Source organism: Silurus meridionalis, chromosome 10 (assembly GCF_014805685.1).
Source record: "Silurus meridionalis isolate SWU-2019-XX chromosome 10, ASM1480568v1, whole genome shotgun sequence".
NCBI classification, from domain to species: Eukaryota; Metazoa; Chordata; class Actinopteri; order Siluriformes; family Siluridae; genus Silurus; species Silurus meridionalis.
The window spans coordinates 14,084,856-14,227,305 of NC_060893.1; the positions used below are offsets into that span (position 1 = coordinate 14,084,856).

The window sequence follows — 142,450 nt, forward strand, 5'->3', positions numbered from 1 at the left end:
CCATACTTTGTCCAGAAGAAATCAAGAAAAAAATTAACACATTGCATCACTACATACTACCAAAACACATACAAATGATTGTCAAATTGTTCAGCTCTGGAAATCATTATTTCTTTTTACGCCACTATTACTGTAATGCCACAAATTAAAAAAAAAGTCTGCTATAACTATGTCTGCTGTAGTTGAGGTTGCACTCAGTTTTTGTTTATTTTTGTGTTCTTTCATCTAATGTAATGCTCACATGGAGTCAATGGCTTATTGTGTAAAAAACTTTAATTTAATTAACGATGCAAACCAAAAAACAGGGTCATACTATGTGCTAATGAAAAACCATTAGTCAGTGCTATCTAATCTTTCTGACTGCAAAACATTGTAGAGGTCCATTCATTTTCCATGCCTCATTAATAATAATTCCTGTAATTCCCATAGTCTGTTTTCTGCTACCCTAAATTAACTTGCATTAAATCGCTTTGATGCAAGAGTTCTCCATGGGAACTGAAATCCGGACCTCATTAGTATACTAAAGGAAATGACTGCACTAGTACTCAATTCATTGAACAGAGGATGCTGATAGTTTTTTAGTTTATCGCCAAAGTTCTGCCTATTATCCACCTCATTACACTCACCGAAGCACTTGCTCTGGACAGATCGAGATTTTCTTCATGAAACTGGAGAAGACTGCATCTCCATGTTTGGCTTTGGTTTTTTCATATGCCTCGTCCCCTCCTTCACCTTTACAGCTAAACAAAAATATATATATATATATATTAGAGACATAAAGTCATTTCTAAGATAAATACAGTTTTTGGAATGGAAAAAACTAACAAAAAAAAGTATAACTGGTTCAACATGACATTATTTAATTATTTCTAAAACTATTTCTAAGACTGATGATCTTAATAAAAGTTCAGGTGATGATGTCATTGTACACAATCGTGGCTCAAACATATTCAAGGATAAAATAGCTGTCAGCTTCATTCAATTGAGTTCAAATGCAAAAGTTCTGTTTGAACTCGGAGGAAAGCCAGACCCTCTGATTAATATAAACTCCACCGAGATGTGAGTGGGGTCCAAAGTCTCTGTGACATCAAAAGGAGAATTAAGTTCATCACAGTGATTGGTCTTCTCCAGAGAAGAGCACTAATTTTGGCTTGTGGTTCTTCTTTTGTATAAAATGAATCAGCCTGAAGGAAAATCAGGAGCAAGTCCAAAGTTAGCTGTTTTATTTTTTCAATCATCAACTCTTTCCTTATTTGCTCGACCTTAAGGCAAGCAGTAGTAATCACATCAAGACCACTAAGGCAACATGGTTCTAAAAATTAGCAGTCAATGCTTAAGTTAACATTAACCTTTTAATATGCAGTGAAGAAACACTGAAAATTAATGCTTATATTCTTCACCCTATTAATAATAAAAATAAATGTACAGAAAAAACTCTGTTTTCTATCCCAGGAAATAGAGAGTGCAAGGATGGATTACACCCTGAATAAAATAATCAGTCCATCACAGGGGACTGTGAAGGCTTATACAAACAAACAAACAAACAAACAAACAAATAAGCAAGCAAGCAACAACAAACCTATTCTTACCATGCAATCTCCCTGACAGCCACACCCTCCCTCTCCTCATACGCCTTCAGTAGTTCATTAGCATGATCCAGATCATTCTGGCCCCAAAGATCTGTCTCATCCACCACAGAGACGTAGAAGGTCTGAAAGGTGGGAGTATCTGTAGGTGGTCTGGCAGCTTCAACACCCGTTGACACGTTTATACAGAGGTCTTGAAGCCTACTGCTGACTTCCAGGCTTGCTGCAAGAGTGTTTGTCTCAAGCAGAGTTGTAAGAGTCTGCTCATTGCCCACATTCTCCTCGGAGTCTATTCCCCAGTCATCTGCATCGTCACACCAGTCTGTGGTGGAAACTGGTGTTCTATCGGAAATCGGACACTGTGAAGGCTCTTTTATCTCAGACTCCAAACACTGTGAACGGAGCGCTTTCCAGCTAAGCACAGGAACAATCCATAAGAATAAAATCTTTACCTTGAAAAACGCACCAAACAACTAACTTTCCAATAAACAGGAACTGTTAGCTCACCTTTCTGGTTTGCACTGACACTGTGGAGAGGTGCAGGCAAATACATTAATGGTGCGGTGAAATGGGGACACCGCAAGGGGGCAGTATATTTGAACAACATGACTAAGGAACCCACCACAAAGCGTGCACTGATGATGTACGTTAGATACACCAGGCATCAGATCCTGTAGGGATAAAAATAATACACGTTAGTATAGCAAGACAGTCAATATAATATTAATATAATTCTAATATGACCTAAAATACTAAAGACAATATTTATCTGTAACCTCTGTGACTGATTACTTGCTGTTTATGAGTGAACACATGAGAGTGGAGCTGAAATGTATTAATCCAGTTCACTGAACTTATTAAAAAAGTGTGGAGTTGTTTCATTTGTTTTCATTACTGGATGTGAATCATCGTATTATTGTGTATGCAATGTAAAGTTCGAGCTTCAGTGTAATCCGAGGAAAAGATTATGAAAGTTTAAATAAAGCAGGACTCGAACCAGGTTTCTTCAAACCCCACAGAACATGAATATAACCACACGACTACTGGCCGAACCGGAAACCAGCGTGTCTAAACCATTATAAGACGTCAGATTAGGTTATTTTAACTTTATATGATTTTTTCTTTAAAATCTGATCACACCACAGATGTACATAATCCACATATAAGCCTAGCACTAACGTGTTTACTCCTGTGGGTGTGTAGAAACCTGAAAATTCACTGTTTATTTATAACTTCATCCTCAGACACCTTGAATCCTGTAGGTATTAGATTGCGATTTATAGCTTCTGTGTGGAAAATGATGGCAGATTTCCTACAACTGGACGAAACCGCGTGTTAAATCTACTCCATGTTACACCACTGAGTTAATAGCAATGCTAAGACACAGCTAGCTAGCAACGTTACCCATGTTGTAGCTGTAGCTAAGCACTCTTTTCTACGGCTAAAAGGAGACATTTAAAATCTCGCTCTTACCGGACATCCTCCAATTTTATTTGTGTAATAATAAGTGTCTTTCTTTTTATCGAGTGTACCGTCACATATTCCTATAAGTGGCGATTCCTCCATTATCGCGTGTGTGTGAGCTGTGATACTGAACCCACATGTTCCTCCCCGTGAACACACTTGAGCTCACCATAGCTTCAAGCAGCAAACGGGTCAAACCCCCGACTCACTCACGCACACACTCACACACACGCTTTCTACTGTATATAATGATGTCTAACGTGATTTTAGACAAACAAACAGTTTAGACAAGACAAGGATAAATCTACACATTAAGCCTGAACAGTCCAAACTTTCCTTCACAGTCTTTTTTTATTTTTATTTGTAAGACATTTGCACACATTCCCAAACTCCTAACCAGGTTTATTTCTACCTTTTAACCTTTCGCATTATTATGTGTTTCAATCATGTGTTATAAATCAGCATTTTTACAGCAAGTGATTAATGTGAAGCATCAGTAAACACAATGCACCTGCTCTGAACGTCTAAGGAGGTGATTTGTCATGAGTAATAAACGTGTCAGAAGAAAAGATGTTCAGGTTTTGAGGTGGTTCCCATGCTAGAACAGGCCATAAACAGGTCACTTAATCGCACCAATTGATCGCATGATACTTTTTTGGATGAGTGATGGATGCTTTTGCCACTGTTATTTTATTAAATTGAAAAGAAGCTAGGTGTTCAGAGATATTGTTGGAGAAGAGGTAATAGTTGGAAGATGGTATATAATGATTGTACTTTCACTGTGTTTTGGGGGTTTTCTGCTGAATAGAGTCCTTGTTTGTTGACACCTCAACCCTGGCTCTGGAACATAGTTTATTTCTTTTGCTTGGCATTTTATGTTTGTTTTGCTTGGTCCCAGGGACCAAATCACCTGTACAATAATTTCACAAAACCTAACAGTACAGATTACATTTCATGAACATAATGCAGATATTCAAATATTGGTCAAGCTCTAACAATTTGTACAGTAAATATATACTGGTCTAACAGAGCATCTTATTCCCAACCTTCCCACCATCAGAACACACTAGACCAATTCAAGTCACTAGTGAAAAAGGCTGATAATGCAATCCAAAACCAGAACAGCTTTAATGAGGTTTGTATTATTCAACAATCTGTTTGTGACCCACTGAAATATAGAGCATGCTGTGAAACTGTAACAGCAACTTTTTTAAAAATTATTTGATTTAATCAGATATGTAAATGAAACTACCGGCCTTTCACAAAGCTGGAGAAGGATGTTGAGGATGTAGAGGACACTGATATCAACAGTGAAAACCATTATAGTAGAATGTCCAAAAGAATTCCATGAAATGCAATATATCAAAAAATTATTTTAGATATTGAGATTTATTTGCAACCTTTCCAATTTCCTATTCAGTTGTTTTGTTATAATTAGGGCTGTCAAAATTAACACATTAATAACATGTTAACGCAATTTTATTTTAACGGCATTAATTATATTAACGCGTGATTCATTTTTTTATTTACTTTTTTATTTAACCTTTATTTTTACAGGCAAGTCATTAAGAACAGGTTCTTATTTACAATGGCGGCCTGACAAGTGGAATAACCACTTAGGGAAAGGGAAGTAGGGCTAAAATAAATACAAAACATTAAAAATACATACAGGTTAACAATTACATAAATACATTTTAAAACAAAATTATGTAGAAAAGCAACTGCATATATCCAGTGTATATTAATGCAGTGTGTATTTCTGTTTGACCATTTTTATAAAAAATATAAATAAATTAAAGGTGAAATTAAAAACTTCAACGCAACAAACATTTATTCACGAAGTCTTTTCTTTACTCAGATATAAAAAAAAAAACACCAAAAAATCACTATACATTTGTTTTACTGATGCAGCAAGGCTCAAATCAAGCACCAAAATCTGTTATGATGCACACATCCGGCAATAAAAACCGTCTGTTTGGAAACATAGCAAAATTTCTGTTTGGTGTCCTGATGATTTACGTACCTTAAAACAGCATTATTTAAAAAATCGACAAGAATATTTTGTCTTCATGCTCTATGTTGAGTTTTGTTTCACTAATGATAAGCATACATTTGCATAAAGCATCCATATTTGTCCATGCCCATGTTGATTAGAGTATTAGAAATTACTTGAAAAAATTAATTTAAGTACATTTAGAAAAGATCAAAATGTGACATTGCGATTAAATATTTTAATCTATTAACAGCCCTAGTTATAAGACCACTGTAATCAGTGTGTTTTTCAAATATTTCTAATACAACTCTATGAAGAATGAGCAACAAATTCAGTTTATAAAAATCATCAGACTGAAGCTTAGACAGTATTACTTAACGTGTCAATACACAATATTTACAGAGAACTGGTTTCTGTTCATATTTCCACCTCAAATGTAAATATATGGGAGGGAATCATAACTGTGTTTGTACTTCTACAGTGACAACTCTGATGAGGTGTTTGCTTCATTTATTCACTTGTATCTTCATTTCCATTTCCTCTTAGATCTGCTGTGTATTATTTTCTTATTCATCACCTTATCTGTATTTTTGTGAAAGGTTCCACCTCACATAGCTCAGCCTCTGAGTGCACAGTGTGTGAAGATGAGGTGTGGCAAGTGACTCAGAAGTAAAAGCCTCCATGGCTTGGTTACTTTTCACCATTTTGTTTAGAATGTTGTTAATGCCAATGTGCATAACTGTAAATCTACAGCCTTCTCTGGGTGGAATAAAATGGAGGAAATTATAATATCTGAAAGTGTGTAAGGTAAGCTTTATATTTTTATTTTCTGGATGTGACTCTGGGTTACATTACTGTTGTACTTTCGACAAGTGCTTACATTGAAAATCAATTTGTAAAAACAATTAAAAAACTCTTTTTATGATTATTTTAACTAAGCAAATGCTCCTACAAGGGTCTAACGACAGCTGAAATCTTCTTGAGAAAAAAAAGTTTTACATTTCAACAATAAAATATTAAAAGTAAATGCCACCAGCCTTTACAAGCTAACAAGCCATGTTGTGTCTGTTGGGCTGATTGGGCTTTGCCACGGAAAGCAACTTCCTTCCTCACTCCATTAGCTGTTTTGAAGTGTAGATTCAGCCATACTGGGATCAAAACCTTTGCTAGAATTCTGCAAACGTGAGTTTTATTGATAATATTTGAAGTTATTTTAATATATATATATATATATATATATATATATATATATATATATATATATATATATATATATATATATATATGTGTGTGTGTGTGTGTGTGTGTGTGTGTGTGTGTGTGTGTGTGTGTGTGTGTGAAAATGTAGATCTTTTTTTAATTCTAGTAATGATCTGAAGCTTCATAAATTTTAGCATGGTAGCTTAGTGATATTTTAACTAGGTTTGCATTAGTTAGAGGCATTGTTATCATTGTTTCCAAAGTCTTTTGGTTTACCGAGAAAACTTACTTATAATAATTCAAGTTTACACAAGAAAATAATTGCTATTGTCTTATGCAGTGTACCGGGTTAAAAGTTCACAGCATGCAAATGTAAATGTAACACATAATAATAGAGGTTTTTTTTTTTTTCAACAGTGACAAATACAATATTATTATGCTCAATCCTTGTATCCACAATTCTCTATTTTATAAGGAAATATTTAATTGTGAAAGAATGTTATCTCTGCAGCACACCCTGTTTAATAGAGCTTTGCATCAGTTGTCAACATTCCATACAGTTGTTTAACTATGGTGGTGGCTTAATGTCTAATCTGCCATGACAGCTAAAGTTTTTCTTTACACTTGCTTTATTTTTGGAACACATAACACTTTTTGTGTAAATCCATAATTTCTTGCTATTTATTTGAATAATAGTTATTCAAAGAAATAAAACAAAATAACTGTGGAAAGAAGCTCTGTTTAGTGTAGTTAGCATTTTATCCATTAGAGAGCAGTATTGCATAACAGTTCTATCAGTCAGATGACTTATGCATAGCTTATGTTTCATCTTTATATTTACTGTGAGCTTTAGATCTTCGTTTTGACACACCAGCTATGGCCTTAAATTCTACATTAAACAACTCAAGCACCAATGCTTCAATGGCTGTGACTCCAACCTCAGTCAACATAACTTCATCTTCAATCAACATAACTTCATCTTCAATCAACATAACTTTAAAATCAGTCTCTGTTGTTGCGATGGCAGTCACTACACCTCCAACCTCAGTCACTATATTTCCAACATCAGTCACTTCAGTCAATCTCACTACATTGCCTACCAACTCGACCACTGCCTACCCCGGGTTACTGCCCTCTCTGTTGGACAAGATCCCATGTGAGTATTGCAAACCGTTTGCCTCTTCAGCTCTGCTAACTGCCCCCACAATCAACCTTCGTCACTTTCTTACTGAGGATGGAGGCACCTGTTCCATGCAGCATATCTAATTTCACTCCCAAGGCACATTTCTTACCTCTCACTTTTCACATGCTGCAAGTTTATCTCACTATAATCCTCCTGTCTGTGCTCTTGCCTAATTCTTCGCATGCATGTCATAGTGCTGCTTACAGCAACACCAGTCTGTTTGCCCTGCCTGTTCAATATTAAGGATAAACCTTAACAGAAATCTTTCATAACCCTTCTAGTGCCAAGATGGGCCATTTATGCCATAATTGCCCTGATTCTCCTGGTGCTTTTAATTTGTGTGCTGTGCTGCTGCATAAAGTGCTGCTGCAAAGGGAAGAAGAAGAAAAAGAAGCAGAATCAGAAGATCAGTCTGAAGGGACTGAATGGTAACAGTACAGCAGCGCTGGTGAGTGAATGGACATTTTATGCTTTCAGATAGACTTACCCAGGGGAGTTTATGGGTGTTGACTTTTCTGATTGGACAATTTATTTGATCGGCAGGTGCAGCCTGAAACGGGGGATGGAGACTATGGATCACTTAACCAGCCACGAGGAAAACTGTTATATTCCCTGGAGTACAATACAGCACGCTCAGAGGTCCATCTGATCCATTTAATTATGTGTGAATATATCGGCTTAATTTAGAGACTCGCACTGCAGATGCGAGTTGCAAGTCTGAATAAGTATTATCAGTAATCATATTATCACTTATATTCGTCCATATTCAGGGATATGTTTCGGGTGTAACGTAGACACCACATCTTTTAAAAATCATACACATAGTATAATAATACTGTGATTGTTATTTCAGATAAATGTTGGAGTGAAAGAAGCTGCGGCGTTAATGGCTATGGATTCCTCAGGAACATCTGATCCTTATGTAAAAGTTTTTATCCGTCCCAAGTCCAAAACCTTTGAGACCAAAGTGTTTAGAAAAACTCTAAACCCAGTGTTCAATGAACACTTTAAATATCAGGTATTTATCAGTAATCATGATTTTCTTTCACATGTAGTCCAAAGATATACACACTAGGGCCCATAGTGACCTGTGATTTGGCATGTTATGCCATATATAAGAAGATGAAAAATGGGTGGTGTCATTGGCATAGATCTTTATTTCTAATTTAAAATGAACACGACATGACATTTTTTGTTTTATGTAATTAGGCTGCAGAATCTTTGGCAGTACCTCCCTCTGTGTGCATTCTTTTAGTTTTAATAACTTTAACAAGTATAAACTCAGAAGCAAACTAACTGACCATCACCAGCTTCAATAGCGGTATTAACTGTATTATGATATAGATGTATTAGCTGGATGGATTTTTTCTATATTTTATTGTATAAGTATTATAGTTATAGTTTCTAAGTTATAAACTTATAGTTTCATTGAACTGAAAAACCTTGAAAATTAAACATATTAGTAAGTAGATTATAATATAATGTTTTCTGTGTATTTTATACATTTTTAAATATTATGAAATCGTAAATCAGGGAAACCATGGCAAATCTATTTTGTATAATGCAACATTTAATTTTGGCATATGGCCCTCAGTGAAGTTTAGCAACTGCCTTAAATTAAATTAACATGAATTGGTAAACACACACACATGCTTGGTAAATGAAATGGCTACATTTGATTGTATCCTGTTTTTTTCTAGTTTTTTTCTCTCATGTGTGGCAATTATGTGTTTAGATATCTCAGAAGGATCTTAGTGAGTCTACACTTGTGATGCAAGTGTACGACTTCAACAGATTCTCCAAGCATGATGTGATTGGTGAGCTGAGGCTGGAACTCTCAACTGTAGACTGGAACCATGTGATTGAGGAATGGAGAGACCTAAATGCACCCTCAAAACATGAGGTACATTGGGCTTAGAAAGTTTGAGGAATTTTACCTCCATCCTTTGTTGTTGTTTCTTTTTTTGGGGGGCATATTGTAATGTTGCAGACAAACATTATTTTCTTTGATAACTTTATGGAGACTAAATATATTATATTGCTTCAGCCAGGCATTTCAGTAAATGTATTTTAAAACACGTTTCATTTGGAACCTAACAAGCCTTAAAGTGTTAATGATTATTGATATAACTGGAATATAAATTATATATTACAATTTGTCACAATATATCATAATGTGCAAAACAAAATATTAAACACCATTATACAATAAGCTTTATGGAGCAAGATACAGGCAATAAATTAAAAATGTTTTTTTTGTGAAGCACTCAGTGGTGAGTAAACTAATAGTTAAATGGCTATAGGAAATTGGGAAATAGGCAGATCTTTGACATTGTTAATTAAATAAAATGTACCAGCTTTAAGACCAATGTTAAAGTTCTGTCTTGGGAGAAAATACTAATAATATTTCTATCTTATCATTTGGCATGCACAAAGCCTGATATCAAGGTAATCGGTGTATTTAAAATGTAAATCTTTTACAGAATGAACATCTGGGTGAGATTTGCTTCTCCCTGCGTTATGTCCCCACTGCAAGTAAACTTACTGTGGTGATTCTGGAAGCCAAGAATTTGAAGTCAATGGACATTGGAGGTGCTTCTGGTTAGTTAATGATCATGTTCCTAAATGCAAATTGATCAAGATACACTAATAATCACTAATTGTTATTATTTAATAACAATAATGTATCTGTACATGAATGTTTTGTAGATCCATATGTCAAAATCCAGTTGGTTCTGGACAGGAAGAAGTGGAAGAAAAAGAAAACATCAGTGAAGAAGCAAACACTGAATCCTTACTTCAATGAATCTTTCACATTTGATGTGCCATTTGAGCAGATTCAGGTGTGTCACTATTTTGGTTTTGTTAATCACACGTAGGCTTTTTCTTTTTATATACAGCCTTGTATAAATTTGACACAATGTTTTCAGTCATCAATATACATACACATATGTACAATAACATTCAACAATGAAAAACATGCAATATGGGATGCTTCCAGCTTATTATTTTTTATTTAAATTTTTGAGCATTTTGGAACAAGTAAATGATTTTAAGATAAGATAGCCTACCATAACTTATTGTACAACCCCAGTTCCAAAAGAAGTTGGGACACAGTGCAAAATGTAAATGAAAACAAAATGCAATGATTTTCAAATCTCATAAATCCATATTCTATTTACATTAAAACAATCAAATGTTTAAACTCAGAAAAATATGGTCATTTTGAATTTAATGGCTGCAACAGGTCTCAAAAATGTTGGGACAGCGGCATGTTTACCAATGTGTAGCATCACGTCTTCTGTCCGTATTCTGGGAACTGAGGAGACCAGTTTCAAATTTTTTTGGGAGAGGAATGTTGTCCCATACATGTACATGTATATTATTTTTAGATATTTGCATTTATTTTTATTTCTTTGTTATTATTATTATTATTATTGTTATTATTATTTATTTTTATTTCTGTTTTTTATTTTTTTGTATATTCTTCTTTTTTTATATATATTTGCATCTATTTTTATTTCTTTGTCTTGCTGCTGTAACATAGAAATTTCCCCACTGTGGGACGAATAAAGGTTTATCTTATCTTATCTTATCTTATCTTACGTGTCTAATACAGGATTCTAGCAGCTTAACAGTTCTATGTGTTGTTTGTTGTATTTTTTGTTTCATGATGTGCCAAATGTATGCAAATGGTAAAAGATCTAGAATGCAGGCAGGCCAGTTCAGCACCTGGACTCTTTGATTGCTAAATCATGCTATTGTAATAGATGCAGTATGCGGTTAGAATTGTCTTGCTCAAATATGCAAGGCCCTTCCTGACGTTTTCTTGATGGAAGCATTTGCTGCTAAAAACCTTAATATACTGTTCAGCATCAATGGAGCCATTCCAAATGTGCAAGCTACCTGTTCCACAGGCACTAATGCATTCCCATACCATCAGAGATCCCTCTCCTCTTTAGTCTGGAGGTCCATGGTTTTCAAAAAGTAATACAAAATTAGATTTGTCTGAACACAGATGTTTTTCACTTTGCCTCAGTACATTTTAAATAAGCTTTGGCCAGAGAGGATGTCAGCATTTCTGGATCATGTTCCCACATGACTTCTTTGCAGGATAGAGATTTAACCAGCATTTGTGTTTGACATGGCAAACTGTGTTCACAGGCAACGATTTTTGGAGGTGTTAATGCACTCATGCCCTGATTTCCATTTCAGAAGTGTTAAATGTAGTGCCGCCTGAGGGTCTAAAAATCACGGGCATCCATTGATTTTCACCTTTGTCTCTTGTGCACAGAGATTTCTCCAGATTCTTTAAAACTTTTAAGTAATGTTATGCTGTAAATTATGAGATATTCAACTGTTTTGCAATTTTATGTTGAGGAACATTATTCTGAAATTTGTAGACACAGTCTTTCACATATGTTTCACAGCTCTACCCATCTTTACTTCTGAGAATCTCTAATACAAAATATTCATACCTAATCATATCACTGACCTGTTGTTAATTAACTTAATTAATTGCAAAATGTTGCTCCAAATATTAAATTTTATTAACACCAACATTTTCCAGACTTTTGTTGCCCTGTCCCAACTTTTTGAGGCTTTTTGTTTGAGGCTTTTTGTACCAAAATGACCTTATTTCTCCCTTAAAATGGTACATTTCTTCCATTTAAACATTTCATATGTTTTCTATGTTCTATTGTGCATAAAATATGGGTTTATGAAATTTGTAAATCATTGCATTCTGGTTTTATTTAAATTTAACACAACTTATTTATAACTTTATTGGTGAAATTGGTGTTGTACTTTGTGTATCTATCTGTTTGCATGACTTGAGTAGAACATCCATGCTCTGTGAAATCTCCTGATGTTAAGTGCAATGTAAATGTTAAGGAAATTGTTTAGGAAAAGCAGTTATCCATCATTAATCATTGTGTTTATTTCATGTGTATATAATGATATAATATTTTTTGTATCTACAGAGAGTGCAGTTGGTGATCTCTGTGTGGGATCATGATAAAATGAGCAGGAATGATGCCATTGGAAAAATCTTCCTTGGATGTGATGCCACAGGAAACCAGCTGCGGCACTGGGCAGACATGCTCTCAAACCCACGCAGACCTGTAGCCCAGTGGCATACACTGCTCTCAGCTGAGCAGGTGGACACAACTCTGGATCTAAAACATACATTAAGGATCCCATTCACCAATAAAACCTTTTAAAATAGTCTGAGCAAATAATTTTGTTATATTTGTGTAAATAACAAATAGTAGAGGTTGTTTATGTTGCTTTATTTCATTTTTTTAAATACACAAGGATTATAGAATTTTTAAATTATGTTAATATTTTGATTTATAAATGATAAACTGTCCAAAAAGGTGTGTGTGTGTGTGTGTGTGAGTGTGTGTGTGTGTATGTGTGTGTGTGTGTGCGTGAGAGAGAGAGAAATGAGTGTCCTTAAATAAATCATGATTTTCTCCGCAATACAAACGCTGTTTCCATTCACAAACTTTTCTTTGACCATGCAGTCCATTTCACATGCATCACCTTGGTACACGCTCACTATCATGCACATGCATGTTGATTTCTCTTGTGGCAACAGACGCACACATGCTGATTTCTTTGGTGGCAATAAAGGATAAGGGATAAGGGTTTGTATGCACAGTGTCAGCACACATACGGTTTAATTGGGCTGCCTAAATGAAATTTAAGGTCCTCTGTAATAATACCCAGTGCAACAAAATTGCTGGGAATTCTCAGTAATGTTTATAGTCCAGAGTTTAATCAAGCCATTTTACCCTGTTTATAAATAAAAATACACATACTATATTAACTCTTATCTGCAAAAAGAAAAAAAAGAAAAAAGATGTGCAGTTTCTCAACTCAAACTAGCCAATCTAGCAACAGCAGCAATGACATGGTTAAAGTAACCATATTATAAGATATTTCCAAAATTCGATTAAATTAAGCTCTTGCATATCTGCAATGCATTGTTGCAATTGCAAGTTACAATCAATATGCATTGTTGCTAATTGAACATGTGTACAGGTATAATAAAGTGGACAGATAATATGTACAGTGTACTTTATTCTATCCAAAACTATAAACTAATTTCTTGGTGTTCAAAACATTTGAGTGTATCTAATATGCAGCATCTGTTAGTGTACTCACATTGTGCATATTTTAATATTTTTGTGAAAACAAATCTGACATGGTCATATGTATATACATATGTTTTGTATTTTCACCCCAAATTTCTTGCTCCATTTTGGCATAATTTCTGATGTAAAATCAATGTAAACATAGAGAAGTAAAACCCAAAATACAACTAAATAAAAGTCAGTTTATTGGTAGTAAAAGGCAGTCTGCAGCATCAAAGCCTACACTCAGCAGGTGTGACCTAAAGGCTTCTTCCTGTTCATGCTGAGAACACTACAGAGCTGTGATCCTCACACATCACTATGAAGGATACTACAACAGTCTGACAAAAAAACAAGCTGAGCTGCATATAAGGTGCAAGGACCTATAATCTGACATGCATTATACAAGTGTTAGTGCCAGTCCACTGATTTGATCGTACAAGTAGAGTTTTAACAGTACTGATATACAGTAAAGCAGCATTGGTAAATTTCACAGTTTGTATCCTTGCCATCTAAATGGTGAAATATATTTTGATTATGTACAGTCAGTCATGGAAACAAGAATATACAAATAATTTTTTTTAAGAGGCTGCTATGCTTGTAATTTCGTGTCTAACTCATATTAAAAACATAGATATTTTGTATTAGGAACCATTATCACAAATTTTGAGGTCATTCATGTTTTTGCATTACTTAGCTATTCTGCTGAATTATACCTGCTCTGTGAATAATTAGGTGTAATCAGTATATTCTTTCTTTTTTTCCCCCTACAGATTAAAATAATTTAAATCAGGGACACACCAATGTTATCAATAGGCCTCTTTTGTTTTTTAATTACATTTTAGTACCTAAATTACTTGTAAGAATGTACTCAGCACATAATCCATCAATTAAGTATATTTGCAAGGAATATGCAAGCAAATTAGTTTTAAAAAGTAGTAAATAAGAATTTTTTTCTCTGTAATAAAAAGAAGCATAAAACATATACTAATAGGTGAAACTAACCACTTGCTAGTAGAAAAAGTACAGTATGTTGAGCAACACATCCATTCAGGGGTTATTTCCTGATTAAATAAGTTGGACAAAGGACTCATAGGTGCTCTGGTTATTGTAGGTTATTGTTGTCTCAGACCGTGACATCACTGGTGAGCTGAGGTCTCCTGGAAACCCAGAGCAGCAGGTCAATTAAACAGAGCTGCTCAGAAGAGGCTGATGATTCCCAATGCTGATAACAAGCTGTGCTGAGCTCTCTACCATCACGTTACATCAAGACCAACGGTAAGAGAAACATTATTAGATATATAGTAGATTAGTTAAAATTTCGCTTAAGTTTGCAATATTTTGCAGGCTAATAGATAAACAGAGCTAGAATTTATATTTGTTTTGTGTTTTACTAGGCGTTGCTGTACTGCTTGATTTTTTTTTTTTAAGTTAAATAGATGATACAGCAAATAAATAGATGCCATGATGAATTGTGTTGTCTATAAATCCAGGCGTACAGAAGTAACAATATGAAAAAAGGTCAAAATGTCATATTTTCGGTCCACATTAATATCATAGGCAGCATTCACTGACACAGAACTTAATATAAATACACATCTTGGCACACGTTTTTGTGCTTGCTGCTTGATCTTGCTGGATTGGTGTAGCTATGAAATTAAACATTAATTAGTTTATTTAAAAAGGGAAAAGTTTACAATACATTAGGATGCAAAGATGGAACAATAATGAATAGACATTTGGTGCCACCTAGATGGTGATTAGTTTATTTTTTTTTTTTTTTAATCTGGTTCCCCTTAACTTTTCTTAATCATAACATTTCATTTTCCTTGCCACAGTCACCACTCCAGCTTCATAACCTCTGTATCTCTGTAAAACTGCATTGCGTCAATGTCCTTTTTAAAAGCACTATACAAATAAATAACAGCTGAATTTTTGTAAAACTTACACAAAAGTCTCATCTGATTAGCAGGGGACATTTGTAATGGACACTTCTTCAGTAATAGACCTTGAGATTTGGATGCCTGCATGTATTTACTGATTCAAATCAAGTATTTCGGGGGCCAAGCCAGAACTTTTTCATAGATAAACCATCTGTCTGATAAGAGACAGAGTCGAGAGTTAGTCGAGAGTGTGGTGAAATACAAACCCCAAAATTACATACAGTATCTGTGCATTTGTGTGCTGTCCAAATTGTGTTAGTATCTGAAACTGACCTATGACAGTGGGTTGCCATATTGATCAATTTTGCATTATATTTTGTTACAGACAAACACTGCAGATAGATGGAAATCTCTGGCCAATGAGAATATTTACGGATAATACCCTGCAGGACAATTGTAGACACAAAATCTTGGAACAGATGCCTCTGACATTAGAACGTTCAATATAATATACATACTCATGTGTGAAATACAGGCCTAACAACTATATAACGATTTATTCTGTAACACTGGGAAGAAAATTAAATTAAATCTACGCAGCTTTTAGTTTACGCAAACAATGCATATGAAATAATTAAGAATTTAGTTAATCTTGGGCATCCATCATATTTGTGTTTCAAACAGCGGAAACCGGAAAAACCGACGCAGAGACTTCTGCCTCCATTCAGCACTACATTTCCCATCATCCCCCAGCGTGTCGCCAGTATGAGGTCAGTTGTCGGCGTGAGCCTCGTTCAGCTGAACGCTGCAGAGGCTGTGTGAATGGCTCGGGGTTTGTGCTTTACACATTCTTACCATACATGTGCTTTTATTGAGCGTGTGTGCGCGTGCTGCCTGTGTGTGTGTACTGTAAATATGCGCTCGCGCTGTTGATGGGGGAAATGAATGCGACGGGGCTGAGCGTGAAAAGCCGCCCGCTGATGGAGGTGCTGTATATCCGACACAGTTTCTCTCGGATCCGCAGTGAGATCACTGATTTTAGACAAACGCTCATGTGCTGTCAGTGTTTTACAGCCGATCGCAATTAGTACCTGAGGCTGTTTCTGAATCTTGCGCTCTGAGACCGTGCGAAGACCTCGGTTCACGCTAATTGCGTTTATTTCTGGATGCATTGGTCGTGTTTCCAGCCGCCAAGTGGTGGAATGCATCGGAATTGCGGGGGTGTTTTTGTTTTGCTTGCCATTAAGTTCTTGTGAATGCAGATAGAAAGAGGGAAAAAAAGAATGGAAAAAACTCATCTCTGGTTCTACATTCATGCATTCATTCATGAATTTAATCATATGCATTGCAGTGTTATTATAATAATAATACGAATAATTGCTTTTTGTGTGCTACATACAGGAGGCAGAAGATGGAAACTGTGAAAAAATGGAACAAGGATTTTATTGCACTTAATCAGCTGGATCCGAAAATCCACTCCAAACAACATGGTAAGACAGTTGTGACTGATTAAAACCAAATCAGGCCTGAGTTTCCCCTCAAGCATTGCAGCAAAAAATTCAAGATTAAATGGGAGAGTTTGCATCTCATAAACCCACTCTTTATCAGATCAGGTATTCTGCGATTTTTTTACTTTTGTGTTGAATGATGATTGAATGATTTTGCATGTTCGCTGTATGTATGTCTTTATGTCTCCTTGGGTGGTGGCCACACTAGACACGCTAGGTGCAGTTGTGCATTTCTGTCTGTGTGCAATGAACTGGTGTCCCTTTAGGGTGTTTTCCAGCTTCACACTGTGTGTTACCCTCTGGATCCAATATTGTCCCTGCCTAGGATAAGAATGGAATATTGTTGGGATGCCCGGGTTCAGGTCTTTATTTGGCTGAATTTCAATATGATAGAGATCGGACGCTCCAATCAGTAATCTTGAATTGATTCATGTTTGAGAATTTTTGTTTTTCCTTTGGGGCAAATTATATATATATATATATATATATATATATATATCACTACTATGCGCAATACAAAATGATACAAAAATTACAAAATGCTGGAGGCTAATCAGATAAGACGTACTTTTCCTTTGTTAAAGAAAAATACAACATATTCAAGAGAAAATAAGACAATTCTCTTAAAATGAACAAGTAATTTGTTTCCTTTTTAGAAAATTTTACATTTTTATTGATGTGAAAACTAAATCCATTTAGTGCATTTAATTGCCATATTGCATCAAATAGCAAACACAAATATCTAAATCAAAATATAAAAATAAATTCCAGTATATAAAAAAAAAAAAACCATACAGTGCGCTTTTTTATTTATTTATTTATTTTTAGTTTGAAATGTACCCAAACCTCGGTAACGTTGTTTTCTTTGGCATGAATCTTCTCCTCACCCCTTGCTGTTTTCTCCTCATTCCTTCATTTTTCATTCCTCAATGTCTTTTGTGTTTACCTGTCCAGAGCGCTGAGCGGGTGGTGCGTCAGTAATAATGGTCCTTGGGGAAACACAGTGCTCTCTGTGTATGTAAATGGACTAAACGAAGCATTGAGGCAAATAATTTGTTCTCGAGTTACTTGAGGAATCATTTCAGCTCTACTTTGGTCTTTCTTAACTGAATTGATTGCATAAAGCATTTGCATTAAAAGGCCTTTTGGAAGGGAATAACTAAAGGACACTTTCTTTTTTTACTTCTTTATTTGATTTTGTTATTTAATTTGTTTGGTTGGTTTTTCTATTTTAAGCTGAATCAAATAATGGCCATGGGTAAAAACCAGGTGTTTACTGAAGGACAAGTCCATTAAGAAACTTATACTTTAAAGCTTTTTAATAGCTTGTGGATTTGCATTAATTTACTCCTTATTATCAGTAAACATCTGGCCGAGTATTCGATTTATTTGCATGAATTTATTCCAGAGATATTTTTTGTGTCATACATCCCAAGGAAGTCAGTGGCAATTCCTGTCTGGCAGTAATAGTTGCAGAGAGTAGTGCTGTATCTGTGTGCAAGTTGGTACTGTTCATTAAAATAATTAATTAACATAGATTTACTTGAAAAGATAAATATCTTAATACAATAGTTGACACCTTTCTAATAACATTTAGTATAACTATCAAAAGTTCATGCACCTCGTCCTAACTGCTTAGTGATGCTTTTGTTATTTTTATTATAAGTAAAATTTATTATAAGTAAAACCTGCTAATATCTTTTCATTAGATAAGATAAAATAAGCCTTTATTCGTTCCACAGTGGAGACATTTCCATGTTACAGCAGAAAAAACATGGAAACATTTGAGAAAATATGAAGCAGAAACACAATACAAAAAAATTCATACCATCTTACAGAGTTTTTCGTTGCCACAGTCGCCCTAGGCTTGCTTATTGGGGATAAAAACACATAATTCACTTATTCTTAAATTTTGTTTAAATTCTTATGCTTTTTTATTTTTCTGTTTGTCCAACACATGCGTGTCCTTTTACAGCAAGGAGAAATATAATTTGAAATGAGAAAATAATAATTGATTATGACAATAAAAACCTTACTTTCGGCTTCTCCCGTTAGGAATAATAAAACTATTTTTTTTCTCTTTAAATTGTTACCTGAATATTTCTTTATTTCTGGTATTCTAAGATTCAAATTAGACAGAAGGTACACACACACACACACACACACACACAAAACTCGCATAACTGTGATCACACACTTTGATTTCTGTTGTCATTCTTTGAGTCTGTCCATTAGTTGAGCCAGTTCTTGGTTTTTGGTATATGCATTGGAAAAACAGAATAATGACATTTCTTGAATGCAAACTAAAGTTTAGTGTAAAATTAATAATAATAATAATACAGCTCAATGTTAAGGCATTTCAGTGTTTTATTCTCCTTCTTTCTTTTAAGGCATGATCTCCACAAATCTTCTGAATACTCTCAAGAACTGCAACCATTTACAGCCCATTTATCGTTCAGCATGTGCTATCGGTAAGGATCTTTACGCTGCACTGATTATTTGCCACTCTGAATGAAATTGCTTAATCTTAAGTTTATGTTTTGTGTTGCTGAGAATCTGTACGTTTATTTTATTTGGTGGCTCGTGTTCTCTCTTATTCCTGCTGTAGTGAAAGGTATGGTCTCAAGCCTACCTTTCTAGCTTTATCTGTAATTCGGTTTGCCCTTACAATGTTACACTGCTGTCTGATAAAACTATTTCCAGGATTCTCCTATGGTATACAGAGAGCAATTTACAACTCTACTGGAATGTTAGATTTTTTTTGTGTGATTTTTTTTTACAAGCTGATCTTCAATACAACTGTACAGAAAGATTCATTGTGCTGCCGTTGCTATTGAAATGACACACTTATCAAATGTGCTTGTTGTCAATCAGCTGAACAATAAAGCGTTTGAGCAGCAGTCTGAAGTGAGCTACGTGGGAGTATTAATGCCTGTGTCATGTTGCTGTGAATCAAACAGATACTTCAGCTCCTTTAATGAGTTTCCTTTTAGATTCAGGCCCATGGACATGGTTTTCCATGGTCACTGAGATGAGAGAGAGAGAACATCTTTATTAATTTCCTGTCATGTGAAGAAAAGGCAATACCTAAACATCTAATGAACCTTAATTTTTAACATTTAACTTAGTATATTGTTTTGACACTTTCTACTTTTTTACGGTAGTTCTATAGTTTTAAACTTCTGTAACAATCCTGTGTGTTTTATGCTTTAATAATCCTGTCAGGTTCCTGTCCGGATCTGATGATGAGTAGGAATGAGCAGCGTGAGTTACGGCCAGCTCCCGTGGCTCTGACCCCACAGCTGCCCCCCAAAACCCACCGGCCACTCTGCCTCTCAGTGTCCTCAGACAGCAATGGCCGCTTCAAAGCACTGGAGACACAGGAATGGAAGAACAACCTCAAAGCTCAGGTGTGGACCGTGTCTTATTTATAAATGCATATAATAGCAGTGGCTAAAATTATTTGCTAGATGAAAAGGCTCTTATGTGTTTCTACAAACACTACATTGGCAAAAGTATTAAGACCCCTGGCCATATGGTTCATATGTGCCTTCTGAACATCCCATTAAACATTTAGTCCCCATATGCCCTTTTTATAACTTTATAATCACTCTTCTTAGAAGCTGTTCTTTTAGATGTTGAAGCGTGGTTGTGAAGATTTGTGCTTATCCACAAGGGTGTTTTAAAGTAAGGTACAGATGTAGGGTGAGGAGGTCTGGGGTGCAGGCAACGTTCTGGTTTTACCATTCTGTAAATCACTCCGATTTTTGTTCTGAGCTCTATACCAAGCAACTTAAGGTCTTTCACTCATCTTCATAGAGCTCGCTTTGTGCACAGAGGTTAGGGCTGAAATAGGTTTGGGTCTCCTTGTTCCATTGAAGTGAAAATTTAACGCTACCACATCCAAAGACATCTTATGCAATTGTGTGCCTCTGACTTTGTGTTAACAGATATGTGAAGAACTGCATATGGCTGAAAATGTCAGGTGTCCCAAAACTTCTGTCATATAGTCTACCTATACACTGAACAGATCATCTGTGCTTTACTTTAATATACTTATTTAAATCCCATGGCTTCTCATCTAGTGCAGCAATCTCTGGTCTTCAGTATGCGCAGTGTGAGCATTGTAAAGAGCATTTTGCACACATGCACCAAATGTGCAATTTTGTTGAATTTCCTGAATTAATTTAATTCTCAGGTCTGGTCTGTTCCCAGGTAATCCTTTGATTATGTTATAGTTTTGTTTATTTTTTGCCTCTTAGTGGAATAAATCAACAATTCGTATTCGTTCTTTGTTTTTTCCATCCATAAATCATTGATCATATATTGTGATATCATCACGCACTCATGATTACTCATATATTCTAGGGCTGCAACTAACGATTTTTTTGGTAATCGATTATTCAGACGAAAATAAAATGCGTATGCAAGGTGAAGCAAATTGTGTAAATCGGCTTTTGCATTGTTTTTAATGATTTTTATTTTTAATTTTAGATGACAAGTTGACAACCGTGCTTAAAGAAAATATATATAAAATATGTAATACACCATTGTTTTAAACATTTTTGTTTAAAAAAGTTGTGAAGATATAAGCATATATAAACTTTCTTCCAGCTTCTCCCGTTAGGGGTCGCCACAGCGGATCCTCCGCACGTTTGATTTTGCACGTTTTTACGCTGGATGCCCGTCCTAACACAACCCTCCCCATTCATACGGGCTTGGGACCGGCACTGAAAGTGGCTGGGGTCGGTTACCTGACCGGGGATCGAACCCAGGCCGCAGCGGTGAGAGTGCTGCATCCTAACCACTAGACCACCAGGGAACCTAAGATATAAGCATATATAATTCATTTAATTCTGTATAATAATTAAATGGCATATGCATAATATAAATATACAAACATTGAAAACGAGCTTTTGAACGGAGAAAAGCCGCAGTAAGTCATGCTTGAAAACAGATCAGTTACTGTTGTAGACAAATACTATAAAAAGTGAATGAAATGGAGAAATGCAGCAGGCAAACAGGCGCGATTAAAAAAGGAAAAAAGAAGCATTAGTGTAGAAATGCATAAGCATTCGCTGAAAACCAAAACAGTGACTAAAAACTCGTTTACTGCTGCTGTTATTTGCTGCTTTTAGATTTAGTGTTCGTTCACGCTGGTTTAATTGGATGCATCACTATGTCGCGAGCGAGCTGATTGCGCAACGTGATGCTGAGAACAGATCTAGTGCGACTGTCTCAAAGTTACAAACAAACAGTTTACACAAAAGCACTTCATTAAACTATACCATTTTCACATGATGAGGATTATACAGTTTTTGCTTACAGTGCCCATGTTTTGTCTTCATCAGTGACTTGGGACGCACACTTTTTCCTCCTCCTGCGTGACCCGGTGATTTCGCAAGCTGCTGTGTTGTTTTGCAGTCACGTTGTCATTCGTTCACAATGAATTCCATAATCGATTATTAGCGATTTTATCAATTAGTTGTTGCAGCCCTAATATATTCAAGTTGTAATGAAGATGATTATTAGTGGCTTTGGCTTATGCTTTTTTTGGGTCTCTGTATTTAAGTGACTCGGATCAGTGTAATTAAATTTATTGCGTTCTTTGTGTGATGTTGTGCAGATGGAGCAGGCCCACAGTGCTGGTGCAGCCAGCAGCACGGGTTCTCTCGAGCGAGCCTCCCTTTTCTGTGCCTCTGGCTCCACCACTGCATCCAGCTCAGGCCTCTCGAGTCCTGTGGAGCTTCTCGGCAAAAGCAAGTCCTCTAGCCGCTTCTCGCTCTTTTCACCACCATGGAACAGCAGCTCTGAGTCAGACTCAAACCCTCCCTCACGCTCGGGCTCCAAAAAACTGCGCCGCAGAGCAGGTCCAGGGAGTGTCAAGACTAGCCCAGAGACACCCGAACCCAAACTGGGTGGCCCGGAACACTTCCACTACTCTGAACCTGTAATCTCCAAAGTGACAGACTACATTTATATTGGGAACGTTAATGCAGCATATAGTGGACGCATGCTGTGCCGGAATAACATCGACAGCATAATCGACATGAGTAGCCTGCCAGGCGAAACATGCCTCAACTTGATCCCTTGCACATGCTCGAGAGGAACCAAGCACAGCTGGTCACGCCTGAAAGTGTACATAGAGGAGCCGGGCGAGCTGGGTGAGGATGGAGCAGAGCTGCACCAGCGATGCTTTGAAGCCATCAATGAGTGCATTGATGCCTCTGCAGGAAAGAGGAAGCGAGTGCTGGTTCACTGCCGCGATGGCTTCTCACTCGCCCCAACATGCATTATCCAGTACCTCATGATCAAGCACAACATGAGGCTGATCGCTGCATATGAACTGCTCAGGGCCAAGCACCCGGTTAACATCCGTGAGTGCCACCAGAATGCTTTAGTGAGTCTGGAGAGGACACTTCGACCTGGAGGAAACACTGATCCTGAGTGCTTCAAGCAGGCCATCTCACGCAAACTAGCTTGGACCTAAATGTACCACCATGTATTTCATTTCAGACTCATACTGATTTATCTGGTCCATTTCAAGGACTGGCAGCTTGGGGCTAGTTACTAATCCTTGGTGATTAGCCACTGGTTATTTAAATTGCTTTATTCAAAAAACTTCTTCCAGACTAAATCTGAGACAGAAAAACTCAAACCCAAGTACTGTATAGCTGCTAAACAAGAGAGCTGGAGTAAAAATATTTCTGTTAAGACTCTGGTGCTGAAGTTTTATGAAAATGAGGGTTGCAGCCATAGTGTTGTTCCATGTTTCTTTCAGGGCTGAATGATGGGAAATCTCAGGAGACCCAGTGATGTCAAATCATGTCTACTGGATATGGAGTATAAAGCTTCTACAAATGGACTACCTTTGAATAGTGGTTAAGGATCAATCTAGTTCTGTGTTTCCCAACTTGGTCATTAGGAGCAATCAGACTGTCCAAATTTAGGCTTTTTGTTAGCAAACATAAACCAAGCAAAACACACAATACCTGTCAGAGCTGTGTTGAGACCGAAAAAATGTGGACAGTCAGGGTGGATTGGAAGACACTGATCTAGTGTTAAGTCTTTAACTGCTGCCATTGTAAAATATACCTGCATTGAATCTGAACAATTTTGGTAATCATGTCAGTGGACATTCCTAATGTTTCGTTGGTACGATTTTTCCTCCGTGAGGAAAATTTTTCAGTCATGTGTTTATCATCAGCTTTTCAAGGTTGAGGGCAAAAGTTTGCATACCCTTAGCACAAAACAAAAATAAATATATGCCAAAGCATTTCCACAGTTTTTCCTGCACTATCACAAAAAAAAGTAAATGCTAAGATATTTATAATGAAGAAAATCATATTAGATCTAAATAATAATTTGCTCACTATTTAACAAATCAGATCAGACCAGATTTAGGATAATATCATTTGAATTATTTATGCTACTGCCTACCTGCCATTTTAATTGGGCAATCTTTAAGGGGGAAAAACTGCTCAAATGCTATTAAAAAAATACACCTCACACCACAAATTGTATATGGAGGCTGAGATTATTCTTATCTAATCCATGTAGGTACATCAGTAAATAGCAGTACATTCACCTTTTTTTCTGCAGAATGCAAACTGTTGCACTCAACAGTGCTTGGGAAGTGAGATATATTATGTCTGTAGTACCAACAAGTGCATATTTTGGGGTTGTCGGCATTAGTAGTATAGATTTGACTGAATTGTGAAGCAGTGAACTACTGCAAAGACTTTTTTTATTGCACTAACTAGACATTTTAAAGAAATTGCACAGGTGAAGTGTTCTTTAACTGACATGCCACTTCTTTTGGTTCTTCATTTGCTCAGTACAGATAGACCTTTACTATTTTTAAATGAATATGATGCACATGCTTCCTGTGTACTGATTATTAATTGATGCTAGATTACTGTTGTGTTTTAATTCACCATATCGGAAGTTCTCATCAAACTCTTGTCTGGTATTGCTTATGCTTGTGTACAGTAATTATTATATTTTAATATTTTAGTGAGCAGTGTGCTGAGGTGGTACGTTCCTGAGTTTTTGGTGCCTTTGAACTCGTCTTGTGTGATTGTATTGTGAGATTCACACTATGTATGCAGTTTGTCAGGCACTGACAAAGTTTTTATACTCTGGATTATTCTGTATAATGGCTAACCCTTGTCTTGCTGCAAGTCCTGCGTTGTGGTGTGCTGCAGGACACAGCTCGGTTCAGTAATGTGAAGTTTTTGTTGCAGTGGTCATTCTGTTAGCAGTGGCAGTATTTTTCTACCCGTGTGGTGGTAACTAGTGCATCTCTGTCTGACTGATCGTAAATTCTCCCCACTGCTATGCTCCTCTCTTAGAAACATTATCCACAGTCTAATCGATATATGGCCTAACTACAGTGCTTTTGAATTTTTTTTTGTTTTTTGTTTTTTGGTGTATATTTCTACCAGTTTGACTTGATCTCAGGTGAACTTTATTGACCTAAATTATAATGTTCTCTGTTTGAACTACAAAACAGAACAATGTGGCAATGTATTTTCTGTATCATGGTTTTTAAAGTCTTATGCATTTGTATATGTAGATATTAAAGAAAACAATCAAAGAAGTTTTGACTCAAGACGATGATTTGAAGTACATAACCATAACAAGCTTGATTGACACATTGATTTAAACGGAGTAAATTATCTTATATAATATATAACTATATATATAATATATAACTATCTAATATACCTCATTGTTATTAATTAAAAACAATTATAAACAGAGCAAACCTAAGTTTCTTCTAAAATCTAGAATATTTTTTTACTGGAAATAAATGAGCAAGCAAATATATAAATAAGTTCAATTAATGCACACTGAATCATCTGATAATAGTTTAGAAAAGTTTTAGATTGGGAGGTTATTGTTGGTTATTAGCATTTTTTATAGTTGATTGACCCTTATTGTATGCCTCTGCTGCTATTTATTGAAGATATTTTTGGGGGTCTTCCATGTGTTCATCTGATCATTCATTCGAGATTCTCAATAGTAAATTGACTTTTTGGAGGATTTCTTCTTTTTCTTTCGGCTTCTCCCATTAGGGGTCGCCACAGCGGATCATCCTTCTCCATACCTCCCTCTACCTGTGCCTCTTTCACCCCAACCACCTGCATTTTTTCCTTCACCACATCCATAAACTTCCTCTTTTCCTCCTTCTTGGTGGCTCCATTCTCAGCATTCTCCTACCGATATACCCCATGTCCCTCCACTGCACATGTCCAAACCATCTCAATCGAGCCTCCGTCACTTTGTCTCCAAAACATCCTACATGCGCTGTCTCTCTAATAAACTTGTTTCTAATCCTGTCCATCCTCGTCACTCCCAACGAAAACCTCAAAACCTTCAGCTCTGCTACCTCCAGCTCCACCTCCTGTCTTTTACTCAATGCCACTGTCTCTAAACCATACAACATTGCAGGTCTCACCACAGTCCTACAAACTTTCCCTTTCACTCTTGCAGATACTCTTCTATCACAAATCACTCCTGCCACCCTTCTTCACCCACTTCACCCTGCCTGCACTCTTTTCTTCACTTCTCTAACACACTCTCCATTACTTTGCACTGTTGACCCCAGGTACCTGAACTCCTCCACCTTCACTACCTCTTCTCCCTGCAACTGCACCACTCCACTGCCCTCCCTCTCATTCACACACATGTACTCTGTCTTACTCCTACCGACTTTTATTCCCCTTCTCTCCAGCATGTACCTCCGCCTCTCCAGGCTCTTCTCAACCTGCTCCCTACTCACACCACAAATCGCAATATAATCCGCAAACATCATGGTCCACGGAGACTCCTGTCCGACCTCGTCCGTCAACCTGTCCATCACCACTGCAAACAGGAAAGTGCTCAGAGCGGAACCTTGATGCAGTCCAACCTCCACCTTAAACCAGTCTGTTGTTCCAACTGCACACTTGACTGCTGTCACACTGTCCTCATACATGTCCTGCACCACCTTCAGATACTTCTCTGACACACCTGACTTCCTCATACAATGTCACAACTCCTCTCTCAGCACTCTGTCGCACGCTTTCTCTAAATCCACAAACACACAATGCTTCTTTTAACCTTCTCTATACTTCTCTATCAACATTCTCAAAGCAAATAATGCGTCTGTGGTGCTCTTCCTTGAGACATACTGTTGCTCACAGATGCTCAACTCTTTTCTCAGCCTGGCTTCCACTACTCTTTCCCATAACTTCATAGTGTGACTGATCAACTTTATTCCCCCTGTAGTTACAGCAGGTTTGCACATCTCTCAAATTTTTAAAGATCAGTACCAGCACACTCCTTCTCCATTCCTCAGGTATCCTCACCTTCCAAAATCCTTTTAAACAATCTTGTTAAAAACTCCACTGCCATCTCTCTTAAACTTCTCTATGCTTCTACTGCTATGTCATCTGGTCCTACCAACTTTCCACTCTTCACGCTCTTATTCGCTGTTTTTACTTCCTCCTTACTAATCCTATCCACTTCCTGCATCACAATCTACACACCATCCAACCTTCTCTCTCTCTCTCTCTCTCTCTCTCTCTCTCTCATGCGTGCTCTCATTTTCCTCATTCATCAGCTGCTCAAAATACTCCTTCCATCTTATCAACACACTCTCCTCACTAGTCAACACATTTCCATCTCCATCCTTTCTTGCTCTTACTTGCAGCACATATTTCCCAGCTCGGCCCCTCTGCCTGGCCAATCGGTACAATTCCTTTTCTCTTTCCTAAGTGTCCAACTTCTCATACAGCGCCTCATATGCCTTTTCCTTGGTTTTTGCCACATCCCTCTTTACCTGCTGCTGCATCTCCTTGTACTCCTGCCTAATTTTCTCATCACTCTGTCTATCCCAATTCTGTTTTTTGCCAACGTCTTTCTCCTTAAGCTCTCGTTCACTTCCTAATTCCACCACCACATCTCTTTGTCTTCCTTTCTATTTCCAGATGTCACACCAAGTATCTTTCTAGCTGTCTCCCTTATCACTTATGCAGTAGTTGCCCAATCATCCAGCAGCCTGTCTGACCTCTTCCCAGAATCTCACACTACAGTCTTCCTCCTTCAGTTTCCACCATTTTATTCTTCTTTCAGTCCTCACTCTCCTTCTCTTCTTCTTCACTTTCAAAACCATCCTACAGACCACTATCTGATACTGTCTAGCTACACTATCCCCCACCAACACCTTACAGTCTCCAATCGTTCTCAGGTGGCATCTCCTTCATAGTAGTCCACCTGTGTGCACCTTCCTCCACTCTTATACGTCGCCCTATGCTCCTTCTTCTTTTTAAAATAAGTGTTCACCACTGCCATTTCCATTTTTTTTAGCAAAATCTACCACCATCTGCCCCTCCACATTCCTCTCCTTAAGGCCATACCTACCCTTCACCTCCTCATCACCTCTGTTCCCTTCACTTACATGTCCATTAAAGTCTGCCCCAATCACCTATCGTTCATTCCTAGGTACACCTTCTACCATTCCATCTAACTCCAGAATTTTCCCTTCTCCTCCATCTCACAACCCACTTGTGGAGCATAGGCACTGATGACATTTATCACCAATTTCCACTGGTACCCTGTTGGCTAACAATACCTGTGGCGGTCGTTGGTAACCCGGGTCTCGACCGATCCAGTATGAAATTCTGATTCCTGATCCGCATATTTGATGTGGCACATGTTTTTATGCTGGATGCCCTGGTCCAAAGAGAACTGGTCCAAAGTTCACTTCAGTGATGAAAGCAAGTTTAATTTATTTGGGTCCGATGGGAAACATTATGTTCGGTGACAAACTGGAGAAAGACTGAACCCAAAGTGTGTAAAGAAGTCAGTGAAAAGTGGAGGAGGAAGTGTCATGGTTTGGGTCATGTTTTCTGCAGCAGGAGTTGGGCCTCTTATACAGCTACATGGCAGAGGGAATGCAAATATTTATCAGAACCATCTTCAACAACATATGGTTCCTTCCCTGCGTTCATCACCCAATCAGCCCGGTAGCATGGTATAGACAGGACAAAAACTCCTTCAACTGTTGAGCAGTGAAGATGACATTATTTCAGAATTGTTCAATTGTTTATAAATTGTTCTCTAATTTTGATTGCCTGTGTGTGTGTGTGTGTGTGTGTGTGTGTGTGTGTGTGTGTGTGTGTGTGTGTGTGTGTGTATGTATGTATGTATGTATGTGTATATATATATATATATATATATATATATATATATATATATATATATATATATATATATATATATATATATATATAAAACATGGTCCTAGATTTAGACCTTCATGTATTGACTTCCACAGAAGCTCTCTTTCGCATTAGCATTCTTTGAAGAGAGCCTCTCCTTAGCTTACCTCTGATTGTATGTGACTGTTAATGAATGCCATTTGTTTTTTTATAAAATTTCCTTAATTGACAAAAACACTTTTTAATCATCGATTTGTTGCTTGGTTTAGTAACTCTCTTTTACATTAAGACTTGCAGTTTTTCCATTATATTTCTGAGCTACATGCCTCACATTAAAAACAATCTGTTCATAATTGTCCTTCAACAGTTTAAACCCCCAATCATTCTACCCAGAGACTTCCTCTCACTCTCACATTTGTGTTCATGTGTGTGTGCCCTTATGTTTCTCCTGGTGTTGTGTGCGTTTGTGCATGTGTGTGCGTGTGTGCGTGTGTTTGTGTCCTGATAGTAATTCACTGATTCCATTCCCATAATTTTTTGCAGAAGTCTTGCTGAGTATGCCTCTCTGACTCTGTTCTTCCAATTAGTGAGATAACGGTAGAATCTCTTTCCACAGTCAGTTAATACAGATGGGGTGATACGTCTAAATAAGAACGAAGAGCTCGGGGGTATCGAAGGAGCACTAAATTGTGACATGTTTGGTAAATTTGTGGTTTTTTTTTTTTTTCCTTTAATTTATGCTGCTGGGATTTTACATTCCATTCCATCACATTTTCCAATGTCACCTATTGCTGAATGAACCATGCCCATGCCCATGCTTACTCCTGTGGTGCCCCAAATGTAGCACACCTCTTCCATTATGACCATCTGTTCTGAAAGTCTTTCATGAAGAAACTTCTACCAGCTCCAGCTGGCAAAGCCTGTTGCCCCCCACCCTCTCCACAATGTGGGTGTAGTTTGAAGGAATAATTAAAAATACGGATCACTATCTTGAAAGAAGGGTTATTTATATTGATGGTGGTGAAGGGAGGAGTTGGAGGTTTCCATCTAAAGTTTCAGGTGCTTGCTAGCCTATTGGCCTCTGTGTGAAATTACTTCCATAAAGAGAAAGGTGGGATTTCCTTCACCATCAGGGAATGCAATATAAACCTTCAGATAATGCCAACTTCCTGCAGCAGTCACAGTCGTCCCCACAACTCTCTCGGCTGTGAGCTCCTCTTCACCTTCTTCCGCTCATAGGTGAGCGCCTACGTTCTCTCTTTCTCTCAGTCGCTGTGTGCTACGCTGCAGCTGTTCTTTGAGCATTTGTGCTGCATTCGAGCTTTTGGATTAGCACCTTGGCTGTTAGGATGTTTGTGTCTAATGTGGAGGGTATTTGTTGGTTTTGCAGTAAACAGGCCTTTAACAGTGTAAGCATAAGATTGTAGTGGGAGGAAAACACTATATTTATATATATTTCCAAAAATATAATAATACTATATACATTTTAAAAGCTGTATATGGGCCTCTTGGATGATAATTGTTTTTTTATTTGGGTAGAAGGTTTTAAAAAACTAAAAATTTAGTTAGGTGATTAGCTCATGTAAATCTAAACATCTGGTGGTTGATAAATGATGTGTTGAGTTTGAGGTATTGAAACAAAATTCCTCAAGGTTCTGATCTTCAGAAAGTGATATGACTGTGTTTATCTTGCTGTGTTTCCAAAATCTCCAATGTCAATATGAGACTGATGGCATTTCTTATGCGCATGGAATGTGATGGACACTGCTAGGATCCCAGTGCCATAGGTCATAGCAGAGGTATATGCAAGATGCGAGTGAAAAAGGAATTTCATGGATTTGTAACTCACATTGTTGGGTTTTTAACTCTAGCAAATACTTCAGTCGTTTGAATTGTGGTGCCTGGCTTTGTAAGAGTGACGATGCATTAGAACTAGTGACAGAAGAAAATGGTACACTTTGTCTTTTGTTGTTTTATCTATTAGTTTCTGAATTTTACCCCATGTTATTTGTTTTGCATTTGTTTTTATTCTTTAACACTAGGATGACATTCCTGATCTTGAATAGATAATTTCTTGATAAGCTGCATGAAATGCAAATGCTTATTTGTTCTCAATTTGTGCTATGCTGAATAAGCTTACAGAGCCTTATCATATGAATCCTCAGACACTTTATTAATCGCAGGCGCTAATGTCTAACTCATCTTGGCCATCTCAGTACATTTCTAGAGGTCCAGGTGGACTCTGAAGTGGTATCAGGTTTTTGACAATCGTCCAAAAAAACAAGCCTCTCAAGCCAGTGAGCTAAAGAACCTCTCACTCACCCAAATATAGCATCTTACATTGATTTCCACACTGTATGCCAAAATAAGATTTCCAACAAAGTGTGATTAGATTGGGTTTAAAATTGGCTCTGAGAAAACCAAATTCAAATATGTTCTTTAGATATTTAAAAATAGGTATGTTAAGATGTGCAGTGCTTATGTCATTGGTTATTATTATTTTATTATACTATGGAATGGTTCACAGAGATGAAAATCATGTCGTTAATTACTTTATATAGTGCACTGACATTCAAGCTTTTCCCTCCACAGAATTTACCTGAAATATCATATGACTTATAAAGCAAAGGCACCATTACACACAACAGCAAACAGTATACGTTTTGTGCATGTAGTACACACTAGCATACGTCCTGGAATTTTTAAATCATAACAGATGACAAGTCACTGTTAAGGTCTCAAATGACTGCAATGGTATGAGTATAATATTGCAGTTCAGTTGGTTATCAGTGAAACATTTTATAATTTTTTTTATGGCAAAAATAATTTTTGTTTTCTCTATTACAACTGTTCCTTTATATGTTGTAAAGGATTTTATCCTGTCATCTCAGAGTTACTCAACTGTTTGCTATTTTTATTAAAAATGCTAAACTAGATGATTATTTGTTCCTGTGGCGAGACCCCAAAGGGATATGTAGTTTTTAATTCCTTTAGCATTTATCTTTAACCTTAGAAAGTGAATGCATTGTACCTTAAAAGTCATCTACATTACAAAAGTTGTAAATCAGAGATTCAAAATACACCCTGAAGTGTACAGCAACATGTAATGGTTTATAGTTCTTATTTTATTTAAATTATGTTACACACATTTTGTTGAATGATGTTAGTATTTTGAATCTAAATGGACTTCCCTTTGTGCTATAGGCTGTAAAACCAAAATCCAGCCAATATGTCGGAGTAAGTACCTTGAAATCTTTGTCATAATCTTGTTCTATGTTTAAACTTCAGGTTTAAAGATTCATATAGGAAAGCTACGTGTGAAAGTAAACATGTGGCAGTTTAATTTGAGTTTCTATTCATAGTAAGCCATAATGTGTGAAATAACATTGCAAGTTCAGTAAGCTCCGAAAATGCAAAGGACACCACAATGATTTTAAGTTATGTTTGGTGTCTCTGTATAAATAATACTTTAACTGTTTTTTATAACAATTTCACCATTTCCATCCTAACTCTTAAGGAAAAAAATGTCATCGAGTCGCAAGCATACCCTGAAGGTATGTTTTAACTGAACTGAATGTCTTTCCTGTATTTTATTAATTCCTGAATTTATTTGCTTATTTATTGCAATCAAAAGAAATTTCTTACAAAAAAGTGCTTCTGTGCTTTAGAGCTTGATGCTCTCAATTGCCAAAGGTTTACTAGAGGCTGAAGCAAAGGAAAGAGAAGAGGAGAGGAAAAGGTACATGGTAGAGACGTGCCCTCCTTTATCTCTGCCAAACAGCATTCAAGCACTACAGGTACTGACATAAAAATACACCTAGCAAGGATTTAGACAGATGCCAGAAATTAAGGATTTATGTCACATATTTAAAGAAAAGTTATATTTGCAATAGTATCTATAAACATTCACTAACTGCTGGAACCAAATTCCTTGTGTGTGTCAACACACTTTGCCAATAAACCTGATTCTGAATCTGAACTCACATTGTTTTGCTTCTGCATTATTTATAGGACCTGTGCAAAGAACTTCACCATAAGATTGATGTGATTGATGAGGAGAGATATGATATGGCGAGCAAAGTTGACAAATGTAGTAAGGAGGTACAGTTTAGACATTACACGAGACCTCAGTGCATCAACAAACAACATTCAATTTCAAGAATGTTTAGACGACTATTCTTCTGCCACCACTCTAGATTGAGGACATGAAGATTAAAGTTCAGGACCTGAAGGGCAAGTTCAAAAAGCCAGCTCTGAGGAAGGTGCGCATGTCTGCTGACCAGATGCTTCAGGCTCTGCTTGGCTCCAAACACAAGGTGTCTCTGGACCTGAGAGCCAACCTTAAACAAGTCAAGAAGGAGGTCAAGGAGGAGGTGGGTGCTTGATTTTTATATTTGTATTTTTCTTAAACTACACTTTGATTTTTGACTCAATCATTTTCATTCACAAAAAGGGCTATGAATCTTGTTACATGTAGAATTCCTATGTATACTATCTTTGCTTTCTGTGTAACAGGATAAAGAACTGCGCGATGTTGGTGACTGGCGTAAGAACGTTGAAGACAAGGCTGGCATGGATGGCAGAAAGAAGATGTTTGAGTCCGAGTCTTAAATACTCATATGTTGTTTAGTCTTCACTGCTTTTACGGATTTACTCTTGTGTGCTGCTGCTAGAGGAATGGAAATGTCAGGTTTATCATATGGACAAAATCATTGATATTGTTGAAAATTCGGAAAGCAAAACAAATGAAATGAAGTAAATGATATATTCTGTTTAAGAATATCATTTTCAGAATTTGATTGCGTTTTGTCTTATAAGAAATGTCATACAAAGCACTGTATTGTAAATCAGTTTCCAATGCATGAATAAACAGTTTAAACAACATTTGCCTTTTTGTCTTAATTTATGTAAAATGTATGCCGTACATTACAAACATTGTCGTACATTACAATGCAAGAACGATAATAGGTTAACAGAATCTGCATTATTGCTTATCATGTCAATATTTATTCAAATTAACTATTTATTAAGCTTTAAAATCCACAGTTTTAAGCATAATTTCTTATTGCCATTTCCAATCTCCCTTCAGATGTTGATGTCTTCTGATAATATTTACACTATAACCAATTAATAAAATGTGTCTTTAAAACCTAAATCATCACAATAGGTATTTAGTTATATATATATATTTTTTTGCATATTATTTAATGTGTGCAATAATTTGTGGGTAAAGATAAGCTGCATAATTTATCTGACAAAGATAATGCTCTTTGTTTTTTTTGTTTTTTGGTGTTGTCTGGTTATAACGCTGCAACTAATCTTTTTCTCATGTCTTGCAAGATTATGTGTGGCTCAAATGATGGATAACTTCAGGACATCCTTCTGTTTATGGTAAGGCAAGCTGATCTCTATCTATCTGTAGATCTCTATCTATCTGTAGATCTCTATCTATCTGTAGATCTCTATCTATCTGTAGATCTCTATCTATCTGTAAATCTCTATCTATCTGTAGATCTCTATCTATCTGTAGATCTCTATCTACAGGATGCCCGAAAAGTCAGGAACCAATGAGAGTAGAGCAGCACATATGTAATTTCACTCTATATGTTAAACCTCAAAGCATTTTCCCAACCACTGTTTCATGTTTTTTTTAAGATTAATGGATGCTTTGTAAATTGTATGTATCCTTATACCCCTTTTAATGATAGAATTTACTAATAGTATGATTTATTGTAAAACCTATAAACCCCTACCCATTTTAGGGTCTTAGTCCCTGAAAAAGTAGCTGAAAAAGATAATACCTCAATAATAATCTTGAGGGACATGTTATTTATATTGAAGAAGCAGGGGAAGAAGTCATAGTACTGTATTTCATGACCTTGTCAGCTCATTGGTTTGGTTGATAATCCATTTCCATAAAGAGAAAGGTAGGATTTACAGAGCAATCAGAGAATGCAATATATAACTTCTTTGCTCTTCAGCTGCCTCTGTCTCTGCCTGACAGTAGCTCATCAGCACTTTACGAGTCTCTGTGTTCTCTTCTGTCTGCAAGGTAAAGGATTCTCTTTGATTTATTTTGCTGTGTTTCCTATGTTCCATCTTGTGTGCATCTTTACATCTTGGTGGTAGTATACTTGTACACCTTTACTGAAAAAATACATTTGAAAGTATAATTAATGTTGAATTATACATTCATATCATTTTGGCTGTTTAAGCAGAGATTTTAAGCATAGTCTGGTTGATGATTAATCTATTTATATATATGAAATACTAGTAATATAAAAAGGTGATCTGTTGAACTAGGTGAACATATTTTGTGTGTTTTAGTGAAGAGTGGTAAGAGAGAGCCAGGATGCTTAATATACAGAGTGATGATGTGGCACTTTGAAAGTCTACACCACCTAGAGCAATAAATAATGAAAATGATACTGCAAAGTTTTACTTCTTGTCAACACCAAATTTTGCCATGTGAAATGGCTGTTCACATTAGTATCTGCTCCAAAACTTGTAGTTTTGCCTAATTAAAAAAATATATAAATGTAATCTGTCCCACCATCTATAGACCACTTCCACCAAAAGATAAATTTATCTAGTTTTCAGTTTTTTTCCTAGCTTCTAAGAATTGTCCCACTTTTACAAGAAGTGACTGTTTTTACATTCTCTAACAACTGTCTTTGCATTTTTCCTTAAGCATGTAATTAAGAGCATGATGACTATCTGAACAGACCAAAGCAGTTAACTCAGTCATCAGTTAGACAGACAGTCAACTTGGCTGCTCCATGGCAGATAAATAAAGGCTAAGAATGGAGTCAGTTGTGAAGGAATAAAGGACAAAGTTATTTCTGAGCTCTAGTCTAATGTCTTGACCATCTCAAAGATGTTCCATAAGCCCTGGTCTGTCTCTTGGGCACGTCTAACAGTTGTGGTGTCACATTGCAGAGACCTTACTAAGAAAATATCACTCAAGGAAAGATTCAAGGCCACATAGCATACTTACATCTCAGATTTAGCATCACTGTTCTATTCATGTGCATGTGACACTTTAAAGACATAACTATTGGTACACATAACTGACTTGGATAACCTTGACCATGAACCTGACCATACCCTTTGCTTTGTACAGTGTTTTTCCAAGTTCCATTTCAGTTTTTCACAGAGGTCAAGTTTTCCGAAATGTATTTTTAAAGGTCATGAACCAACATCAGATTGAAAAATAAATTGCATGTTATTGCCAAGCAAAAGCTGAAATAATTACTTGACAGTTGACATTTTTTTAATAAATTATGCAGAACATTAATTATACTGAAATGTCTAACACATCATTGTCCTGCCCAGAATACACCAAAGCATACATTGTATGTGATAATCATTTGTATTACTGTCATCAGGGAACAAAGACAAGCAGCCAACATGACTGAGTGAGTAATATTTTGAGTCACTCACTTTGCTAAGAAGTAGAGCTAAAGAACTTAGCATTAAAAGGAAGCTGATCTAATGAGAAATATGTATATGCATGTAAAATATATGATTAAATGACTGGAAAAATTAAACATAGTATTGATAGCAATATAGTAACTAACTACGGAAGCAAGTGGGGAAAAAAAAAATCTATATTTTTCCTCTGGTAGAAACAAAAGGACATCCATGAATCGGAAACACAGCCTGAAGGTACATACGATTATAATAATTCTGCTACCAGTGATTTACATATATATATATATATATATATATATATATATATATATATATATATATATATATATATATATAGGCAAATTAAGCAGATTTATATTGTTTGATATTGTCTGATTCTGTCTCCAGAGCTTAATGCTTCAGGTTGCAAGAGACTTGTTAGAAGCTGAAGCTGAATTGAAAGTGCAAGAGAGGAAGAAGTATATGGAAGAGCACTGCCCTCCTCTTTGTTTACCCCACAGCAGAGAGGAGTTACAGGTAAAACTCAGGGTAAATTTAGAAACTAAGTCTGAAATACTTACTGTAGTTGATGTAGTTATAGAGACACTTATAATAGTACTATTATAAGTACTCTTCTATGAAGGTCATGTCAAAGTTACATTTAAGTGACATTATTGAACACAGTTTTTATTTAAATAAAGTTGTTCACATTTGCTGTAGGGAGACTAAGACCACTGGCTGGATTACACTATAAATCATAAACAATCATTTTACACTTACATAACCCCTTCTTTTTTCACCTTAAGTAATGTTTGTAGTTGATAACTAACATAATTCACAACTTAAGTTGAATAAAAAGGTGCAAATATTCCCCTTTTATTTAACAGTTTATGTTTTTTGAAGAAGTGTGCTTGTTTTTTGTTTTGCATTCTATTCTATGCTCAAGCGTAAATTCCATGCAAAAAAAATGTACTAATAATGTACTTTAAATGTTATGTTACTTTAAATGGACCTGTGTATACTCCCAGGCACTATGCAAAGATTTACATGAAAAGATCATTGTTATTGATGAAGAACGATACAATCTGGAGCACAAAGCCAAAATGGTTGTGGATGAAGTAAGTTTTCATACCTTGTTTTTAAGGATTTTTACATTTTCCTTATGCGCCATTGGCACAAACTTTCACATGGTCACTGATTGATTTTTATGTGGTTGTTTTTTATCAGGTTAAAGATTTAAACATAAAAATTGTAGACCTCAAAGGCAAGTTCAAAAAACCTCCTCTGAAGAAAGTGCGTATGTCAGCTGATGCTATGCTTCAGGCTTTGCTTGGCTCCAAACACAAGGTCAACTTGGACCTGAGGGCCAACCTGAAACAAGTGAAGAAGGAAGTCAAGGAGGAGGTGTGGCTTTCATTTTCAACAGAGCATTAGTTTTTGCTGTTTCAAAGATGGAATTTGAAATCTGGGGTATAGATAGATAGATAGATCGATAGATCGATAGATCGATCGATCGATCGATCGATCGATCGATCGATCGATCGATAGATCGATCTAAGTACTAAGACTAATTATTGTTAATGCTTGGCTAGCTTAAATTTTTTCTTTGTTACCCCATTGGTTATAAAAAATATAATCAGCTATGCATATTTTTCCTTTCTTTTACAGGATAAGGAACTGCGTGATGTTGGTGACTGGCGTAAGAGTATTGAAGACAAGGCTGGCATGGGTGGAAGGAAAAAGATGTTCGAAACTGAAGCTTGAATGCATAGACCAGACATGTCTTAGTGAAAAAGTATAAAAGTACTTAGGATAAAAGTTCACAGTTTGCCAGTTGTAATGCTGACTCTATATATTTACACTATTCACAAGTCAACTATTAAATTCTTTTTTTTTTTTTTTTTTAAATCAAGAAACTGTTCTAATTCTATAACCAGCATTGTGCCTTTGTAAATGTGCACAGAGATGATGTTTACCAAATAAATGCATCACGTTGATGAAAAAAAGCCATTATTATTATTATTATTATTATTATTTTTTTTTTTTTTATGAATACATAAAACCTTTCTGTTTACTTGTCAAGGGTTTCTTTAGGAAGAAAGGTAAGAAATTTCTGGCAATGCATGCCAGTTACATATATTTTTTAATGAGTTGTTTAATAAATATTTGATAAAGTATTTTTGTCATATACAGATACAGACCAGATTGCTTTGCATTAGAGGTAAGATGTACATGAGCCAAAATGCATTTATATACTAACATACACTAGAGTGTGCTGTCCATCTTTCTAATTGAGCTCTGTTTTCCAGAAGAACATATCACTTATGCCAGACCGACACAAAGCTAATGGTTTCTTTTAAAGTTAATAACTTGCGTATATATGCAAGCAAATTGAAACTAACTCATTAATATGAGAACAACTAATGATTCTTTCAGTGGGTTCCATCATTACTATTATTTGCAAATCAAGAAAACTTTTGTATGTCTGAATCATTTGTATATTCATTGAGAACATATATATCAGCTCACCACAGACATTAACAAGATATATAAGTCATAAAATAAGAAAAACTTCTTAAACGGTGAGTTATTTATATTGTGGTTTGAAGGGAGGGGTTGAGGCTCGAGTTACAGATGCATGCTGATCTGTTGGTCTGAGCCGCACTCCAATTCCATAAAGAGAGATGCAGTGTTTTGCTGAGCCATCATACAATGTCATTAAAACCCCCATGGTGTTTGAGTAGCCCGTGGCAGTCTCTCCGGATCATTACTTGCTGCCTTCTTCTCTTAGGTGAGATCCTCTCAACTGTCTCTCCTGAGTCCAGCTTGTCTTCTCTTTAGCAGCAGATGGATTTTATGGATTTGGACAGTACTCTTTTTTTTTTTTATTCCTTGGAACCTTATGACAAACACAATCTCCCAGGACCTTTCAGAAAGCAATGGCAGATTTTAATTTGATCAATAGCAGAAGAAACAAATTGTATTTTATGGCAATTTTTTTTGCATATTGCAGCCCAGACATTTGACCAATAATTGGTGATGTGGTAACTATACAGTGGCCATTGCAATAATAAAGACTTTGATGCTTTATTATTGCTGACATTTGAATGAATTTACAAGATTTTTCTTGTAAATTACACACTGATATTTCAGCTCTTTGTGAATGAGCCGGAAAATAGTGTTTTTGGACTATTGGAAATCTTTTTCAATTTAATATATATATTTTTTTATGTATTTCTATAGATGAATTCTTATTAATATCCATATGTTCAAATTTATGTGAGCAGTTTGGTGTAAATCCAAATCAATGTGTGTATACTAATAATTATAAGTTACTAAACAATAATAATACATTTAAACTTTACCTTAACAAGTTTCAGATTTATCTGTTGTGTGAGATGATTTATGAAATTAACACTGAAACCATATACATGTGCAAAGAGGTCATTTGCAAATGTTCTTGAAAAAAGTGCACGTGCTGTGCAGTTATCAGTGTGCACCTGTCAACCTGTAAAATAATACATGTAAAATATATGTCCTATCTATGTATCATATTTATTCCATGATGAAATTCAGATTATATTTTTAGCAGGCTGATGTGTTTTTGCATCTATCTAGCACTGTTAATTTACAAAGCATTTTACACAGATGTTTTTCCTAATATTGTAAATTCAATTAATTTATTAATATAAATAATTCATGCCATATTTAAGATTAAGATTTCATCATGTTTGTCAATATTGGCAATTTAAATAAGACTGATGAATCTCAAATGTCAGTGCATATAGCAAATGCCATGGTGTAAAGTTAGAAATGCACTACGAAGAAAAGTATATCACCATAATAGCGATAAGAGGTGAACAGCTGGCCTCTAACACTTACTAGCCTAACTTAATTTAGAAAGGATTTCATTTTGTCTGTACTGGAGGACACTGATCTTATAGTATGTCATGTAATAGCTTCCACAGAAAATCAACACCATCTACTCCAGCAGCCCCAGGCATAGTCTGAGTTCTAATCATGGTTGATATTAGCATCTAGATGACTGTGTGGGCAAATGCTTTTAAAAATCTTATATAATGAATAGTGCCATGGGACTGTATAAGAGTATAAGGTATTTTATATATATATATATATATAATTTTTTTATTTTGGTAATATTTACTAATTAATTTTTTTGTTAACTCACATTGCTCAGAAAAGTTTTTTTTAGTCAATCTAAATTGATCACATTTAGACTTTAAAACAGAGAGTTAAACGGTGTGTACTTGAGTTCTAACAAATGCAAATATTTTCACAGGATCTGAAGGATACAAGAAGGCAAGATGTCTGAGTAAGTCTCAATCAACTGAAACTGATACAGATTAATTTGTTGTTTTAGTCACAACATAATGTCCTCATTGTTTTGCTATATTTTACTTCAGTGACATTTTCTTGAATGCATTTTATATTAAACACGTTTCTAATAACTTTTTCACTTTTTTTTTTTTTTTTACCTGAAAAGCAAAAAGATGTCCTCGAGTCGGAGGCATCAGCTGAAGGTTGAACAGCTTTTCTATTGCTGTTACTGACAGTATCACTATTGCATCTTTTTATTACTCTCTTTCAATGCTCATGGGTTTATCTAACTGAAATGTCATGTTTCACATGTGCTCCACAGAGCTTGATGCTTTCCATTGCTAAAGGTCTTATAGAAGCTGAGTCAGTTGCAGCAGAGGCCTCAAGAATTGCTTATATGGAAGAGACTTGTCCACCTTTGGACCTCTCAGGATCTATGGCAGACCTTCAGGTGGATTGCATAAGCATTTTTTTATATTAGTTATATTTATTTGTATACATTTACCATTTTTACCTTATGACTCAGAACACTACACCAAGCACACGTATAATTAAAAGGCACACTTTTGATTTGCATGTTACTTTCAAACAATGGATTACAGGAGCTGTGCAAGAAGCTCCATGCAAAGATTGACAAGATAGATGAGGATAGATATGACCTGGAAAGCAAAGTGAGCAAGAGTAACAAAGAGGTATGGATGTTCTGCTACCGAAAAAATATTAGTATAGTATTTATCCCTCAGCTGTGGATCAAAAACTGTATGATCTGTTTGTGTGGAACAGATTGATGACCTGAAAATTAAAGTTCAAGATCTGCAAGGCAAGTTCAAGAAACCCGCTTTGAAGAAGGTGCGCATGTCTGCAGACTCTATGCTTCAGGCTCTGCTTGGCTCCAAACACAAGGTGAACCTGGATCTGAGAGCTAACCTGAAACAAGTAAAGAAAGAGGTCAAAGAGGAGGTGGGTAATAAAACCAAGCTTCAAAGCACCACGTGATGACCAATTTTGATGATATCATTGCTTGGATATGACATAACTTTTTCTTACGACACTAAAACAGGATTAATGAGTCAATGTTTTATGTTGTATTTTTTGAATATACAGTCAGTAGAACAAGTTGGTGACTGGCGTAAGAACATTGAAGACAAGGCCGGTATGGATGGCAGGAAGAAGATGTTTGAGACCTCCTAATTACCTCATAGCACAATGCAGCTGGTTGTTTTTATCTAGAAAAGCAGGCAGAGTACTTTTCTTTGCTATTGCCACATTATAGGCCATAATTCTTTTGTATCTGACCTAAAGATAATACATTTCAAATATATTCCTGCCTGCTGAATAGTAAGTATTGTACAAACATGCTTCAAGTTATAAATAAATTTCAGAAATGTTTTAATGATTCCTGTAGTTTGTCTGAATCTGTGAAGTTGGTTTTAGTGAGTTGATATTTTGTGGGGGAAAACAACTACAACACAGTAAGCATAGTTCAAGTCTTCTGAGATTCCAAAAACTAGCCATTTTTTTGGGTTTCATCTGCTCTAACTGCTAGATAATAAGCTAATGAGTTAAATCGGATGGATCAGAATAGGGAAAACAAAAATTTATATAATAAATAGATGGCACTTCTCTAGGCAGTTGAAAAGCTCTCAACAAATATTTTGTGTATGCATGATAAACATGAAAAACAGTAAATTTAGTCATTTGGATCTTTGAAATGAAAAAACGTTCATTTATTTACACACAATTAAAGGGAGCCTCGAGCAGATATGTCAGTTAATCAAGACCTAACAAGCCTTTCAACAAGTTGTCAGGTAAGTTGGCATCAAATCCGTCCCTTACTCTTTTTTCATCTTTACCTGGTGTGCCAAATGTATCTGTTAATGTCTCTGTTGACATGTTGAGCTTTCATACACAAATCATATGCCAAGGCAAATTCATCTTCTTGTTGGCAAGCTCATTTAAACCTTCAAAATCTAACCACGGCTGCATTTCGCGGGGACACTTAACTGATGGTAATGGATACTTGTGACTTATTTTTAATAGTACTGCAGAAACGCTGATGAAGACAACAGTAACGACAGGAAGACGTCTGGACAGAGAAGCTACGCAGAGAAACACTGACATCTGCTGGTCTTAAACTGCAGGTATGACTCTCTAAATCTCTTTATTCTTGCCAATTTATAGAGCTGTGTACAATAAATGGTGTTGCCTCTGACTTATTATTCTTATGCCTATTTTGCAGTAGTGATAAGCTATTCATGGTCAATTTAGATTTTTTTTTTTTTAATAAAATGCAGACAATTAACTGTGCATTTGCTGGTACTGAACACAGCACAGACTCACAAGATCTACAGTAATTGTTCAGTAGAATTGGCCACAGTGAAAACATGACTCATTTGGCCACTTGACAAACAAAATTAAAATGGAGTAGCATGTGAATGTTCCACTGTTTATTTTCTGCTTCAATAAATGATTAGAGGATTCACCAAGTTAGTTTATCATTTAATCTTCCATGATTTAACAGTGGCTTTAAATTGATTTGGTTTCAAATAAAACCCTTGCTAAAAGTGTCTGTGGTGAAATCACCTCAAGAATGTTTACATGTTTACTTGTGTATTTATTTTTACGTTTTTGAATGTAAAACAACTGTCACCATTATAATACTGAATATATCAGGAATACAATTAACAAGAATAAAATTATTTAAAAAAGGCTAAATAAAAGGAAATTAAATCAAAAATCTGTGCACACATGACATTTTTATTTTCACAGTTAATCCATTGAAACCCATTAAATTTGAGATCCAATATAATGAAAATACATTTATATAAATCAGGGACCAGTATTTTGTATAACAGTGAAAAATAATTTCAGAAAATGCTGGTTAATACATTAACTCCAAAAATGTTCTGCACTTCTCATTTGCGCTGTATTTTATACACTATTAGCAGTGGCCCATATACCCCACAAATAAAATGTCAAATATAGATTTCTTAAGACACTATGTCCCAACATTTTCGAAGCAGAAACATAGTTTATCCCATTCTTGCTAACAACATTTCAAATAACAGAGCATCCTTCAAGAACACAATCAATAGATGAATAAAACATTTTCTTTTAAGGATAACCAACAAAACAAAGGCCATAATATAACTATTAGAAGTCCAGTAGCACAAATCTTCATGAAAAGGTGGGATCCAGAAATAAGCCTGGTGGCTCTGTGAAATCCTCAATACTACAGCCCACTTCTTTTTGACTGAATGCTCACAATGTGACACAGGCACTAGCTATTTATTCACTATGAAAGGCACCGCCTCCTGCTTTGGCATTTGTTAATAGGTAATATTCGCAAGCAAACTCCTTGTGGCTATAAACTGCTAACCAATCACTGCCCAGGACTTACCAGCATGGGTATAGTGAGACACAGCTCCTCCTACCTCTACTCAGATTTTAGCATAGTTCTGTTTTATGGCTATATAATGCACTAGTTGGAAATTACCCTCTATGGGGGCAGCATTTAACCTAAAAACTGCCTTTTTTAGGTTTAGGAAAAGACCACAATCCCATTAACACAATAATCATTAACCTGGTTATCCTAATGTTAAAGAAAATTGCTTCTTTTACCTTTGTCCAGTGGTGTAAAAAGCTGTTTGTAGATCCATTTTAATGCTGAGTCAGCTGAAGGGAAGTGAACACTAAACAATGTCTCATTAAAGGATCCTGCAGGCAGATGTTATATTAGCTTTCTAAGAGTTCTATGTGATACCCTTTCAGAGGGAAACTGTATTCTGTTTTACAGTTCTATATGCATCCAAGTGCCTCAGTGAAGCAACTGGGGGGGAAAAACTCTTAAGAAATCTATATTTGACATTTTATTTGTGGGGTATATTGGCCACTGCTAAATATTGTTTCAATATTTATATATATATATATATATATATATATATATATATATATATATATATATATATATATATATATATATATATATATATAAATACTGTTTCAATATGTATTTATATATCTTTTGATCTTTTGATATATTTCTTATATGCTCAGTTCAGACTTTAAAATAATTTTTGGAGCTATTGCAAAAGATTTCTTTCTTAGATTTTATGTCCCAACAGCATGGACTAGTATCATGACTATATGCATTAGCATTGCTTTATGAAGGCAGATTCTCGGATTCTGACTTTCTGTCACCATATGAACAAATTCCTGACTGAGGCTGTTGAGGACAGTGGTGGAATGCAGTTTCTGCACAGCAGGGTTTTAAAGAGACAAACAATCGCTTTGGGGCACTTAAATAAAATTCTTATTGAATAATTACAGTACAATTGCAGTATACTGTGAAATATTGTTAATGCAGAATTTCATAGTAGGTAAATTGAAAACCAGGGCTAACCCTTGCTGTTAGTAATGGAAATATTTAATATTTTCAAAACAATTACATTTTTTATAGAAATAATTGGTTTATATGGTCTCTCATACGATAGTCAATGGAATACAATTACGTTTACAAAGTACTTTTAATTATTGTCATTCCATATTTTATATTACTGAAACTATGATATGATCTTCTCTCACCTAGTTATTTTTAAGCCAAATGATTAGTTGAGATTGGATGCAGTGTGTATTTCTGGCCATTGGCACACTAATGGCTTTGCTCTCAATACCATAAAAAGGGTGGGAGGTTTTTGTTTTAGGGGTCCATGCCAGCCATATATACTGTTAGCAACCTGTAACTGGGGTGCCAGTGGCTCACGTCCGTGAACTATTCCTCCATCAAGCCAGTACCACTGCCACAACTTTCATATAGGTGAGAGTAAGGTGCATCCCACACACTGTCCTCTGATTGTGCTTTATAATCCTCCTTAGCTATAATCATTCTATGTTGGCTTCTGCTCTTGCTGATGGGTTGTTGAGTAATTCATGATACTGTGATATGAGACATACCGATGTTTTATTGAGGTTGAGGTTTGTTTCTATGTAAATGTACAAATAACTCAATTTGTAAGTATTTGGACCTTTGGCCACAGGATAAATCAAGCTTAACTTTTGCTTCGAGTTACCATAATTGTTTGGCAGTGTATGGTATGAAAAATTGTATGACTGATTTGCCGAGAAGTTGGTATTAATGTATTGTGCTTTTGCTTATTTTACTATTTCACAATATTGCAAAATTTCTTTCAAGTTGCCGGATCATAATTATATACAAAATTGGCTTTGCGTCATATTTGTGCAGACTTGAAATTGTGTACCTGACAGAAATGCCTTTTAACAACAAAGACCAAATTAGTTGGAATGCAGGGGCTTTTACAGAAACATATTTCAACACTGTACTTTTTACTCAGATTATAGATCACTGTGATTATAGATCACTGTGACTTCAAGAAGCACTTGAAACTGCATACCTAAGTCTTTAGCCCTGACTCAGATGGTTTAGCAGATTTATAGCTGTGGCTCTGCGTATAGCATGCAGATGCCTGCCAAAATTAAAGGTCTAGAAAAAGTTGGAATATGATAACCTCTCCCTTGATTAATATCAGTGTACTGATGTTTGTAGAGGGGGTTAGAGAGTTCAAGTGCTTCTCTTACAGTCTTCAGTAGAGAGTTTTCCAGAAGCTCCGGTTGGGCATTAGATATCAAAGGTTGAAACAGATTTGATGAGCTTCCAATGAGTCTCAGCATACTCGTGGTTGTAACTAAGACTCATCAAGACTATCTTAAATATTTAAGCACATGTATTTCAGATGATACTTGTGTTGTAAAACATCTGCTGGTTTTCTTGGACAGGCCATAATATTTATAGCAATTAAAACAAATATATGAATAGCTATAATATCCAATGGAGGAAATTCCACAATAAGATCCAGGCAAATACATTTAAATGCATTTGACACTGTAAATAAATACAAAATTATTAAAATGCTGTTGTTTTCTGTATGTTTCTAGAGGAAAATAAAAAACAGCCACCAAGATGTCTGAGTATGTATTATATCTTAAAAAGAAAATTCTGTTTGTCTCTTAATCTGTTTTTATAATTATTTATACTTATGCTGGATTTAGAACTCTTAGTATCCCTCTTTTATCTGCATATGTATTAATTGTTAATTTGAACATGCTGTTTTCAATATTTTTCTCATATAGAAAAAAGATGACATCGAGCAGGAGGCATCAGCTCAAAGTAAAAAAAAAAACACATCTAACCTTTGTGCTATTCCCTGATTTAAAAACACTAATGATTTACAAAAGATTAAGTGCAATTAACATATTATCAAACTGCAATTCTTTTTAGAGCTTGATGCTTTCAATAGCCAAGGGCTTGCTAGAGAAGGAGGCCACTCAGAGTGTGGCTGACAAGGCTGCTTACATGGCCCAGAATTGCCCTGATCTCTCCTTGCCACACTCACTGCAGGATCTGCAGGTACGTCACATTCTGTCTCTTATACTCATCCAACAGGAAATACACTTCAACTTCTGACAGGTGTCATATTGTGGTACCTAAAGGCAGTTTCCTTATTCCTGTAACACAATATTCAGCTTTGCTGTTGCTTTGCTTGCAATGAATCAACAAAAGCATAGAGCCATATTATGAAAAATGACTTATTTTTAGTTCAACCTTTGTCATAGCTAGAAAATGTACAATCAAGACAGGGGTTGATAATATAGACAGTTGATGCATTTATTTAAAAAGCAACTATTAAAATGAACTAACTAACTAATATATATATATATATATATATATATATATATATATATATATATATATATATATATATATATATATATATATATAAACTTGCAAATAGGGTGTTAAAATGAATTCTTATTTTGTGCAAAAAGGTTAACACATTGATTAGCCTAGAACTTTAATCCTTCACTGTGATTACATTCAAGAATTGATATACCAGATACTATACCAGATTCTGAACAAAGTTGTCACATACTGATTGATGGCTGCTAAAAAAAAAAATCATGATTTTGAATGATAGCAGATTTACTGGTAGTGTGCAATATCTAAAAGTTGCCTAAAGAATTTAAAGTATTTTATATTATATGGAAGCTTGAGTTTTAAGTGCCTTTGAGGTTTAAGTGAAGCTTGAAGTTTAATATAATGTTACTATTGCTAGTATCAATTTGTCATATTAGAATTTGTTTTATGCAGTCCCAGTCAAGGGTAAAAACTGTTCTGCAGCCTATTGGTTGTGGAATGAATACTCCGGTACCGCCTGGCAGTTTGTTAAACAGGCTGTGTGCTGTTATAAAGGATGGAAGCAAAACAATTCTTATTTGAGATGAATGGTTATATCTTTTGTGTGTGTGTGTGTGTGTGTGTGTGTGTGTGTGTGTGTGTGTGTGTGTGTGTGTGTGTGTGTGTGTGTGTGTGTGTGTGAAATTGTCTAATTCACTCTGTTATTAGGATCTGTGCAAGAAACTGCACCAGACCATTGACAAGGTTGATGAGGAGAGATATGACTTAGAGGCCAAAGTAAAAAAAGGAGACAAAGAGGTATAGCAATGATTAAGTGCTCTTTAGCATTTGGGAAACCTTGTTTGTACTGGGGTTTAAATCATTATTTGGTTGTGTGTATGCAGATTGAGGATCTGAAGATTAAGGTGATTGATCTGATCGGCAAGTTCAAAAAGCCAGCTCTGAGGAAGGTGCGCATGTCTGCTGATCAGATGCTTCAGGCTCTGCTTGGCTCCAAACACAAGGTGTCTCTGGATCTGAGAGCCAACCTTAAACAAGTCAAGAAGGAGGTCAAGGAGGAGGTGGGTCAAACTGATCATACTAAATAAAAATGTGAAATAAATTAAAAAAATATATGTACATGGAAATCTAGATGGCAATAATTTAATGACTTTCTTCTGTGCCCCTGAACTGGTTTTACTGTATATTTTCTTAATCAGTTTCTCACCCATACATATGTCGGTTTTACAGGCTACAGAAGTCGGTGACTGGCGTAAGAACATTGAAGACAAGGCTGGCATGGATGGCAGAAAGAAGATGTTTGAGGGTGGCGAGTCCTAAATTCCTAGACATTTGTTTCTTTACTTGCTCTGAACACTCTCTCCAGGGCAATGCAGTGTCTCACCTTTTTGCAATAGTTACATTGTTTATTCTGGTACCAATGCTTGTTACTTACATTTGTTTCATGCAGTATTTTGGATCTGAGGGGGAAATGTATGTAATTGCAGAGCAACTACCATTAAATGAATGGATATGGAAAACCCATTCCTATCATGTTTTTTGTATTCATTTTATTTTCATAGATTGTATAGCCCAATCAGATTTTTAGCTTTCTGATGACTACTGGAGGTCACAAGAATAGTAACATCTACTCTCACTTCTTTTATTTATATACATTATTTTGGGTTTTTCCAGGTTTCCAGATTTATTTATTGATTTATTTAAATCACTAATCCAATCATTTACATACTAAAATTGTTTGCGCTATTATCTTTCATATCTTTAATATCTAAATAATTGTAAAACAAATTAAGAGGAGGATTCTATTTGTATGGCAGCCACAACTTTAGACACATGCTTGGGTAAGCAATTTTAAATTCTTTTACTTTTATATTTGGAATCTGCCAATTAATTTGAAACTTAATTCCTGGGGCTTATTTCGATCCTTACACAAATTATTTTGTTTTGCACAATTAACATTATTATGATTTAGTTATCAAACTTTATTAGTTTTTGGACAAATATTTCCCCTTTTTATATAAAATATATATATGTACCGTACATGTTTATTGAGCTTTCACTCAGCATTAGTCTTAGACCTCCTCAAGGAAAGGAAATTTATGAGGTCTGCCGAGTTTGCGCTGGAAGTATTTCAGGAACTCCATGGCCTATTGGCCTGGGGTGGAATCCACTTCCATAAAGAGGGATCTTAGGATCTGCTGAGCCATCAGTGGAGCCCATATATATCCTATTTAACTTTTACTTCTCTCTGTGGGCTTGCCAGTCTTTCCTGTCCTTTTGCCAAGTGTGTTCTGCCCGTGCTCTGGTACATAGGTGAGCATCATTCTAACAAAATCTAGCTAATATGGATAAAACCACAACCATTAAATTGTTCCTGAAAATGTTGGTTAACGGAGTAAAACAGGTATGTATATGAATTATATAAATAAAAAGATATTGCACATAGGGTAAGTGTTTACTATTGCTTATAGCTTTGAATGTTGTAAAGCTTTAAATGTCAAGCCAGCTCAATTAATTTTTAGCATTAATCCTTATTGCAAATTAGTTAATTGCATTCATAAATCATGGAAATAAATACCACTTTATTATTAATAGTGTGATGTACGATACATGTAAGTTATTTGTATGAAATTGACTTTTATGGGCTTTTTTGTTGCTTAATGTTAATATAATAGGCTACATAGTACTAATACAGCAAATGTCTCTGCCCTGATCATCCACTCTGATTTTTAGTTTATTCGTGATAAACCTTTAACCCTTGCTGCTGAAATGAGCTATAGACTTAAATCAATTTATATAGTTATAGTTCATGCCAGCAACTTTTTTCATGGTAATTATTGTATGTCTATATATAATTATCTTTGAGATATATTTTATTTCTTTTGAAAGCTAATTATGCTATGTTTAGTAAAACCCTTATTTACATTAGGTTGACTTTTACATTTGAACAGGCTGCATGTCACAGATGTTATCTGACACTTCTTGACTAAATTTAGCTGCCTTATTCCTTAGGCGTTTACAAATACAAGCGCAAGCTTATGGTTGGAATTATTGAATTCTATGAACATAATTTAAAGAAGAGCAGTGGCTTGTATAATACATAATGTGTGTTGCTTTGTTTTTTCTGTTTGCAGAGTGTGAGCACAACAAACTGTCAAGATGTCAGAGTAAGTCCTGTAGCTAACTTTACAATATATTTTTTTGTCTGAGACAGTTTGACTAAATGAAGCCAAATGTTAGGACACCCTTGTATGTGTGGGTTTAAAAAAAATTCTGATGTATATCTTAATGATTTTTCTTTATAAACCTATAAGACCTCCAACCTTTTTATGTATAGCAGCATACACACACACACACACACACACACACACACACACACACACACACACACACACACACTCACTCAGACTTACATTGAGATCATGGTAATGAAAAAACTTTTTCTTTGTTTTAATTTAACTTGTTTTTCACTTGTTGAAAGTATTTTTTTCCATGTTGTTTAATTTTTCATGCTTATTTTATTCATTTGAATTAGCCTCTACCTTCTCATTCGAAATCCACTTGGGTGTACAAACTATTACACTGTTGTGCATCACACACAGAGTCATGATTATGCACATTTCTTATGTACTGTATTAGATGCCATGATGTTAAGTTTAATGGAAATAACATTACATATTCTTTCTTTAACAGGAAAAAGTTGACATCCAGCCGCAGGTATCACTTGAAGGTAAATCATAAAATGTGATGAATTAAATTCTGTTTTTAAATGTGAAAATATGCCTTTATACCCACTTAAATTGAAGGTCATAAACAAAAAATAAACAACTTCAAGCTTTATTCATCCACATTTTTCTCTCTGTTCTTCAGAGCCTGCTGCTCTCCATTGCTGCTGGTTTGCTGGAGGCTGAAGCCAAGCAGCTTGTGGAGGATAAGGAGTCTTACTTAAATGAAAACTGCCCACCACTGAACCTTCAAAGCTCTACACAGGAGCTGCAGGTAGTAACTTGTATACAAGCACAACAAAAGAAATATATAAAACCCAAAGTCCAAGTATATCAAACTCACAGTATAACTCAAAATGCTGATAACATGTTCCATGCTTGGCATATATTACTGCTCTATAGTTATGTGGCTTAATAACAAAAAAAGTAAGTACATGAGCTTATGTAGCTTGTTTTGATGAGAATAATTATTGTGGAATACAGTGAAGGGTACAGAGCATGTAAATATCACAGAGAAGTACTTTACTTGTATGTAATTACCAATATTATACATCATTACCTTGAACAATGTTGTGTTACAGTAAGATTTATTTTACATTTATTTATATATAAAATTTACATTTGTTGATTAATCCAGTCATATAAGATTTATCCAGCATGTAGCTGAGTTGTTGAAGTGATGGCCATCTCTGGTAGCCATGGGGTTGGAAGGAAACAATATTATCTTCTAAACCTGTTCTTTCTCCCTAAGGATCTTTGCAAGAAGCTCCAGCAGAACATTGACAAGATTGATGAGGAGAGATATGACTTGGAGGCCAAGGTTGCAAAGACAAACAAGGAGGTGAGCACATAATTGACTAATAGTAAAAAAAAATAATAATAATTTGAAAAGTATATATAAAAAAGAAAAACCATAAAAAAATGTAAGCCTTGCTTTTCAACACGACCTCTTCCTACAGATTGAGGACATGAGGATTAAAGTTCAGGACCTGAAGGGCAAGTTTAAGAAGCCTGCGCTCAGGAAAGTGCGCATGTCTGCTGACCAGATGCTTCAGGCTCTGCTCGGCTCCAAACACAAGGTGTCTCTGGACCTGAGAGCCAACCTTAAACAAGTCAAGAAGGAAGTCAAAGAGGAGGTGGGTATTAAATGCACGTTTAAAAAAAAACATGTGATGACCATTAGTGGTGATATCATCTAATGAAAATTCAGTTTCTGGCATTTTGGCCCTTGTTAATGCATTTAAACACTTAATGAATTGTGTTAAAAATATTCTTTTTTTGTTTGTTTGTTTGTTTTTCCAGTCTGCAGAACAAGTTGGTGACTGGCGTAAGAACATTGAGGACAAGGCTGGTATGGATGGCAGGAAGAAGATGTTTGAGTCTGAGGCTTAAGAGAAAGTGTGTGATTATTTTCTGATACACCTGTTGTTCTGTAACCCTGTAACCCCTCCACTCTTTTTTTCAATAAAGGCAGTTTACTCATCATGTTTTACACGCAATGTGTATGATTTTAAATCCAGTGTATGCTGTGTACCAAAATATATATGTTCCCCTTTGTTTTTGCTCATACATAAAGCAAATAAAATGGTTTAAAAGAACACAAAACTTTGAATCTTTATTGAATGGGTAAAGTTCCAATCTAAAAATAAATATGGATATTAATAATAATAGATGTAGATTTCCACAAGAGAATTATATGGCATTATAATATAGGGTTATCTTTTTGGAGATTGCTTAAAAGATAAAAACCTGGCAGCAAAAACTAAACATTTGGATTTCTCTCTCTCTCTGTGTGTGTGTGTGTGTGTGTGTGTGTGTGTGTGTGTGTGTGTGTGAGATAATTAAGCTGGTCTGTAAATTCAGTTTTTGACTTTTATCCTGTCTATAAGACAAAACCATTTGTAATGAAAAAGCACTTAAATCTGTGTCCAGACAAATGTGTAATAGGGTTCATGGTACACAACTCAATATGTGATTCAGGTATCATACTTTATGGTACATGATGTATGTAACTGTGGTAATTTTATAATGATTATTTAACATTTTAATTAGGAGTTCATTCAATTAGATTGTAGTTTTTAAACCTCAGACATTAAAATGTTTATAAAATGTTTAATAATGATAATAATGACACTTAATGTGACATAAGTGTGTCACATTTCACAGTGAAAAAGTTTCCAGGCTTCTGGCAAAATGAGGCCAGCTATTCACAGTCATGCCAGGGAATCAAATTACTATGAGGCTGTAAAAAAAACTGAGTTTCTTGCTTTTTCCCTCACACATAGTGCACATAACAAATCAAAATATTTTAAACCTTTTTTTATGGAAAATAAATTATTCTTGCCTAATATAGACATTTTTATTGGTGGATATTGATACACTTGCCCCTATAATATGTGCCATGTGACTGTTTATTCATAATTGCCCACACAAGATATATTTGAAAGACTTTATATAAAGCTAAAATGAACAAAATAATTTTTGTTGCATTTTTTTGTAGTAACAGAATGACATGGACAACATAATCCAAATGATTAGGAATATGGCATATACAATTCACAAATACAATCTACCACTAATATTTTTTCAGTAAATCTTTAGTCCAGTAAAATTGTTAATTTTCAGCCCTTTCATTGCAATTGTATTCCTTTCCTCTTTGCAGATGTGTCAGAAACACACAAAACAGCTTTCACTGCAGAAAGTGACACTCATTTCCAGACACACATTTTCAGTTTCAGTCAATTTCCCCTGACTGGATTCAGACACCTGGTGGCTCCATGTATGGTGAAGGCTGTCTGGCGTTAATAGCCCCTGCCATGGCCACTTGTTTAGTGTCTGCTGTTCTTAAGTTACCTCTAGGAGCTCAAATGTGTGACCAAGCTGAGACGACTTGCTAAGAATATCTCCTGAATCTGGAGCCCTGAATGCAAGAGGATACTTAGCTATGTTAGCTGCACAAGATGAACACTGAGACACTCTCAGTTGTAAAATATGGCAATGAGCGAGGTAGCATTTTTAACCCTCCAGGAAACCATGTAGAGATTTACACTTGTATTTTTGAAGTATAATAAATTGCCTTGCGTGATTTAGTCATGGTATTGTATGCCTTGAAGTGGATTGAAGTTATCATAATCCCACATGTTTTTTCTGGCAGTGACATACTGCATACTTATCCAGAAATAAAAAAAGATAATAAATCCAGCCAACAGGATTGTTAAAGCTAACATGTTATTATGCCAATGATGTCATGACCCATTGCAGATTCTTTCAAATGCAGGAAAGTGTGAGAAAACAGGCCTGAAAACAGCTGCTTCCACTCATTACAGAGAGCACACAGCGAGTGCAACACATCATAGAGAACAAAGCAGAGTTTATAAGACTTTAAATCTCCAACACATATATGAAAAAGCAGACTTAAAGCCTAGAGTTAGTAATATGTGATTTTTTGTAAATATGAAAGAATTAGTAGCAACTTGATCCAAACTGAGATGGAGCAAGCTGTAATTACTGTGCTCTCACTGGGGGTTTAATGGGTGGTCTATGTTGACCATTAAATCCCACACAGATTCAGTGTGCAGTTCAATTCTACCACCATCTGGTTAAACATATCACATGTAACAGAGCAGAGTGTGTCATATTTACACCAGCAAAATATTTTAGCAGTGCAGATGCACAGTCCAAAGATTTAAGAGAAAGTGACTATATGAGCGTACACTGTTAGTTGGCTTTACTTAAAACATATTTTTATGTGTTTACATAATACCCCAATAAAAAATAAGTAATTTTAATACGAACTGTGTCATGACTTTAGCATTATAAGGTTACCTCTCATTCAGTCATAGTTTATATATAGTCTTATATCAGTAGGTCAAGCTGTACTATTAAGTGAGTGGGGTGACATGATTTTATTAAAAAAAATGTATTGTAACTTGTGTCAAATTGTTAAAAGTTTATTCACAGTGAGTCTGCTGCTAATGCCTGTTTTAGCATGCACTCTGATGCTATCAGCAGTGACAGAGCAAGCGGTACAGGAAGAGTGGGGAAATGACCTGCATTAACCTATACTCTAACCCCCAGTGCAACCCTCGTTTCCCAGACTGCATGAGATCATAGCATTCATCAGAAGCCTCAGGCAATTTTTTTTTTTTGTGGAAATTCACCCAGTGTCTCACATTCAAAAATAAAGAAAAGCTGTATTATTATAATTAACTTGTGTATTTGTCCTGTGCTCACTGCTTAAGTAGATATTTTCCCACAGACAGAGATTACACCAACCAATAAAAACTGGAATGTGTCTCATAACTTATTTTTTGTTTTGTTTTCACATAGCTATATTTTATGCATTTGCAATCAATATTTTATTAAAACTAATCTCATATAGTATATCATATTCAACCACTAGAGGGTGCATGGTGTTTACTTCTAACGTGCCCCAGACATGCCCCGCTATTGGTTTCTCTTTCTAAAAGTTTCAAGCTGTTTTTTTACTACAGATGGCAGGCCTACCACGAAAAACAATTTAATATCTAATGAACATTAAGCAGTTAAACAATGTTTTCCAAAATAAATTCTTCCTGTGCTACGTTGTTTATTAAGTGGTTTGCTTTTTACCAGGACTGGTAGTATCTCATATCTTAAACATCATAGCTGAAACATGGCATGATATCTAGCATATTAGTGCCTATGTAAAGTTAAAAACATTGTGTACATTTCCCACAGAAACATGGCTTTAGAAGAATGTAACAATCAACTTTCACCTTGTGCTTAATATATAAGCCTTTAAATGTGTTTTAAGTAATCCAAATAGTCTGCTGTTGAAACTCTTGATTAGAAATGTTCAGTTTAGTTTGCCATTATTCAAGGATTAATTTAGAGTTTTTAGTGTTCCAAAGACCTTCTAGTTTGGTACTCTTTCTGATAAGGTAATTGTGCATAAAGTCCTAAAAGGAAAGATCCACCCTGATTGATTTGCATGTGAATATTCATAATCAATACATGATCTTCAGTGCTGTTGGTGGTGGACTTTTTTGGTTTAAATTTCTTTCACTGGCATGGCATTCTATTTTTGACTACCCACTGATGGCAGCGCCAGTAAGATTTAGCCCTTGCTTCAATACTGCCCAAAAAAAGAATCCTGTTCTGTAGTCCTGTAGCTCTGATCTCTGACCTCTATGACAACCTGATCTGTACATGCTGCTCTAACAAATCAGCTTCAAAGTTTTAACATTCATGCTAATAGTGTTGTCAATACCATTGTGCTTGTCCAATCACATATTGGAAACTAGTTTATCTGAATCTCAGCCCAACTGTTCCTTGTATCTGTATTGTGTGCTGGAACTTTGAGTCCAGCATTTCTTTCCAATATTTCATGTCTGGATTTCTCATGAATATGACATTGAGCAAAGTGCAGTGTCTCCCTGCAAAAATCTCTAAGAAATAATGAAAATACAGCATCAACCAGCAAAACAACTTAAGTGCAAATCTCACCTAATTTAAGCTGCAGTGGGTTTCAGAATAAGGGTTTCATTTAAGAGTTCCTACAGAGTCCTTTTAGAGTTCCAGATGTAGACCTTATTTTTGAAGAATGTAACAGAATGCGAGAAGTCTGTTTATACTTGTTTATCTGCTGAAGGATTGGTAACAAATAGATTAAAACTGAGAGCTGATCTTTATCTGGCAAAAAAACAGTGACTATTAACTGTCCTGAGCTTAGCAGGGAGTCACAGAGGCTTCTGTTACTTTTCAAATCCACATAGCCATTTTCCCCTAAAACAATAGGCCTGTTTCCTTTCTTTCAAATTTTTTTCCCACAGTGATTTTCTGTGTAAGTCATTTGCAATTCTAAACCAAGCGCCGAAACCAGATAAAAGATTATAATCTCTATATGTGTATAATGTTTAACTGAGTTTTGCATTCAATACATTCCTAATCATTAACAGAATATAATCCAGCTTTTAAAAGCTAAAATATTTATTTCAGGACCTGCCAAAGATCAGTATTTCATTAATAAACAATTAATAATAATTAATATGTATGTAAGGCATTGTTCTGTTTAACAGGAAGCATCAGCATTTTAAATATTAGTATATAAAGTGCATGGCAATTTATGTGGAAGAAAAAACAAATGTAAACTGGTTGCAGACTTAAAATGACATCAGCTCTGTTTGCACCCACTCACTAGACCACAGGAGACAAGTCACATGGCGAGTGATTATCGTTCAACGAATCAACATCACTTCTGTCTTATTATCTCAGCCTGTTGGTATGCATCCCCACACTGCTTTTATTCTAAATCACAGCAGGTTTACACACCTCTGGAGCTTTAAATTCACAAGGCTGACTATTGGAGCATTACTACTTTGGCTGTGTATAAAGTATGGTGTGCATGCTGTAAAGCTTTAGGTGGGGGCAGTAAAAGCCAGCAAGCCTCCGTAAAAATACCTAAACTAGCGAGGCAGGAGATCCTGAGCAACATACAGAGAAGAAGACAACATCTAGATACATGTTGGATCATGATTGATTATAGGCTTGGGACGTTATGTAGTGTAGGAGATATACAACTGTTGAGTTGCTAAACTGTGTTAAGAAATGACACCATTGCTGAGAAGTGATGAATAATGTGAATGCAGGTTTCAAAAATGCTGGTTAGATTCTCTTGTTCTCTTTGATTAGGACATAAAGTTGAATGCAAGGATTTACATACAAAAGTAGAATAAAAAATAAATCTTGTGTATTACAATTTATAGCCTTTCCTTCTCTCATAAACATTCTCTCATAATTTAGCTATAACAGCCTGCTTCCTCTTTTCCATCCTTTCAAGGGCAGCTGTAATATTCTGATGTCATACTGACAATATTCTGCCAGATGTCATAGGCTACTCATGACTAATTCTTTTTCACATAATCACATATTGCTCATGTCACAAGGTCATGTTTAAATGCACTTTCACATATTTTCACATGATCACATACAGTATGAGAAACATTTTCATGTGATTATTTAAAACAGAAGGAATTTTGAAGCTCTGAAAACATTTTTCTGCTTAATGTGATTTCTGTTACTTGCTTGCTATCTTGTTTCAGAATCTGTCCATTTTCACTCCGGAGCCATGGGGGAATACAAACATTTGCATTTACATATATAAATATATATATATATATATATATATATATATATATATATATATATATATATATATATATATATATATATATCTTGTTTTCTCTATTGTAAGTAAGTTAAAATGAAAGACAATAAATCATTCTTTCTAAGAATTATTTTCACTTATTATCTCACATTTTCCTATAAAATATATATATTAGAGGTAGAAATAGGATATGAGATTGAGAATCTTGAGAAGATTGAGAATTTCTGCTACCAGACCTACAGTACACAACATATGTGGAATGTAGCATTAGAGTGGCTTAGAAACCCTGACAAAGAAATATCCATCAGTTCAGCTCCTTAAAGCAACATGTTCATTTTTTAGTCCTGAATCACATACATGAACATTTTAAAGCAGAACTTGCTTTAATAGGCCCACAATGTGGGTGATTTTTTATTTTTCTTGTGCAATGATTCCTTGTCCAGTCCCTATGCATAATATAATTCAATTACCCAACGGTATTTAAGTAAAAGTTTTCTTTGGTACATTTTTATTTATAATCCGTCATAACTCTTATGCTGTCATAGTATAGTCAAATGAATTATTCTGCCAGTTTTTATGTGGGAATTTAGACGGCCAAGAACAATTCTTAGTCGCACAACAGGAGTCTTTCAAAAGTACCAAGTGCTAAACAGAAGATTTCTTTTGCACAGCTGTGATTCATTCCAGTTTTATGAACATGATGCTTCATTCGTTTTTTTGACACATTGTATTGCAATGATGCGGCTTTGTTTTGTTCTTTATCCGTTTCCAAACCCCACCACATGCAGCTGCAGCCTTGAACTTAAAACAAGGATAATTACTATAGTCAAAAAACTTTCACAAAGACCTGTTTGTCGTGATTTCTAGAGAATAAGCGGTGATACTGACTTACTCCAATTGTAGCATGTTGATGTGAACCGCATATGTTTTATGTATCTTTGTCACTGAATGTAAGTGATCAGTTTCAAAGAAACCATATGCATGCCAAGTTCTTATATTTCTGCTGCTGGACTCTGTAGGTGGGAAGTGATGAGAATGGCTATTTAAGATATATAGAGATTGCACATGATAGCATTTATTGTGTGGGTGCCTGTGTGTGTGTGTACATGAAGAATTGAACACAGGGTATGTGTGTGAGTGTGTGTGTGTGTGTGTGTGTGTGTGTGTGTGTGTGTGTGTGTGTGTGTGTGTGTGTGTGTGTGTGTGTGTGAGGGAGTGAGAGGGAGTGCATTCCTCACACTTAGTCATGGGTCAGCTCTGTGAGATGACTGGATTTATTTTCTATGATCAGCATAAGTTTCTCTTTCATCTCTGAGCTGAAACGAGCTCCACACAGTGTGGAGGAGGAAGAGTTACAAGGTCAGGGGTTGCATGTGTGTCCAGAGTTCCTGCACTCGTCCATCGCAACATAAATTCTTTTTAAAAAATGTCTTAATGATAAGCCATATATTTTGTCTATGGAAGGGTATTTATGGACTCTGGCTAATCTAGGTTATGAGGGGTCCTTTTTTGTTACAATGACCAAATGACCTTTTAAAATGACCTTCTGTGGTCATGTGATCCTTTTTGTTTTGCTATAAATTTGTTACCAGAATATATAGTGATATACAGTATGTTTTCATAGTAACATCTTTGAAATTAGCCTTCTTTATAGCCAAAACCTATTTATCAGAAATCATATTCGTTGCTTTAAATACAAAAGCTCTGCATTTTATCTAAGTTTAATAAACCAGACTGCGTGTCTGTGAAGAATGCTGAAATCTTCCCTAGACAGATTTTGTTCTTTTGCCACTGTGTTTAGAGGTGGAGCAGCGTAGGTGATGACATTCCCAAGAGGCCCCAAGAGATGGAGGTGGGAATGGAGTAGAGAGACAAGAGACTGTTAAGGCTGTAACAATGCCAGAAGTAAGCATGTGAAAAGAATGCAGACCAAATGTGACGCTATTTGATACAGCTGTGGTTGTCTCATCTTAATGTTATCATCAGACATGGGAGATTATACAATAAAACCATTTTTTACTTGTAGATATTTACAAAGCTTCAGGATGTTAACGCTGTGTTGACTGAGTGTACTTCTCTTTGGAACAAACAGTTTACACAAAGTAACAACAAGCTTGTGAATTCTTGATCATTCACAATGTCATACATTTTAGTGTGCAGCATATTTGCTGTGGCCCATCCACAAAGAACAAAAAGAGGTTGCAAAAATATATATTCAACATTTAGATTCCTGTATTGCCATTGGTATCTACTATAATAAAAAAATCTCAGGGACAGGACTAAAGATCGTCTTTTTTTCTGGAATGTTTGAAACATTCCACTTTTTATTTTGTGAACAATAGCACTTCATTCATTTTTGACCATTTTAGTAAAATTCAATGGTTAATAGATTATTGTATAAGATTATTTGTACTATCGTTATGTCTCTGAAACAGTCCGAACACTCCAGTCAGTCACTTTAAGTATATCTGAAAACAGTGCCAGATGTTTCCACAACAATGCTCTTTTGCCTATGGAGGCTCATACCACATCATTGCCACATCATTTTCATTAAAACAATGTGGAATGAGCCACAGTGAGCAAATTTACACTGAGCATACAATGCAAGCAATTCAAGAATATAATTGCAATATACTTGCAACATGTCAGTAATAAGGTAATAAGTGCTAATCAGGGGATATAAAGGGTATCTACTTAGTATAGTTAGCTAATAATTTATTATCCCTTCTAATTGGCATTTTACATATCAGGACATAACAAAAAACATCTTGTCCTTATCAAGTCTTAGAATTAGCTAAATCTGATACCAGGTCATCTGATGCAGCACTACCTCACTTACTGTCTTGAACAAATAGCTCCTACCTATCTTAGGGGTGCCCAAAACTCCCCTAAGATAGGTAGGAGCTATTTGTTCAAGACAGTCATTGTCTTGTTGGAAAACAAAGTATGGTCCCATTAAGTGCAAACTTGCAAAAGCTGGTTAAGTGTGCTCCTCACCTTCTCCTCCTCTATGCTTCCCAGTGGAAACCACTCATTTAGGAACTGTTTGTTTACCCTCTCTACTTCTATCAAGGACACGGCAGTTTGAACAAAAACTCTCAAATTTGGACTCATCAGACCAAAGGGCAGCGTTCCACTGATACAATAACCATTCCTTTTGTTTCTTGGACCAAGCAAGTCTCTTCTGCAAGTTGTTCTTCAGAAGTAATAGTTATGTTACTGCAATTCAACCATGAATGTCTGACTAATGTAGTCTCCTCTGAACACTGACCATTGAAATTTGCCTGCCAATCTATTTAGAGAAACGTTTATGTATATCAGTAGTTTCTGAGGCTGGTCATTCTGATAAATGTATCCTCTGCAGCAGAGGTAGCTCAGTGTCTTCCTTTCCTGGGACGGTCATCATGAGAGCTTGTTTCATAATGGAATTTCATCATAGAATTAATAATAGAACAATTGACTCTGTTCTCACCGTTTCCTCTGCACAAGACAGGTGATGGTGTAAAGCACATTAAGAATGCAAGAAATGTCACAAATGAACTGGTGACAAGACAAATCTTTTAACTGAAAACCATTCCAGGTGACTACCTCATGAATCTGATGAGAGAATGCTATGAGCTTGCAGGGCTGTCATTAAAGCTAAATGTAGCTACTTTGGATACCTTCAATATTAATGCGCAATGTGCAATAAAGAACAAACACTGAAGGATAAGGTGTGTCCAAACCTTTGGCACTTCAAAACTTTGATTAGATAGATAGATAGATAGATAGATAGATAGATAGATAGATAGATAGATAGATAGATAGATAGATAGATAGATAGATAGATAGATAGATAGATAGATAGATAGAACTTTGTCATTGCATAGTACAGGTACACAGCAACGAAATGCAGTTTAGCATCTACCAGAAATGCAAATAGTAGCAATTGTGCAAACTGACAAGGGCAGAGAAATATGTTGTATAGCATGTCATATAACCCCGCCATTAGGGTTGCACAAGCCAGTGCACTCTTAGTGCTGGTCCCAAGCCCGGATACATGGGGAGGGTTGTGTTAGGAAGAGCATGCAGCGTAAAACATGTGCCAAATCAAGTATGCGGATCACTAATCAGAAATGTATACCGTATTAGTCGGGGCCTGGGTTACCAATGACCGCCACAGGTATTTTTAGCCAACAAAGTACCAGTGGAAATTGGGCTACTGTTGGCCGAAAGAAAACATGCAGGTAGTTGGTTTGAAAGAGGCAGATGTAGAGGACAGAGTAGTTTTGAGAGGGATGATGTGCTGTGGTGACCCCTAAAGGGGAATACAGCATGTGATATATGTATATGCATGTCCACAGCATGTCATACACAGCATGTCAGATACAGCATGTGATGTTAATTTTTTTTTATTACATTTACATTTGCAGCATTTAGCAGACGCCCTTGTCCAGAGCGACGTACAAAAGTGCTTTGAGTCTCTAGCAATGAATAAATCTACACTGGTACGCTAGATTACAAACTTAATATAAATATAGCTCTTGAATTCTTTAAAGTATATATATTGGTCTGAGTGTTATATAGTCATCATGATATGTACAAAGACTAGAGAATGAATAGGAAACTGATTTCACAGATATGGAAAACAGTACTTTAATGCCTTGAGGCTAGACATTCACTGAGTCATTATGCACATTACAGATGTACTGAGCTTGCTGAGATTTGCCTTGCTGTATACAACATAAACATTACAGCATATTCTGTATACAGCATATGCATTACTTTTCTTTGTGACAGGAAGTGTTCTAATTCATTTCTCTGTTTTCCCACCAGCTGTAACACAACTGCAGGCTGCACATATTTTATGTCTCAGACTGTTGGCTGAAGACACTTTAGTGCAGCTGGGGTGTTGAGAGCTAATTCTTAAAGATTTCATAAGCAGTAACAGAGTCTTTTCTCAGTGAGAATATGCTGTTTGCTTCCTCTGTGTTTTGTGTATTTGCTATAGTTTTTAAAGCTCCAATAAATATCCGCCCACCTACTGCTAATGTCCTTGACTGTGTACACAGAGTGGTCATTTCCCTTCACATGTGCTGCCCTTTGACTTCCAGCCTGAGGTAATTCTTCCTGTTTATATTCATACAGCGTAGCTAGGATCCGTCCATATTAATAGATATTGCTACAGGAAACATTGAAATCTAGACTTGACACTTGTGTTGCTTCTTTGCATTTTCTTCCTTCATGATAAGTCCATCACTCCCACACTTCCTCTATTCTCCCACACATACAGACACACAAAGCAGAGACTGATGATCCGCCGGTGTCCTAATAATGCTCTAACTCTTACTGTGGGCACGCTGCCACAGCCTGGATGAAGTGTAAGAAGAATGGATGCTTGTTGTGTTTTGTTTATCTCTATGTCAGGAACTTTATTCAGTTCTACACTGTTTCCCTATGTAAGAAAATGTTTTGTCCTACAAGCCTCTCTTCAAGTCTACTTGAACAGTAGGATCATATCATAATGCCACTGATTTAGAAAAAGAACTGCTTACTGGCCCAGTAAAAGCCTTTTAAGCAGTATTTCCAGTGGAGTCTTTTGTTTTTCTAAATATCCACAAGAGCTTCTCTTTCAGTGTGGAAAAGAGGCATGGGTGTTGTTAACAAGACTGGACACTAAGGATGGATAAAACATGTTTCCCTTGTACAACATGTCATTATCGAGAACACAGCACCACTTCAGTCCTGAATGGTGTGTTGTTTGCCATGGTAACACTGTTAATAGTGTTGCTGGGGTCTGAGGAATTGAATTAGTTCTATGTGAGTGTGTACATGTACGCTGTAAGGCACAACAGGAGACGCTGGACATGAAGGGGTGAGAACTTGTAAGAAATATGTTTTTGTGGAGTGCTTTCCATGATTGAAACACAGGAGAAAATTCAAGTAGGTGATGTTGAGGATGGTTGTCATTAAACAATGTGTCAACACAATTTCCTAAAGAATATACAAATGGATAGAAAGTCACTCAGCATACACATTTACCACATGTATGTAATTCTACCACATTACATATGGCAGCACATCAACTAGTGTTTGTAGAGTGCTTATTTCAATTCAATTAAATTACATTTTATATGTACAACTCTTTTGGCAGTAGATCTTTTTAATAAAGCATTTGTACAGACATCTAGATATCTAGATTCAAATCCCTAATGAACAAGTCAGAGGCAAGACAAAAGAAAACTCTGTTGGAAGGGAGCTTTTTTATAAGGGAGACATATTGAGGGGAAACAGATTCAGCGTGGAATTCGTCTTATTGTTTGTAACACCAGTTAGTGGGATTATAAATAATTTATATTCTACAACTGTATAATTAAATACAACCCCATACCAACCTTAAGACCAGCACAAATGTTGGATTAGTGTAGCAACTGAATACTAAATACTGGTTTGACAGTCACTGGTTTTAGTTTTACAGACTGTAACATTATTCTAGAGCTGCTTTTCTATCATGGCTGGTATCTTGTGAAAGTCCCAGAACTACACAAATCTTCCAAAAAATCCTCATTCTGAATCTTTCACAGTGGAGTACACATTATTACACAATGGGTAACACTGTTTTTAGATTCTGGGGAAAAAAAAAAAAGATTTATTTGGAATTGCTATAGATTATTTAGATGAATATGAATTAAACACTAAATACATACATCCCTAGCAAATAAAAAAATTATACATTTCTATAAATCACATTTTAATTTCAATCACAGGTTCTTACATGACAGAATTTGCTGAATACAATGAGCTGTGTTTATATCACACACAAAAAAATAAGCACCATAATTCATTCTGAATTCTGTAGTGTTTTCAATAGGCTCTGTTCATCCCATGCTTTTGAGTCTGCTGAGGGGATCTTGGGGCTGTGGAGGTGCATTAGTGGCATGGGGTGGAGGATATCATCTTACAATTCCCCCAGGAGCAGCCACATGACCTCACCAAGCTGGAGTAGGGAGGGGAAAAAAGATGTTGAACTACAGCCTGAGGTCTCTCAATGAGAACCACATGCAGAGGCTAGGCAGAGAGAAAGAGGGAGGAGAGGTAAAAAGAGGAGGGGTGGAGGAAGGCTGTGACTAAAGCATGTCACTCTGAGAGGACTAAGCATTGTGTGGATCTCACTTGATATTTTTACCAGGCAGCATTGCGGACAGGACACAGTAAAAGTGCTCACAGGAAGAGTGCTAGGTAGAGAGCTCGGAAAGACACACAGGAGTACAGACATTCCAAAGGGCATAGAACAACTCTTTCAGCTCTACTAGTTTAGTAAAGAGCGACAAAAGGAAAGAGAGATGTCAAGTGCAATCTTGAGACGAAACTCCAGCAAGCAAGGCTTGCAGAACCTCCTCAGGTGAGTCTTTGAATGAGATGTAATTTAATACTGTCGTAGGAATTCATGTTTACAGCAAAGCTTAACAGATTGTGACAGTCATGTGATCTCTGTGTGGTAGTCGAATAATAGTTAATAATGGGTGGGTTTGAGATGAGGACCCTAAACGTTGTGCTACTACGACTTTCACAGATTTTATACCTGACCAAATTATGTTCTAAATATATGGTTATATAATAACACAACAGTTATGTATACCACTTCTTCAGGAAAATAAGTGCACCTTCAGCCTTTCATATTAATTCCAGATAAGTGCTGATGAAGACATTTGTTGATACTTGCTGTGAGAGTTCATTGTTTCTTTGGGAGATGGAGTTGCTGACATGGGAGGGTAAGGTCAGTATTTTGTACATGCAAAGGTCCATTTTTAAAAACTTGGCTAGAGTGACCACATGACCTTTGCCTGGGGTGACAAAGGAAGGAAAGACTGTGTATCTGATATGGGGCTTCCAGAGGTTCTGGGGGTGTTTGGAGTTTTAAAATTCCTCAGCTGGACTTTGAGCTTTAATTGTGATCCTACTCTATACATGGAACTTGTAATTTTTAACCAAACTTAACTGATAATAAAAACAACACTTTGAGGTTTAACAGCAATTCGATAGTGAATACTTCAATCAGAGCTTTTTTATTTGCTATAAATTATTTTGCATAGTATATTGATCTTAATGTAAATAATGTGATTTTTTTAAATGATATATATTATTAAATAACTCACTTACAGGTCTAAGTCACAACACTACAAATTGTATAAAAAATCAAGGATGTGAATAGTTATGCAATTCACTTATAAAGTATAAATAGTGTATATTGCCAATTTTCCCTCAGTAAATAACCCACATAACTCACCATATTTGAAAACTAAAGTATAACAGTCAGCATAGTCTCATTCTCAGGGAAATTCGTATCACATAACTCAGTTTGTATGAAATGTTTTAAAAACGAACACCAAGATTAGGTGCAATGTTCATACACCTAAATTAAAATACAACACCTGATTTTTTGCATGTGATTAAGATCAACACAGTATCCTGAGAAGAAGTTGAGAACAACTGAGTAACTCTATGCATCAAGCCTGTGTTTTGAGAGAGAACAGAGTGGTTTAAGCTCATCGTGGCTCTAACTGTATTCATATCTGCAGAAACATGGCTTTGGGAGGATCAGGTGTACTTTGTCAAAGGCATTTCATGAGGTATACACAGGTTGCATTGTAGAGGGTAAATTCTTTTTCCCTGGGATTTTGCATCCCTGCCAAAACAGCCTTCGCATAACTGACAAGTTGAATTTGCCCTCAAATGTCTGCTATTTGTCTTTTTTGTTACTGTATAGGTTAGAAGGCGCACAACGGACATAATACTAATGATGCGTTCATGCAATGCTTTGATGCTGTGCATACACTTCACAGAAGTTTAAGAATCATTTCCTTTCGTGCTTTTCCCTCCCTGAGTGTGTACATAAGCACATGAGAACCAGTGTGATTCATAGCAGGCCTGTGAAAAGCAGGCCATTCATCTTTACACACAGACATTCTGCAATAGAAATGCTTGTATATAGTCCAGTATTTCACTCTCTTGGGTTGAACATGGAAGGTAATATATAAAATGTGATCTCGATGATGTACTGTAGAATGCACAAGTGCATAGCCATGCTTTTTGCTTATCAACAGAAAGCACAGAATACACAGAGATGGATTATTATGACCTCTTAGACACTTGTAGGAAGGAACTACTCTTGCTTTAAGGAAAACAACTGCAGCTGTTAGGAAAAGTCTCCTCTGGTTCAGTTACTACCACCACACAAATGGAAACAAGGAAGTATGTCATAAAATAAAGCAGATAAGGAACAAATTGAGTGAAACTGTGGCTGAAAGGGAGATAAAAAAAAATTGCTCCTGAGCTCAAGGCCCATCAGTTAATGACATGGGTATTTGCCAGAGGGGGCATATGATGAATCACAGTGATCTGGAGTGAATCAGTGTAGTTAGAATCCCTTGTCAAGTCTGCACTGGATTTATGATTGTTCACAATGATTAAAACATACAGGTTGTAGCTATGTATGATATATGCATAGGTATATGTTTACCTATGTATATATAATCGTTTTTTAATAATGAAACAGCTTATCATGCTTAATGATTAACATGAACAGACTTACTTGTTGTGGGTCCAGCCATGAGCAGCCTGAGCTGATCCCTGGGGTTTACGCTGCCCTCGCTTTTGTTTACGATACTGTGATAAGAACTGTAGGAATGCAGAGGGGTGTGTGGGGGGATAGGTGTTTGTGTTGAAAGGGCAATAAACTCACTGCCATCCCCCTGGTTGAAAAAAAGTTGAAGGTAAAAAGGTTTGACCTTTATTAAACTGTTCTCACTTTTTTTTAGAATACTATTGGCATATCTACAATAGATATTAGGCAAAATATGAAACCTATTCATCTCCTGGGTTTCACCTAGATCCCCCTATACAGCTAGACAAGTGGAGCCTGGAGTTTTTCAGACTCCAAAATTTTTAAGACTCCAGGCAGAAAAAAATGGGTTGTGAACAGTTTGTTCACTGTTGGTGTCTGGACACTCAGACATAACATGCTGACTGGCGTCTCTAGATGTCAAAGGACGAAGCCCTCACTCCTTCACTATTTACATTTCTCAAAGAAGTTTTAGTCCTTTGTTGCAAGTGGAGGATGAGTAAACAAAGATAGAATTTTTTTTTGGAAAATACCCTTTTACTTCAGTGAAATGCAGTCTATCCATTACAACTGTCACTTCTCCACTGTTTGAATTACAAGCTGGTAGATGTAATAATTTGTGTGAGTTTCTGCGCTGGGATTTTCCACAAATGCTAAATTGGTGCTCTGGATTTCCACAAGCTACTTTTCATACACTGGGAATTTGTGTGGGGAGTTTGTTGAGTCTCCACTGTATGCTGTCAGCAGGGAGACATTCAGCTGGTCTGGGTCAATAACTCTCTTTTACTCTTGCAATATGACTCACTATGATGACATCATCTGGCTCAGCTGCTTACACTATAAATGCCCCAAATCCTGTGCACTCACTGATCAACTTTTTAAAAAGGGTGTTTTTTTTCTTTTTTTCTAAGAGCAAAGGCAAAAGAGAAAGAAAATCTTAAAGCAATTTCTATGGAGGGTGTGTACACTTGGTTCTCTAAAAAAAAGGCTTAACTCAGCTATTGTGTTTTCTTAATCTGTTTTTCAGGAAATTTGATCGTTGCTCCAACTCAAAGCTGCTTACACAAAGAAAAAAATGAAAAGTTATTTATCATTAGGCATAATTCTTGGTGCCATTCAGGTTTTAGATTTTAGATTGTTGCTAAACACCATGTGGGAGCTCGTGTAAGTACAAGTGTGTTAAATAGAAGCATTTTAACTTAAGACTCTTCAAAATGTTTCTGCACTTCTTGTTAAAATGAAGAAAATACAGCTTCGTTTCTTAAATTGTGCATTGTGAATGAACTATAGCACTGTGAGTTTTAAAGGGTGTTCTAAGTTTCCTGTCTGTTCTGGGTTAACCAATATCTTTTACATTGTTGATTTTTTTTTTTTAAACAAGGCATATTGCTGGATTTGGAACATATTTCACAGGACATTCCCAGAATGAATTTCAGCCACATGCATTGCTTTGATAAATGATGCATAATGTCTTATATTTAAAAGCACCATATCACATATTAAGTACATATTTACATATACACACACACACACACACACACACACACACACACACACACACACACACACACACACACACAGAATTTCAGTAGCATAAACAGTCATTATTATTTTCTAAACATATTGTAATTACACCTTTTATTAGTAAACCTAAAACTTCTACCCAACACATACAAAAGCCTGACCAATCTTGATGTGCAGCCAGTGACTCATTGTGTTGTGTTACCGGTTATGGCTTGTTCTGGTGTGAATTAACAAATACAATAATAGCCAAGTGAAAGCTAATTCCTGCACCCATTATCACCCCCCTCAACTCATCCCCTACTTTTTTCCATTCCTTTCTGTCACTGGGCTTACTTGCATTAGACTTTGGAAGCTGAATCAACATAGAGGCAAGTCAGAGTCTTGTTTTATAGTAATTATTGAAAAATACACAAATAGTAAAAACTATTCTGGTCTTTTTTTAAGGTTTTTAATGAGCAAGTGCACTGTAACCAACCACTGGGTAAGGGCTTTACTTAAATAAAAAGGTTTGTTTTTATTGTGCAGAAAAGAATGAAATAACAGCAATCTGTGAGCCTGTGGTTTCTAGACAAATCACAGCAAGGCGAATGACCTAATCTTTGTCATGACGTCATGCTTGAGGCCCATGCCAGGAAATAAATACTAAGAGAGCAAAAAAGTTTCATTTGATTGCTGCATGCAATAAAAGATTAAGTTAAACTTAATGCATTGCTGCCTGCATTATCTTTCATTAGAAATTTGCTTTTGTTCTTCGTTTCACCCCTGATTGCATTACATTTGCATTAAACTACACTTCTGTGTTTAGCACATAACTTAAAAATGTGTCTGCATGAAATATAACAGACTGAATGAAAAGGGGTTTGGCTACACCACTCCATCTGGTTTGTAACCCTTTTACCCTTTTGCCTCAAGTCTCAGGCTACTTTTTCTTTCTGTGAGAATGCCAGAAGACTTGTGTTGGCCGGTGAGGCATGTTGTAGTCCTGAGAACAACAGAGATTAAAATTAATGTCTCTTTACAGCATAAAAGCTAATTCAAGAATGTGAGGGGTGGTGGGTCTCTCTTTCCTCATGTGATCATTTATGGACCTCCCTTGTAACACATGGTCTTAGGACATGTCATAAAAACAACTGGAGCAGATTGTGAATCTAGTGGTGAGGAGGTCTGGTATGCATTAATGGCCTATTTGTGACCTATATACACTTTTAAGTGATTCAGAAGCCAGATTGGTGTTTATTGTAATACAACACCCGGACACCCAGATGGAAGCTATTTGACAAGACCCTCAACACTGTCCCAAAGGGGAATGGGATCTCTTACATCAAAAGAAGAGCAAAAATTGTTTCTCTGGCATACCGAGTAGCATTTCTTTTTAAATGTATTATTTGGTAATTTCAATAATCAACATTATGACTTGTTACACAAAGCATACTGGTTTAGTGTAAACTTTCTTCCCTCCACCACAACTGCAAACATGTATACACACGTGCATGCGCATGTCCAGGCACAATGGATATGTAATGAATGTGTGTGTATTTACAGGCTATATAAACAAAAGGATGCATGAATATCTCTATTGTGTTTGTGTGGGATATCTTTGCTTAGTCATGGCTGTTTGACCTTGACACAGATGTTCCATTGACTTATTCTCACATCCCAAGGATGTTTAGTGAATCTTCTGTGAAGCTGTGAAGAATCCAGGGTGTCAGTGGGTGCCATGTGGCTTTTGACTGTTGTTTGGGGTTGTTTCTCATACTTCATCCAGACTGATGACTGATTATTACTTGGTGAAATGCAAAAGCAACTGAATTTTTATTAATAATTTTGCTGCTTCCCACAGAGTGACAGCTCAGCGAAGCATTGAAGATGCTGAAGAAATTGAGAGGGAGCGACGACGCCGGGCCCGAGAGGCTCTCAGAAAGGATCACAGTATCACTGGATCTGCTGGTGCTCCTCAAGAAACCTCTGGACCAACTGAGGAGTGTCTGTAAGTTTAATATTTATAGGTGGTTTACTAGTTCTGTTCTTCTCTCATTCTTTATAATTTATTTTTATACTTAGACCTACAGTTACCCTTTCATTACTACCTATGTAGTGAAGAATGCATAGTATTGCAAAGATTGATAGTGGGCTCCATTGGCAATCATACTTTTATCACAGCTTCCAGCTCCTATCAGAACCAAATAATTATAGCCTGTCTGGTTCCTTACTTTTATACATGTAAAGAGTGAAGCAGATTTTTTCTTCTATTTTAACTGGAGAACACACTGTAATTATGGGATGATCATAGAAGAATCTTGGATAAATTTTGAACACTTTCTTTGAGGACTACAACAGTGTTATGATTTCAACTGAATTAATTAAGTCATATGAAATCACTTATATATGATTTATAAATGTATGATTTTTTGCAGCTTATTGCTTTATTTATGTTACAAATAAAAGTTTAATACATGTATTTTCCTCTATATTGCTCAAACTGGGTGCTGACAGCTAATATCAAGACCTGTATATTGACCCCTACAAGACAGTACGGTGCAGACAGTAGCATCGAGCAGTGATGTCTGCATCCATTCTCATGGTAAAGTCTTCTGTAGACAAAGGAACATGAGTGCAGGTTAAACTTTATTAAAAATATACAAAACAAAGGAGTAGGAAATACTAAATAAGTAAACAGTATGCTTGCAGGGTGAGGGTTTGTCTAACGGGCAAACCTGGACAAAACCCAACAGGTAACCAACTGGAGTCAAAACCAGAAAGACTGGATTGCAAAACAAACTAAATAATGTCTCAGTAACGTCACAGGCATGAATGTTGGAGCACGACTTTGGAAAATAAGGGTGAATAGTTTACATTAAATAGAGGTATGTCTCTTATTGTAAAAAGGTGTGTAATTCATATGGAGACTGCAAGCAATAATTGGTTATGTGAGAGTTTGTTGGTCAATCGTAATATAAAATCTGCACAACTGCATGGAAGTTACCACAGAAACTAGGGTGGATCGAGATCATTAATTGGAAAAAAATACTGAGGCATTGTGCTGAGAATGTCTTGGAGGTCTTAAAGATATGAGACATTTCTGCTGTATGTGGGGTTTTAATACTTTTACTTTTAACTTGAATACGTTAACAGAAAGAAAATTATCATGTAATTCTAACTTCCTAGGCCTTGATGGTGTTTGTTAGAATTATTAAGATATCACATTTCATTTTTATACTGTATGCCTTGTTTGTTGAAGTGAAGGCTCATGAGGTTGAGGCTTTGGTTTGCCTTTACTTGCAATCTTTATTCTCTCTGCAACATTAGACTCTCGGCTATGATGCTGTCTACTCTTGCTGTTATTTCAGGTGTTGTCATATCAAATGCAAAGTTATATCAGGTGTTATTCATCCTGACATATGCTGTTGGTGTATGTTTGCCTACGGCAGTAGAACTAGAGCAACAGCAAAACCACCTTAAAACCTCAATCACACCTCAAACATCTGCTTTCTCGAATTACGTTTGAAGTCAAACATCAGTGTTAATAGATGGAGTGAGTGACGTCAGGGTGTAGTTTTATGACTAGATATTTGTAGCTATACTGCTGCAGGTCCACGGGCTCCATATGTTGCTTTGCCAAATGGAGTCTGTTTATGCTCAGCTGGATGTTAACTTGTGCATGTCTCTTATAAAATGATTATGGTTATTTTCTTGTTACTATTGTTAAAATAAAACATTTTCCTCAAGCCCTAAAATGTTATGATTTTAAGTGTATTGTGCAATGTCCACTGAAAACAGCTGAGAGTCTATATGTCATTGAGATGTGAACTGATAAAGTATGTCCACGTATTGAGAATATCAGTATAATATAAAAGGAGTGAGAAAGTGAGTAAACATGAAACCAAGGAACCAAAATGTGGAGGTCAACAAGCTAGCCACACAAAGCCCAAGTTCATTATTTGATTAAACCTTTTTTTAAGGCATCCTATTAAACAACAATAAATGTTACATTATGTTGATACTACAATAAAATTAGTAGCAAATGTATGTATTAACAAGATTAAGTAATGCACGCCTGAAACCCCTACCTTATGAGGTGAAGTAGAAATGGTAACTCAGTTGTCTTTGACTTCTGATTGGGAGGTAGTGGGTTCAAATCCCAGTACCCTAAAACTGCCACGGTGGAGCCCAGTGCTGGGCCCTTACCACTCAACTGCTCAGTTTTATATACATCATTGTAAGCTCCAGATAAGAGTGTCTGCAAATACCATAAATGTAAATAAAGTTTTTGGCCTCTTTCTGCAGCTTGGAAAGTGAACTGAAACCAAGCAGCTCTGGTGCACTGGAAGAGGATGAAGGTTTCAGTGACTGGACACAGAGATTGGAAAGGGGCAGACAGGTCAGGCAGGATGAAAATGACCGTAAAGAGGAGAACTTGAAGGTGAAAAGAACCATGAATGGAGGAGGCAGAAAGGGAGAGATGAGCTCCAATGTGTTAAAACGACAGCATAATTTACAAGCTGAAGTAGAAGAAGTGTTGGACTACATGCCAGGGAGGAAGACCAGTGAGAAGTGCGTGTTGTTTGGAGACAAGACAAGTAGCCTTACAGCCAAAGAGACACCAGAATGGAAGGAAGATATAATCAGAGTTAACAAGAGACAAGTCGAGGAGACAAAACCACACATGGAGGAGAAGGTAAGAGCTGATTTTCTCAATACTGATTTATAGGTGTAAATTGACCATAGTTAATCTTTTTAAAAATGTTTGTCTTGGATACTTTTTTAGGTAAAAGAAGTGAGAAAAGAGGTGAAGGTCTCTTATACATCTAAAGTTTTCTTACAGCAAGATAGAACACCCACCACCAACAATGACGATCCTGATGAAGAGGAAGTGACATCACATCTCAAAACTAGAAAGACTACAAGGTGAGTTTTATCTTCTTAATAAAGTATTACTATGTATGTATATAATTTAATAATTATATTTTATTTTATAGAGAATCCATGTACTTCTCTATGTTTTTTTAAGAGTTCTATCATTCTAAGAAGAACCTTTTATTATTTTTTTTATATAGCAGATGTAAGAATAGATATTGTCCCAAAGCAGGGACTTTTTGAAAGCTTTAGGGTTAGACCTTCCCTCCCTGTAGAGGTCTGCACAAACTCTTTAGGGTTCCTAAAGTTCGTAAATTACTTAAAAATCAATTTGGCTGCTAATCGAACCTCTTTACTCAATAAAGCTTGTCTTGGTTTTTTTATAAATTAAATATTGTAATTTTTTATATTTTTTATGCATGGGACCACATAACAATTAATATATCCTATAATTTCACATTGTGTTTTACTCATTATTTATAAATTAAAAAATAAATAATTTAAAACATTACCGATTAATGCCTTAACGATTTAGAACCATATTACTCGCTAAAAATGTTGGGGTTTTTTTTCTAAAAAAATTTGAATTTCCTAATGAAGCTAAATAAAAAAAATAACTGATATTGCGTTGTCAGACACGGCTTTTTTCCAGGGCCTGCTGTGACTGATTTCATGACCCTTCTTTCTTACAATTTCCTTCAGCAGGGTCATAGATCATGGCTCAGAGATGAGGGAACAGGCAGGGGCCAGTCTGGAGACCGAGCAAAAGTTGGAGAAGATCCGGCGGAGCCACCAGGAAAAGGAAAGCCAGGAGCTGGAGCAGCTTCGCCAACGGCAGGCTGAGGCTGAGGTAGAGTTGGAGAACCTTAAGAAGCGGAGAGAAGAACGCAGAAGATTGCGTGAGGAAGAGGAGCGCAGGAAAGAAGAAGAGGAGCAGCAGCGTCTGGTTAAGGAGGAGGTGACAGAAAAAAGAACCAAAAATAGAATCTCTATTAATGTATTCATGACATCCGATATAGTATAATATAAGAATTTTGTCTGTTTGATAATATTAAATTGATTGAAATGAATCACAGGAGGAGAAGAGACAGATGAAGGAGGATATAGAAAGGAGAAGGATGGAGGCAGCTGAAAAGAGGATGAGGAGCTTGAATATGTCTTCCCCAGATTTAGATGAGTCTTTCAACTCTCTCTGTCCAAAAAGTCCCACTTTCAAGGTAAATTACCAATAGCACTTCAGTAAGTAGTATAGACTTTGACTATTTGTGTACTGACTATATGTACTGTAACTATAACTTGATCAAATGGAATTGATTGGAAGGTCTGTTTTGCAGATGATAGATTCCATGTAAATTTGTAAGTTGTAAGCATGTGTGTTTGAGATGGTGTGTTTGTGAGTGTTCTTACCAATTATTTTTACACTTCATTGGCTACACATAAAGTGCATGTATAGTCTTAGAAACAGTTTTCAATCTTAAAGGCATCTTTGATTTGTCCCTCTGGGGAACCCATAAAACCTCTATGTAGAATCCTATGACAGAACATTTTCTTTTTTATAAAATGTTAAAATTATTAACCATCCAAAGTACCAATCCAAAGAGGAATGCTTTTTAGCATAGTAGGTTCAGAGGTTGTGTTGTGGTAACATGCATTATGCTTTTATGTGTTGCTGTTTGCTCTGTGCTCTTTCTCTTTTTCTTTTGCCTGATATCACTAGCATACATCACAAATCACCTTATATTGTGTGGCATTCATTCAGTGGATTTATTTGGTTTACATTTATATATAAATATTTAATTAATTTTAGAGTTAAGTTGGTATGTGTGTGAATGTACATTTATTATGCTACAGTATGTGCCGCTGTGCTATAGTTGTGCCACTGCATGTGCCTATTGATTGACTATAATTTAAAGATTTACAATGTACACAAATTATTATTCATGAGGAACTATGTCTATAATTTTAAGACACATTACATTCAAACATATAACAAATGTCTGGTGGTCTGGGAAAATTTTCTGGGAAAGTCTGGGAAAAAAAATTACTAAAAAAAAAACTATACTAATTCTGTATAGAAATATATATACAGGTTTTAAGTAAAGTAATTGTCTTGTATTTAAAGAACACACTCATTTTATTCAAAGATAATACATTTGTACTTTTTCTTGAAATGAGTACTCACTTTCATCATAAAAATAGTATGTTATTTTTTAATTGTATAATATTTTTGGTTGGTTGCCAAAATGTATCATCAGTGACATCTGATTGGTTTCCCTGGCCATCACACCTACATATGCATGTTTTCCTCTCTGTTGGTTTATGTGTTGTATCTGTACTGTGGGATAGTGGTTACCTGGAGTTTCTGGTGTCTCATGTCTATGGTCCTGAGCTTCCTTCTGCTTGCATGTGCAATTTCAGAGAGAGCATGAGGAGAGATTGACAGCTGAAAGTACATGCTTGGTGAGTTGGGGATCGAAAAGCCAGAAGGCTCGCCAGCAACACAAGGGCTTCTTTTGTGGGGTTAAAATGAGAGTCACTGAGCATATACACTAATTGATTGTTTGCTTTGAAGTACAGGAGCAGGGAAAGATCCTAAATCTTTTTTCCACATGATAAATCAGTTTTATACTCAGCTTTTACTGGCTGATAGCTAATTCTTTTAACTCCAAAAAATATTATGTAAAAAAAATCATGCATGAATGTAAAAACCAGAATTAATTCATGAAGACTCCAATGCAGGGCAGCTAGACCTCCATTCTCAAGTTTCTCTTAAATGAGAACAAGTAAAAAAAAAAAATCTAATGGAATGTTCATACCACCATTCATTGCATTAGAATGTTTTCCTTTTTTATTTTTCACAGATCATTGACAGAACAGAGTCCTTGAATCGGTCCTTGAAGAAAAGGTGAGTTTATTTAGCCTTGCCAGTCACCACAAAGCATGTCCAACTCACATATTTACATGGTGACAAAAAATTCTTGGTGCCTAAACGCAGTCTTTGGTGGGTTAAATAACATGACATTTGAGCAAAATGACCGATGTCTAAAAATAAACATTGACATAGGTGCTTGGGTGCCTTAGGTCACCTTCATATGCTGTTAGTTCATCACCTTTGTTAGAAGTGATTTATGGGTCGGGTAACATGGTCCAGATGTGGAAAATGTGTGTCTTTTCTCTGGTGGCTTGTGAGATATTGTGGTAGACTCAGACCAGGCTCCGTGCAGTCTGAGACAAAAACTTATCAGTATTCACAACTTTCAGAAATGTAAAGCTGGTGAACTAAAAAAAAAAATCTTCTTTTGGGCTACAAAAGAGATGATTATCAGTTACTATAAAAACTGAAATATGACATGGTAGTACATGGCACTATGTGATTAGATAAAAAACACTGACAGAAACAGGATATGTGTTAGGTTATATCGTCTGCCAGTTGTTTTCATCTATAAAACAACTCAGAGCTGTGATTTGTGAACTGCATTCATCATAGAAAGCATAGCGTCATCTTGAAAGAAGCTTGTTAATCACCTGCGTGTATCACTAATGACTAACACATGTCCCAATGCGCTCTGATTTTATTTCTTATACCTATGCAGTGACTGCCATATGAATAACACAAAATTGAATTTTCCCAGACAGTTTTGATGTTCACCTTTTTCCCCTACAGAAGTGAATTGTTTAAACTTGTGACAGAAAGAGACCAGCATCAACATATGCATGCATGCAAAACCAAATATATTTTTGCCCAGTGTCAGCAAAAAGGCACCTCAAAGTCGACAATAACGGTGTACTATAGACAGACAGATATACTTTGAAATGATGATGAGTGAATAGTAGCTATAATATCTGATTTCATTATGGAAGCATTACACAAAATTGGAGAAAAAAGATATACTCCACCTGGGATAATAATTCCTTATATCTTCTCTGGGCTTTTTGCCAGATGATGAGATAAGGTTTAAAACTTTCATGTGCATTCTAGTTGTTTACGTGCCCTGACAACATGTCTTTGTTTTGGAAACAGCAACAGCTTTAAGAAGACTCAGCCACCGATACTCTTGACTAAGATTGATGACAAACTGGAGCAGTATACTCATGCTGTGGAGGTGAGTTGTCATTCCCTTCTTTTCACATTCAAATCCCATTTTAGAGGTTTATCCCTATTGTACATTAAAAAAATCTGTCTTAGCATAGTCCAGCATTAAGAAGTGTGTTTTTGATTTGGTATTAAAGACACAAATCCCAGCTAAACATTAAGAAGTCCAGTAAGAGTTTTGCAATAAAAAGTCTGATCTCAGTTTAACATAACAAACTCAGATTATAATTCAGCATTGGGATATTCAGTAATTGTTCTGCATAATGGAATCTAATTTTAACTGATCATTTATAAATCCAGCCCCAGATACACAGTTAATCTTCATCAATATCATCTGATCCTAGCTAAGCATTAGTGGATTAGTGTTAAATCTCATCCAAGGGTCCATTAAGAAATCTAAAAACAGATCAGAATTAAGAAGACTGATCATAATTTAATATTCTGAAGGCTTATTCCTAAATCAGCACTAAGAAGTCTGATCATAGATGCGCAATTAAGAGTCTGCTTTTGCAATTTTTTATTAAGGTGTCTGATCCTTGAAACATAAAGAATAAAGCTCTTTGATCATAGTTTGATAATAAGAAGTCTGATCTAAGTTCAGCATTAAGAAATCTGATCAGCACTTAAAGTTTTAGTTCGGTTCATATTTCAGTTTGGCATTTAAACATCTATCATCAGGTAGTTTGATGCCGCCGGTGTGAAAAGTGATTCATAAACAATATAAAAGGGATCTTAGGGAAAACATACCTGACCAAATTTCATACAAATGCAGTCATTAGCAAAGGTAAGAATATAAATCCCATTCATAACTTTAAATGTTTTGAAAGACATCCTTTCTGTCACTTTTTATTAATAGTTTTTCCATAAAATTATTGACTATTCACAAGATTTATCTACATCCTTTCATTAGAAATGCCATATGTTATGTTAAAAGTGAGCCCCTATGGTGTTGTAGTGTTTTTTGGAGGAACTTTGCTATTACCTGTTTGGCAGTCTGCCATTTAGAATAGAAAATAGGCACTGGATTGTGTGCTTTAGCATTTGAAGACAAACAGCCACAATAGTCTGAGATGAATTTTTGAACAAGATGGAAGTGTAAGTTAACAATGGGCAAGAATATGTTAAAATTTGTTGCAATTTCTCACCATAAAAAAAATGTTCATTACATAATGATGTATTTTAACAGGATTTTCTGTTCTTTGTTCTGTAGAGCTCGGCAAAAGAACCAAAGGGCCCCAAGTCAGCTGTAGCGGACATGCCCAGTGTTCCTGAACCAGTAGTTGCAAAAAAGAACCTGTTTGAGGCAGGAGAGGCCTGGAACCAGGGCACCCACAAAGGAACCCCATCAAAGGTATAAAAACAACAATATCCACTAAATAATAAATAGTAATACAGAATTCAGTTTTACTCTCAAGAGATAAAAACCTATTCAGAATTGTGTAATTATAGAGTAATCTTCTTTCAACACCTGTTCCTCTAGTGGTGTGTGAGTAACACTACTGTCAAAGGCTTTATTTCAACACATCTGTGAGCAATACCATGACAGTAATAATGTCATCATATGCACTGTCTTTGTTTTATATGCAGTCATGGATGCTGACATCATGTCATGATCTTAGTGGTGATTTTGTAAAATTGTCTTTATGATGACTCAAATTGTCATCAACTTAAAGTCATGTTGTAACAAGGATGGCAGTAAATAGTGTTGCTGTCTCACAGCTTCAGGGACACTGGTTTAAATACAAGCTTCGGTTAATGTAAAGTATGTTGTATGTTTGCATGGATTTTCTGGTTTTCCTTTATTGTCCAAAAAAAAAAACAAGGTAGGTAGATTCCATTTATTAACTTGTCTGTAAATTTCCTCTTTTGAAATTCAGATCCACTTGACCCTGACCAGGATAAAGCAGTTGATGAATGAATACTGTAAAAGTAAAATGTGAAAGTAACTTGTCATAAAGTATGAGGAGGGGAAATGTATGACTGGCAGAAAGGCTACATTAATAAACCCAAAAATAACATTCCAAATACAAAGCTGTGTATACTTATTGTGCGTTTTAGGACACTGATGGACTGAAAGTGGGTGTGGCTGATCTGATCACTCAGTGGGTAAAAGGAAGCCCAGAGGGTGGCAACAGATATGCACAGCCCAAACCATGTGTAAGTGTACGATGACTATCACATCACATCAATCCATTACAGATGTAGGCAATGCTTATAAACACAATGAAGTGTATTTTGCAGTCTTATAATACAAATACCACATAGATTTGACAATATTCAAGATATTTTCATCTGCTCAGACGTGATTTTTTGAATTGCTTGCAAGAATACATCAATACCTGTTTATCTTTTCTGCTTCCAATTTCTGTTTTCTGCTCTTTTTATCTGCCTCCTCGTCTTTGTTTTCTTGAGGAAAAAAAAGACGTAACATTTCTTCTATTTGTCTCTGATCTGCAAAGCTTGTTTGTGGTAAATGTTTAAATCCTCGCTACGATAGTTGCAAGTGTTTTTGAGGGAGAACTGTTGAACAATAAGGGAGTTCACACTGCCCTCTGGCGGTGCGCTAATTTTTCAATTGTTCGATTTTTTTTTATTTTTTATTTTTTTTACTTTTTATAATAAACATCTCTGTACTTTTTTTCAGGATGTTAAAGCAGGAGATGTGCTTCAGAAGAAGAACATGTGGGAGATCATAGGGGAAGGTTCACAAACCTGCCGGTCAGGACAAGCGGGGAAGGTATGTTTTTTCATTTGCTTTCTATATGCTTACATCTTTTCAAGCTTTCTTGCTGTTTTGATTTACAAGGGTTTTTTATTTTTTATCTTAGTGCACCTCTTCCAGCAAACGCTACAAGTTTGTTGTGACCGGCCATGGCAAATATGAGAAGATTCCCATTGATGATGACGATTACAGTGATTATCCCAGTGAAAAATCAAGTAAGGAATAAAATAATTTATACATTATATTATTGCATTGTATAATACATGCATATTTAGGTGTATAGTGAATATTATTCTATACAACAGTCTGAAATATTTACAGCTAAGAACATTTTATAACCAAGTATGTCCATGTCCAATCTTCTCCAAATTAGCAAATTTTATTAGAAAAACAATATATAAAACATTTAATCCAGCACCTTAAAGTGCTAAGTTGTATACAGATCACATTTCACTGCCCATACAGTGTACCCATTCTGATTTTTAATGACAGACAGACAGACAGACAGACAGACATTCAAACAAACATCCAGATATACACACAGACTCACATTTACAACAAAAGGGCAAATAATTAAATATATGCCATGGACAGTTAACACCTAATTTCAACATAACTGTAGCGGAACAATCAAAACCAAATAGCCATGCATAACAGCTGACCATATATACTTCTGCATCATATAACACATTTTCAAGTTAAGCTGCCTGTCACACTTTAGTTGTAAACAGCTTCATGAAGACCTGCTCTGGTCATCATTTTCATGTGAGATCCGTGGTATATTCAGGCTGTTTTCTTTCTTTTTTGCATTCACACTTTTTCATTCATTTCCAAGTGCCTGTTTTCTCTCGGTTGCCCTCATTCCACCTATTCATCCAACTACAACATTCAAACACCCTGTAAATACTGTTCCTTTTCTGAACATACAATCAGACCTTTGTCTCACAGGCTTTGCCATACAAAGCAGCAGATAAAATAAGAGTGAACAGTGAAGAGAAGAGAAGAGAAGAGAAGAGAAGAGAAGAGAAGAGAAGAGAAGGAGAAAATTAAAAAAAAGCACCATTTTGAATACACTAAATGTAAAACACAATCACCAGCCTCTTTATTAGGAACATCTGTACATTTGCTCATTCCTGCTATCATCCAATTTGCCATTTATGTGCCAGCACTTTATTGCACTGCAACTAAAATTGCACTAAAAGTCAATTGCTAAATGTACTGTTCACACCAAACATCAGAATGAGGCGGAGTGGTTTGAGTATTTCATAAAATGCTGATTGCCTTTTCTCTAGAGTTTAGACTCTCCAGTAAAAAGCAGAAATGACTTTCTGGTGAGATACATCAGAACAGAGCAGAAAGCATTTTATAAAACACTTTGAAAATTAAGGATGATGGTATACAACAGCAGACCATATCTCAGGTCCACTGATGTCAGGCAAGAACTGGAATCTGGATAACTGCATGACAGAGCAGGTATAAAGGTGTTCCTAATACAGTGGGCATTGAGTGTAGTGTATGTTTAAGCTACAGGTGAATGTTTCAGAGATAAATTGATGAATTATGATGCCCATAATTCAGATTTACACTCTTCACAAAACTTCCTTTAAATTTTGATTACTTTGTGAGTAGATTGTGCGAATATCTCATGTCATTCAGCCATTTCAGAATGACACTGGACACAACTTATAAAATGAAGAAGCTCAGAAGATTCAATATTTTTTTTTTACCACATCTTGAATCTCTCTGTTAGAATAATATGATTTGAGTAAGGAAAAGCAATATGCTTTTTTTCCATAATTCCTATTTGTAATTCATACAAACACCTTATATTTGCTTTTTACTTAATTTCAACTTTGGTATAGTTAGATTGTTATAGAACTGTACACAATTACTGAAATCACTGTTATTTATCACCTAGACAGCAGTAGTTTTTGTAGTAGAGAATCCTCTAGCTGTTCTGTTAAAGTCTTTTGGTTCTTCGTCTTTGTTTTTGCGGCCTATGAGACCCATTTCAAACACTGTTGCAATTTTTGCCACTGGTCGAGAAGCTGCCTCTTTCAGTCTCCTGGCATCAAATCGAGGACTGTAAAGGAGAACAGGAAGGCGATGTGCAAATGAAGGAATTTCTTTTGTTTCACTTGATTTAGCCTCTTCATCCTTTTGCTCCTCAGATTTGTTGGCTTCAATCTGTTGCATGATACTCTCTTTGGTTGCAAACATTTGGAATAGGACAGCATCCCACATTTTTGCTGCCCTAGGGGGATCTTTACCCTCTTTTTCATTAGTCTTATCTGTTTCTTTGCCTTGATTTTCCTGCTTAGTAGTTTCCTGAGCAGTTCCATCAAGGGCATCTTTCTTCAGTTCTAGTTCGTAAACAGGAAACTTTGGTTCCTCTACCTCCACCACCATGTGTTTCTTGAGTCGAGACCAGCCACTGAGTTTTGACTTCATACCTTTTGGTTTCTGAAAGGCTTTTAGGAGAGGCTCTGCAGTTGGGAGCATACTTTCCTCCTCTTTTTCAACTACAGGCTTAGCATCTTTTGATATCCTCTCTTTTGGTGTTGCTAAATCTTCACTAGTTTGAACTTTTTCCTTCTGGTCATCCTTTGGCTTGAACAGAGGCTTATCTTCTACTGTTTCTGTCACTGGTATTTCAGGAGCCTTAGCTGGAGGGGCAGATAAAGATTTTTGTCCTTTAATTCTCTCCAATAAAGACATACGAGGCTCTGGTTTCTTATGTGAAATTGTGCTTATTTTTGTTAGCTTTGCGCTTTTATCTGCTTTTTGGTCAGGCGTTACAGCTTTTATAGGTGGTGTTGGCTGGCTTTCAGGTTTAGTAGTCTCCTTTAAAGATACAGATGGCACTGTCTTTGGTTTAGAAGTGTCATCTTTTGGAGTCTTAATTTCTTGTGGTTCAGGAATAGTGGTTACTTTCATGAGAGCCTCTGAAGGTGGTGTGTCAACTTTAGATACAACAATAGTTGGTATTTTGACCTCAGAAAATCCAGTGGCTTTTTCCTCTGTTACCATTCTCTCTGATGTAGATATACTTTGCTCCAGTTTGAGCTCTGCCTCTACTTTCAGCATTGCGACCTTTGACACATCAGCGATCAGGGCAGCGGGACTTCCATTATCAATAGCAGCAGTTATGGATGGTGACACTTTATCCACAGGTCCCTTGAGACTCTCTGGTTTCTGTTTCGAAGCAGGTACACGTGTTACCTGTTCTGGGGATTTATGTTCTACAGTGGATGGTGATTTAGCTCTAGAGAAACTAAATGCGGGTGTATAACTCTGTATTCCCCCATAGGCAACATATTCAGCAGGGGTTAAACCATAATATTTTGATTTGGGTTTTGATGTTGGTGTTCTTGGTCTTTGACCTGCAAACGAAGGTAAAGTATGTTTTTGATGCCCCAATAAGGGTTTACTGGTTTCAGGAAAATCAGAGCTTGGTGTTTTGGGACCTCGAAATTCAACTGTAGGAGTTAGAGGTTTAGGACCTTCATCTATACTGGTCATTGAGCTTTGGGATTCAGTGGTCTCTGTAGTCTTTTTAGCAACTTTTACTGTGATCTTTGGCTTTGACAACTCTAGTTCTGTGGGCTTTTCATAAGACAGTATAGCTTCTGAACTTTCAGATGTTTTGATTTGGACCTCACCATTTTCTATGGATTCTAAAAGATTAATTTGCTGTACTAGCTCATTGTCTTGAGAAATTTCATCACTTGGCCCAACTAAACTTGAAGTTGGTGTTTTGGATCTTCTGCCCTCTATATACACAGGACAGACAACAAATAAAAGTGGGTTGGGTCTTGAAATTTCTATAACAGGTGTCCTAGCAGGTGAAACATGATATGATGGTGTCTTTGGTCGCCCTGATAGAGTTTTTGATGGTGAAAGATCGAATGTTGGTGTCCTTGTCCTTGTCAGGGTTCTGCCCCTTCTTGTCTCAGTCATAACTGTTGCATCGCTTATTTCGGAAGTTGAGGTTAAGAGAGGTGTTGTATCTTTCTTAATCTCTAAAGCTGGAGTAGTCACAGTCTTTATTTCTGAAATTGGGGCTGAATCACATATCATTTCAGTTTTCTGCGTTATACCACTTTTAACTTTAGATGTTGGTGTCACACCTTGTTTAATTTCAGATGTTGGTGTTGTACCCATTTTAATTTCAGATGTTGGTGTCGCACTTTTTCTAATTTCAGATGTTGGTGTCGCACCTCTTCTAATTTCAGATGTTGGTGTCGCACCTCTTCTAATTTCAGATGTTGGTGTTGCACCCCTTTTAATTTCAGATGTTGGTGTTGCACCCCTTTTAATTTCAGATGTTGGTGTTGCTCCCCTTTTGATTTCAGGTGTTGGTGTTCCACCTCTTTTAATTTCAAATGTAGGTGTTGTGACCCTTCTGATTTCTCTAGTTGGTGTTTTATCTCTCTTTAATTCAGAAGTAGGTGTGACAATTCTTCTAACTTCAAATGTTGGTGTTGGAGCTCGCAGCACTTCAGAAATTGGTGTTCTACTCCTTTGCATTGTTGGTGAGGATGCATATTGAGAGATTTTTAATGTTGCTGTTTTAGCGGTGTAATTTGTAATTTGCGGAACATCAAACATAGGTTTTGAGGATGGCTGAGGACTTCCAGCTTTAGAGATGATAAAAGTAGGTGTAGCCAGCACATTATTTGTTTGTTTTACCGCCACATACACTGGTATTGTAGCAGTAGGCTGGATAACCTCAGCTGTTGTAGTTACAGATGTAACAGTTAGAGACGTTGCTGCATATGAAGAAATAAATGGAGTGGTAGGAGTTGTGTATGAAAATAGTGTGGCTGAATGTTGTGGTGTAACATAAGGCTGTGGAGAGAACCTTGCTGGTGGGATGTAAGAACTGCTGCCCTGATGAGGGTAAGGGGATAGTGAATGCTGATACAGTGGCCTGATGTTGAACCGTGGGTACAGTGAAGCTCCATAGATAGGTGTTTCTGGTGTCTTGGGTGGGGTTGAGTGGTCACTGTACTCCAAGTCAGGACTGGCCTCACTTACTGGAGAGAGGCTTGACCGGAAAGGGGCTGGTGTCTGGGAAGCCTGGGCAGCAGCTTTTTTCTTAGCACTTTTCTTAAGTAACTTCTGGAGCCTGACATTTTCCTTTCCAGGTTTAGGAAGTAGGGGTGGTGGGTACTGCTGGGAAAGCAGGCCTGCTTGGGCAACATTGCGAATATTTACAGCCATATAATTGTCGACCCCCTGAAAAAGATATGAAAAAAATATTAACATTATATATTGTAAATGTATGTCCACCATGTGGCTTGAATTGAAAAAATAATTTGTATGCTACTATCTCAAATACTGATTTAAATATTTAGCATATACTTAACAAAAATAAGTATGACATGTACATAAATTGTATTTCAAAATGTGTAAAATGACTGTTAAAAGTTGAGATGAACCATGAGTAAAATGTACTTTTTGTTTTGTAGGAGATGTGTGCCACAATGACTTTTAAAAGATTGCTACCATACTACCAGTTTATGTTGACTTGGATGATTTATTCTGGTTGTCATTAAGATGTCTAGCAGCAGAATTTTAGTCTAAGGTGGGTCTTGTTGATTTTTTTTCATTTGTGTGACATATATAATCTCTATTATTATGTTGTGAAGCACATTATGTTTACATTGTTTTTGTTTTTTTCACCAGTATTTGTTTAAAATGTATTCACATATGTTTCCATACCATAAAGGTTTTTTTTATTATTATTACAATTTTGTCTGTATGGTTATGTATATGTAAATAGGATGTTAGAAAGATTTTAGCATTTTATTTTGGACTTAGACCCAACACCAAATATTCTGGATGAACTACAGTTTAAAGTACATTGTTTTATATATGGAATATAATACATACAAACGATCGAGGTAGGTCCAAGCCTTTCTTGTTGGTAAATAACATTGGTATATGGGGTCCAGTTTGATACTGAGCATAGTCTTTGATTATTCATTTAAATCTAAACACTGGAGTAATTCCACTTTACTATATTTATGATAAACATTTCAGTTCAGAGATGATCATCAAGTACCACTTCTCAGAATGGTTTTCTGTTTTTTTAAATATATATTTTTGAACATGTTACCAGTGAAACCCTGTTCTATTGTACAAGTAATTTGTTTAATAAATTTGACCTTTTTATTATTAAATTCCTTCTTGTTTGCAATTTATTATTATTCGCTAAGTGATTTGTAACATAATATCTATTCAGTGGAGTTTGTGACACCCACCTCTTCTGACACAAAACCACACCCCACCTAAATGCTGAAGAGTTCAAAGGCCTTATGTTAAGCATAAGCAAGAAAAGATTGTCTGTTCAATGTCACAGAATCTGATGCCTCACTTTTACTCCAATAAACAAAATAATGCCTCATGTAGGGGCAGTTCAAGAAAACGGCTTGGGTGTATTATACATCACAGACAGTTGACACATAATCAACCTCCATACAATGTATCAGGAGATACAGGTGACAAACAGCCATGTTTGTGCAGTTCAGATATTATGTACTGAGTTTTTTTTTTTTAGCAGGATTTATTGTAAATCTAACATCTATTTTATTGTGAAAGAAGTCTGTTAACAATTAGTGTTTAGTTTAATGAATATGCAAACAATATTTTAAATATATTTGATAACTTTTTAAATTCCGATTAAATTAATTACATATAATTAAAGTCATGTGAAACAAAATAGGCTAATTTTATCTGTCTTATTGCATTATTATTAATTGTATCTAATTTATCAGTGAAAAATGAAGTAGATCATTTAAAAAATTTGTACATTCTATTGAAATTATCTTATAGAGCAGATTGGTCATAAGGGTTCCTCAGAGCCCCACTCACACAGAAACACAATCTGTCTCCTGACACATGACACATGAGAAGGGGTCATCCTTTTAAGGCACTAGAGGCTTAGCCAGTTTGAATTCACTCCAACACATGTTCAAAAGAGGAAAGTGTAAGAATAGTCAGGCAGTAGATTCAGGCCTTTCACAAGTAATTCTTATTAACACCACTGAGCAAAAACAAACCACCAAACAGGTAAACACACACCTGCAAGAAAAAAGAAATGGACAAAAATAACTTACCAAGACAGATAACAGATAACAGATGGCTCACTTCAGAAAGAGTCCCCTCTAACAAAAATAAATAAATTCACTTTCAGAAACAAATGCAAACTGTTTTAAAATAATGGCAACCAAAGGTAAATAATATTTTTTTATATTTTGGACCTGGTTTTGTATGACCTCTGAATACTTCTAAATACCGAATGTCTCATCTTATCATCATCTGCTTTTACAATCCAGCAATGTTTTATAATTTATCATCAAAATATATTATAATCTTTCTACAGTAGGCCTGTATGTAGCATAATACAATACATCAAATGTAAGTGACAGCACACACACTTTCTCCTACACCCCAACACCACCTGATGCAGTGACAATAACACCTCGGCATGCACTTTTCCAAATAAGAAAAATATTATATTGATTCAAGTTTATTTTACCTGTGTTTCTGCTGGTTAGAGGTGACTAGCTGCTGCCTGCCTCTCCCAGCCTGTAGTATCAGAACAAGAGGCTCATGTTAAGCTCAACTATCGTGCCTTCCTCCAAAATGGAAGGCACTAACTCTATAACAGTCCAAAAATAAAACCTGAACCCTTTACTTAGAATGTGCACGGAGTGGTGATGTGGTGTAGAGGGACTGTCCACCATGGCAGGAGGTGGCAAATACACCTTACATACAGCCCCCACCACTACCACCTGCCTCAAGTCACCATGTCCACACAGGAAGTCTCAATGACTGCAAAAATGCTGCCCTCTGCTGGTCAAACGATTGATGCTGAACCCTGTGGCTGTAAACTTGACTCCAAAAGCAGGGTGTGGCAAGTTTGTGATACCAATGAACAGGCATACATATAAAATAGATATTAGGAGACGCTTCATTAACCTTACATCATTAAGACACAAAAGAAAACAAAATTGTGCGGTAAAACAAAAACATTTAATTTATTTTAGTCATGGTTTATGGTATATATACATATATATATATATATATATATATATATATATATATATATATATGTCAGAAAGAATCTGTGGTAGTTATTTAAGGTTCATATCCTTATGCAATGTCTGTTGTATACATTTTAACACTATCACATCTACACAAATGTAAATATTTCCCATTTGTGCATTTGCAAAACCTTCCTTGAGAAAACACCCTGCTCTAAACCTGTGACCTGTTGATGCCTCCCTGTTTTAAATGCCTCTCTCACTCACTTTCAGACGTAACATTTAATTTGCTAGCCTAATGTAATGGCAAATATAGCGATGCTGTCTTGCCCCATTCCAAACTTGTGCCTCGTCCACATTCCCCCAATCGTTCCATCTCCTTATTCAGTGCCTAGGCCAAGACCTGGACCTGGCCTCCTTAGCCATGCCCACCATACTCTCTTGACCAATAGGAGGCCTTCTCAGATCAAGTATCACTATAACAGAAGGACTTAATCGGCCCTGGATGTTTGCAGAACTTTACAGCCAGTCTCCACCACCAGGGAGCTCACTTCTTTTCAGCTTTTCTGAGGTAAGACAGAGAGATCAGACACTGAGATAGAAAGAAAACATTCATGGAAAGGAAAGATAATGACAGTGTGTGTGAGTGTGTGTGAGAGAAAGCACTAAGTGGAGAACATGGCATTCTACTACACCTTTATATCAATAGAATATATGTGTACAAAAAGCATTACCAATTGCCAACATCTGCACAGATGTTGATAATTGAAACCTTTGTTACTGCTCAGGTGAGAGGATGGAGAAGCAAAGGCTAGTGCACTGAGGAAGTTACAACAGCTTTGGTTAATAGTTTAGCTATTTGTTAACAAATGTACAGAGTGCTACAGTGTGCATGCTAGTTAAAGATTCAACATGGTAGTTAAATAAAACAAAGTGTGTTTAAATGTTGCTAATATAATGATATACTGTAATTCTGTTGTTTATGCAAGTTATATATTACACTAAATATATTTTCTGGTGCTATAACTTTTCTTCAGGGTAAAACTGAACATGTTAATAAGAATGTGTGTGTGTGTGTGTGTGTGTGTGTGTGTGTGTGTGTGTGTGTGTGTGTGTGTGTGTGTGAGTGAGTTCACATGTGTTCATTCTGGGTCCAGTATATTAACAGAAGCTAGTATAAGCTGTTACTGCTGCTACTGTTATTGATTGATTAGTTCGGTTCAGTCTGGCCAGTGTTGGTTGTTTCAAACGCTACAGTGCACAATTAACATTTTTATAACATATAAGAATACTTTAGAAGGTGTTAGTTCAAAATGAAAAAAAAATTTGATTTAATGCTAATTCCTAGGTGCCTTATAATCTTTAACTAGAGGATTATTTATGTGATAAAGATTTATAGAAATCAATACAAATAAATTGTAATAAAATAAAATAAAATAAACAAAATTATCAATTGTTAATTAAAAATAGTAAACAGATCAATAATACACCTATTCATATTACTTATTGTGTATTCTAAACTCTGATTTGTTTGAAAACGTGCATTTACAGTTCACCATTTTTTTAATTGATCAGAAAATTGGCTGGAAAAAAAATGGTGATGTGTTTTTTTTTCTTTAAGTTCAGGATGTCTTGGAGTCTTGACAAAATTCTACAAAAGTTCAAGAAATGTATCTGTATATGCCATGACCACATAAGGCAATGAAGTAAAGTGTGTGTTACAGATACTATTCCAAGAGAAAGAATTTGATCTTGATGATAGAAACTGGATCATGAACCATGTCGAGAAGGCACTTGCACCTGTCTAAGATAGAACACTTACACACAAGAAACCTTAAAGGATGTCTCACATTATTGCTGACTCAGCTAACTCAAATATAATATGGCTAAGTTGGTTAACTCAGCTATTTTAAATAGAGTCCATCAAAATTTAAGCACATGGTCACAAAATCCAATATCTTTAATGACAAAAATAAACTTTTTCAGTAAACGGTATTGATGGAGATCTTCGGACTTGAACCTGGTATGCTGACAGACTCATTAATCTCTTGAGAGATTATGAGAGCATTGCCATAAAACCATATATGGAGACGTCTCACTTACACTTCAGCACAGCTTGGGTTTCAAAGGATTTTTATAGCTAATAATCAAGGTGTTGCTGTCTATCTTAACAGAAATTGCAAGTCAGTGGAAAAGCAAAGAAATGAGGGTTGGTAAAGTAAAAAAACGCCAGAATCATTAAAGACCATTCCTGTTTACAGTTTTTATATATATATATATATATATATATATATATATATATATATATATATATATATATATATAGGCCAACTCCTCTGGAAGTGTTATATCTAAGCAGTGTAAGTTTGCAAGTGTAAGCATTTTCCAAGCACTGTTATTTATAGTTTGTGGATGAGCAGTATAAGGTATAAGTATAGTACAAGCCACAAGAATCTAATCTGTTTTTTTTCTTTCAGTCACAAAGTCCACTATCATCATGTCTGACACAGAGGATGTGTGAGTTTTCTTCCTAAGGCATAAACCAATGTTTACATCAAGAACAACTTAACCATGGAATACGTTTTTTAACAATAACTACTTTTCTGATTTATTTTCATTTTAGTGAGCAGCAGGGTAAGTAGTGCTACTTTTCCTTCAATAGTTAATTATTGCTCCAGAGAAAGTCATTGTTTCTATTACAGTTATTAATCATATCTCTTATTTTGTTCTAAATCATTTATAACTTCCACATTCATAAATATTCCTATATACATTTCTTCAGTTTGTGTGAATATTAAGCATTCAATTGGCTCTTTAATATCAGTGGCATATAAAACTTTTCTTTTAACTATGCATGATAGCAAAGCTACCAGCAAACCCTGACAATTAGAAGATACACTTTTAGAAAAAATGGGTTACTCAAGAGTTCTGTAAATGGTTATAGCTTTCTAAAAGGGTTCCCCTTTGGAACATTTCTAATTACATTTCTAATTAGGAAACCCTCTGGAGAACCATACATCCCTACACAGGGACAAATCCTTTTTTCTAAGAGTGTAATTCAATAATTATGACTGTGTCTCTAAATATCATGTAAATTATAGACCATTACTTTTCCAGTCAATCAATTCTAAATGTTTTTTTTTTGCAACAGTTTCTGCGCTTTATGTAAAATAATGATAAAATACACTTTGCATACTCCACAGCTAGATAATGTGGCATACCTTTACATATGGTGAAAAGTTTACTTTTATTGAGCTAAATTTTTTAGCTGTGGAGGAATGGACAGTGTATGCTTGGCATGTCTCCAACTGTACACAGATCATTAATCTATGCACAGCTGGACACTATTGATAACTCTGCTAATCTACTGCTTTCTTTTTACAAATTAAAAAAGAAGTCGGCGATGAAGGTAAAATACAAATATTTGGTGGATGTTTTATTGCCATAAGCACTAATTGTCTAGTACTGCTATTTTTCCTAATATTGATTATCTTTACCCACAATATTCCCTTCATTTTTTTACTACCAGAAATGCTGTATAAATACTCCTGCATGCTTTAACATTATAATTTCTTTTTTTTTTTTTTTTTTTACTGTTACACTGTGTTATTTATGGACCCATAAATCATTTAATTCCACTATTAATTCCAGTCCAGACCACATCACCTGCTAGTTTACTGATCACTCATATTTTTGCTTATCTATACCTGTGTTCTAAACTGTTTATATACTTGTATAACTTAACTGAATATTTCCCCGAACCTGCTCCAAAGCTTAGACAAGTTTCAAAAAAGAAAACATTGCACAAGACTTACAGTAACCATTTTTACCATTTTAGATCTTCAAATGGCATATTAACTCAATATCAAATGCACAGATTTTCCAAATGCTCCATTTGCTACAAATTAAAAGCAGCAAAAGAGTTCCAAAATGATTTCAAGGTCCCCGTTTTTGCATCACCTGTATAACCAATATTTTCTTCACTTCTGCACCAGTTGCTTCATTTTCTGTGGCAGCGCCACCTGGTGGCCTTGGTGTTTTCTTCACTTGATTACTGCCATCCAGGCTACTAATCACCATACTCTTTTCCCTCTAATATCCAATAATTACTTACCATGTACCCCATTTACTAACCTCTCTAACCATAACAATCCTTTCCCCATCCCCACCCCCTTGCACATGTATAGAATTAACTGAGGAGGTAGTAGATGTAGAGGTGGCTCCTGAGGCAGCCCCAGAACCCGAGCCTGAGCCTGAGGCTGAGCCTGAGCCTGAACCTGAGCCAGAGCCAGAGCCAGAACCAGAGCCAGTAGCCCAAGAGCCTGAGCCTGAACCTGAGCCAGAAGCTGAGGCTGTGGTAGAAGGTATGTGGCATGGAATATTCTCTCATCCTTCACCATGAAATAGCAGTGTGCTCCATCCCATCACATGCCAGTCACAGTGCACTAATCGGATCATACCCCACCCCTTACCCTACCTTCCACTCTCAGGGTTTCTTAGTAATCATGCATAACCTCCTCTTCGTACTTGGTAATTGTCAGAGTTAAACATGCATTCAAGCCATAGTTTCTCCAATGTACTATACTGAATGGACTCCAAGATGCTATATTGAGTTTTGCTGCCCCCTATCTGCTTACACTATGCAATATATGATGCAGCATTCAAGGTTTTCCTTTTGCTTTAATGGCCTATAACCATATGCTAAGCTTGTAGATACGCCCCATCATTACTCGTCATCAGTTCTGCTCAAGCAATGATCACTGCCTGCAATAGACAGTTTTTGTTATTCACTGACTAAAACCACCTCATTCTCTTTAAAATGTATGTGGACTGCAGTGCCTTCACTCAGTGTTTAGGTTAATGGATGATTTATTGGAGTAATAATCATTCAGTCCTTATCCTTACTTGGGGTAATTAGAAATTAGTCAATGTAGTTAATTACATTTAATATGTTACTAAATAATTACCCTAGTTAAGGATTTGTACTTTTCTCACAATTCAAAGCAAAATGGTATGAGAAGTTTGATGAGTTAAAGAAAATAATGTGAAAATAATTGAGTCCACCTTTCATTCTGATCTCTGTTCATCAAAGCTTAGTTCTTTATTTTTAAAAAAGTGGCCCAGCTTGTGCTTTTAGATTGTGGCTAAAAGTTTTTAAATATTTATGGGGAGTACTAAGAACTGATTATCCCCAAAAATATAGCTTCTCCTTTTTAGTGTATGTTTTTTTTGTATCACCTTAAAATTGAAAATTGTCAGAAATACTATTGCCTTTGCTAATTTTGTTTATTCTGCTTTTGCTTTCATTGCTTGCTGCATGCAGAAGGCTTTGAAGAGGAAGGTATGTTGATTACAAATGTATCCTACCTATGTATGTTGGAAGAACACTTTGGTCCATTGTCTCAGCTGTTTGTAGTCTCCGTCTGTTGGAGAATGTGTGCACTGAGGTTCCTCCCAGTAAAATGTTATTTTGGAGCAAGAAGCACTGCTTTAGAATTGGTCAATAAACTTAAAGATAAAAATGGATTTATAATCATAAATGGATAAATGCTGTGTCCATATTAAAATCTATTTGGGGAAAAAGGGTGAAAGAATATAAAATGCTAACAACCACTAGCCTCTGCGCATTCTTCTAACCCTGCTATGCTATTTAATCAGCATGTCACACACCAACCACTGACTCATATTGAGAGGGAGGACCAGGTGCTAACTAAGCCACCAAGCTTGGGCATCTTTTTCGACCAGTCCAAAAAGGACACACATGGGTTGGGCCTTGCATAACAGAAGCAAATCACATTTTTCCCTTTTTTGTTCTTTTAATTTTTTTTACAAAGTTCATTCAAATTCAACTTTGATTCAAATGAGCAAGACCTCGCTGAAAAATAATGATAATAACTCAATATAACGTGTCTATCTAATTTAAAGATTTCTTCTGTAATGTTCATGTATTAACGTCTACCTAATTTTTATGTCTAATTTGAATTTTTTATTGTGTTTTCTAATCTTTTGACTATTATGTGAAATAATTACGTTTTGTTCTGTAGTTACTACTTATTTTTTTATATATTTGATTTGGAAATACCAGTTTGCTTCTTATACTACCATGAATAGACTTTTAACAAAATGCTGTGTACTTGTCCCCTCTTCGTTTTTTAATTTACAGACGAGAAGCCCAAGTTCAAGTAAGTAGGCCAATCCACATCACTGCAAATGCAGTGAGCAAATATTCATACTGAAACTCTGTTCTGGTATTTCTATCAGACCTGCATTTATCTAATTTAAATTTTTTTTCTTTGTATTAAAGGCCATCTGCACCCAGGATTCCTGAGGGTGACAAAGTGGACTTTGATGTATGTGTCTTTCACTTACATTCTAAAAGTAGAACTGTGGGCTTTTTAGTTAGAATAGTGTCATTTTTTTATATTAAGCGCAACAAAGATTTGCATCTCTGCCAAACAGGACATCCAGAAGAAGCGTCAGAACAAGGATCTTGTGGAGCTGCAAGCTCTGATCGATGCCCACTTCGAGCATAGAAAGAAGGAGGAGGAGGAACTCATTGCTCTTAAAGAGAGAATTGTGAGTGAATTTAAATGTGATTTAAAATAGCAATATACTGTACTTCTAGATGAAGTGATTCACACTTAAGGATCAGAGTAACATGTGTCTGTTTGTGGTGTGCTTTCTAACAGGAGAAGCGCAGATCTGAAAGGTCAGAGCAGCAGAGGATCATGGCTGAGCAGGAGAAGGAGCGCCATGCAAGGCGTGAGGTATGTCTGTAACACCAGTTCACATCCATGCACTTGTCTTTTATAACCTAACACACACACACTTGAATACATACTTTGGCTTAAACAGGAAGAAAGGCTGAAAAGAGAAGAGGCTGATGCCAAGAAGAAGGCTGATGAGGACGCTAAGAAGAAGTCTGCCCTTTCCAGCATGGGCTCCCAGTTTAGCAGCTACCTGCAGAAGGTGATTTTGTCCTGTCTTCTGACTCTGTTCTGTCACATACAGCACTTTCAAATGTGTGTCTTTCAAATGTGTGTGCTTAATCTTATCTTTGTTAAATACATTTCAGGCTGACTCCAAGAGAGGTGGCAAGAAACAGACAGAGAGAGAAAAGAAGAGGAAGATACTGGCCGAGAGGCGCAAGGCACTCAACATTGACCACCTCAATGAGGACAAGCTGAAGTAAATTGCGCCACAATATGAATCAGAGCTGGTAGTGAGCCAGCAGATGGCACTGTAAGCTCTAATTTCACTGACTTGTGTCACAGAGAGAAGGCCAAGGAGCTGCATGAATGGATGAAGACCTTGGAGTCTGAGAAGTTTGAACATATGGAGAGACTGAAGAAACAGAAATATGAGGTAGAAAATTCACATGTTTAAAATAATCATTATGAGATGGGTTTTTTCTCATTTGTAATAAGAATAGATATGGTTATATCTATTTAGTTAATTTAGATATAGTTTTTTTTAAATCTTCTTGGTAAATCAAAGTTGAGAAGTGCTACCTGAGATGCATATACTTCAATCCAACTTCAATCTCCTCCAGGTTACAACACTGCGTAAGAGAGTGGAGGAACTGAGTAAATTGTAAGTTGTAACAGGTTTAGTTGGAGTAGCCTGCTGTGCATGCCCTGTGTCTGCGTGTTCAGTACATTTACAGGGCAGAAGCGACACAGAGAAACAGGTGACAGGCCATTATATCCTTTTTTCAGTAAGCAAATGGTAATCAGGGCAATAAGTCTTGAAAGATAGTACTATAAAAGGACTCCAAATGACCTGAACAATGTGTAAGTAAAATCACAGACTGTAGTTAAGACAGTACAGTATCTAGTACTGCGTCATCCTAATCGACCAGGCCATGTCGAGAGAGCTGGACAAACCAAGGTGAGAGCCGGTTTCCCCCGTGTGAATGCTTTCATGCTTGTTAATAAGTGCTGATGTGTTGTTTTCAGATCCTTTCATTCAGAAACCGCATTGATGAACTCCAAAAACAGTAAGTTTAGTAATGTGTCTGTTATGTTACACTCAATCGCCAGTGGCAGTTCTAAGCGGGTTCCAAGGAGGGCCACTGTCTCTTTAACAAGACCTTCCTTTGATACAAATAAATGAAAAATCTGAAATAACCTAATTATTTGTGCACATGATCATCCAACATGTTGTGCAGGTAGATGCATTTAGATAAGGGGCATTTTCTAAGACTGTCAAGCTATAGAAACCCAAAAGTTACAAATGTTTGTGCAATACCGAAAGAAAAAGAAAGTTCATTTAAAATGTTAAACTCAGACTTAGTTGATTTTTATTTGTATTTTATTAGCAGTCAAGTTTTGGACATAAAGTGAGCTAACAATTTCTAACAATTGAATCATTGCGATGTTAGAGAAACATTAAGTTGTAAGGTATTGCCTGTAAAATTGTATTTAAATCTGCCCTCAAACAGAGTGACTGGTCATCACCTGGACCCTAAGCTAAAATTGTATAAAACTGCCACTGACCATTCCATTCCATCCCATCCCATGCCATCCCATCTCATGCTATTCTTTTCTAACCAGCCATATCACATTACATCATCATTTTATGTTATGCATGGCAGAATATATATAATTTCACCATTTTTATAGAAAATACACATTCAACATTAATTTATACATTATATATTCATTCATTTATAATAAATAAAATGCATTTTAAAAGCACATACTATTCCATCTCAATACTCTCTTGTCTCTGTTCATATTAACCAATACCATTACCACATATCTGGACACCCTCATTTCTCAAGGCAAATTTATTTCAAGTCTATTTCTTGACTTGATATAAATTTACAAAGGTAAGTGTTGCCTGCTGTGAATGCATGCAGCATGCATTATAATTTGAGCACACAGTAGTTAACAAATATGCTACTCTAAATGACTTTATATTGTGATTTATAAAAATAATTTATAAGCAGGTAATAGTAGAGTGTTGACTTTGTTTGTTCCTGACAATTGCCACATTACAGTAGCAAGAAGGGAGCTGCCACTCGCCGCAGGAAGTAAGTGGACAGTTTCACAATCCTTAGCAAGCACATGGCTGATGGACAGATGGAGACTGTGCAGTCCACTAAAGATTGACCATCCACCAGCTACAGTGACAATGCTATCTGTAGTTTTAGTAGTCACAGGTCTACTACGTAGCTACTCTGCAGGACTCTGTAATAATAGCTGTTCAATACTCACACTTCCTTGTCTTGAACCGCTGTTTGGTTCTCAATTTTTTCATGTAAATAAAGTGTTACTCTAAAGCCACCATCAGTTGGAGTCCTGTCTCTTGTTATTCAGAAGCCATTTAAGCCATTTACGGTTAGTCATTACTTAGAGGCCTACATATAAAACAGAAAATAAAAATGCATACAGTGAAGAGCATTGTCAATTTTAAGTATTTACAAAACTTGTTTAAGCCTAGTCATTGTTTTGAATATTTTTCTTCAGTGTTGCATAAGACCAAGGCCAAGAATGAATTTCAAACAATATCTCTATGTAAACTTTTGGTATCTTGTGGGCCACTAGGTCATGACAGCGGTCCTCTTCCTGTAAAGACTGCATGTGACGAACGGATGGACACACACACACACATTCCCACTGATTCACAGCTAGGGTGAATTTAGCATAGCCAGTTACTCATGATTTTGAGGGGTGGTGGGAAAGCAGAGGACAGACATAAGTTAGCTGTCTAACCTTACTTCACACTAGCTCATGACATGTCACTCCTAACATTTGTGGTTTGTCTCTTATGAGCATTGAGTAAGCGATACTAATGTCTCTTTTGGGCATGTAACGTCCGCTTCTAGTGTTTTCAGTTTTGATCAGATAGGGGAGTGGAGAAAATGTATAACTTACAATGAAACAGTATGCACTGTTTAACTCATTCATCATCACAACAGGATAATTCAAAACATTATATGGTATGTATAGCTTTTTAAAACTATTTTTATTAAGAAAAACCCTCAACAACTATATCAAACAAACAAAAAAGCTTCCAGAAAAGATCTCAATACCAAGTTTACTACATTTAGGTAAATTGTATACTGCACTTAATATGTCCACACGTTTTCATGTTGTGTTTTAACAATCTGAAACGATTGTTTTAAAGAAATTAGTTAATTATTTCACATTTCAGATAAGAGGTATGTCTAAAGTACCAGAACCATTGCACTGATTGTTATTAAGCCAGTGAAACAAAACATTTTTCTTATAAAGCGTGACATTATGAGTAAACGAGGAGGTCGCAGTTACTTAAGTGAAAACACGGGGTTATTTTTTTTCTTCCGATTTTTTTTAATCAAGCAGTGCATATATGAATTAATTACAGGTCGGAGCTAAAGTTGTGACTGAAAACATTGTGGTCAATGTGCGCGTCACGTTGATCTGAACAATCACTCGAGTCGGTAGTTCTGATATGTCCAATAGCCATGGGCGTAAATCCCGGGGGGGGCTTGGGGGACGGAGGGGACATGTCCCCCCCACCACCCACCCAAAAAATTTTGATTTAAAAAATATCGCAATCTCTATTGTGAAAAATATGTGTATGTATACCTAAATAATTGTGTAAGTACAAAAAAACCCCCGCAAAAACTGCATTTAGAAACAGTTGAGTTCCCCCTTTCCCTTTCCTCACAGTGGTTTGACCCACTGCTTTTCGAGTTTATCTCACCTACTCAACACACACGAGTCAGGTGTGTGTCTGCGGCTCAATTAATGTTCAATTTTATTAACTAGGCTATTTTATTCACTTTAAATAAAGCGATTCTCTTTCATTTAATCGATGCAGATTTATTCATAAATTAGTTGCGGCAAAAATGCTGATTAGCGATGTAATTTTCCATGAATCTGCTATATTAGCGATTAAAATATGACTCATCTAGTTAACGTTAGCTTGTTTACAATAGCTTGTAGCATAGTGCACTGACACTAACACGCCAAAGCCGTTTCCCATGCAGTGTTTTATTTGGGACGACTTGGTATAATGTTAATTTAACATTAACGGCCACAATTAACATATTGTTTATCTGTGCATTTACTAAATGAGCACTGTGCTACATCCTGAACACACTTTTTATAATCAATTTCTATTCTGTTCTTAAGTGTCTTAATTAATCGTTAAATAAAATGTAAAAAAAAAATTTAATTCCTCGTTTTTATTGCTGTGATTATTTTTTATGATAGTTTTACTTTATTTATGTAAAGCAGTTTAAATTACTGTTGTAATTGACGCAGTCTCCATGCTACAATAATAATGATAGAAACAAAGTTTTTCACTGTGGGGACACTGTGTCTTTATACTGTAAGTACAATTTAACTATTATTTGTGTCCCCTTCAAAAATTGCTCATGAGAAATTTTATAATTATTGCCCCCCTACTTTATTTATATAGCACCTAACAACTACCAGGTAGAACCTAGTTGCTAAACAAAGTGCAAAATGCAATGTGCAGATTATAGTAATAAAATTTGAGCTAACATAAAAGTAATAAAATATACTAACTAAAACTGGGAACTAAACAGGAGAACATAAAATAAGTATTGAAACCCAACTAAATAATATGAACGTTAAGAAGCAGAATATATATAGTAAAAGATACATCATGCAGATATCACGTGGACACATCATCAGTGATGTATCCTGGGGTCACTCGATGTTTCGGGTCTTTCAACATCAGACAACCTCGTCCAGGCAATCTGATCAGACACCGGCCTGTGTCCCAGTAGCGATTGTCCACAGTTCTGCCCTCTTAATCCAAATCCATCTAGTGTCTTTCTCTGCGGCTTCAGTTGCAGTTCTAATCACGTTCCTCTTTGCCTCCCCAGTGATGCATTGTAGCGTATGTGCTTTGCAGAGTGAACGCCCTGCAAAACCTCTGCAGCCCACCTCCAAAGGCTCACAACGAGTTTTCCAGCCCTGCCTTCTACACTCTTCTACTAGCTCTTGATACTTTGGCCTCATCGATGCGCTCTGCCCAAGGCACAGTGAGCTCCAATAAAATCTATTGCTTGGTTAAATCTGAGACAATAATCATGTCTGGACGAAGCTGTGTAGATGTTATTCTGTTAGGGATCTTCAGCCGTTTATCAGGATCCACCTCCAATTCCCAGTCCGTTGTTATACCCCTAATATATATTATATATAATATTAGGGGTGTATTGAATGCAATCCTTTTAACGTGCGGAACATAGTTACAATCTGAGTTCCCTTAGGAACGTATTAAGTGGCGGACCGCGAGTTTGTTTAGTCTCTCGCACTTTGTATGAATTTATTTATCTATTATTATTATTATTATTATTGTTGTTGTTGTTGTTGTTATTGTGTGTGTATGTATATATATATATATATATATATATATATATATATATATATATATATATATATATATATATAAAATTATTATTATTTTTTGTTTTGTTTTATTAAATGTGAAAACATGCACAAGAATGCCAGGGTTATAAAAAGCAATCTAGAGTAAGCCCAGTGTTAATGTGGCACCACATTGAGATTTGTTTTGCGCATGCATGAAACGTTAGCGTTATGGATTCTTTAACGTTTTATGCCCAGCATAAAGAATTTCTCTTCAAAGGAAAAAATCCTGACAATTCCACATATCAAGGAAGTGAATGGATGAAAGATAGAAGGAATGAAGACATAATGAATGCTGAAATTATTCACAGTTATATATATGACAAATGGATGCTTGATATGTGCACACAAGGTGGCGCTGCTGATACATACTTTTGTCTTAGTGATTTAATTAGTTATATTTGCATTTGTGAAATGTCATGTTATATTTACAATGTACCTACTCAACAGGAACACGTTTCAGAACAACTTAAAACCAAAACTCAATTACAGACATGTTACAAACCAATTAAAGACGTGTTACGTAACATCCAAAAATCTCGAAATTATTAAAGGGGCACTGAAACCTTTTAGAATAGCAGACTATTAACTTCTACCCAAGTCAGACCCCACAACACACAATTTAATACATTCTTTCGGCTATCGAATATTTATGATTATATATTGAATTAATATGATTTTTATATACATATATTTTTAGAGAATTATACATTGCAGCTCACAATAATTATTAAGAATTTATATTGTGAGATCTTGGACATATCAACGACATTGAGCAGGATGAAAATAATGTTCATAAAAGCAACAATTTTGTTTTCTTCTAAAAACTCGAATAAATTAGTCCAAAGTCACGTCACAAAATAATACGCACCAAGAGCGCCTTGACTTTTGAGAATATTCTGGAAGGTATTGCGCATGTCTGAAAATGCAGTTGTTCCATGAATTCAAAAACATTATATAAATCGGATAAATCGCTGATCACGGCGCTAATTAACTGATCATCATGTATGTTAATCACGTTATTAATTAATAATTATTTTATGACCATTTGCATCAATTTTTGCGGGTGTTACTGCGGGTGATTATTATTTAATTCGAAATGACATTTTCTGGTTTGCCCGATTTTTTCCAGGTTAATACTAAACAGGGTGAACTTGTTTTTACAATCCATTAAAGATGATTTATTTTTTCAGATGGTGTAAACTTTTGTAAATTATTTGATTGTTTATATTAATATATATATATATAAAGTAAATTTTAATCGACTTAAAATAAAGACGGTCTAACTGTCGTTTAAGTCTATTTATTAAATACATTTAATTTTTTGTGGAATCCAAAATAAATCAAGAGAATGACGCATGTAAATGTCTGTGTATAAATAATTCATATCTTTATTTATTCGACATTCACTCATTGAAGATGTATAAATATAAAGTTTAACGCTGGACACAACAAACGTCTCAAACAGGCAATATTAAATTATGTTACACAATTGTGTTTGTTCGTTTCTTTTTTTCTTTTTTCTTTTTTAACAAAACAGCTCTTATATACACATGTACAAAAATGGTCCTCTAATTTTCATATCTGCAGTGGTTATTCTCCGTAAATAATTAGGAAATAATAAAATATGAAAGTGACAGAACGTAGTCTGAAATAAAGCAAGAAAGAAAGAAGGAAGGAAAGAAAGAAAGAAAGAAAGAAAGAAAGAAAGAAAGAAAGAAAGAAAGAAAGAAAGAAAGAAAGAAAGAAAGAAATGAGAAGAGGGAAAATATGGTCACATATGGCAACATTGACATTGTTATATAAATAAGCTTAGTTAAGAAACTGACTTCTGCAGAGCCACGATCATAATGGAATTTGACATTTTAAAGAAAGAAATAAAGAAAGAAAGACAAAAAAATCCGTTCTCCAAATTCTTGAACAGTTTGGTTGTAGTTTTTTTTTTCTTCTCAGTTCATGAAAAGAGTAGTAGTCCTCGTTAATGGTGGCTGGTTAACAACGTCCCTCGCGCTCTCTGAAATGTTGATGTCGGTATGGATGTGTTTCTCTTTTCTGTTCAGAGCACTTGATAGATGGGGTCGTGGGTCGGGCCGGAGGGGCTGCAGGTATTATTCGGGGAGGGCGCGCTTATCTCAGGCGGAGAGCCGGTGATCCCCTCGCACAGCTCAGCCGCAGGAAGCGAGGGTGCGGCGGGAGACTCGGTGGAGATGCGCTCCACAATACTGGATAAACAGTCTAAACTCGACACCACCGGGTTCTTGTTACTTCTCACATCTGCTGGAAAAATACGAAAATCAGAAAACAAAACTATTAGAAATGTATTGCATTATATAAAGGGTATTTTCGTTTTCTCCGTCAGCATGACATTAAGGGATATTCATATTTCTTCGTTTCGACCTACCATTTGGAGTTTCGTTGAAGTACGAGTTGTCATAGCTGTTTCTTCTCCCGGACGAGCGAGCAGGACCATTAAAATCCATCTAAACAAATATATAAAAAGATACAATTATTAAAAAATCAAATCACTATGAGTTACGTTAAATAACAGCTATTGAAGGATGAAAGGCCTTTGTAATCTAATAAACGAATTGCAAATATTCTACACAAGGAATGTCAAAACTTTAAACGATTCTCACCATGCCATCTGAGCAGTTGGACCTGGGACTGGAGGCATCTGAATCACCGCTGTATTGCTCCAGAACCGGGTAGTAGTTCTCTTCTTGGCTTCTGAGTAAGGCCTGGAGAGACTCAATGTAACTGATGGCGTTTCTCAGGATTTCCACCTTAGGAAGCCTCTGGTTAGGGTTAGTAGATGTGCACCTCTTTAGAGTTTCGAAAGCATCGTTGACCTTGCTCAGGCGTCTCCTCTCTCTCATAGTTGCGGCTTTGCGCCGGTCTGCGTTGGTTGTTTTCCGTTTGCATGCCTTACACGCCCACAGGAGACACCTGCCTGCTTGGTGGTGTCCACTCGGCGCCCGGATGTGCTCGTCCTCCATGTGGTTGTGTTCGTCCGACTTGAGCAAGCTGACGTGCACTAACCTGGGGTCCAGGTCTTCAAAGAAATGCATGTCGCTGGTGTTAAAGCAGGGGTCATCATAGAAATCATCGGCTGAGGGGATGGGAAACGGAATATCCGACAGCTCCATTTTTCGGTAGTGTGTTGTTATTATTATTATTATTAATATTTTAACTTGTAGCCCAGAGTTAGCTTGCCCCTTGAGCGTCCGTAAGTTTTAAACCCAATATTTCGTTCGTTGAAATATCAAGAAGGTAAGGCCGGGTTGGCTTGAACGCACTGCTCTGTGCGGACCCTTCCAGGCACTTGTTGCTGAGGAAGTTTTTTGACACCTTATATCCTAGTCCGGCCAAATGGGGACGTGTCCCGTCACTTTCCGCCTGACCAATAGGAATGTAGGCTGGGGAAGTGTGGGCGGAGTTTATTTTAGCCGCACGAGACCCAGTGACTAATAACAATGAAGTTTGCAATAAAAAATTTATTTAAAAAAAATTTAATCAAAAACGTGTCAATAACGTTGAGTAATAGTTAATTCAATGTAAATTAAAATAGAGATTTTAACGTTCAGATTATTTATCAGGCTTTAAAATATGTGGACTAAATGTGTAAGGAATACAAAAAACATAGTCACTAGTCAATCTATATATTTATTTTGATACAAGAAATACTAATTTTCTACTTCTTTGACTGTAAAAAATAAACCTGTGAATAACTGTAGGGATACCTTCTTATTCATTGTGTTTATTCTAAGAAACAAACATTCATTTTAAGAGTGAAGCGTTAAGACCTCGTTTATATGTCTGAATATCATTAATATTGTCTATAAAGATATAATAAATGATGTGAGTTACATTAAGTACGCTGTCGTGTTTTATGAGTGTATAGCAATACTAAACATCCTTTGCCTCTGAGATTTGTTTCAAAAAAGCAATGTTTTAATTCTTCATTACATACAATAGTGATCAGAAGTATTTAAAAAGTATATAACTGTAACTTAACTTTATAACTATACCTTTGATTTATTGGTTGTAAATCATTTTAACTATTAAAATTAATGCATTTCGATTATAATTAATATTATTCTCCGAGTGTATTAAATGATAACTTAGTTATTGAATAAGTAACGGTCCTTTGTTGTTGTTGTTGTTGTTGTTGTTGTTTTTGTTGGCACATCCTACATGATATTCCTACTTTGTGTTCTACTTTTGCGATTTGAATAAGCAAATGCATTTTCTGAGTCAAACCGAATACATGCATATTCTTACACAGGAGTTCATTTGGTTCATACAATCTATTTCCACTTTGTACTTTATTTAGTTTCATTCAAAAATAGCCAAAAATACCCGGAATTATAGCTCCACCAACAGAGGGCAGAAAAGTGCCAAATAGCCAGGTCCCAAAAGTAACCATGACCCAAATAATCTTCATCCGTCCATCCATCCATCCATCCATCCATCCGTCGGTCCGTCCGTCTATCTATCTATCTATCTATCTATCTATCTATCTATCTATCTATCTGTCTGTCTGTCTGTCTGTCTGTCTGTCTGTCTGTCTGTCCGTCAACAATGGATAGATATATATATATATATATATATATATATATATATATATATATATATATATATATATATATTAATTAGTACACACTATAGAAAGTATGTTTCCATACTGTTTCTTGCATAAATATTCTAGATACATATAAGGCCATCTCTTTTACACTACAGTTCACCCCAGATTTTTTTTAGATCTGGATAAATCTGTTTAGATCTGGACTATGGCTAGGTTATTAAAAAACATTGCTGCTTCCTTTGGCTGATCAGTTCATTTGATATTGGTGTCCCATGCAAAGAAAAATCAGTACTTGTCAGATATTTACAGCATTTTATTAATGTGATTTCATTGAGGTGCTTAGTTTTCTTTGTTTGTTGATAATAGTCTTTACGGTGTTTCACTGTACAACTAACGTTTCTTTCTTTTGTACCCTTCTACTGATCAGCACTTTTCAAACAGTAATTTTCAATTTATGGTTTGTAAGCCTTTTCTGGACCATGCCTTCTACTCATATAAATACAAAACCAAGAATATCTTAAAGAAATAATTATTTTAGTTTTCGTATTTTTTACACTGAAAGTGATGATTTTTCTTGGTATCATTTTCTTGACACATAAAAACCTGCCATTTTAAGAGGTGCGTGCAGATTTTATTTATACCCACTATATGTGTAGCTCATCATTTCAAAACAACAATACTAAATAGCACAATAAGGAAAACATTGCCACAAAATAACTAATAGGTCACCTTTTTAATATAATCATATTTAAAGATTTATACATGATACAATTGGTAGCAAAAAAAGCTTTGGTAGCAAAAAAGCAAGAGCATTCGTTTCACATAATTGTAATACATTATCAAAGATATACTTTTATAAATATCAGGTTGTGTTATACAAAATACAATGGCCAAGTTTTAACATAAAATATTTTTTTTCTTTAATGAAGTCACATTATAGTTATAAAAAGGCCACATGACAGAAGCCACATAAATTCTATGAAATGGTCAGGATTTTACTGCATCGGTAGGACGTTTTATCATTAGGGGAAAGTTCATGCACTGCACAGTTCCTTCTGGAGTTGGTTAATGAGATATTCTCCAAATCCTCCCGTGCCATCAGTGTTGCATCCCACTCTTCGGGCGCTGGTCAATAAGTCACCCAGAAGCTTGATTTTTGGGATGAGTGGATTGAGGAAGTAGCTTTTGATCACACTGATGGTGTGAGGATCCTCATGTTCACGTGCTAGCTGACACAGTTCCACCATGATGGCCATCTCCTCCTTCCAGTTGCCCAGCATGAGCTCCAGAGCAGAGAGCAGCGCAGACACTTGCTCAGTGCCTGGTCTCTGCAAGTACACACACACACACACACACACACACACACACACACACACACACACACACATTAAATATATATATAAAAAAACGTTTGTTGTTATTACAGTTAAATTACCTTTACATTGTTTTCCACCTTTTTGTTTAAATGTAATCTACAGGAAAATAAAGTGTGCATAAATAATGCTACAATTAGTATGGATAAAAAAGGATGCTATTTAAAATGATGCTATAAATAATTTAAAGACACAGTGAAGAAAATGTTAGATATTCCTGAAAGAGAACTCTAACCTATAGACTGAGCTAGTTTTCAGCAAGTCTATGGATTCTACAATTAAATGATGCATTGCCCACATTTAAACATACACATGCCTTAGTCTCCATGCATCAGCGGATAACAAGGTGTTCCAAATTGCTGCTGATGGACCCTTACCAGCCTCACTCCGGATCAATTTTACATGAGTCATAAAACTAGGGAAGAGGAGGAGGTTCAACAAAAAAAGTGGATGGGGGTTGTTTGAGAAGGCCTGGGCTAAAGTGGCAGCAGAACCAGTGCCACAGTGTACATCTGGAACTACAATTAATGCACTGTCCTTCCGCTTTCACATTAATCTCCCCAATTTTCCGGAACTCAGGGGAAACGTATACCCTGACAGGCATTAGCGAAGAGATCCCCGCGAAACCCATAGGGGTTTTAGCCTTCTCTCTCTGACCCCTTCCCCCCTAAACTACTGCCCTTGTCTGCCAAGAGCCCCTCTAAAAAAATGAGATTTTAAAGGTATATAGGGAGACATGGATGCCTCGAGTAATACGATGAGGATATCGTTTTGGCAATAACTACAGGCACTAAAATAGCACAAGATATCTATGAAAAATTGTCTTCCATACAATTTATGTCAGAGGCATATCAAAATGTACTTCTATTATTATAGAAGGGCAAATGAGCAACATTATAATGCTATGCCGGACAGGTCTTAAGTCAACTTATGAAAATGTTACTTGAATAACTTTGTTGCAGTGGTTTCCCCCACGCTCAGACATGTACTGTAGCAGAGCCTCAGCCTGGGCCTGCTCCCTCATAGACTCCTGATGGAAAAAAGCAGCCACACGGGACAAGGGCAGATCATCCTGCTCAAAGATCTTAGCCTGGGGAAAAAAACATGCAAAAGTACAGTCATTGTACAAAGACTCAGGAGTGGTGACTCAGTGTGTTCTATTCTGTTCTGTTGTTGTGATTAGGTGGTTAGGAGTTCAAATCCCCAAATTTAAACGGTTTGGTCACTGAGCAAGATCCTAACCCCCAAGCTCTTAGCTCATTTTAGATCTACATTAAATCAGAATTTAAGTGCAAGTAACTTTGGATAAATTGACTATTTTATTACTTTACTACATATTATGCAAAACTTTTCATGCTGAATTTCTGGAAGTGCATTATTTGTCTTTTCTGAAAAATAGAAAATATATAAAAACCTTTACATAAACTTAATTCCAGATTAACAGCTTTTTTTGTGTATATTGTTTTACAATAACAATCTTTTTCAAGCAGATTGATATCAATATACATGTATAATGCATTATACACCAATAATGTTTTAATGAATACTAAAATAAATAAAACAAGATGTGTATCATGTGTATTGGAATCATTCATTTATTGTTGTCCTAACTTAAAAAGAACATTAAATCATATCAAAATGTTCAGCGTTATATGTCTGTTTGTAGATATAATTCCAGGTTCTATTTGAGCTAACTTTTGATTACTTTTCAAAGTACATGATCTGAAAACAAATGCAACTTTTCTAAAGCAATTATTAAATGGTACGCTTATATAGCATTATGCAGCATACTAAATCGAGTTAATTAGACACTTTTAGGCTTGTTTACAGGATATTCACATGATATGAACCTTCCTTGTTTCTTTTTCAAATCTGCCAGATATTTTACTCTCTAAAAGGTGAGTGGGCACACCTTTCTTTTGGATATACAACATTGTTTTTAAAAGCTGGAGACTCCATGAAACATAACATGGGGGGATTTCTAAATACATTTTTTATAATATATTTATTATTGAATACTTTTTACTCTTCTGTGTACGTGATCATTTGAATTGAATTGTATTAATCCCCCCAAAAACAGAAAAGGCAATAGACCTATACATAATAGCTTCAACCTTGTCACGTTGAATATGTCCCGTTAATAGAAAACCCAGGAGTAATATCATAAATAATACATTGACAAAATGTTACTGTACACATTTGAACAGTATTCATGAAACACCACTGCAATGGGGCGGTTTCTGTTTAGCTTTTGCACAACTTTGAATTTGGTGTACTTTTACATACATGTAAAAATGCACGAATGGCTCTTTGCTCATATAACCTAACCTGGTAAAGATCCAGGATTATCTTTAGAACTGACACGTGAAACTGATAAACACAAAAAAACCAACACATTTTGATTAAACTTATTGCCATACACGAGTTTATCTAACACTGTCTGTCTCTCTGTAAAGCATCAGGCAGGTTCTAGATTTGTGTTGCGCAATATTTCGGTATTGTTTACTCTGTAGCTCCTGCATGAATTCTTACCAAAGCTTCGAATCGGTAAGCGAACTCCATCAGAGAAGTTGAAAATCCACATAAAGCTTCCTCCACGACGGCAGGGAAATTCTGCCTGGCTTTGCTGTTCACCAGTGCGCAGTGCGATTTACACATGGGCACATTAGTTTTTAATCTCTTCTCGGCTGGTTCCGACATGTTGGAGCTGAAATGTTACAGCGAACAAACAGTTAATCTTTCGGCTCCGCCGATTTCTTTCCGAACTGCTACATACACTTTCTGGTTTCCTCATAAGCCGTTACAATGCCAGTAAAATTGTATTTACTGCATGAATAAAGAGCAGATATAAAGTTAAAATGATCGGGTCTACACAGCCACTCGACTTGGGAAAATACTTCCAGGTCATCTGTACAAGTTCATCCAACACACGTAGGCGAATGAGAAGCTGGTAAGAAAGAGCAAGAGAGAGGAAATGAAAGTAAAAAAAAGATCTACCCACTAGTAGAACTTCTACTGGAACTATATCACAATTGGTGTGCCACAAAGACCCGTACACATGTTTGCATATCTTCAGCATTAATACAATTTTACAGCATTTTAACTCTCAGTCCAATATAACAATTTTCTTACAACTACAACCATTAAGATACTTTAGAATCACTTTTATTTGCACTAATACGTGACCACATTTAACATCTTGTTCTTGAAACATCCTTGTCCATGTGTAATCTATGTATTATGAAAAATGTAAGTACCATATTCACTTTAACCTCTTGTGTAAAAAGATTCTGTTGATATTCAAGAGATTGAAGAGGTTATAAAAGATTAGTTATATTACATTGACAAAGGACACCAACTACAATTTCATTTCTGTCAACATTTACAAAATAAATTTGTATATGGTTTTGGTCCACTTGTTCTCTCATACAATCCTCACTGAAAGTTTTGAATGGCATGGTTATTTCTTCTGTTTTTGCTATATACTGAAGACCTTTTAAGTTGGGAGATTAAAAAATCAATATGAGACAATCAGAATTTCAACTTGTCACTTCTTTGCATCTAGATCTGTTAACTGTATAAAAATGTTTGTTTGAACCTACCCATTTTCTTCAAGTAATTAAAAAATATAGGAACATTTGACTTACTTATCTCTTGTTCCCATGGTTTGCTTTGTTAGATTGATTGTTTAATTGATTGATTGATTGATTGATTGATTAATTTACAATTTTTTTTTGTGCTGATGAATTTAATGATAAACCAACAAAAAGACTAGTATTATTACAACCAGACATTTAATCGGTCAACCAAGGACAACAAGCCATTTATGACAATAAAGAACCACCACCTCCTTTAACATGTAGTCAGTGACATCACCACCAACCTCCTTAGTCTACTGGTAAATTTATCATAATCCACCATTTGAAGAAGATTTATGAGATCAGAAATAGGGAGTCTATACCTCAAGATCCAAAACTCATTTGAGTACTAAGACTCAGATCACACAGAAGATCATACAAAAATTGCAAGACAGTACATTGAAATCCATATTATTTCTGGAACCAAGATTAGCCTCTACCAAAGAATAGACAAAGAAAGGGTCTGCTCATGACACAAAAACTACAACTCATTGGTCAAGTATGATGGAGGTAATGTCATGGCTTGGGCTTGCATGGCTGCTTCTGGAAAGGCTCAGTAATGTTTATTGTTGCATCATATTTTATAGGAAGGAAATTACTAATGCAACAAAAAAAGGCAGAAAACACACTGCTATGACTCCATCAGGGAAAAAAGCAAAAGGCTTTAGACAAAGTCAATTGCCAGACCTTAAAAGAAATGAAGAGCATTTACCTTCTGAAGAAAAGATTTAAGGGCAGCCTGAATCAATAACAAACAATAACTGACAGAAGTTAAGCCACAAGCCTGGATAAAAAAGAATTCAACAGTTTGGTGATGTCAGCAGCTCATTGCATAGACTCCCAGTTCTTATGATTTTGTTCACATAAAAATTGGTCTAACACAAAAGGTGCCATGTTATAAGCTGTTTAACACATCTAGATGTAAATATCATTGGACAGTTTCTACAAGTCTCTGGAACTTTATTCATTATTTTTTCCAAAAGTTGATGGTGGCTACAGAGTGCAGTTCAACACATCAAACCAAAATGCCCCATAGGAGTTGAGATCTGTTGACAGAGAAGCTCATGGCATATCATTTTCATCCTTTTCAAACCATTAAGTGAACCCCTTTTCCTTGTGGATGGGGCAGTGTCATCTTGGAAAAAAAGCACAGTTTAGATATATCCACAAAAAACATGAATTCCCAAATAATGCAAAATGTTTTCTACATTTATAGTCACCTGAACAGCAACTGCTTAAAACTATGAACATCCACAAATGCAGTTTCATTTTAGGAGCAATTTACAAACAACCAAGACTTACCTGGACTTCATGATAATAACAAAGGAACTATTAATGGAGATGGAAGCATCAGAAAACTAATTATGCACACTTTTTGTTAACAGTTTCCTACAACTCCGTGACCTGAAAAGATGTCATGCAAGGGAGAAGCCCCTAGTCCAAGACTGGCATTAAAAGCCAGGCTTATGTTTGCAGGGAATCATCAGGATGAATGCTTTTTTGAGGAGGTTTTCCTGGCTAGATAAAACAAAAATCTTTTTGTTTTCCACCAAAAATGAATTGTAAACTAATTGTAAATATGTTTAATTGTTGATATGGTAATATTTTGTAAGTACGCATTTATTTAACATTTGGTTTCTTCTTTCTGGATGTGCTTGATTAATCTTGATGCTCTACTTCTGGATAAAGTTCAGTGCAGCCAAGTTGCTCAGCTGAAATTACTGAGCAACTCAAGAACTCTGAAGATGGATTTAGTACAAGCAGTCTGCTACAATAACTTAGGATTGAAAATGGCATGAACAGTTCACTGAATAGTACACCTTATTAATTATAAAACTATAATGAATTAACATTTTGTGTCACCCAGGTTCGGATCAGTTTCTTTCTGAGTCCGATTCCTTTCAAGGTTTCATCCTTATACTATCTCAGGGTTTTCCTTGCCATTATTTCTGTAAACCTGCTTTGGGATGATGTTTGCAGTTAAAAGTGCTATAAAATAAAATTGTATTGAATTTTTAGATGTAACTTGTGAAGTAATAACAGAAACTTGTCTCACAGACTTTCCATGATATTGTCGATATTGTGTCATTCCAACTTAAAAGAAAATTTAAAAAGAAAATTGTTGCTGTAATTTGGATGTGCTATTATTGTAAAGTAAGTAAATCATTTGCTTCATAACAGGACACAACACATTGTGTCACCTTCATTTTGACCTTCATTCACCCTGCTCTCCGCCTGAGAATGAATCTAGTTAGTACCAAATTATCAGTGGTGGACTGTTATAACCATGCCTGTAGACACAAATTTTTAGGCCCCATGTTTAATAAAAAAAAGTATATTCTCCCAATGTTTGGATACACAATAATATAGAATACAGTAAGTGACAAAGCTGTGGCCCTCTCCCCCATGATGCGATAGAGATAATATACTTCTGTAACACTTGCTCTAAGTCTCCTGACTGTTTCCCCCAGCAGATTCTTCTCTTGTTTCAGACATGGCCCATGTCTCCTTGCTCTCCCTGAACTGGATGATGGACATGAGAGACTGGTCAACCCCTGGGGGCCGGTTGGGTCTTGAGGGAAGAAAGGAGAACACCCAGCTTATGGTCAGCCTTGGGTCACCAAAACCTGCACCCCGACTTGACCTCTGCTCCTTTAAACACATTTATAATCACCTTGTCTGGATTTATGTAAGTGTAACAAATTGCACACCCAACACCGAGACACAGCTTTGATGGCTTGTTCTCAGTGAATCTCAGTTAAAACATTGATAATTGGACTTAGAATACCTGAGATCACATTTCACACAAAGGGTTTGTTGCATAAGCACTATGTTATGCATAACATGAGGTGTGTGCAGGCGTGCGTGCGTGTGTGTGTGTGTGTCTATGTTTGTGTGAATGTTTGTCTGTCCTGTGGTATGCACAATTGTGTTTTTCCTGAAGAGCAAAGTGACAAAGTTTGTCAAACCTTTAGGGAGCTTGCCATAGACCTCCCTATAGACCACCACCTGCCTTTTGTCCATGTTTTGTCTTTGGCTGAGCTGAAGAAGTGTGTCTCTGGGTGCAGCTGTCTAAAGATTTCTAGCATTTTTAACCAGTCATTTTGAAGATGTTTTTTCCACTGTAGGCTCTTTCATGTTTGCACGTTTTGGACTATTTTCAAAATCATGTCAGATATAAAGAAATTGTGTGAAAGATCTAAGACAACTGAAATTTATGGACAGTATATTATCATACATGTTATGCTTGAATGAATACCTTCTTTTAAGTAAAATAGTAAGACAAATCAAAACCTTGGCATTACAAGGGTCTAAGGTTTTTTTTTTTTAGTTTCCATCATAAATGTTCTATTTACATACCACTGAGCCATTGTGAGAATTGTGCACCAAAATACATAGTAAAAAAACTGCTTTGCCATTAGGGCTCAATATTGCAAAATTACAGAATTGTCAAATAAAACTATATTACTTTTCTAATTCATTATTCCACCACACTTGTGCTAACATAAGTGTGAATAAACAGAGGCAGATTTCTGACTGAGCTGTAATGAGGATTTAGTTTAGGCGTTAGTGAGTTAATGGTACAAAATAATAATAATAATAATAATAATAATAAAAAAAAAAAAAAAAAAAATAATAATAATAATAATAATAATAATATAAAAAAAACAGGTAAATTTGATGTAGTCACTAATTTATTGTGGCTGAGTGATGGCGAGAGTTCCTTTTTCCACACCTGCTTTGGGCTGTAAAGATGGTAAGGGTTAGGGTTTCTCCTTGAACCACCATGATGTCTATAAGCCAAGCTTTGTGCTAGAGACTGTAGATTGCATTACAATTATGATCTGGACAATAATGAGGTGGATATGAGCTTTGTAGTTGTGTAGGGATTGCTGATCCAAACCTAAATTTATGTTTATGCAGTGTAAGTATAAGTCGAATGAGCTGTTTAACTTGCCTAACCTCTGCTATGAATGTTTGCACTGCAAAGGCCTCTGCTTACTATGTCTACCCTGGTTAAAGGAGCCACAGGATTCTTTTTACTTGAATCATAGTGTCTAGACATCCCTTCTCTTAATGCTATACAAACATATCCACATTAGAGAAAGTGGCTTTGCTGTTTCTCCCCATGGGATATATAGTTTTTTTATCCAATGATTGGATGACTGTAGATGCTGTCATTTTGTTTAATAGATTAACCTGGCTTCAGTTTGAGCATTGGCAATGGGTTAATTCATTATTATCTTTAATTATTTTTCTATCATCTGTATTGAATATAAAAAAAATCAATAATAATGGTAGTGATACAGATCATTTCTAATAATAATTGCATATTTTGCAGCCATGACAGAGTGGAAGTTTACTCTTCAAAGTTCCAGTATAATATTTAGTATAAATTTTTCTATAATTGTTTTTAGAATTATTCATTAAGTAAAGTGAAGGAGTTATGCCTCACTAAAATTGTAGTACACTGATTAAGACAAATTCAGAAAAAAAAATTCTCTCACAGTTCATTTACATTTCCACAGTTTAACCTTTCAAAAGCATGTGAGCCATACAAATATGTGACTGTAATTTGTAGCCTATCTTCTTAGGGTTATTATTTCATTTGTTGCTCTATTTCTGTCACCGTTGATTGCAGGCATCAGCAAGTATTTGAGTGTGGAAGTTCTCTGTACACCGGTGTCAGAATGTGGCCTTTTCTATTTTAATACCACCTCTCGCCGTGATCGTCAGAAAACAGAATTTAGCTCATGCGTAAGCAGAGGCCTTTGGATTCCCCCAGTGTGCACACTGATGGTGGAAAGTATGAACAGTAGTTTCTTAATGACCTAATTTAAATCTAATATTAAACTGAATTTAGTGTCATATTAAATTTTCATCAAGGTGTTAAAAAATTATAATATTTTTCTATGTTAATGTTTAACATGTAAAAAATGGCACAAATACATGTAGAATAAGAGATTATATTATGGTACTGTATGACCCCTATAAGTCTTTTGTACCTTATAAATAAGAGCATAGATTAGTGGTGATTTGATGAAAATTTATAATAACTGAATTGTTGGAGCACAGTTTATTTATATTTCTTTGTCAAGTGGACCAAAATCTCTCCAGTAAAATTGCTACAAATAGTGCACTATATGAAAATATACTACATATCGAGTCAGGGCTGAACCCATGACAGAGCGCAAGAGGCCGCACAGGGCTTACAAGCGCAGCTGGGAAATACATCAATGGGCCTTTGCTTTTACCAGGACCAGCAGCTGTCTGATAGCAATGTGCAGTAACGTCACTGGCACAACATAGCACAATCCGTCGGCCTGCTAATTGCTGCCCAAACTGAGTAATGAGACAAGCAAAAGAAAATACAAAAAGAGATCATAACACAAAAAGCTGGAAAGTTGATCTGTCTGTCGAACCTCATAGGCGGTAACTAACACCTTTGCTAGAATGATCTGCAGTGGACTGACTATGTTATTGGGTTCTTTACTGTTGTATAAGGGGATTTTGAGTGTGCCCTTCAAACTATTAATTTGGCTTTTGTAGTTCGGGTAAAGTTGTTGTTAAAGTACTGTGAATGAGATGTGTTACGCCTTGCTGACACCGAGCATGAGTGTAGCTGTATTTTGTGTGTGTGTGTGTGTGTGTGTGTGTGTGTGTGTGTGTGTGTGTGTGTGTGTGTGTGTAGGTGTGTGTGTGTGTGTGTGTTTGTGTGTGTGTGTGTGTGTGTGTGTATTCTGGCAAGAGCACATTTGTCCTAGGCAGTGCGATTTAAAAAGAAACCCCCTGGAATGCTAGCCCTCATTAAAGAGACAAATATAGATTGTGCTGTGACTACATGCAACATAATAATGTGCTTCATGAATCATAAAATGAAGATTGCTAAATCACAATTGTTGTTGTTGTTAGTTTGGGTGGCAATGAGATTTATAAGGATGAGGCTTCAAAATCTATTTTTAGAATTGAGTTGCTGAGGAACCAATCATGGCAGAGCAGTGTCAGTTCCTTTCAGAAAGATTTAAGTGAAATTCCTGAAACGTTTGCAAAAAAAAAATAAAAAAATAGGTTTAATGAATTTTCATACACTTATTTTTGCATTTACTTGTTTGGCTGAAGTTTTTTCCAAATCAACTGCAAACTGAGCTGAGCTGTTGAGAGTTAAGAGACCAAGTTACCAAGATTCAAATTCTCAACCTCTGTAAACCCAAGCCATAAACACTGAACCAACAGATTTAACAATTTCAAATGTAAGACTTGCAACCAGCATATCTGCTGTCTATGTGGCAGTATGTACACAAAGTGCTACATCAGGCTGGCTGTGAAAATGATCAGGAGGTTCCAGCACCCTGATGTTGAATAAAATGTGTGTCATGCCACGTGCCTGATGCTACACAGCAGGAGGGTGCAGCAAAGAGTAGGCCAGGGCTGGTGTGAATGTTCAGGATGCAGTGCGATGGCATGGCTGGCCAGCACACAAGCTTGGGTTTCAAGTTGCTCTCCTCTCCTGTCAGGAGTAGTAATGATCCTGGCACCATGAGAAAGTAAGCCTAGCTTACTTTTTACAGTCTGTGTGGTGACAGACGTTCTGGATCTTTCTATCACACATTTCATGTGTAGCAGTATCAGTATAAATAACACTAAACATTTATTTTTCTTGTTTCACAATGTGTCATATCTTAGGCAATGAATAAGTTTAAAGCCTCATCCTCTTCTTGTTTTAAATTAAGTTTGTATTTGTATTTGGAGTTCGCCTTTTCACTTTTGAGACATCAAAAGATAGGTTTCACTATGAATTCATATTCCTAATAATGAAGTATAGATCTTTTTATTACATCATTACTACATTTACTACATCTATTTATATTACATTTTATCTAGATATTGGAAAAATAATATGTAATTCAGATGTTTATTGATTTGTACCTTATGTTCTATTTAAAGATTAGTTATTCTAATGGAAGAAAATTGACTTGTATCTTATTCAAAGGAAAAAATTGCATTCCGTGTCTACATCATCAACATCACATATTGAGTGTGTCTTGTAAAAATCTGAACATACATGCACACTAGTCGGTAGACATGAAACAATGGCCACACATAGTTAATGTTGCTGCATTTATTTGTTCGTTTATAATAAAAGGAAATGGCGATTACTTTTATTTCCTTTGATTTTATCACCTTTTCATGCTTTCCTAAGCCCTGGCCCGTAGGATATTGTTCTCACATGTTAATATATAGTAAGCATGCATTATTTTTCTTAAGTAGGGATGTCACCAGTGGGGCCGTACACCTCAAAAAAATGTATATATTATTGATATTGTATAACCCCAAAGCAGTTAAATCATGATATAGTTACAGATGTGGCTTATAGCAATAGGCCTTGCAGGTATTTAAAGGTAATTTGGCACCTTAGATGACAGGTGAGTATGTGAAGATTAGCTGGTGTATAAAGTGTCTGTGTTTGGATCTATGTTTTTCAGATGGTCAAAATGTGTTTCAGAGTGAAGTGAGATGAGGTGAAAAAGTATCTAGGAGCAATTTAAAAGGGCAATGTAATTCTATGAGATATAGACCTGAAACTGAATCCTGCTTAAGAGTGAGGGTCTGGGCAGCAGGAGGCTACTTAGGTGGATGAGCCTTATACGAGGAGGTGGTGGGGGTCTTCTGTTGTGTGCACAGTGGATGCTTGACACTGACCACATATAAGCATTTGTGTGTGTTGTGTGTGTGTGTGTGTGTGTGTGTGTGTGTGTGTGTGTGTGTGTGTGTGTGTGTGTGTGAGAGAGAGAGAGAGATAGAGAGAAAGAAGCTGGGTGCAATGGGCTGGCTTCCCTATAAACACTTTAAAGAAGAGCTCTTTAAAACAACAGGAGCAGTCATTAAAGCACACCTTTACTACTGCCCACCCAGTCTTAAGTCACTGTGGGTGACACTGAATTTTTAATCAGTTAAGAAATATAATAGCAACTATAAACAAAGTGCATATACATACACACACACACACACACACACACACACACACACACACACACACACATATGTATGTGTGTGTGTGTGTGTGTGTGTGTGTGTGTGTGTGTGTGTGTGCACGTGTGTGTGTGTGAGAGAGAGAGAGAGAGAGAGAGAGAGAGAGAGAGAGAGAGAGAGAGAGAGTTGGTGAATTGGGTGGTGCTCTCTGTGTGGTCTGTTTGACTCTCATCAGTCCCAAAGCCATTGGACCTCCAGCACACTTTGCACCAGCTCCGTCAGTAAACCCCAAATGGAGCAATATATTACCACACATTTTTACCAATTATACCTGCATTATCTACATGCTGGACAGAGGCACTGCAGCTGCTAGACTGTCCATCATTTATTTAGAGCAGCCTTACTGTTTAAGACACAGACAGTATTTTGACTGAATAGACCATTTCAAGACAATTTTTACTTTTTATTTATGGATTTGTACCTAATAATCTCTTAATAGTTTTAGACAGCACTATATGGCACATACTAAAAAAATAAGTGAAACCCTCTAATTTTGATCATTTTGTTTGGCAATCCCCAGTAGTGGTGGGCCTCGTCGTAGCATCCCTGTAGTGCCTGGGGTAGGATCACAGCTCAACAACGTTATCTTTGTCTTGTGGCTTTGATCTCTCTGTGTTGGCTCACATCCTGGGGCAGGAGTTTCAGGAGGACACACAGACACAGCCATGTGACAACAGGACGTTAAGACACTTGCCCAGAGTTTGGGACTGTTATGGTGACGGGAGGGGCAGGTGTGAAAACCAAGTGGAAGACAAACCGACTTCTCCCAAATTTCGCTGAAATTTGGGGGGTTGGAGGTGAGGGGTGTCAAAATAGTATATCTTGTGTCCTGAAACCTCCCCTGCTTTGTGGCTTTTGTCTTGGTGGTCCTTTTTGCTACATTTTTGTCACATGCAAATGGTCAATGTTTGAGGTGCATGGTGGCCCAAATGTAGTGTATCGTTAGTGAATGTGAAGTGTAAGGAATGTGCTCTGTCACCAATACTGGTCATCAAGCTGTCACACCTTTTTTATAATGTAAAAGAAGCACAAGAATTATCAAATCTTGGAATGTAATCGATATGACTGGTGTAGGAACGGTATAAAATATATATAAAAACAAACTCTTTATTGTTTAGTGACTCTGGTTTTCTAAATATGAACCAGCTTGCCTTCTGTGGAGCAGAGTAGATCCTCTGTTGAAGTTTTTCATTCACTTTTATATTTAAATTATTTAACTACACACCTCAACTGATGGACAAATGCACCTCAACTACAGATTATTATTTATTTATAGATTTTTTTAAAGTTTTTACAGTATTTACCTTCTCTTGTCTGATCAGTGAGCTAATCGTTTAAAAAAGTTAAAAAGACAACTGGATGTCCGAATTATAATGTGTTTTATCATGATGCATCTCATCTGTACAGAATCCATGACTTTGTTTAAACTAAAACTCAATTATGTAAAGCTATCTGTTGTCTCCATGCTATCAAATTAGTTGCCTGTCTGGACATTCAAAAAGGAATTTTATTAAAAAAGAGAACCATCACCTATTTTACCTGAATAACTCTTGTAAGCAATATTGCTTTATTTTATTTTATTCTGTACCAGAAATCTGTATGTCCTGAATTCAGTAGTCTTCTGTCACATCTTGAAATATGCTCGTTATCTAAGCAATTTAGAGCATTACCACATTAAAGCTGAAGGCTATAAGGTCTTGGTGTAAAAACAGAAGGTGTTTCTTGCTAATTATACTCATTTAAGGTAATTAGTGAGGGTGCCACATGCCTTTATTCTCTGCCTGTTAACAGAGGCAGGATTTAAGTGCTGTATTGAGGTGTTGTTGACCCCCTGCCTATCCAAAGCACCCCCAAGAAAGAGTAAAGTGTTTGTTGTACCTAGATATTTAAAAATATCAGACTCATGCCATAAGTTTATACTGAGATCGGGAACAGTAGTCTGACAATAACCTACAATATATTACATTCATTTTATTTGTTTATTAAAGCAGAATTCTGTATTTACTCTTATATTATATGTTTTATTATGTTTATTTCCACATTGAATGATTTCTGTAAGAGAGCATTATCTATATTGTGCATTTAGTTGTAAGCTGAGAACACACATAGTTAACAACCACTGCTTTGTGTCTCCTAAATCACATCTATTTTACCTCTTAATTCCTCAGGTTCCTCCTCTTGCCCTTTCTGTGTCCATTTGGCTGAGTTACTACCCAAATATCATAATGCTAATGTGAAGCATAGCTGTGACGAAGGTGCTGGAATGTGCTGTCTGTGGACACTTAAGTGCTTACCTTGGTGTTTATAGCTAGTGTGATGCAGATCTGCTCCTAATGGGAGGTGCCAGGAGCCCTGTAACACTGCTGGATAGGGTTACAGAGCATGCACTGAGACATTGACCATGTCAACCATGGTGAGAAAAAATGTTTTGATATGAAGTAGCTGCAGACCAATTATTTTTATACACTGAGAATTGCATAATTGCGAATGATCCTTTGTTTATTTGTGTAGTTTGTATAATAGGGCATGTTATTTATTTGATTCATAACAAATATTTTTTATGCCTCTGATGTCCAAATGTCTCATGTCATACATATGACTCCACAATATTGTTTAACTACATTGTTTAACTACTTCTAGCAATTGGTTTGAGTGCTATTGACGAAACATGGAGCACATATGGAAATTTGACCTCCTTCATGTCTAGGGCATCTGGTTCAGTTGGCTAACTTTAAACTAAAGCATCCTGTCATATTTGCCTTTATGTCAGAATCTCTATTATTAAAAGTTTTGGTGTGGTTACCTGGCATTATGGCGTATGTCCTATCAGCACATGTGCTCTCTGCCAAGTTTTTCCAACTGGCTTCAGTCAAATTGCCATTTTTAAGTCCTCCGTCCACTCTGCTACATTAAAGAAAAACCCATGAACTCTAGAAGCACCATTGGTGCTCAGAGAGATGAAATTGAAACCTTTGTTTTTTTAAAACAAAATTATCTAAAAAAGGGGGTAGAGAGTGGATTGGAAATGATGTTATTAGCATGTTGTGTTGGCGAACTGGGGAACATGCCCCCATAGAAGTAGGGTTAGTGTAAGGGGCTTTAGGGTTTGGCCATAAACCATATTGGGTTTTTTGGCAGAACTACTTTGTTTCCTATGACACCACCATTTGGCTTGTCTCATGCTGTCTCCATTTCGCATAAAATGCCATGCAAAGTATCTCATCACAGCAGCTTCCCAGCAGTCCCAAGCTTGAAAACCTTCTCCTGCTCTCATCAAGTTTTTTATTATCATTTCGGATTTTTTTAAAATATGTAAACATACTCCACTGCCTTCAATTAGATCGGATGTCTTACAGCATTGAGAAACATTTTAGGTTCCTCTGTTTTTATTGGTCATTTCATGCCCATGCCAGGTGCGGGTATAGCTCTTGTTCCAGGTCTGGATCTATTCCCAAGTGCTGGGCCTTAAAACGAGCATACTACTACACTGGGCTTAAAACCCACACAAAAAATTGCTTCTCGCGCTACGGCCTTTAAAGAATCATACCAAGTAATCTTAACTCCCACAGCCTTGTGAAACATTAAAGCACAGGCGCCACCCTGCCTGTCCTGCACTTAACTCAGGAACTTTGCCAGCCCCTGGGTGGGAGGTCCAATCCACTGGCACTGAACTTGGAAAATAGGAACATAATGTGCTAACAGAGAGAAGTGAGACACAAGAGGTGATTAGGTCCGAATGATCAGCGATAGTGTGAAGGTGTGCAAACCCCCACCCTGACCCCCTGTCCAGTGTCTCTTCTTAGGCTATGTTCATTGAATAGCTCCAAGACCCAAAAGCACAAATCGATTAAAGGAATAAAGCAATGTCTAAGCATGTAACAGCACTAGTATTCACACTAATTTAAAGACAGTATCCAGACAAATATTTTCTTTATTAGATTAGATTAGATTAGATTAGATTAGATTAGATTCAACTTTATTGTCATTGTGCAGGGTACATGTACAGAGCCAATGAAATGCAGTTAGCATCTAACCAGAAGTGCATAGATAGCTTATTTACAAGTGGCAGTGTAATAAATAAGGGGATGAGGTTATACAGAAGGTGTAGTAATATGTACATATAACTGAATAAGGGTATATATAGTGTGTTTTTTATATAAGTATGATACAGTATGAAGTGGTATGACATATATAGCTGTACAAATGAAATGTCATTATGAATATATACATCTATATATATACACAGAATAAACAGAATTAATATGGATGGACATACAAAAGTGTAATGATGACGGTAGCGTCTGCCCGATGGGAGCAGTGTAAACAGCCCGTGGTTGTGGTGAGAGGGATCTGTAATGATGCCCCTCGCCCCTTGCAAACAGCGTTTTTTGAAAAGCATTTTTTATAAACTTTTAATAAAAATAAATGAGTTTTATCTTAATAAGAACAGATTTCAATTATACTTTATTAATGACACCTCCAAATGTAATAAATATGCAATAAGAACTGAAAGTGGACCGTCAATACCCTGCCAATTCCCATACTATATGCTGTGTTCATATGGTCCATTAGCATGTGGGATCATCACTGCCCTCTTCTGCCACATGTCCTCAAAACACAAGCAGCTATAGGATACTGGTGCTCTCTAATAAGTGCTCTAATCTAATGAAACATACAATCAAATCAAATCTAATTATCTAATAAAAAAATTACATTATATTACTACAGGTTAAATCTACAACCTAGAAGTTTCTTCACCATGTCCTTGTTGAGAAATCATGAGCGGTCCTATGTACAGTCCTAAAGGCTTCTAATTCTGACAAAAGCCTTTAAATTCAATTGGAATTTAAAAAAGGTTTGTGATTGTGAGAACATCTCTAAGACCTGTTTATATTTTAAAAACAACTGAGAAAAACCTTAAGTACTTTTTATATCTCACAGAATAATTTCTCACACTGGCAAATAGTATAATAAAATGTATTCCATTCAAGGAATCTAGAACCTTTTATGATTTGAATGACATTTAATAATCCATTTTGTTTTACAAGGGTATTCAGCATTCAATTTTAATATGTAATCACTTTTCATACTAAGGCAATAATTTGATATGACTAGATGCAAGAAAACTTCCTCAGCATGTTTTGCCCTAAATTTATGTGAGTCATCCTAGTGATTGTGTTTTAACTTCATTATATTGCAAACTGTCAAAACTTCAATCACATAAAAATGCCATAAGTGAAACACTAGCTACTCAATACAATTAATTGGCCTATTGTCATAGATATATACTGGATAACAAAGCAATACAATAAAATCTTAGTTGACTTTACAGATCTGAATTGATCTGGCTGGCTGGCTAAAATTTAGCTAGTATCAGATTTTATATATATAAAAAAAAAATCACAGCATGTCTCTGTGTGTTCTGTGCTCCTAAGGAGCATGGAATTGTGGCCTTGGTGCTTTCATTGCAGGAATCAGAGCAAGTGTGAATAATTGCCATGCACCCAGGTGTATTTAGTCAATGTGGCAGACAGGGTTGTAAATTGGTTGGTCTGGGCAGTGGGGCATGCTTTGCTCTGTCCAAAGAACCATATAAAAATGTAATAAAATATCCAGATGTTTGATCATGAGAAGAAAAAAAACTTTTGCCTGTTTTGCATATACTTCTGACTTTGGCTATTTGAGTTTTTAAAAAACAAAGTTAACAGTTAACAGTTAAATCTGCTAATTTATGCTAATCAAATGGCAAACTACATGGATATGAGAAGATCAGGAATTATAGGAAGATTATTGATATTGTTTACATGATTTTAAATATACACTACTGTAATACAATGTGAAATATTTAACTATAATTAGCATATTTTACTTATTATATATTTTATTCTTATATATTTTACTTCTTATATATTTATTTATAATAAAGTTACTATAGCAAATAATGCTGTTACTATCAAACTTTGCATCTGAACTAGAACTACTAATTGCTGCAAAAGCTGCTAGAATTCATTTCATTACACAAACATTATGGTTCAGACTCTGTTATATTCTTATTGTTTTGTCTTCAAGTTTATCACACTATGGTTTATATAGCAAAGGACAATTATTCATTTTTAACAAATATTAGTCAAAATAATAGTCAATAGCCTTAGGTATCAAATTACACTAACTCACTTATTCATCCTAATCATCCATGTCATCAGTTGGATATTGTTTTCCATAAAAGTGTTACCATTAGCTTTTTTTAGTGAAACAGCACTCATTCTTCTATATATGCTCAATTAATGTGATTGTGTAAAAACACTTATAATGTTGGAAATTGTAGGGTTGTCCTTAAGTGTTGAGGGCTAAAAGTGTCATAATTGTATCTGAGATTTTTATCCTTGAAAACCTCGATAAACAGTTAATAATACAGATTAAGTTAATTTTTCTGTTTTACTATTTGTTATTTATGCTTTAGGTATGAAGTTTCTTCCCAAATTAAAACACAAAAAATAAAATAATAATTTAATTAATTATTTTTAGCCCCCTTATTTGTGTCTAAGGCACTCAGCAACCTAAGAGTAAGCGCTGCTTTCAGGTTCCTCACTTAAAATGATCTGCTATTGTAAGTGCATTACTTTCTCATGAAGCACAACTGAAGTAGTCTACCACATTGAGCGCTCTCTAAACAAATCTGTGACCCTGATTAGTGTACCCTCAGTAGCTTAGAAGAGTGTTCCCCGTGGGAGTTTATGTTGTAAGGCCTTCCCAATCCCAAAACAGCTGAATGGAGACAGCAGAGATACAATTGTTCCCTTAATGCTGATCTAAGGTCAGCTTTACAATGTCTCCTATAATGAGGTTTTAGGATCTGGGCTGGAGAGCTGACCGCAGATCATTGTGTAAGTGCAGTGTAAGGGGGCTCAGAGCGGACATGTACTGACATGCTGTTCCCACCTGGGTGTTAATCACACTGGACTGTCCCCACTCTACCCAGGCTCTACAGGGGGTACGAGTAGAGGTCTGGGGGGGGCTTCAATAAGGTGGAGTTAGATGTGCTTTCCAGATGATCTAGGGAGATTCTCCCACTGTAGTGTTGTTATTCTTGCTTGACATGGTATAATTCATGTTAAATGTATGCCGTTAGCACAGGCAGCATGGTAAATATTGTATACTATCAGGCAAATACCTAGGCAACTAATCAGTTTGTTCAGCATTGGTTCAGTATTACTAATATACATTGATCATATACATGTGTAGGACTCTCCTCTTCACCCTTGACCTGGAGTGTATTGTACTTTGTTTCTCACTGGAAGGCACAGTGACCTTCCTGAGCAGGTTATCCTGAAACAGGAAAAGCAAGCAGGTGGCCTGACCACTGACTGACCATCTGCAAAACACATACTGGGCACAATATAAGTAATGCAGTCCAGATTTACTATGGCACAGATGTAAAGTAATATTTGCAATAGGACAGGTTACTTTGTCGTATGTGTATATATGTGTATGTATATGTGTGTGTGTGTGTGTGTGTGTGTGTGTGTGTGTGTGTGTGTGTGTGTGTGTGTATATATATATATATATATATATATATATATATATATATATATATATATATATATATATGTGTGTGTGTGTGTGTGTGTGTGTGTGTGTGTATTGTGCTAATTTTAATGTATTACAGTTTCTATAGTAATAGTTTTCAAAAATTTAAGTGTCAAGTGTCTAATGAAAGTAACAGGTAAAGCTATAATCCAACGTTTTCGGACATTGGAAAGGTGTTAAGATAAAGGGGCTTAATTTGGCTTCTCAACAACATAACAAACTGCACTTTTTGGTTTACTACATTCAAGAAGAATTGAGAAAAATTAGCCTGGTGAATGAATGAAAGCTTTATAGCTATTGTAATGCATGTTTGTGTAAGTATTTTTATCAAATCACTCTGTTATTATTATTTCCTATAATTATTTTCCCATCTTGTTCTTTTTAAATGCATTTACCTGTAATAATCTTTTATAACATGCCTGGTATCTTATGGTAAGAAATAAAAGAAGCAACAGTATGTATTTACAGGAGATAATTAACACCAAAGTGGTGTGATAAAGTCAGAAGCAAAGATAATAGGATTTTATTTTCTTAGATTTTACAGATATTAATTTAAATAAGTTTGCAAAAAACTTAAAATTGTGCTAAAATTAAAGACTGCATTGAATTTGAAGCGTAAACAGTACAACAAATATGCTCCCTCATGTAATACCACTAAGCATAATACAAGAAATCATGAGTCATAATTTGAGAAAATTAATAATAATTAATTATATATTGATTTTTAAAGTCTATTACAGGTCTACTGAACAGGTGGACTTTTTAGGGGGTGAAAGAACTGAAATTGGCACTCCTTGCCTCTAAATTACACTTTTGCTTCCTGTGTCTCGACCTTCAGGTCCCTAACCCACAACTGCAATGTATTTTGTGTGACTAACAGCTGTAATTCCCCAATTATCACGCTGTGTTGTCCAACTGCGCACAGGTTCAGTTACCAGGATGCTGCAGCCAAGAGTTAGACGTCTGGTGTGGGTCTCCAACCAGGAAAAGCCAGTCTGCCTCATAGCTTCTGCTCTCTGCCTAATGCTCTCCTTTGCTTGGCTTTTACAACCACATGCCCAGTTACAAGTGAGATAATGTTAAGACAGCTATAAACAATATGTGGGCTACTCTAACTCAACCCATAATATCTTACACTTATTTGTAGCAAAATTTCAGCAAAAAACCTTTTTGGCAAAACAATATTTTGTAAAATATGGTCAAATATTAAAAAATGTAAAAAGTAATCATTAGTTATGTACATTTGCTTGATCTTTACCTCTATAACCCTGATCACAGGGTTATCTATTGGAACAGATAGCTAAAGTTACAGTTAAACTGTATTCCCATTTTGCAGTAAATAATACAAATGGGGAAATAACGTAGTTCTGAAATGCAAGGAATGTCTGGCCTTTGATATCTCCTGAAAGTTTAAGGAATACTATTTTCTCCTAAAAACCAAAAAACAAGTTTGTTGTATATAAAATAGTTTTTTTGAACATGCACGTTTGAAAAACTAGACTATACTTGTACCATACAAAACGATATAGTGATCTTTTCATAAAATGAATTGATTGTTCTAGTTTTTTTTACTAAACTTGTCCTTAATCTGCTAATAAGACCTTGCAAAAAAAAGTAAACCCAGAAAACTACACCCCTCACCCTTTTGCTCAACTTAAAATCCCTCATTCTCAGTTGTCCCCTGGGCATAACGAGAACCATGACATTACACAGCCTTCTCTCTAATTAACCATTGACTTTCTCCAGGACATCAATCTGAGTCAGTCTAGCTCAAAACAAAAAAGCCAAAGATCCTATTAACTGTCAACAGCAAGGCTGCCCTTGGCCCTGAGCAGCTAGACACAGGAGGCCAAAATGCAGTAGAACCTGATGAAAACTCCATTTACATTGCTATCCTGCTACATATGGCTATTCCATTTTTAAGCAGGAGTCTTTTAACACTTGGATGGAAGGTGTGAAAAAAAAGTTACCTTTGGAGGTACAAGAGACGTTGTAAATAGGTCCCAGGGGTCAGTTTTCATATGATGCACTCCAAGCCCTTCTAGATTTGGAATAGTATTTGGATGCTTCTTTAAAGTTTGGGATCTATAATGAGCTGTAAAAGCAAGGTGTGGAGCAGAAGTGCAGAATTGATATTGGAAAAGTATATAATTGTGGCTAAAGTACCAAACTTTATATCTATAACTTTATATATAAGTGCTTGGTCTGATCTAATTCAGGTCTATGCGTTTCCAGTTGACTCAACAAAAAAAAGGAGGGATTAAAATTAACCTAGCTTCACATTACTCAGGGAAGCAAGTAGGATCAAGTCAACCTTTGATATTCAAGAGCTTGATTGATAGGGATGGACTAAAATAACAGCAGAGTCCCCCAGTCCTCACAAAACACAGATATAATTGGTCATGGAATCAGTTCAGAGTGATGGCATAGATTAATTAGGGGGTCAGTCATCCTGTCAGGAGCTAGACCACAATGAAAATTCATGTAACCTGCTAGCCAGTAGTTTAGCATTGCCAGGCTTCAGGTTTGTGGTTCTAATGAGAAAGACTGGCAGGTTTAAGAGCTGCATCTTCAACTCGTCTTCAAGCTTATACATTTCCAAAAATATTGCTTGAATTCTAGAACTCTAATGACAGGTAGTCCTATGACTTAAAATGTGGGTGTAACTAAAAACCATTTCACTCTAGGAGGGGTTCTGATACCTGAGTGTCTGGCTGCTGCTACGCTTCTTTCCGTGTCTTGCTGTTATGAATGTTTGTCTTTAGGTAAGTGTAGTCATACCAAGTCTTAAGCATGAAAATGGATACTGCAGGATGATCACGGTCACTATTTACTCAACTGCTGTGCCCTAACCTTATGTCTGTGACTGGGTCTTGACATGATCCATGCTAATACTGACAAATGACCCTCTGACTAGGAAGTTTGCAAACCACTGATATAGGGATAGTGTGGCTTTAAATAACCTCAACTAACGGTAGTTTGGCTAAAGAGAATACAGAGTGTATTTCCATAATTGTTCTTATACCTTTCCTTTGATCCCTAATATAGGAAAGTAAGGTCTCAAGTCATAAATGTGCAGACTAAAATATATTTTTAGGCTACAGCAGTGTTTTTCTTAACTCAAAAGCTTGTAATAAAATTGAGGGAAACTATAACAACACTGTGATTAAGCTGTAATACCATTGGAGTCAGAGCAGCATGGGTCTGATTAACAACATGATAAAACTTATTATATATAACAAATATAGTCAGTGATGTTGATGTTTCAGCTGTCATGGATAATGCTATGTTTTTTTTCTCCTCAAATTCTAAATGATAAGTTATTGTCCTTATTTCTCAAAGGATTGTGTAGATATTTCCTTCAAATCAAGTCAATCAAATCACTATAATATTGTAAACTCTTTCAAGAATATACTTTTAGAACGAATGAGAACTGATTGAGTGGCATGGTGTGTATTTGCTTTGAATGATTTTGTTCAGATCAAAAATATAAAAGAAGCAATAACTTCCAAAAGACTTTCTGGGCTAATGTGGATCCTATCTACCTATGCACACTAGATTGTATTAAAACTTCAGTCAGTTTAAAAAAGCCCATAATGGACCAGTTAGCATGACAGCATTGCATTTAAACAGTCTTTATAGTAGGCAACTCTCATCTGTGATTTTAAATAGAGGTAAAGAATGTGCATGAGAAGAGCTGAAGCCTTATATTCGAAGCATTTAATCCGCTTTGTGAAATGTTACAGTGGCAGCTGGACAACCTGAGGAGTTCTGACTTTTCATGCAAGTAGCTATCAACTGTCCCATGAATTTACAATATTAATTGACCTTTGCCAAAACAGAAGAACAAAGCATTCACTACACACTTTAGTCCCTTAGCTGGTCACAGGCATAGCTTTGGCATACCAACTGTACCCTTCAAAGTAATTTAAGGACAAGCCATAAAGTACTAAGTCTGCAAAAACAGGGCGAATGCATTTCACTAAAAAACACATGTCCTAATTATTGGTTGACAGTAAAGAAATAAATGTAATTTGTTACTGTGCTTAAGTAGTTTTTTAGCATCTCTGTACTTTACTGCAGTATTTCTGTTTGGGGAGACTTTTACATTAACTTCACTTCAAAGTCAAATATCTTACTTTTTATTCAACTACATTTTGGAGGAGCAGTCGTAACTTTTTGTTTATGAGTGGATGAAAAATGTATTACTATTAATTATATAATTGTATTAATGGTGTAGCGATCTACCGCGGTTTGAAATGAAAGCCGAAAAAAAATACAGCGAGAACAGCGCCCCGTGATCTGGAGTTGTGCGACTACTTACCAGGATTGTGAAACGTAGACTCCAGAAAAAAATATTTGTGTTTTTTTATTTTTGTGTTTATTTTTTTTTATTCCGGCTATTATTTCAGGGCGCAGTACATCCTCAATGTTACTTGAGTATTTGCCTTCACATATACAGTATATATATATAAAACAGGCCATTATAGCTATAATAAATCATAGTACATAGTCTAATTAAGTACATTTGAAGGCAAATTATTTTGTACTTTTACTCAAGTAAAAGTTCACAGGGAGCACTTTTACTTTTACTCGAGTAATATTTTACCTACTCTATCTCTACTTTTACTTAAGAACATGGTTTGTGTACTTCGTCCACCACTGGTCCTAATCATGACATAGTTATTATTAGTGTAATAGTGCCTAAAGGGAAAATCCACGCTCATGGTAAATACACAGTATAGTGCCTTAGTAAACCAAATAGCAAGACTTGTGTTCAGTCAAAGAGTGGAATTTGTCCTTTCTCAACCTTTTCACTATGTTTATCATTTATTTAAGGATAATTGTGCATCTTGGCTTCAGTCCACTCATAAGGCCCTCTCTTCCTGAATCATTAGTATTGGGTTTCTTAGTGCAGCTTCCTTAATGGAGCCCCAGTTTCAGCCAGCATTCTGTGTGATGTTGGAGAAGGACCAGATGGGCTGTCTAAAACACACTTCTGTATTTCCCTGTTCCCTAAAACCTCCATATCCAACTCATAGTGACAGACTCTGTCATAGGCTGTCAGCGCTGACAGTGGTTTAATTGCACACATCATCAGACATGCATATAGAGAGCAGGGGGCCACTGTGACCTCCCACAAATGGAACCGTGATTCGGAGTCTAAAATGTATCAACAAATACATTTCTGCAAAACAGATGGGCACTTTTGTAGCATATTTAGGGCATATACTTTACAGTCGCTCCAGCACTAAGAAAGGGATATACTAGTCATTAGAATGATAAAAAACAAAAACAGCTAGGTTTTGCATTAGTTTGTATAACTGTGAATTTATTTACATTTTCTGCATTTTAAACTTCAAAATTTTGTTTCTTTTGTTAAATAAATTAAATTAGTGTTGTTTTAATTTCATTTAATTTGTTAAATAGTTCAAATGATTAAATTATTTCTAATTCTAAAACTGTCTTATCTATTCTAAGACATGTAGAATTATGGTTAAAATCTACAAGTAACAAAACAGCTTTTTTTATATAGTGTCCACAAACTGGTTCTGCAGACATCAAAAGACTTCCCATTCACACAGATCATCATTGCCAGTTTATCTGTCAAAGAAGTTAGCTAAGATGACCCACACTCAAAGCAACTTCTTGTGTGGGTGCATAAGAGGTGGCAGGTCACTTCCTTCTGAGGTAAATGGGGGACAAATGTCATGCTCTCTGGTTCCTGTCACATGGTCAATCAGTGCCTTTTCCTTCCCTTAATGCTGCATGTGCCAGCTCTCTATTGCTAACTGCTGCTCATGCTGATGTCATTAAGGAGCCTCCACCTGATTCTGACATTAGGAGGAGTTTCCCACACCTCCCCCTTTAGCAAATCTGTAAATAACCCCAATCAGCCATTTTTAGGGCCTGGGAAGAGGGCATAAGAGATTTAGGTCATTGTTGAAGAAAGTAATGTTCTTGGATTCATCAAATGTCAGATGTCAGGTTTTAATCATATTGAAATATTCACTGTGTCTAGATAAGAGTATTATCAAATTGTTATATTTATAGAGATTCAATAAAAAAAAGGTTGGAATTGCACTGTGTCATTTCTATTAAGTACTATCAAAAAGGAGAATTTTAGGAAGAGATGTATTGCTTGGTGTTACTTATATCATTGGGCATCTTTTACATAAGCTGTTCATTTATACTGTACAGTCCGAGTTGGATGGATCGGAGGCTTAGAAGATTTATGGCAGGTTTAGCAGCAGTGGGCCATGTCCAGCTGCTGTTATAGTCACGGGAATCAGAGGGAGCAGTGCACTCCTCTGTCTTAAACAATGGAGCAATGAGTGCCAGGGAGAGGGAGAGGGGTGCTGGGATCATGAGGCTGAAGTAATTGCAAGAGTCCAAGGTTCTCCACCGTCTGTGGAGTAGATCAGGCCTTCTCAGGGTGGGAGAGTTCTGCCCTTATCTTTATTGTTTAGGCAGGTGCAGGCTGTGTGTATTGGTGTAATGTTTTCAGGCATTGACTCTATCCAAGTACTGAATATTAATGTGGTTCCTACAGATACTTAAGAATTCCACCATGTTTTCTAATTGTAGTGTTAAATTGTAAGAATCTGACTTACAATTACTCACTGTTTATATTATAATTATAGAGTCATGTGAAAATTAAAATACACGCTCTTTGATTTCTATGCTTTCAAGTATCAGGACATTAAAAATCATCTGGTCCTTATCTGGTCTTAAAATGAGGGAAATGCAACTTTACACTGTGTCATTATTACTATTATTTTGTTTTAAAAACATGCCAACATGGAAAGCCATGTGTGAATAACTAAGTACACTTTTACTGCTTCCGTAGGATTTAAGAGGCTACGTAGCAGCCAGCTCCTACTAATTAAATGCCCTTGATTAATTGACCACCTCTAAAAAAGCCCAGGTTTTAGCAGCTTGCTGGACTGGAGCATTGAGATGTGTGTTAACCACCAAGGTGGAAAGACATCAGCAATTATCTTAGAGAAGCAATTGTTGCTGCCCATCCATCTGGGGAGGGTTATAAGGCCATTTTAAACAATTTAAAGTTACCGGGACAACTTGCAGTGATTGAGGTGGCCCTGAACTTCTCTGTATTCCAAAGAATCAAATATAAGGCCATCAGTCCAACAGCTAATGTTTAGGCAAAAGTGGGTCACGCAACAGGAAAATTATCTCAATTGCAGCAGCAAATCTACAACAAAATGGCTGAAAAAGAACAGACCCAGCTAAAGTCCAAACCACAACCCAACTGGTGCTGTTGAAGAACCTTGCATAAAAAATTCCCCCAAGCCTCAATTAACTGAAGCAACATTGTAAAGAATAGTTAGCTAATATTGCTCCACAATGATGTGAGAAACTGATAGTCATACATTTTATTCATACAAGTTATTTGAGGTAATGGTAATTATGAGGTGTACTTAGTTTTTCACATATGGTTTCTCCATCTTTGCTTGATTTTTGTTAAAATAAATATTAATAGTGTAATATATCATATGGTGTTGTACTGTACATCTAAGTTGGTTTTTATCTACTTCTAACACCTGATAAGGACCAGATACATTTTTTTATGTCCTGACGTGTAAAACCATAGAATTTATAGAGGATGTACTAATATTTTGTACTTTATATTTATTTAATTAAGTAAGTTATTTAGTTTATAGCTTTAGCATGCAGTATAAAAAGGGAAAAATCAAAGAAGTCCATCTTGAAATTACTGAGTTTCTGTATGGTTGCAAATAAAAATGTAACAATAAATGAAACTTTTACTGAGACCATGTTGGGAAAGTTCTACAAAATTCTTGCCCAACTCATGATGTCCATTTTATAAATCACTTATCTTACCACAGATGCAGAGATTAGACAGATGCAGAGATTAGACAGCATTCTCTTTTTTCTTCCCCATGCCATTTTATAAACACCAAGTTTAATTGATTGGCAAATATCTGTCACCCCTCTGTCTTCAACAGATCACTAACTAAATACAATAGACTTAATAAGTTTAGCCCTAATAAGAACAAAAAATAGCAGCTGTGATTACTGTGATTATTTGCTTAACCATAATTTTTTTAATAGATAGATAGATAGATAGATAGATAGATAGATAGATAGATAGATAGATAGATAGATAGATAGATAGATAGATAGATAGATATTAATGTGTTAGTAATATATTCATTTCAACCCAACTTTTTTCACATTTCACAAAGTAATGGAATAAATAAAGGTGTAAATGTAGCCACATATGACTCCGTTTCTTCTTCCTGTAAAAGCTTTTGGTACTTAGTTAATGACCCTGTATTTTTCTGTTGCTCATTAAATTCTTGTCAAAGTCACAACCTATATAGTATGATTCTTTGACAATGTGGCAAACTGTAAATGTATCATATAGGATGGAACACAGTATTTTGTTTAAGACCTTTAAACAGTAATATTACAGAAATTATGTAATTTGAGTTGTGTTTTAAGCTTGTATTTGTATTAAGTTGTCTATGTAAGTGAAGTGACATTCAGTACATCGTGAAAATAAAGTAAATGGGACAAGATTTATGACTCTGCACATGAGGTCTGGAATATAATTTATGTAATATGATAATTTTATCCTAGCATCTGGGCAATTTTTGTTTTTGCTGCACCTACTTTTGTGTCACTTTACTTACTTCAGCACAGAGCATTAATTTATGACCACAAAAATACCAACTGAGCACAGATGTAAAAGTTTCACTTTGTTTTCACTTAACACCATAAACAACCAATCTTCTTCTTCTTTATTCGGCTGCTCCCATTAGGGGTCACCACAGTGGATCATCCGTCTCCATACCACCCTGTCCTCTACATCTGCCTCTTTTAAGCCATCTACCTGCATGTATTCACTCACCACATCCATAAACGTCCTCCTTGGCCTTCCTCTTTTCCTCCTTCCTGGTGGCTCCATCCTCAGCATTCTCCTAGCGATATACACAATGTCCCTCCTCTGCACATGTCCAAACCATCTTAATCGTGCCTCCATTACTCTGTCTTACTCTATCTGCAAACATCAAAGTCCATGGAGGCTCTTGTCTGACCTAGTCCATCAACCTGTCCATCACCACTGCAAACAGGAAAGGGCTCTGAGCCAAACCTTGATGCAGTCCCACCTCCACCTTGAACCATTTTGTTGTTACTGCACACTTCACTGCTGTCACACTGCCCTCATACATGTCCTGCACCATGCTCACATACTTCTCTGACACACCTGACTTCCATATACAATGCAACAACTCCTCCCTCGGCACCCTGTCGTACATTTTTTCGAAATCCACAAACACACGCAACTCCTTCTGACCTTCTCTATACTTCTCCATCAAAATTCTCAAAGCAAACAATGCATTTGTAGTGCTTTTCCTCATCATGAAACCATACTGTTGCTCACAGATGGTCACATCTTCTCTCAGCCTGGCTTCCACAATCCTTCTCCATTCCTCAGACATCCTCCCACCTTCCAAAATTTAGTTGAACAATCTAGTTAAAAAGCTCCACTGCCATATCTCATAAACATCTCCACGCTTCTACTGGTATGTCATCTGGATCCTCTTAATTGCTGCTCTTACTTCCTCCTTACTAGTTCTATCCACTTCCTGCTTCACCATCTCCACATCATCCAACCTTCTCTCCATCTTATTTTTCTCATTCATCAGCTGCTCAAAATATTACGTCCATCTTCTCAACACACTCTCCTCACTAGTCAAGACATTTCCATCTACATGATTTATTGCTCTAACTATAGCACATCCTTCCCAGCTTGGTCCCTCTGCCTGGCCAATCGGTACAAGTCCTTTTCTCCTTCCTTAGTTTCCAACTTCTTATACAGCTGCTCATATGCCTCCAAAGCCATCCTACAGACCACCATCCAATGCTGTCTATCTTCACTGTGCCCTGCCAACACCTTACAGTCTCCAATCTCTTTCAGGTTGCATCTCCTGCATAGAATATAGTCCACCTGTGTGCACCTTCCCTCCCATCTTATATGTCACCCTATGCTTCTTCTTCTTCTTAAAATGTGTATTTACCACTGCCATTTCCATCCTTTTACAAAATCCACCACCATCTGCCTTTTCATATTCCTCTCCTTAAGGCCATACATACCCATTACCGCTTCACAGTGGTGGGCCGTGCATTTGGTACTTGGTCCTTCAGTTTGGACTTACCCGACTTAATCCACCTCTTAAAACCACCACTATTACGTTGCAATTATAGAAGCCATCAATACTATACAAAAACGCAATATGACAACGCGCGGCATTACAGAGAGGGGCATTTCACCAATGGAGAGTGAATACCATTTTACTAAAGCAAGAAACCCAGTTAAGACAAACCTCTACACTAAAAACCTCTAGACTACAAACCGCTACATCACAACCGCAACTGTGCACCTACATCATCTGGAGCAGTTCAGAATCAATATTTGTCTAATAACATAACAAAACCATTAAAAATGTAAATAAAATACAACAAATTTACCAGAGACAAGCTAGCTAGCTTCAGGGTTGGCCGACCTCTCCTTACAATGTCTAGTTTTTCTGGAAAATGGATATTTAAGTATGTCAGAGACCAAATCAATTTCTCTTCCTCCGTATGCATAAAATAAGCCTAACTCAGCTGTATTAATGTGTTCAGAGCTCTACACAAGTTTTTTGCCAGTCGAACTTGGCTGTAACAGTTTCCCTCCTACTAACCAATCAGAGGATGGAAAAATGCTGACCATATTCTGGGCCAGCTAGGCGAATAGAAAATCTGATTGGTTAAAGAAACCCGTTGCTAATATGCTCAATTGTAAAATGGCCAGCAGTATAGACCCTGGGCAGATAAGATTGACATGGCAGCACATAGAGGCTGAAATTAGATTAGATTAGATTGGATTAGATTAGATTAGATTAGATTAGATTAGATTAGATTCAACTTTATTGTCATTGTGCAAGGTACATGTACAGAGCCAATGAAATGCAGTTAGCATCTAACCAGAAGTGCATAGATAGCTTATTTACAAGTGGCAGTGGGATCTTTGATGATGCCTCTCACCCTTTGCAAACAGAAATCTGATTAGACAAAAAATCTAACATGCACATACACGTACTGAAAGCAGTACAGCCAAGAGAAATGCTACGAAATGAAGAGAATAAACTGTTGGGATTAAATTAATACAATTTCATAGAACAAATATTAGTGTTTCTGATAGTGTTTATGCCAGCAAAGAAGGCTTTGCTGGCCCTGACCGCCCACAACTGCCTCTTCCTCCTTTCCCTTTACCAACATGCCCATTAAAGTCTGCACCAATTACCAATCTTTCATTCCTGGGTACACTCTCCACCACTTCATCTAACTTACTCCAGAATTTTTCCTCCTCATCCATCTCACAACCCCTTTATGGAGCATAGGCACTGATGACTTCAACTTCCAGCTTCATGTTCACCACCCTATCAGAAACTCTTTCACCTTCATTACACTCTTACTGTACTCTTACTACAGGATCACCCCTACACCATTTCTCATTCCATCCATACATATGAGAGAGCAGTTTAAACCCACCTTCAATAGTTCTGGCCTTACTCCCTTTACACTTAGTCTCCTGAACACACAACCTTTCTACCTTTCACCAAGTCATCATATCAGCTACCTCTCTCTTTTTACCAGTCATAGTACCAACATTTAAAGTACCAACCCAAACCTCCAATCTTCTATGTTTTCCTTTCCCTGCTGTCTCTGTAGATGACTTCCCCCTCTAAAGTAGTCCAATTTCCACCAGTACCCTATTGGCTAACGATACCTGTGGCGGTTGTTGGTAACCCAGGCCTTTGGTTTGTGATCTGCATATTTGATTTGGCACATGTTTTACACTGGATTCCCTTCCTAAAGCAACCCTCCCCATTTATCTGGGCTTAGGACTGGCACTAAGAGTGCACTGGCTTGTGCAACCCTAATGGCTGCGTTTAGAGAATACTTGCTAAGAACAGAAATTATGAGAACAGAAATTATAAAATAGAAATATAACACCAGTCAAAGACCAGAAATAGGGTCTTCCATTTGTCACTTATCATGTTATATTTTTAATTTGTACTATACATCAGGTTTATTGATCAGGTGTTGCTGTACTGACTGTAAACAATGTAATATTGGTTTGCCTGTTTCAAGCCACATTTCCCTTACAAAATGTTTAGAACATAGCTAGTTTAAGAAATGTACTGCATTCGTTATAACTTTGTTATAAGGACAAAAATGATAAAGTGTAACAAGCCGACACATTGCTTCGGCACTTCTTGATGACATGATGACAATGGGTGTGTCCTATAACATTTGAGGAAATGCCAGGATGTATATGAGTGACATGGGGCCATGCACTGGCTTGTACTGCTACAGATCCTGGAATGGTGTTTACTGTTCAAAGCCAACTGGGCCTTCCAGTTCTTGGCCACTTGATCATGTTCAGCACAGCAAATCTCTCCCCCTCCCTTTAACACAGAACTGCTCCTCATTGGCCACTTGTGTCGTCACGGAGACAACAGCTGTCTCTGGGATGAAGAAGCTACTTTTGGGGTGCCAGCCAGTCTGACTGCCTGCAACTGGAGAATCCCAAAGTCCCTCATGGCCTTCAAAACACACGCTCATAGTAGAACATTTGGCCTGTAGAAAGAACAGTGCCCTCTAGAGGCCTGAAACATTTCTAATTATCTTAATATAAGTGTGGGAGTATGAAAAATTTTCAATATTATATTAACATAAGTATTAATATTTAAACCATTATATGTTTTTTTTTTAAATAGTTAGTATAGTAATATGGGTTCATATGGGTTGCTTTTTTATCTGCTTGCCAGCATGCAGTATGTCCAGTGTGTCTGGGTCATTTTGTCAGTCTGTATGAGGCTGCGTGTGTGTGTCCATTCTGTAAGACAGTTGAGCTGCCCATCATGCTCTATGTAGAAGACCATTCCTTAAGCTGCACCTGCTGCTTGCCCAGCACATTGGCCCAGCCGACTGGTCCAGGCTCTGTATAAGAGTGAGAGTCGGCACAGCTACCCCACTGGGTATAATACACCTTGGCCTACAGCATGAGAGGACACCAGCTTTCACAAAACCTTGGATGTATGGACAGAATATTGAGGATTACTCTTGAAGTAGGAGGAAAGAGAAGGAATGGCTTGAGAGTCTGTATCAAAAATCTGTTGGGATTGTACTGGTTTCAAGAAGAATGTTTTGGAAAATAGTTTTTCTAATGGATGTTCAAATTCAGTTATGTTTGGTGTTGCTTACATAGTATATCTTATTATTATTTTAGCTAGTATTAATAGTTTTAAATAGTTATCTGGTTATGTTCTAATGTTTTAACGTAGTAGACATACAGATGTAAAGTTGCAAGAATCTGAGAAACAACTGAACAAACTGCATTTACAAAGAGCTGTAAATATTCAAATGTACGAAGATAACATGATATACTTTGTGTCAGCTGAGCTCTTTTAAATTCTCCCTCATAACGAAAGATACCTCCATTAGGACAACTAGACATTTAAAGATGGATATAATAAGATGATTTGTGTTAAAATATTTTTTTGTCTTTCTATATGTCAGCAGCCAGAGCAGGACGGGCAAGTTTTATTTTAGGATATAGGACAATTGGTTTAGATTTCAGTCCATCATGAGACCGTTCTCCAGTAAAGAAGCCAATACAATGATACATAGTTTGTGCTGTAATTTCACTGTAGGCCTGAAACCTGCTATGACGCTGTATGCAATTCACCTCTTGAGACATACTTGAATAGGATCTCTCTCAGTGTTTCCCTTTCTCTCTGCCTGTTGATTGACAGGCAGGGCAGGTGTGGGTTGTCCCACAATCTCCTGAACTTCCCACCTGTTCACTGCACGCTCGCTTCAGCCCTTGACCAGATGACCAACTTTTTTTTAGTTCCCCAGCTACCCAGAAGCCTACAGCAGCAACTGTGGTGCTTCATAAATAACGACTCGTCCAAACACACCCCATCTGACACAGACTCTCTCTATATGAACTGTTAACTGCAGTTTATAGCAGTAGACCCTGCTCATGACCCCTGACTCCTGACATCGTATTTTACTCATTGAAATGTATTAGTTATAAGCATGACTGAAAACACCTAGAATTATTGTTTTATAAACCAATACATTTATCTATGCATAATGCACAGGTTATTGTCAATTATACATTTATAATAATTTCAGTCTGTATTTAATAAATATGCTACATATAATAATGGATGAACAAATGCCTACTGTGGGTAATTGCTTTGTAAGTGAATATTTAACCCCAATGTGTTTGCTTTTCATCACCACTCTAATTATCTTTAATTTTCTTTCTTATCAATTAGCTTTATGAATATTGAAGGCATATCATATTTGTTATTTTGCCTCACTACCCGGAAACCCAGGTATAGTTACTCTTTTCGATTAGCGAGTTAAAAAATTAGGCAAGCTATGATGACACAATTTAGTTAGACATTACTTATTTTAAGATTGATAGATAAAAAATTAAAATTTAATCCATTAATTAATTTCCATTCATTTAATTGGGACAGCAGACATGTAAATACATAAACACTATATTAAGGAATAAAACCAAGTCTTAATATTTGATTCTAAATTGTCAAAAAATATCATCACATAAATTACAAATATTTGAAATAAACAGGAATGAATCATGATGGCGAGTCTAATATGTTTAGAATGTGTTGCATGCGGCACCTCTAATAGTCATGTTATCTGCCTACAAATTTAAGTACATAGTGTGTTCTCGGGTGTAAAACAGAGACAAGGAGATAAATTTGGGTTCCCCTGAATAAACAAGAGAAAACTATGAAAGCAGATCTTTGCGAACACAGCAGTGCCAGTTGGAGTCATGTTTGGCACTCTGAGGGTGGCCTCATTATGATTTGAGAACTAAACTGGAAAGAATGTCTCTGTTGAACAAGCCAGTTTCCTCACCGTGCAAAATCAAGTGAGGTAATTTGCACTTCAACAAGCGATGACACTATGCACAAAGTATGAGAACAGTCATGGCCACTGTTGATGACAGGCAAAAACGGATTTTTACTTTTAGATTACAGACAGTGCTTTTCACACATTTTTAAAGATATACTGATGCTCCAAAGATCTTTTTTGTTTATTTATTTATGTCAAAAAAATCTAACAAATTCGTGTTTTTTACTATAGGACCATCACTTTAATTTTAGAAGGTGAGGAGTTCATGAGATATTCAGTCCGGGCTTTGTGTACTGTCTGTGAATCTAAGCTCAGCTTTTGAGTAAAGGCTCATTCATGCTGTCATATTATATGCCATGCCTTATTAACAGCACAATCATTCTCTTAGTCATTTACATTCATACTGAAACTAAGGATAACAGAATACATCTTTTTAACAAAGTTTAATTTGAATTTATTCAAACAAAATATCCAAATTATTAAAACAAAAATCCA

The 142,450-nt window shown here is 36.1% G+C and overlaps 12 protein-coding genes across 32 annotated transcripts in view; 8 read left to right on the forward strand and 4 right to left on the reverse strand.

Moving 5' to 3' along the window:
* Positions 1-3,308, reverse strand: part of pdcd2l (programmed cell death 2-like) — a 4,314-nt gene extending 1,006 nt beyond the window's left edge. The window contains exons 1-4 of one of the 2 annotated variants that reach the window (XM_046858640.1): positions 3,220-3,308; positions 2,094-2,257; positions 1,590-2,000; positions 627-740 (exon numbers count right to left, since the gene is read on the reverse strand). In XM_046858640.1, the coding sequence (XP_046714596.1) occupies positions 627-740; positions 1,590-2,000; positions 2,094-2,257; positions 3,220-3,222 (692 nt within the window). In that variant the 5' untranslated portion in view covers positions 3,223-3,308. The other variant, XM_046858638.1, reaches the window with a different exon arrangement.
* A 2,272-nt stretch (positions 3,309-5,580) lies between these two features.
* syt8 (synaptotagmin VIII) lies at positions 5,581-12,916 on the forward strand. 5 transcript variants are annotated; one of them, XM_046858643.1, is made up of 9 exons: positions 5,581-5,841; positions 7,097-7,399; positions 7,708-7,874; positions 7,970-8,065; positions 8,280-8,444; positions 9,162-9,329; positions 9,910-10,027; positions 10,136-10,269; positions 12,409-12,916. In XM_046858643.1, the coding sequence occupies exons 1-9, from the start codon at positions 5,817-5,819 to the stop codon at positions 12,646-12,648; spliced, it is 1,416 nt and encodes a 471-aa protein (XP_046714599.1). In that variant the 5' UTR covers positions 5,581-5,816; the 3' UTR covers positions 12,649-12,916. The 5 variants fall into 5 exon arrangements, with proteins under 5 accessions (XP_046714599.1, XP_046714602.1, XP_046714601.1 ...); XM_046858646.1 differs by having other exon boundaries at positions 5,582-5,850; positions 7,087-7,399; XM_046858645.1 differs by having other exon boundaries at positions 5,582-5,850; positions 7,091-7,399.
* A 3,248-nt stretch (positions 12,917-16,164) lies between these two features.
* Positions 16,165-34,050, forward strand: LOC124392580 (troponin I, fast skeletal muscle-like). 4 transcript variants are annotated; one of them, XM_046859722.1, is made up of 7 exons: positions 20,277-20,367; positions 32,371-32,403; positions 32,684-32,720; positions 32,835-32,963; positions 33,178-33,267; positions 33,363-33,539; positions 33,682-34,050. In XM_046859722.1, exons 2-7 carry the CDS (start codon positions 32,396-32,398, stop codon positions 33,775-33,777), a joined length of 537 nt encoding a protein of 178 aa, XP_046715678.1. In that variant the 5' UTR covers positions 20,277-20,367; positions 32,371-32,395; the 3' UTR covers positions 33,778-34,050. The 4 variants fall into 4 exon arrangements, with proteins under 4 accessions (XP_046715674.1, XP_046715675.1, XP_046715678.1 ...); XM_046859720.1 differs by lacking the exon at positions 20,277-20,367 and adding an exon at positions 30,291-30,405; XM_046859718.1 differs by lacking the exons at positions 32,371-32,403; positions 32,684-32,720; positions 32,835-32,963; ... (1 more) ...; positions 33,363-33,539; positions 33,682-34,050 and adding exons at positions 16,165-16,219; positions 16,851-16,939; positions 19,348-19,428; positions 22,584-25,559 and having other exon boundaries at positions 20,183-20,367.
* A 1,069-nt stretch (positions 34,051-35,119) lies between these two features.
* On the forward strand, positions 35,120-38,578 carry tnni2a.2 (troponin I type 2a (skeletal, fast), tandem duplicate 2). Its single transcript, XM_046859723.1, has 7 exons — positions 35,120-35,218; positions 36,555-36,584; positions 36,795-36,834; positions 36,988-37,116; positions 37,608-37,697; positions 37,807-37,983; positions 38,248-38,578. The coding sequence occupies exons 2-7, from the start codon at positions 36,577-36,579 to the stop codon at positions 38,341-38,343; spliced, it is 540 nt and encodes a 179-aa protein (XP_046715679.1). The 5' UTR covers positions 35,120-35,218; positions 36,555-36,576; the 3' UTR covers positions 38,344-38,578.
* Positions 38,579-39,280: 702 nt separating this feature from the next.
* Positions 39,281-42,313, forward strand: LOC124392466 (troponin I, fast skeletal muscle-like). The gene is made up of 7 exons (XM_046859541.1): positions 39,281-39,370; positions 40,880-40,912; positions 41,084-41,120; positions 41,240-41,368; positions 41,520-41,609; positions 41,701-41,877; positions 42,022-42,313. The coding sequence occupies exons 2-7, from the start codon at positions 40,905-40,907 to the stop codon at positions 42,106-42,108; spliced, it is 528 nt and encodes a 175-aa protein (XP_046715497.1). The 5' UTR covers positions 39,281-39,370; positions 40,880-40,904; the 3' UTR covers positions 42,109-42,313.
* A 3,331-nt stretch (positions 42,314-45,644) lies between these two features.
* LOC124392875 (troponin I, fast skeletal muscle-like) lies at positions 45,645-49,153 on the forward strand. Its single transcript, XM_046860137.1, has 7 exons — positions 45,645-45,733; positions 46,870-46,902; positions 47,065-47,101; positions 47,213-47,341; positions 48,338-48,427; positions 48,514-48,690; positions 48,860-49,153. Exons 2-7 carry the CDS (start codon positions 46,895-46,897, stop codon positions 48,947-48,949), a joined length of 531 nt encoding a protein of 176 aa, XP_046716093.1. The 5' UTR covers positions 45,645-45,733; positions 46,870-46,894; the 3' UTR covers positions 48,950-49,153.
* A 252-nt stretch (positions 49,154-49,405) lies between these two features.
* On the forward strand, positions 49,406-52,959 carry LOC124392874 (troponin I, fast skeletal muscle-like). 2 transcript variants are annotated; one of them, XM_046860136.1, is made up of 7 exons: positions 49,406-49,942; positions 50,764-50,796; positions 51,323-51,359; positions 51,500-51,628; positions 52,106-52,195; positions 52,314-52,490; positions 52,657-52,959. In XM_046860136.1, exons 2-7 carry the CDS (start codon positions 50,789-50,791, stop codon positions 52,744-52,746), a joined length of 531 nt encoding a protein of 176 aa, XP_046716092.1. In that variant the 5' UTR covers positions 49,406-49,942; positions 50,764-50,788; the 3' UTR covers positions 52,747-52,959. The 2 variants fall into 2 exon arrangements, with proteins under 2 accessions (XP_046716092.1, XP_046716091.1); XM_046860135.1 differs by lacking the exons at positions 49,406-49,942; positions 50,764-50,796 and having other exon boundaries at positions 51,161-51,359.
* Positions 52,960-65,575: 12,616 nt separating this feature from the next.
* lsp1a (lymphocyte specific protein 1 a) lies at positions 65,576-87,483 on the forward strand. Of its 6 annotated transcripts, none has more exons than XM_046859374.1 (14): positions 65,576-65,882; positions 71,467-71,613; positions 73,911-74,301; positions 74,449-74,531; positions 75,186-75,438; positions 75,557-75,697; positions 76,899-76,940; positions 77,342-77,385; positions 78,502-78,583; positions 79,784-79,924; positions 80,632-80,730; positions 81,218-81,310; positions 81,402-81,510; positions 86,770-87,483. In XM_046859374.1, exons 1-14 carry the CDS (start codon positions 65,824-65,826, stop codon positions 86,793-86,795), a joined length of 1,710 nt encoding a protein of 569 aa, XP_046715330.1. In that variant the 5' UTR covers positions 65,576-65,823; the 3' UTR covers positions 86,796-87,483. The 6 variants fall into 6 exon arrangements, with proteins under 6 accessions (XP_046715330.1, XP_046715329.1, XP_046715327.1 ...); XM_046859373.1 differs by having other exon boundaries at positions 65,578-65,882; positions 75,183-75,438; XM_046859371.1 differs by having other exon boundaries at positions 65,579-65,882; positions 74,392-74,531.
* On the reverse strand, positions 81,659-86,776 carry prr33 (proline rich 33). The gene has a single exon (XM_046859368.1). The coding sequence runs from the start codon at positions 86,591-86,593 to the stop codon at positions 83,210-83,212; it is 3,384 nt and encodes a 1,127-aa protein (XP_046715324.1). The 5' UTR covers positions 86,594-86,776; the 3' UTR covers positions 81,659-83,209.
* Positions 87,484-89,835: 2,352 nt separating the features above from the next.
* On the forward strand, positions 89,836-98,645 carry tnnt3a (troponin T type 3a (skeletal, fast)). Of its 5 annotated transcripts, XM_046859975.1 has the most exons (15): positions 89,836-89,920; positions 91,827-91,866; positions 91,973-91,983; positions 92,744-92,758; positions 93,537-93,713; positions 94,673-94,690; positions 95,513-95,531; positions 95,654-95,699; positions 95,809-95,925; positions 96,039-96,116; positions 96,205-96,318; positions 96,425-96,537; positions 96,624-96,714; positions 96,902-96,942; positions 98,354-98,645. In XM_046859975.1, the coding sequence occupies exons 2-15, from the start codon at positions 91,847-91,849 to the stop codon at positions 98,388-98,390; spliced, it is 897 nt and encodes a 298-aa protein (XP_046715931.1). In that variant the 5' UTR covers positions 89,836-89,920; positions 91,827-91,846; the 3' UTR covers positions 98,391-98,645. The 5 variants fall into 5 exon arrangements, with proteins under 5 accessions (XP_046715931.1, XP_046715933.1, XP_046715935.1 ...); XM_046859977.1 differs by lacking the exon at positions 94,673-94,690; XM_046859976.1 differs by lacking the exon at positions 92,744-92,758 and having other exon boundaries at positions 89,849-89,920.
* Positions 98,646-103,108: 4,463 nt separating this feature from the next.
* myod1 (myogenic differentiation 1) lies at positions 103,109-105,047 on the reverse strand. 2 transcript variants are annotated; one of them, XM_046859982.1, is made up of 3 exons: positions 104,378-105,047; positions 104,143-104,221; positions 103,109-104,015 (listed from the first exon to the last, which is right to left on the reverse strand). In XM_046859982.1, exons 1-3 carry the CDS (start codon positions 104,885-104,887, stop codon positions 103,798-103,800), a joined length of 807 nt encoding a protein of 268 aa, XP_046715938.1. In that variant the 5' UTR covers positions 104,888-105,047; the 3' UTR covers positions 103,109-103,797. The 2 variants fall into 2 exon arrangements, with proteins under 2 accessions (XP_046715938.1, XP_046715937.1); XM_046859981.1 differs by having other exon boundaries at positions 103,109-104,018.
* Positions 105,048-107,040: 1,993 nt separating this feature from the next.
* zgc:172145 (Ferritin light chain, oocyte isoform-like) lies at positions 107,041-110,637 on the reverse strand. 2 transcript variants are annotated; one of them, XM_046859623.1, is made up of 3 exons: positions 110,232-110,637; positions 108,652-108,789; positions 107,041-107,654 (listed from the first exon to the last, which is right to left on the reverse strand). In XM_046859623.1, exons 1-3 carry the CDS (start codon positions 110,397-110,399, stop codon positions 107,361-107,363), a joined length of 600 nt encoding a protein of 199 aa, XP_046715579.1. In that variant the 5' UTR covers positions 110,400-110,637; the 3' UTR covers positions 107,041-107,360. The 2 variants fall into 2 exon arrangements, with proteins under 2 accessions (XP_046715579.1, XP_046715578.1); XM_046859622.1 differs by having other exon boundaries at positions 108,643-108,789; positions 110,232-110,633.
* Between the last annotated feature and the right edge of the window lie 31,813 nt (positions 110,638-142,450).

What these genes read in the sequence shown, in the direction of transcription:
- syt8 (XM_046858643.1), top strand. Translation starts at nt 5,817, where the DNA reads ATGGAGGAAATTATAATATCTGAAA. An exon ending in ATGCACCCTCAAAACATGAG is followed by an intron (nt 9,330 to 9,909) that starts GTACATTGGGCT and finishes AATCTTTTACAG; the next exon opens with AATGAACATCTGGGTGAGAT. An exon ending in TGCCATTTGAGCAGATTCAG is followed by an intron (nt 10,270 to 12,408) that starts GTGTGTCACTAT and finishes TTGTATCTACAG; the next exon opens with AGAGTGCAGTTGGTGATCTC.
- LOC124392580 (XM_046859718.1), top strand. An exon ending in AATCCACTCCAAACAACATG is followed by an intron (nt 16,940 to 19,347) that starts GTAAGACAGTTG and finishes CTTTCTTTTAAG; the next exon opens with GCATGATCTCCACAAATCTT. An exon ending in AGAACAACCTCAAAGCTCAG is followed by an intron (nt 20,368 to 22,583) that starts GTGTGGACCGTG and finishes GATGTTGTGCAG; the next exon opens with ATGGAGCAGGCCCACAGTGC.
- tnni2a.2 (XM_046859723.1), top strand. An exon ending in ACAGCAGAGAGGAGTTACAG is followed by an intron (nt 37,117 to 37,607) that starts GTAAAACTCAGG and finishes GTATACTCCCAG; the next exon opens with GCACTATGCAAAGATTTACA. An exon ending in CCAAAATGGTTGTGGATGAA is followed by an intron (nt 37,698 to 37,806) that starts GTAAGTTTTCAT and finishes GTTTTTTATCAG; the next exon opens with GTTAAAGATTTAAACATAAA.
- LOC124392466 (XM_046859541.1), top strand. An exon ending in GTCGGAGGCATCAGCTGAAG is followed by an intron (nt 41,121 to 41,239) that starts GTTGAACAGCTT and finishes TGTGCTCCACAG; the next exon opens with AGCTTGATGCTTTCCATTGC. An exon ending in GATCTATGGCAGACCTTCAG is followed by an intron (nt 41,369 to 41,519) that starts GTGGATTGCATA and finishes AATGGATTACAG; the next exon opens with GAGCTGTGCAAGAAGCTCCA.
- LOC124392875 (XM_046860137.1), top strand. An exon ending in GCAGGAGGCATCAGCTCAAA is followed by an intron (nt 47,102 to 47,212) that starts GTAAAAAAAAAA and finishes AATTCTTTTTAG; the next exon opens with AGCTTGATGCTTTCAATAGC. An exon ending in TAAAAAAAGGAGACAAAGAG is followed by an intron (nt 48,428 to 48,513) that starts GTATAGCAATGA and finishes GTGTGTATGCAG; the next exon opens with ATTGAGGATCTGAAGATTAA.
- LOC124392874 (XM_046860135.1), top strand. Translation starts at nt 51,255, where the DNA reads ATGTACTGTATTAGATGCCATGATGTTAAGTTTAATGGAAATAACATT. An exon ending in TTGCAAAGACAAACAAGGAG is followed by an intron (nt 52,196 to 52,313) that starts GTGAGCACATAA and finishes CTCTTCCTACAG; the next exon opens with ATTGAGGACATGAGGATTAA. An exon ending in AGAAGGAAGTCAAAGAGGAG is followed by an intron (nt 52,491 to 52,656) that starts GTGGGTATTAAA and finishes TTGTTTTTCCAG; the next exon opens with TCTGCAGAACAAGTTGGTGA.
- lsp1a (XM_046859370.1), top strand. Translation starts at nt 65,824, where the DNA reads ATGTCAAGTGCAATCTTGAGACGAAACTCCAGCAAGCAAGGCTTGCAG. An exon ending in AGCGTCTGGTTAAGGAGGAG is followed by an intron (nt 75,439 to 75,556) that starts GTGACAGAAAAA and finishes AATGAATCACAG; the next exon opens with GAGGAGAAGAGACAGATGAA. An exon ending in AGTATACTCATGCTGTGGAG is followed by an intron (nt 78,584 to 79,783) that starts GTGAGTTGTCAT and finishes TTTGTTCTGTAG; the next exon opens with AGCTCGGCAAAAGAACCAAA.
- prr33 (XM_046859368.1), bottom strand. Translation starts at nt 86,593, where the DNA reads ATGGTGGACATACATTTACAATATATAATGTTAATATTTTTTTCATAT.
- tnnt3a (XM_046859975.1), top strand. Translation starts at nt 91,847, where the DNA reads ATGTCTGACACAGAGGATGT. An exon ending in AGCGCCATGCAAGGCGTGAG is followed by an intron (nt 96,117 to 96,204) that starts GTATGTCTGTAA and finishes TGGCTTAAACAG; the next exon opens with GAAGAAAGGCTGAAAAGAGA. An exon ending in TTAGCAGCTACCTGCAGAAG is followed by an intron (nt 96,319 to 96,424) that starts GTGATTTTGTCC and finishes AATACATTTCAG; the next exon opens with GCTGACTCCAAGAGAGGTGG.
- myod1 (XM_046859981.1), bottom strand. Translation starts at nt 104,887, where the DNA reads ATGGAGCTGTCGGATATTCCGTTTCCCATCCCCTCAGCCGATGATTTC. An exon ending in CCAACTGCTCAGATGGCATG is followed by an intron (nt 104,222 to 104,377) that starts GTGAGAATCGTT and finishes ATATTTGTTTAG; the next exon opens with ATGGATTTTAATGGTCCTGC. An exon ending in CTTCAACGAAACTCCAAATG is followed by an intron (nt 104,019 to 104,142) that starts GTAGGTCGAAAC and finishes GTATTTTTCCAG; the next exon opens with CAGATGTGAGAAGTAACAAG.
- zgc:172145 (XM_046859622.1), bottom strand. Translation starts at nt 110,399, where the DNA reads ATGTCGGAACCAGCCGAGAAGAGATTAAAAACTAATGTGCCCATGTGT. An exon ending in CTTACCGATTCGAAGCTTTG is followed by an intron (nt 108,790 to 110,231) that starts GTAAGAATTCAT and finishes TTTTTTCCCCAG; the next exon opens with GCTAAGATCTTTGAGCAGGA. An exon ending in ACTGCAACAAAGTTATTCAA is followed by an intron (nt 107,655 to 108,642) that starts GTAACATTTTCA and finishes GTGTACTTGCAG; the next exon opens with AGACCAGGCACTGAGCAAGT.